Source organism: Trichosurus vulpecula, chromosome 5 (genome assembly GCF_011100635.1).
Source record: "Trichosurus vulpecula isolate mTriVul1 chromosome 5, mTriVul1.pri, whole genome shotgun sequence".
NCBI classification, from domain to species: Eukaryota; Metazoa; Chordata; class Mammalia; order Diprotodontia; family Phalangeridae; genus Trichosurus; species Trichosurus vulpecula.
The window spans coordinates 155611431-155755609 of record NC_050577.1 but is presented as its reverse complement, the minus strand read 5'-3'; the positions used below and the strand labels follow the sequence as shown (position 1 = coordinate 155755609).

The 144179-nt window shown below is 36.7% G+C and overlaps 1 protein-coding gene across 1 annotated transcript; it reads left to right on the top strand.

The window, feature by feature from the left end:
• Positions 1 to 56068: 56068 nt before the first annotated feature.
• Positions 56069 to 132838, top strand: GNAT3 (G protein subunit alpha transducin 3). Its single transcript, XM_036761010.1, has 8 exons — positions 56069 to 56186; positions 86503 to 86545; positions 100244 to 100385; positions 107799 to 107956; positions 116197 to 116325; positions 129862 to 129991; positions 130210 to 130363; positions 132648 to 132838. The coding sequence occupies exons 1-8, from the start codon at positions 56069 to 56071 to the stop codon at positions 132836 to 132838; spliced, it is 1065 nt and encodes a 354-aa protein (XP_036616905.1).
• The last annotated feature ends 11341 nt before the right edge of the window (positions 132839 to 144179 follow it).

Sequence of the window (144179 nt, the reverse complement as noted above, 5' to 3'; positions counted from 1 at the left end):
TCTTCCTTGGACAGGAAGGGCTGAGTTCTGTCGTGTCACTTCTTCTATCTAGGAGAGAAGATGGAGCGTAGACCATGACCATTTTGAGAGTCCAGCCAGGACCTCTGAATGCTAGTGTAGCCATTCTCTGGAAGCTTCTTTTAGAATTTCTCCATGACTACCTGGGGAGAGCAGGTGATTCAGAGAGCTCCAGCTGCACTCCTCTTTGCCCTCCCAACCCCATCAGCTAAACCCTGTAATTATAATTGCACCATGGGACTGTTTATTGTTCAGTGGTTTTTAGTCATGTCCAACTACCCCATGAGAGGTTTTCTTGGCAAAGATGCTGGAATGGTTTGTCGTTTCCTTCACTAGCTCATTTTACAGATGAGGAACTGAGGCAAACAGAGTTAAGTGACTTGCCTAAGGCCACACAGCTTGTACTGGTTGGTGGTGGGATTTGAATTCATATAGATGAGTCTTCCTGGCTCCAGGCTGGTGCTCTATTCACTTAGCCATCTAGCTGCCATCATTTCCCCTTCAAATTATTTCTTATTTTATTTAGGATGAGGGATAAGGCCTTAATCTGTGATGTCATTATATACAGAAATCCTAATTGAGGAAATTCCCACCAATAATACAGGTTGACTTTTTGCATCATAGTCTCAGAAAGTTGCTTAGAGCAATGGAGTCAAACCCAAGTAGAAACTGATCCTTGTAGCAGCATGCTGACTTAGAAAGCCACAAATTAACATTATTTGTGTTATATTGTATATTTGTTTATTTTAAAACATTTTGTTTTATTTATTTATTTTATTTATTTTAAAACATTTCCCAGTTAGATTTTAATCTGGTTCAGCTACACTGAGGAGTTTTGTAGACCACTTGAGGATGACACCTCTGGAGTAGAATGTTGAGCGGTTAAGTGACTTGCTCAGGGTCACATGACTAACTTGTCTAAGAGGTCTTTTGGCACTAAAGCTAGTTCTGTATCTGCTAGACCACATTGTCTCTTCCTCACTGCACTGTTCCTACATCTCTATTATCCTGAACCATCACCCTAGACTAAAAACAAATAAAAAATCCTTCTCTGTGATTCCTCTTAGACTCTCACCCCATCTGGTTCAGCCTTGACCTAATTCATCTCTCTTCATTGTATTCTTCTATGACGTTCTTTGGATTTCCCTACATCTGGACTTTTTTCTCAGCCACTCTTTCCACGGCTTAGCATGGGTCAAAACCTGGAAATCCACTGAGGGAACTACACTTCTGGCTGTCTTATTTATCTATTCCCTGCAACTTTAGGGGCATAACTGAGGATTGTCATACACATTTACAATCCCACTTACCTCTAGACCTCCCCCACTATTCCATTGTTCCCTTTACAACTCTCTTTCCCTACTGTTAATAAATTCTCCTTCACAGGATCACAGATTTAAATCTGGAAAGGACCTTAGAGGTCATCAGGTATAACCCCCTCATTTTGTAGAAAATTGAGATCTTACCATTTCATTTGATAGATGAGGGAAATTGATGTGCCCAGGGCCACATAGCTAGCAAGTGTCTGAGGTACTTAGAATCAAGGTCTTTCTGAGTCCAATTTCAGCACTCTAACCACTACTCTATACTGTTTCATCAAACTACAGTTCAGTTTTCTGTGGTTTATAGAATCCTCACTTCCTTCAGAAAACAATGCATTGCTAGCTACTGTTCTCAGGACTGAGAGCTCTTGTCCCCTGACGAAACAGACCGGAAGAAAGAATAGAGAAAAAAAAAAGTTTCATTTACATACTAACCTTTTGTTGTGAAAGTCTGCAATCTCTTCTCCTTGGAGGTTCACTCTACACACCAGTATCACTTGGTCCATATCTGTGTCATAGGCTTCTTCTGCACTCAAGGTCATTCTTCTGCCTTTCCCGAAAAGAAACCTGCTTACAGTCAAGGAGTCTATAGGTCCTCTACTTCCCTTCCCTTACTTTTCAATATTTTGCAATTTGGTATCTGCCCCCCCCACCACCAAAATTCTCTTCATAAACACTTAATAAGTGTATACTATGTGCATGTATGTGTGTGTGTGTATATACACTTTTGTGTATATATGTATGTATACATATATACTTATAAGTATACATATATACTTATATGTGTGTGTTTGTGTGTTTCTTTGTGTGTGTACACACACATACAAAGTAGTTTGGGGAGAAAGGGTAATAGTAGTATGGAGGATTAGGAAGTTGAGAACATGGTGCTTGAGTTGAATCATGAAAGAAACAAATGATTCTAAGAGGCAGGGATAAAAAGAAATTACATTCCAGTTGAGAGTTGAGATGTATGAGAAAACAACAAGAAGGCCAGTTGGCTGGCCAGTCTATAGAGCTCTGGAAGAGAATAGTCTGCTCTAAGATGGGACCAGACAGGAGTTTATATTTGAACCTTGAGGCTATAATGGGCTTATTATTTAAGACAGTGATATAGTCAGTTTAAGGAAAATCACTTTGGAAGCTGTGTGGAGGGTTGATTCAAGAAGTGAGAGACATAACTGAGACATTTCATGGTCTTCTTCTAATTGCCATGTGTTTTGATCTCCCAAAGTCTAACAGTGCTAAAAGCTTCTCCTTGTGGGCACTCTCTCCTCCTTTAGCTTTTGTGACACTACACTATCCTAGGTCTTTGCAGATTGTCTGGCTGTACCTTGCCAATATCTTTTGCTGAATTATTATCAGTCACTTGCCCAATGAATATGATTTGTTTGCTTTCCAAGCTGCACTCTGGACTTCATCTGCCATACCACAAGTCTTCTTCACAAAGCCTCAGTCCAGCCCAGGAATTCACACATTAGAAGTAACCTCTAACTCTGTGGCCTCTCTGTCTGTTTGAATGGCTTCTTTCAGAACCTCTGTTTAAGAAGGATGCCCAGGAGAGTCAGTCTGATTCCTCTCCAGACTTCACTCTACCATGAATCTCCCCAACCTCTTTACAGCTTCCTTTTATATGTTCTTTTCCCTCATAAATCCCATCACCAATGATGGAGGTCACCTAAGAAAAGAAGAAATTAAATGTATTCTGCAGGAAGCTGAGAAATATAAGGCTAAAGATGAGAATCAGAGATACAAGCTATCTTCCAATAATTCACTTTAATCTAATACTTTCAATATGAAGGCTACAGTGAAGGATGAGAAACGTTGAGGTAAAATTCATGATGAGGACAAGCAAAGTATCCTTGATAAATGTGATGAAATAATCAATGGGCTAAATAAGAACCAGATTGCTTAGAAGAAGAATGTCACTGTACGTAAAAAGAATTGAAGGGGGTGGGGCAGCTAGGTGGTGCGGTGAGTAGAGCACTGGCTCTGGAGTCAGGAGGATCTGAGTTCAAATCTGACCTCAGAACTTGACACACTAGCTATGTGACCTTGGATGAGTCACTTAACCCCAATTGCCCTGCTTTCCCCCCTCCAAAAAAAAAAGAATTGAAGGTCTCCAACCCCCTCATTATTAAATTGTACCAGAGTACAAGGGGCATTTCTAGGTGGTAGAGCTGTCCTATCTGGAGGATCCTTTTCTGGACCCACCATTTAAAAGGTTGATTAGATGCACCAGAAGAGACCATTCCACCCAGCTTTTAAAAATTTCAAAGACTCAAATTTGTAGACAAGATTGAGTGTACTGGCAGTTTGAAAAAAAATTGAGCCACTATGTAAATATAAGTTTTCTTAATACTTGATTAATGCAGAGGGAGAGGAGTGAATAACATTGTATTTTATCAGTACTGTAAACAAGCAGAAATGTGATTCTTGTCCTGGAGAATGAATTCTCTTTAAAATTGGCAATATAAAAAAAAAGGAAAAGTGAACTATATTCCTAAAGGGTAGTGAGTGGCTTAGGAAGAAATGTGAGTTACCGGGGAGTTTTTGCCTGGAAAAAAGAGAAATTGTTATAAGCACACTCAGTAGGTTTTCAGGTACAGTGGATGACTAACAGCTCTACTGGCCTTAACAGAGTTACCTGATGCATATGAAACTATATACAGAAAACATTAAAAAAAAGAATACAGAGTGGCTTTTGGAAGGGTGAATGTTAGTAACTGGAGGCTTCAAGAAAGGTTTCACGAATCTTCTCAGCAATGCAGTGATCTAAGACAATTCCAAAAGACTCATGATGGAAAATGTCATCGACATCCAGAAAAAGAACTCTGAAGTCTGAATGCAGACTGAAGCATACTATTTTCTCTTTGTTTTTTTCTTTCTTTTGGTTTTTCTGTTTTGTTCTTATTCTTGTTTCATGACATGACTAATGTTGAAATATGTTTAATATGATTATACACGTATACCTTATATCTGATTGGATGCCATTTTGGGGAGGGGGTAGGTAAGGGACAGGGAAAATATAGAACTCAAAATCTTATAAAAGTGAATGTTGAAAACTAAAAATAAATACATTAATCTAAAACAAAGAAAAGAAAAAAAGAAAGAAAGGCTTCATGAAGAAGGTGTCACATGAGCTGAGTTTTGGGAGAAAGTAGGGATTCAAAGTGGTAAATGCATGGAAGGAGAACATCCCAGACATAGAAGATAGCCAATGTGATTGCATAGAGAGGAATAAGAGTATGTGTAAGGAAAATCAATAAAGATAATGGGAGAAAAGAAGAAAGAAACAAGAAGTCTCTAAAAAGAGAGATAGTAGATAGTGAAAAAATAACAAATGAAGTGCTACTGTTTCTGCGCATCCTTACCTCTCTCTTAGATCTCAAGTGCATGCAAAGTGAGCATGCTGGCACACTAGATATGCACATTCAATGCATATAAATAATCTTGTATGCCATTTAATAATAATATAGGTCTTAAGATTTAGAAAGTACTTTCCTCCCAACATCATTTTTTATGTTTAACATTTTTCAGATCAGGTAACTGTGGTTCACAAAATTCAAGTGACTTCCCCAAGTTTACACAATCATGAAAGGGCCTGAACTCAGTCCCACCCATTTGGATTAGAATTCTAGGTCATTTGAAATATACAAGTAGAGAGAATGCAGGATTGCCAGAACAAATATTTTCCTCTTCTTACTACTTAGAATAAATCACTAGTTCATAGATAGCCAGAATACAAGGGCATTGGGAACTCCATCAATTGTGCTCTACAGAGATAGATGAGACATTGAAGCTCTGCAGTTAGAATTTCTACTGATTGACTGCTGGTAGAGAAATTTAGAACAAAAAAAGGTTAGCTAGAGGCTACTAGGATATAGGCTAAAGTTGGCCTAGGAACAGGAAGACAAGGGCAGGTCCACCTACATCCACCATAAAAATCTTGAGAGCTGCTAGTCCTAGCAGGGAGTCAGGAAACATCAGGGTGACCTTTCCTCTTGATCTGTTCCCAACAGTTTCATGTTTACAAGTTGTCAATTACAGACCCAGACATGAAGTGTCGTCTCACCCAGGGGACAGTGTAGAATTGTCCTAAAAATATGAGTGACCAACATGCATGAAAATGGTTTCTGTACATTTTCCTTCATCTCTATTTTCTAAGCATCTGGTTTTCATTTTCATATTTTGACAGGAAGCATAGGGAAAATAATAGGAGGTTACATTTTTTCTCCAGCATCTTCAGGGATTAATAAGTTGCCCTAGTCCAAAATATTTTTAATGTGAATTTGTGATATTCTCCAATCATCCTTTGACTAAACGTCTGTCTGCCCAGTCTCTCTAATAGTGGTGAAAGACTCCCAGTCCCCTTCAATTGTCTTATCAGATGACTAGATGTAAAACAAACATCCAGTCAAGACCATTGTACCCTATATATTTTTCAGTTCTTTGACGTGAGTCCTTACTATAGTTAAAGATAACCAGAATCATTTGGTAGTTAGAAAAGGAGTCATGAATAAAATGCCAAGCAGCGTGTCATACCTCCTGATTACTGGAAAAGTGATAGTAGAAGAAAAACAATCTTGTGGGAGATGAGATAAGCCAATTAAATTAAATTGTCCTTTGTCCATTGGGGAGGAAATAAGAAGATAAACAACTAAGGACAGATCTTGAGGCCAGGAACAGTAGCTACTAAGCAGAGAACTAGCTATACACAAAAAATACATATGCACATGCATACATACATATATACCTACATACACACATTCAACTGTATATGTGGGGAAAACTCTTATTTTCCTCTGTTCCTGCCCTTTACATTTTAAAACATAAATCTCGCTTTCTGGTAACACAGGTCTTAATATGGTGTGTGTTACTGAAAACTATGTGAGGAACAGCAGGAAGGACAGTTTGGCTGGACCATAGAGTTTTATTTTGTATTTTCAAGTATACTGGGTACCTAGCGCAGAACTGTGCATGTAGCAGGTGCTTAGGAAATATTTCCTCGGTATAGGATGTCTAAGATGTATGTATTCATTTATTTCAGCAATATATTGAACATATGTTTTTCAAAGAAAAATGAGTATGGAATCTTTAGATGAAGTCCAACTTTTAACTATATGAAAGAAAATGTTATTTCTACATATCAAATTATTTGGATGGAAAGGAAAAGTATTTACTCCGTATAAAGATTGCATTTACTTTCTTCTGTAGACATTTTATCCCCCAAACACAAACTGGTACTAACCTAAGCTTCTTGAGCTCAGGGAATGCTTCATTTTTTAAAATATTTTGAAACTATCTCCAGTGTCAAGCTCAAGACTTCTCACATACATAACAGGCAATGAATAAATCAGTCAGTGGATCAATTGGAATTTATTGAGCTTTTACTATACATCAGGCATTGTGCTTATCACCCAATATTTGTTTGAAGCCTTATCATAGGTTTAGAATCACAAGAAATATTACAGGTCATCTAATCAAAATGCTTCATTTTGCAGATGAGAAATCAGAGGCCCAGAGAATTTAAATGACTTGCCTAAAATCACGAAGGTAACAGATGTCAGCAGAAGAGTTTGAATCTAGCTTCTCTGTCTCCCAATCTAGACTCCATAATTCCATGCTGATATCTTGCATATCAATGCATTTTAAACCAAGTTACCAAACTCTTCTCCTAGAATAGCTTCTATTAAACTAGTGGCTGCTATGAGGGTGGCAGTCCTTTCAAACAAAATGAATTTTTTTTTAAATTTTAAATATTCACCAAAAGAACCAGGATCATTTAGAAGTGAAAGACTTTGATTAAGTATTCTAAAACACAGATTTCCAGATGTAACCCACGGATATGACTTTCTAAACTTGCTGCATTTTTCTTGATAATTACGAATGGAAGAACAGTAAGTTGTAGTCTTCTGGCAGCAAAATTTATTTTAAACACAATCAGGACAGAGGCTTTCATGCCCTTCCTCCATAAAAAAATCGGAAATTCCTGGGGGATGTGCATGTGTACAAGATCACCTTACTCTGACTGTCCAGGGAGCAGTATCAACAATGCAAAGCAGAGGTGGGTTTTTGTTTCCCCTCCTTAATTTCCCTTTCTAATGTTAGTCTAAGGGTTTTGAATAGATGCTCAGAAAGCAATGCTGAAACCCTAAGTCCCAATTTCAAGAGAAATATATCCCATTTCAGTAATTGACAGGAAAATATTTTCCCTTTTGGCACATGTCAGAAGCAGTGCCAATATAATGAACGTGAGTCGTATGACCCAAGGCACTGGCAGCTGAAGGAAAAGATAATTAGCAAGTCCTATTTATAAGAATGGTTGGTATTTTGGTCCTTTGGTTCTATCTTCAACATAGACTTCTTCCATTTATACGACATACTTCCCCAATTGCATTTAGGAGCCAAGCTGACTGAACAGCTTACTATTTTAGGTAGCCATCAGGAACTTGTTCATTAATGGGGAAAGAAAGGATGTGTCCTGTAAAGTAGTGGATTTTTTTAAAAAAGTGTTTATTTCTTCTCATGCTAATTACATTTCTAAGGGAAAGGTTGAAATGATTAGGTATTTTCACCATCGCCTACTCACTTGCAGGGGTGGTAGTGTAGGAAATGACAGATACAAAGGGACGTCTCTATCAGCAGGAATTGAAACAATCTAGAATAGGAAGTTAATAGGGAAAGTCTCAGAGGATATTAAAGAATGTTCTTTTGTTTTCTTTTGTGCTATTAAGTAAATGTTGTAAATTATAGGTCAGGGGTCCTGGAGTTTTTCCAAAAGGCAACTCCCTTTCACATTGACTACAAATATGGTTAAAAATGCACACAGGTGGTAAGAATTCACTATTTACAAAATAGAAAAATGGAGTAGCCATGTTATTATATCAATAAATGGGATATAAAAAATTCATAGAATCATAGATCTAGAAGGAACCTCAGAGGCCTAGTCTAAACTGCCTCATTTTACAAATGAGGAAATTAAGGCTCAAGGAAACCAAATGACTAAGCTCCAATTTGAGGAAAGATGCAGACCAGACGTTCTCCAGGCTTTGGGAAAGTTACTTCTCTGAGACCTAGTTTTCTCATCTGCAAAAAGAGGAGAAAATTCTTGCACTAGCTCCACTTAATATTTAAATGTATGGTTACATGTACTATTTTTGTGTTTATAATAATAATTTTAAATGACCCAAGTATTACCTCATTTCTCAGTCTTGCTTTGCTTTTTTTCTCATCAGCTACCATGGATTCAATTGTCATCTCTGTGCAGATGATAATCCAATCAATTTATCCAGCCCTAACCTCTCCGTCCAATCTCCCATCTCCAACTGCCTACTGGAGTGGATAACTTGATGTCCCATAGACATTTCAAGCTCTATAAGTCCAAAACTGAACTATTTTCCCCCCAAATCTTTCCCTCTTCCCATTTTCCCTATTTGTGTTGTGGGCACCATGATCCTCTCAGTGACTCAAACTCATAACCTAAGTGTAATCCTTGACTTCATTCTTTCCCCACCCCTGTCCCCTATATAAAATCCGTTGTTGAGTCTTGACATTACTTCCATACCACCTCTCCCATATGTTCCCTTCTTTCCTCTGACACTCCTGAAACAGTGCTATAGGCCCTCATCACCTCCTACCTGGGCTACTGCAGTAGCCTTCTGATTGGTCTCCCTTCTTCATTTCTCTACACTCTATCTCCCCACATTCCCCACTCAAACCGATCTTCCCAAATCACAAGTCTAATCATGTCAAGCACCCTCCACTTCCTATTCAACAAATTCCAGTGTTTTTCTACTACCTCCAGAGTCCTGTGGTCATTTTCAGGTAGTTGACATTTGGGCTGAGATAGTCAGTCATTCAATAAACATTTATTAAGTGCCAGCTATGTGCCAGGCACTGTGCTAAGTGCTAGGGATACAAATACAAATACAACAAAGACAATTTCTGCCCCCAAGGAGCTTACAATCTAATGGGAGTAGACAACACATAAAAGGAAAATGAAACAGGCTGGATTGATGGGGAGAAGTTACCCCTCTTTAAATGGAGGTCCTAGAATCCATGAATCTGACCTCTAGTCACAGGGTCCAATTGCAGAGGCAAAAGGTACTTATGTGATGTGAGCATCAGGCAAATTCAACACTGCAGAATAATGAGATTTTCAATGATGAGTTTCCTGGGGAAGGTTTAAAGAAGTCTAAAAGCAGGGTATCTGTTGGGAACTGAGGAGAAGACTGCTGGTCTCCTTCTTAAATGGAGGCCCTGGAGCCTGTGGCCCTACCCTATACTCAGAGGGTCCACTCAGATGGTTCTAATGAGATGTGAGTACCAGAAAGATTCATTTGTTCAGGATAATGAGATTTCTGTTTCTGATACTGGATAAATGAGCATGTTCCTCTCTAATCATGCCTTGTTAATGTCCTCTGATCCTCTGACTGGAGAGAAAAGTCATGAATTCTACTATCACCATTTAAGGAGGGGGCCCAAATGAGCCATCTCTTTTTTCTCTGCTCAACTATACTCTTTTAGACTTCTTTGAACTTTCCCATCGTTCCTTATTTATCTCTTTTCAGGTTTTCATCTTTTTGTGTACATTACATTAGATTTACCTAGAGGGCAGGGATGATCTTTTCCTATTTGTATCACTAGCTTAGCACAGTGTCTGGCACAAAGGAGGCATAAGAAACATTAAAAAATCTTTATCAATTGATTGATATAATTTATGTTTATTGATATGCTCAATGTCCCATTGTCAGGATGTCAAAAGATTGAGAGCTGAAAAAAAATCAGAATCTAAGTAAATTGTGCAAACTGTTAAGACAAAAAAATACATCCTGAATCAGGAAATTCAAACAGTGCCCATTTACCAGATGCCTTGGGGGTCAGGGGCACATCTAGAGACATTAAGTGCCGCTATACCTTTGTGGTACATCCTTGCTAAGTTAGGGCAAAGTAAACCTCCTTCTTTGTTAAATGTTCAGTGACATTTCACTCCAACATGGTGCCTGAACTAAGAGGTGCTGACTTTTGAGCTATGCCCACAATATCTTTGGGCATTGAAGGACATGACAGAGAGGATTGTTGAGCCACCATTATTGATCTTTGAAAAAATTCAGACAATTGGGGAGATACCACAGGATTGGTTCCCGTTTTCAAAAAAGAAAGAATGTGAATTTTAAAAAAAATGGTTGTAAAAATCCACATATTATTAGAGGGATGGTTAGTGAACACATATGTTAGTGGTGGGCCTGACTCAGACTGGTACCCTATTAATTCTGCTTTGATGTTAAAACAAAAATGAGTACTTGTGGGTAATTCCACCTTCAACAAAATGGAGGCTTACTTGGCTGTAATATGAAAAGGATATTCAACAATGATCCTCCAGCCCTTGGCTTAGCCCTTCTTATCTACATATAGAAATATAAAATAGCTAGTATCTATATTATGCTTTAAGGTCTGTAGAGTGCCTTACAAATACCATCTCATTTTATCCTCTTTATAACACTGGGAAACAGATGCTATTATTATCCTTATTTTAGAGATGAAGAAACTGAGGTAGACAAATGTTAAGTGACTCGCCCAGGTACACAGCAACTTAGTACCTGAGGCTGAATTTGAACTCAGCTCTTTCTGACTCTAGCACTTGATCTTCTGCAGCACCTAGTTATAGCTAATACATAGCATTTTAAACATGTCTAGTCGGCAGGGTAATGTGTAGACACTCATGGTGTCTTTGTATATCTGTGGACCTGTAGGTCACTAAGTAAATAAGACGCCATCAGAATGCCAGGTAGGAATCCAAAAAGTCCAATAAGCCTCTGGGCTTCATTTCGTGATTGTGGGGAAAGTGTATGAAAGTATACTGTACTCCCTCCCAGGTGAAAGCAGTATCAAACTGGTATCAGCTACATAAATAGAGAAACAAGCACTGGAACAGTTAATAATGTCCTATTCCTCATCCCAGACTTGGGCTACTTGATCTACAACATTGACACGGTCAGGAACAGCTCTACTGTTGTGCATGACGTTGCTCAGCAGCCTGAAGCCCACTATTAACAGCTGGGTTCTATCTGCCATCCTTGCAGGCCAAACAGGAGGGTTTTAAGGGAACTGGGTATAACAAAATACTCTAACTTGTTTCATCTACATTACTTGAGAAGAAATATTTTTCATGGTTCTCCTCATCCCCCAGATCCCAAGGAACCCTATACTATTTGGTGTTATCTGCATGGGATTATTTGAGAATTCCCAAGGGTTTCCATTTTGTCCTACCCTGTGTAGAGTAAATAACCTGCCTGATTTTCAAGAGCTCATGATAGCCCTTCGCTTTATGAGTTCTCTTCTATAGCCAGCTCCTCTACCACTCCACCTCCTTGGACTCCTCCCTCCACAGTGACTCAAATGGGGCAGAGACTAGGAGATGCCTTGGGTTTTTATGAGGCTGAGGTATTCCTACAGTCCTGATGCTCACTTCCATTGTATAGTTTTACAAGCACCTCTATATGCTGGCCATCAATTGCTTACTTATATACTCTGTTTCAGAAACCACATCCAAATGTGGATGGGTGTCATCTCCCTCTGTCCACCTAATTTACTGACAGTAGTATTTACCTAGGTCACAGATCCCACTCAAATTTCACCAGTTAGTCAGCCCATATCTGTGTTATTGTGTATCTAGGGAGATCCTTAGCTAAACTTCAAAACCATTCAAGTGAGACCTCACCTAGGAGGCAATATCTAATTACTCGCAAATCACGCTAGTCGTAGGATATAGCAAGTGGGAGTGCATACATAAAATCTATTAAATCATTTCTTTTAGGAACTTCATTCCCTCCCCTGAAGATCCCTATTAGTAAGTGAGCTGCAATGGAAATTCATCTTTATAGTATCTGTAACTCCCCTTCTTAGACACCTAAAAAGGGACAGAGATAAGACTTCAGGTAGTGCACATAACTTATTCACCTGGCTTTGCAATAATAAAAATCCTAATAGAGCTCCCCAAGTGTGTAAAAGTCTGCTGTGGGAAGAGTTTCTGCACTGGCTCCATTAGATCATGCCCTCCACAGCTACTGTTTCAATGACTTATCAGGTTGTTATTTGAACTTTTCTTGCAACAACTGAGTTATTTAGTGGTAAAAGTCCTGTTCTTTGCTCCCTTTTTAGGAGAAGTAATAGGATAAGCAAGGGTTTTCTTATCAAGGGTCCTACTCTCACTGTCCTCTCTATGACTCTGATATCAATGTGATGCAGTGAAATCACTGATTTGGAGACTGGATTCCCCTCTGAAAGCCTTGGCTGAAGCCTACTAACTGAGGGCCCCATCCATAGAATTTCCTTTATTTGTGCTGTTACTAGTTCTGTTAGTTGTAGTTGCTGAATGTGCTGGGGCAATTTACTTTCAGAATTTTTATGCTGTCAGTCTACCTTCTGCAGGACAGTCAACAATAATCTGGTGCTAGATAAATTTTAGACTCCATTATCTTCCTTTTTTGTAAAGGGGGCCAATGCTGTAACACCTTTCTCATTTTCTGACAGTAAACCTATTTGTTTCTTACAGTGCCTAACTATGTAGTTTATCTAGGACAGAGAATTTGAACTCAGCCAAGGGACCCACTTGACCTGTATCATTATCAGCTACCCACTAAATCCATCCCTCCCACACCCAGGGCTTTTTCCACTGAAGACAAGGCATCATCACCCCTGACTGGATTCCAATGCCTCTTGCCTCCTTTGTGGTGGGACAGGCCTTTTAGGATCTGACAAGATTAGAACATCACCAGCCTCCACAAGGAAAGACCTGAGACTAATCACATGTTTCCTTAATGGACCTTTCTCCAAACATTGATACACTGCTTGGATATATTTCTTAGTGGTTCACACACTTCGAAGCCTTCTACTCTACCCATCACAATGACTCTGACACCCTGCCTGTGGAGGTAGAATCCCCATTTCTTTTTTTTTGAGGAAGTAAGGAAGGGTAATTGGGGTTAAGTGACTTGCCCAAGGTCACACAGATAATAAGTGTGTCAAGTGTCTGAGGCTGGATTTGAACTCAGGTCCTCCTGACTCCAGATCTGGTGCTCTACTCACTGTGCCACCTAGCTGCCCCAAAATCCCATTTCTTGTTCTCATATGCTTGCATATGCATCCTAACTGTAATCCCCAAATGTCCTTCTTGAAGTTGGCCTCCCCTTCCACTATGCCTTCTGGAATGCCTGCTCCAAGAGTAACAAACTTCCTTCCATATTAAACCTCATCATCTTCTTCTTCTTTGTAACTGTGTCCATCTTCTGATGCTCACTAAACCTGACTCTTCCCTGACGACATTGCTTCCCTCAAAACCCTTTCTAATTCTGGTTATTCTTTCTCTCATATGACCCAACTCTCCGGTCATGATGATGTAGTCAGAATATTCCTTGCTCCCCATTACCATTTTTAGATTGTCCACCACCACAACTAAGCAATCTTATTTTGAATTTCACACTAAACAAATTTATCACATAATATACTTCTTGGTAGCCATTATCTATCAGCCTCCAGAACATTCTTCTTTCTTCAGTGAGTGCAGAGCCTGGCTCAGTCTTTTTCTCCCCCTCAACTCTTGTATCATATCTATCTATCTATCTATCTAATCTAATCTATCTATCTATCTAATCTATCTAGATTAGATATAGTTCCACATAGATATAGATTTCTATAGTTTGCTAGATAGATTAATAGATATGAACTTTATAATGATGTTGGAGGTAATGGGGAGATCCCTAAGAAGGGGATGACATAGTCAGACCTATGCTTTAGAAGAAATCATTTTGGTAACTAAGTGAAAGTGGATTGGAGTCTGGAGAGAGATGAAGAAGGGAGACCAATTAAAAGGGGATGGAAATTGTCCCAAGAACTATATGTATGTTTCTGTACACGTGTGTGTATATACATATATATGTGTACATATCTATATTAACACTCCACTCTACCTTCCCAATCTATTCCTTAATGTATTTAATTCCCATGACCTACTTCTCCACTCTACCTCATCTACACACAAAGATGGTCATATTTTTGACATTCCATTACCCACAAGTGTTCTACTTCCACATTCAGAAATGCTGACATTCCTTTATCAGATCATAAGGTTCAGCAGAATCAGGAGAATAACATTTCCTTCTGCCTTATGACCCCTAATCATGTTCTTCATTGTGATAGTGACTCACTTTCTCCCCCCCCCCCCCACCAGTTCTGTGCTGGGCTATTGCCTCTACATTTGCTACACTCAGTTCTGTTCTCTATCTTTACACTTTGGTGAATCAAGTCAACCTTACTCTATTTCCTACTCTCAAATCCTTTGACTCCTCATGCTTCCAATCACAGCTTGCTAAACCCAATCCCAGATTACGCCTTGCATTACTACTTCCTTCTCTTGAATTACATGCTATCAAATTGAAAGAAATCATGAAATCATGTTTACTGGATCCAATACAAATTTACATTATCAGATTTGACTGCAGCAAGATATTCATTCTATGCCTTCCTTATCAGTTTGCTATTTCACTCTCCACAACAGTTCTTGGTAACCTTTTGCTAAGTTTCTTTCTTCCCCTCCTTCCACCTTCCCAGCTGAAGTTCTTTCTTCATACTTCACCTCCCCAAAATTAAAGCCATTTGTTTTTCTTTCTTCCTGAATCAACCTTCCTCTCTCTCAGTATTTGTGTTGCCTGAGTCAAACTGAGACCTGGGAAAGATCTCAGCTTAAAAAGGGCAAGGTGTTCAATTGTATCTGGGGCCATCTCCAGTCATTCTGATCTATATCTTGCCAGTGGACCCAGATGGCTCCTGGAGGACAGAGAGAGCCTGGTGACTTTACACAATCCTCCCTCACTTAAATCTAATTCACTTGCAAGTCATGGCATCACCTTGCTGATGTCATGGTCTTCTTTGAGAAGGAAAGACAAAGAACAATTTGTAGTACTACTCTCTCCTAGTTCTCTTCCTGTCCATTTCTCTACATGCTTCTTAGTCTCCCTTGCTTCTACTTTACTTCTACTAACCATGGATGTCCCCCAAGGGTCTGTCTTAAACACTCATCTTTTCTTTACATATTCTATTAGTGATCTCATCTATTCCCAAAGATTCAGTTATCATTTCTATGCTGATGATTTCTAGATCTATATGTGGAGCCCAAGTATCTCCTCTTTTTTGAGGGGGAAAGGCAGGGCAATTGAGGTTAACTGACTTGCCCACGGTCGCACAGCCAGTAAGGGTGTCCAGTGTCTGAGGCCGGATTTCAACTCAGGTCCTCCTGACTCCAGGGCTGGTCCTCTACTCGCTGTACCACTTAGCTTCCCCTCCCAAGTATCTCTTCAAAGCTAGAACATCAGCCATTGCTTTTTTGGTTGACTTAGGTGACATGTAGGTATCTGGAACTCAACATGTCCAAAGTAGATTTAATTTTATTCCTCTTCCCCCAAATCCTCTCCTCTTCTGAAATTCTCTATTCCTGTTGAGAGCACCAGCATGCCCCCAGTCTCCCAAACTCTAAACCTTGGCATCGCCCTTGAATTCTTAAACTCACCATGCACACCTAATCTTTAGCCAAACTTGAAATTTCTCTCATTACAACATCTCTCAAATACCTCGCCTTCTCTCCATGCACACAGCCATGACCTGGTGCAGATCTTCCATACCATCCCCTGAATATTTCAATAGCCTTCTAATTGGTCTCCCTGACTCAATTCTCTACTGGCTCCAATCTTTTTCTACTCAGTTGTCAAAGTGATATTTCTAAAACATCGGTCTGATTATATCACACACAGCCCCTGCTCAGGAAACACCAATGCGTCCTTATTACCTCCAAGATCATTTGTAAAGCCTTTCATAATTTGCCTCCTTATCTTTTCAACCTTCTTACTTTCACTCTCCTACATGTGCTACATGATCCAGCAACACTAGCCTGTTTGCTGGTCCTTAAACACATCACTGTCTCCCATCTCAGTCTCTTTGCACTGTTTGTTCCCTATCTCTGCAATATTCTTCTTCCTCACCTCTGCCTCTTACTTACCCTAGTTTCCTTCAAAACACTGCTTTAATCCCTCCCTGCTCCTCCCCTGCTGCTAATGTGTTCCCTGAGATTACCTTCCATTTGTTCTGGATATAGCTTGTACATACCTAGTTAATTACATGTTGTCTCTGAGAGTAGCTTCTGGTTTTGCCTTCCTTTTTATCTCAAATACTACTACATAACAAACACTTAAGAAATATTTTGTCTTGTTTTTTCATTTGACTTGGGCCCAATTAAAAATAGATAAAATAGCTGGTTGTTGTCTATTCTCGAGGAGGACTAAAATGACCAAAATCAAGATTCAATCATAGACAACTACGGCTGATCAGGCCAACATGAGCTTGGAATGCTCTACCACAGGTTGGACACAAATAGTCAGTGTAAACATTTGGGGTGGATACTCCAAACATGTGCATCCTGTATTTCCTTTGAGCTGTTTCAATTCTGCTTTGCTCATAGAACACAGCACCCTCTCTGATGTGGGCATGCCATGCTGAGCAGTCCTGTACCAATGTCTCCCATGTCAATGTTCTTGAGAGAGACCTTGAGAGTATCCTTGCAGTGCTTCTTCTTACCACCATATGAATGCTTGCCCTGTGTGAGTTCTCCATAAAATAGTCTTTTTGGCAAGCATATGTTTTGCATTCGAACAATGTGGCCAGCCCATTGGAGTTACTCTCTCTGAAACAGAGTTTGAATGCTTGGCCGTTTAAGTAAGGACCTCAGTGTCTGGTACCTTATCCTGCCAGGTGATCTTCAGAATCTTCCTAAGACAATTCAAATGGGAGCAATTCAGTTTTCTGGCATAGCAACTGTAGACTGTTCAAGTTTCACAGGCATACAACAATGCGGTCACCACAGCAGCTCTGTGTCTAATACCTCTTTTCTCCCATACTTTCCTTCAGAGTCTCCCAAACACTGAGCTGACTGAAATTTTCCAGGTTATATGGCAAGAAGAGGTTAACCCCCAGGAGTTCGAGGATACCTCCATTATCTATCTCTATAAAGGTAAAGGAAATAGATTGTCCTGTGACAATCACAGAGGGGGTCTCTCAGTCATTGCTAGAAAGATTCTTGCCAGAGTCCTCCTTAATAGGCTAATCCTTCACCTGGAAGATGGTCATCTACCTGAGGGCCAGTGTGGCTTCAGAAAGGGCTGAGGAACAGTCAATATGGTATTTGTTGCCCGACAACTCCAGGAGAAATGCCAGGAGCAGAGCAAAGGTCTGTATACAATGTTTGTAGATCTGATCAAGGCCTTTGATACTTTATTTGTGAGGGTCTATGGAAAGTTATGTCAAAATTTGGTTGCCCAGAGAAGTTCATCAGCATTGCATGTCAATTTCATGATGGCATGCTTGCCCGGGTTCTGGGTAACGGACAATGCTCTTGTGCTTTCCCAGTCACCAATGGAGTGGAACAAAGCTATGTGCTTGCTCCCAAGCTTTTCAGCATGATGTTTTCAGCCATATTGTCAAATGCTTTCAATGAGGATGAACATGGCATCAAGGTCAGCTACCGCACCGATGGTAAATTCTTTAACTTGAAAAAGCTACAAGCCAAGACCAAAGTAGAAGGAGTGTTGGTGCATGATTTTCTGTTTGCAGATGATTGCGCATTCAATGCAGCCTCTGAAGCTGAGAGGCAGCGAAGTATGGATCAGTTCTCTGCTTCTTGTGCTAATTTTGGCCTAACAATTAACAGCAAGAAAACACAAGTGCTCCATCAGCCACCACCACACATCCATATGTGGAACCATCAGTTACAGCAAATGGAGAAGTTCTGAATGTTGTGGATAAGTTCATTTACTTTGATAGTGTACTTTCCAGGGACGTACAATTGATAATGAGGTTGATGCACCCGTCGCCAGAGCTAGCTCAGTGTTTGACAGACTCCGAAGAAGAGTATGGGAGAGAAGTGGTATTAGACGAAAAAGCAAGAAGCTATGAAAGAGAGGGTTGCAGAGAGACCCGGAAAAAATTTGTAAGAACTGATATAGAGTGAAGTGAACAGAAACAGGAAAATAATTTATATGCTAACGATATTTTAAATAAGAAGAATTTTGAAAGACTGAATGATTCTGACTAACGTAATAACTAATCATGACTCCAGAGGATGAAACATGATAGTCCCCTCCTGACAGAGAAGTGATGGATTCAATGTATAGAATGAGACATATGTGTGTATAAATGGCAAATACATGAATCTATTTTGCTTGACCATGCTTATTTGTTTTTTAATTGATATGAGAATTTTATTGCTATCATTTGCATTGAATTTCTCCACAATTCTGTGTAATTTGATTTTTAAAAATGTTTTATTCCCTTTAACTTAAAAACAAAAAGGTATAAAAAGTTCCATGTATATAACATAGAGAGGATTTAATATGAAACCATGAATTTCCATTTCAGACTGCTTACTTTAAAAAAAAACTTAAGTAATAAATATTACACATTATTTTCTACCCTGCCTCTCTTTGCTTCTAAGTTTTCTTTTGTTCTATGCTGTGTACTTTCTTTTTCTCCCTCTCTCCCTGCCCAGCCCTAGGTAAGCTATAATCCAATGCAAATAAATATGTGTATATCTATCTATCTATCTATCTATCTATCTATCTATCTATCTATCTATCTCTATATCTATCGATATGTAAAACCATATATGTAAGCTCATAGTATGTGCACTTCTATTTATCAGTTCCTTTGTAGGTCCTTTGCAGTTGGTTTGAGTATTTATGACACTCAAGATGAATGTCTTTCAAAGTTATTCTTAAGACAATACTTCTGTTACTATGTGTAACATTCTCTTGCTATGGCTCATTTCATTTTTCATTATTTCATGCAAGTCTTTCTATGCTTTTCTAACATCAACCAGCTCACCCTTTATTATAGCATAGTAGCATTCTGAGTATGCTTATTTGTTAGAAGAATTGTGTTTTTCTTTTTCTTTCTTCACTTGGGCAGTAGGTTTTTGAAGGTGGGTGGGGGCGGGGAGGCTACTCATAGGCCAAAAGAAAAAGAAAAGAAATATAAGAGGCTTGTTGAAGCATTAAAAATGCACAGAACAGAACAGAATGTTCCTCAAATAATATATTCTCTTTGAGAGTAGAGACCATTTCATTTTTGTCTTTGTATCTTCAACTAGCACAGTTCATAGTAGGTACTGGTACATAGTAGGCCTTTATTAAAAACTTACTGATTGGTTGATTTAGTAATGTAGCAATAGTGATAGTACTGATAGTATGTTCTTTTCTGCTCTTTCCCTTCCTCTGCTGACTTGATTCTATTTGTAAAAATGAGCAATGTATTGCTGATCTTTAAAAATCAAATCATAGAATCGAGATTTGAAAACCGCTTATTAACAGAGAAGTTGCAAGATATTCAGAGTAACTCATTAGTGCTCATGTATTGGTTTTGCAAGATAATTTTCCCTCTCAGAAAAACAACAACAATAGCAAAGAATGTGGCTCTAGGCGCCTAAGAATATTTGTTAATGGTTAGAACTTCAGGCATTCAGATTGGTTAGGGGTGATATTTCAGGGGTGGTATCATTTTTGATGACATTCAAATCACTCAAGGCTGCAGGTGATCTCATCTTTGAGGACTTTATGCACAATAGCATATTGTGGTGGATACAGGAAGGAAATAGATTAAGATTAGGCTGCTTGTGTACAGTGAAATTGGATAAAGAGCAGTTGCATAGCATTCTCAGTAATAACTGAGGGGAAAATTAAATACTGGAAGAAACATCCTTCTCCTTAACCTCCCATCCTGCCAACCACAAGAATCAAGGCCAAAAAAAGAAAGCATATCATTTAAGCAAAGAACTTTTTGCTGATAGAATGAAATAAATGCTAAATGAAACTATATTTAATAGACAACATTGAAATGATAAAATGCTACTATGCATACAGCTGGAAAAACATATGAGCATACCAATAATTTATTAAACCTTGTTGCAAGCTTATGGACATTAAGTTTATTCCAACTCTAAATCTGTGATTCTAATTAATAGCTGTCAGGCTGTCAGGGAGTTAATTGCACATAATTTTCAAGGTCAAATATCTAAAAAAAAAAAGAAAATTCTAGCCACATGGAACTAAATGTTGGAACTCAACTCATCACTATTTTTGCTGAAAATATTTGCATAATTTAGAATAAGGAACAAATCCACTGTCTCAAGAGATAACAACAGCAATAACAACAGCTTGAATTGATATAACGTTTCTGAACACATTTCAGAAATGTTATTTATCCCCACAGATTGGATGAAAATAAAGGGTCCATATGGAGCTTCTCAGAACATTAATATGAAGCAGATAAAGCTGTGGCACATGTGATTATACTTATTTTGTTGCTGGGAAATCTGAAATATAAATAATTGCTAAATTGAAGGTACAACCCAGATCTTCTCATTTCTAGTCTAGTGTTCCAACCATTTAAACACTAACTTTTTTTAATCCCAATCTATATTTGCCTGAATTATGTAATGGAGCAAAGTCTCACCAAGCATATATTAATCAATGTTAATTTAATTAGTATCAAAGTCTTTTCCTCACCTAGCCCCTACAATCAAGACTACTCATCTAATAGGATTCATCCCTTACCTCCAGTATCAAATATAAATCTTCTGTTTGGTTTTTAAAGACCATCATAACCTGCTGCCTTCTTACCTTCTCAGTCTCTTTTTTTCATTTTTTTAAAGTTTGTGGAATAAAACAAGAATTCCATAACACAATACAATAAGATGATTGCTTATGAAACTAAAAATCTACTATGCATAATTTGCTATTCCTTTCAAAAATACTACAAAATTATCATGTAAATTTATTTTTTTCCTTTTTTTTTCTTCTTCCCTCTCTATGCCCTAAAGATGGCTACCATTAGACACAAATATGTGTATATATATATATGTATATGTATGTATATTTATATATATATATACACATACATATACACATACATACACACATGTTTATATATGTGCAAATTGGTTCTATACATACTTCTACTTATCAGTTCTTTCTCTGTATGCAGATAGTGTCTTTATATATCCTTTATAGTTAATTTGGATATTTATAATAGTCAAAATAACTTATTCACTCAAAGTCATTCTTAAAACAATGTTGCTGCAACTATATACGATGTTCCCTTGGTTCTGCTTATTTTACTCCTTGTGATTTCGTGTAAGTTTTCCCGTGATTTTCTTTCCCCTTTCCCCACCTCCTTCTCTATAGGTTTAGATTAATTTCTATACCCAGCTGAGTATGTATGTCATTTCCTCTTTGAGGCAAATCCAATGAGAGTAAGGTTCAAACAATGCTCACCTCCTCTCTTTTTTCCTCCTACTGTAATAGATCTTTGGAGCCTCTTCATATAATGTAATGTACTCTATTTTGCCTCTCTCTTTCCTCTTCTCCAAGTGGATATTTGGGATTCAGCAGCAAGCCCCTGACATTTCCAAATGAAACACAGCCAGGATAACAGTTCTTTCAGGAAGACACAGGTGTTTTTTTTAAATTGTGCATCCCTGGGTGGGCTTGAACCACCAACCTTTCAGCTAACAGTCAAAAGCACTAAGCGATTGGGCCACAGAGACCATGATACTAAACAGTAACTGTTTCTCTTTTGGGCACGAACCTTGGACGTCTTCCCCAATTTGATTTTTTTGTTTTTGTTTTTGAGCTTTCGATTAAAGGGGCCATCCCTTGATTAACTTCTTAAGGAGGCCTATTCACTGAATTGGTGTTACCTCACTCAAAGTGAGTACCTACAAAGACCTTAGCCTGGAAAGGTCAATGTCTCCTAATGCATCCTGGGCCATCTCCAGTCATCCTGGTGAATATCAGGTCACTGGAACCAGATAACTCTGGAGGAGAAAGTGAGGCTGGTAACCTTGCAAAGCCCTCTCTCACTCAAATCAAAGTCAACTGCAAGTCATGTCATCATTTCCTTGATGTCATGGTCCTCTTTGAGAATGAAGGAGAAACACAACCATCTCCAAGTACAATCATTTTTCCACCTGTTATTTTTTTTTATGATCACATCAAAGTCAACTTATACCTACACTTTGTCTAAATATACTCCTTCTCACTGCCCTTACAGAGATACAGTTCTCAAGAGTTACAAGTATCATCTTCCTGTGTAGATAAAACAGTTTAAATCTTATTGAAAAACAAGTGTTTTTTTATTTCCTGTTTAATTTTTTATGCTTCTCTTGAGTCTTGTATTTGAAGATCACATTTTATATTCAGCTCTGGTCTTTTCATATGGAAAACTTGAAAATCTTCTATTTCATTGAATGTCTATCCTTTCCTATGAAAGATTAACCTCAGTTTTGCTGGGTAGTTGATTATTTGTTGTAATCCAAGCTCCTTTGCCTTCTGGAGTATCATATTCCATGTCCTCTTATCCTTTAATGTAGAAGCTGCCAGTCCTGTGTAATCCTGACTGTGGCTCCCTGATGTTTGAATTGTTTCTTTATGGCTGCTTGCAGTATTTTTTACTTGACTTGATAATTCTGGAATTTGTGATCTCTTTCAGGAGGTGATTGATGGATTGTTTCAATGACTATTTTTTCCTCTGGTTCTAGGATATCAGAGAATTTTTCTTGATGATTTATTGAAAGATGCTGCCCAGGCTCTCTTTTTTTATCATGGCCTTCAGGTAGTCCAATAATTTTCAAATTATCTCTCCTGGACCTATTTTCCAGGTCACTTGTTTTTCCAACAAGGTATTTTATGTTTTCTTTTATTGATTCTATTCTTCTATTCTTTTGATTTTGTTTGACTGATTCTTGATGTTTCGTAGTCTTTAGCTTCCACTTGCCCAATTCTAATTTTTTTTTTTAAATGCAATTTATTTCTTTAACATATTTGGTTTTCAGCATTGATTTTCACAACAGTTTGAATTACAAATTTTCTCCCCATTTCTGCCCTCCCCCCCACTCCAAGATGGCGTATATTCTGGTTGCCCTGTTCCCCAGTCAGCCCTCCCCTCTATCACCCCCCTCCCCTCTCATCCCCTTTTCCCTTCCTTTCTTGTAGGGCAAGATAAATTTCTACGCCCCATTGCCTGTGTATCTTATTTTTTAGTTGCATACAAAAAGTTTTTTTGTTTTTGAACATCTGATTTTAAAACTTTGAGTTCCAAATTCCCTTCCCTCTTCCCTTCCCACCCACCCTCCCTAAGAAGTTGAGCAATTCAACCTAGGCCACACATGTATTATTATGTATAACCCTTCCACAATACTCATGTTGTGAAAGGCTAACTACATTTTGCTCCTTCCCAACCCATCCCGCTTTATTGAATTTTCTCCCTTGACCCTGTCCCCTTTCCAAAGTGTTTGTTTTGATTACCTCCACCCCCATCTGTCCTCCACTCCATCATCCCCCCACCTTTATTTTTTTTTTTATCTTCCTCCCTCTTCTTTCCTGTGGGGTAAGATACCCAACTGAGTATGTATGGTATTCCCCCTCAGGCCAAATCTGATGAGAGCAAGGTTCACTCATTCCCCCCTCACCTGCCCTCTCCCCTCCTCCCAAAGAACTGCTTCCTCTTGCCACCTTTATGCGAGATAATCCACCCCATTCTATCTCTCCCTATCTCCCTCTCTCAGTATGTTACTCTCTCATCCCTTAATTTCATTTTATTTCTTTTAGATATCTTCCCTTCATCCTCAACTCACCCTGTGTCTGCTCTCTCTCTTTTACATATCTATATATACACATACATACACATACATACATATACACATAGATACATACATACATACACATTCACTTATATATATACTTAAACATATATATATATATGCATATATATATATATGCATATTCCCTTCAACTACCCTAATACTGAGGTCTCATGAATCATACTCATCATCTTTCCATGTAGGAATGTAAACAAAACAGTTCAACTTTAGTAAGTCCCTTACGGTTTTTCTTTCTTGTTTACCTTTTCATGCTTCTCTTGATTCTTGTGTTTGAAAGTCAAATTTTCTATTCAGTTCTGGTCTTTTCACTGAGAAAGCTTGAAAGTCCTCTATTTTATTGAAAATCCATATTTTGCCTTGGAACATGATACTCAGTTTTGCTGGGTAGGTGATTCTAGGTTTTAATCCTAGCTCCATTGACCTCCGGAATATCGCATTCCAAGCCCTTCGATCTCTTAATGTAGAAGCTGCCAGATCTTGGGTTATTCTGATTGGGTTTCCACAATACTCAAATTGTTTCTTTCTGGCTGCTTGCAGTATTTTCTCCTTGATCTGGGAGCTCTGGAATTTGGCAACAATATTCCTAGGAGATTTCTTTTTGGGATCTATTTGCAGAGGCGATCGATGGATTCTTTCAATTTCTATTTTGCCCTGTGGCTCTAGAATATCAGGGCAGTTCTCCTTGATAATTTCCTGTAAGATGGTATCTAGGCTCTTTTTTTGATCATGGCTTTCAGGTAGTCCAATAATTTTTAAATTATCTCTCCTGGATCTATTTTCCAGGTCAGTGGTTTTTCCAAGGAGATATTTCACATTGTCTTCCATTTTTTCATTCCTCTGGTTCTGTTTTATAATATCCTGATTTCTCATAAAGTTACTAGCCTCCACTTGCTCCAATCTAATTTTTAAAGTAGTATTTTCTTCAGTGGTCTTTTGGACCTCCTTTTCCATTTGGCTAATTCTGCCTTTCAAGGAATTCTTCTCCTCATTGGCTTTTTGGAGCTCTTTTGCCATTTGAGTTAGTCTATTTTTTAAGGTGTTGTTTTCTTCAGTGTATTTTTCAGTATTTTTTTGGGTCTCCTTTAGCAAGTCATTGACTTGTTTTTCATGGTTTTCTCGCATCCTTCTTATTTCTCTTCCCAATTTTTCCTCTACTTCTCTAACTTGCTTTTCCAAATCCTTTTTGAGTTCTTCTATGGTCTGGGGCCAGTTCATGTTTTTCTTGGAGGCTTTGGTTGTAGGCTCTATGACTTTGTTGTCTTCTTTAGGCTGTATGTTTTGGTCTTCTTTGTCACCAAAGAAAGAATCCAAAGTCTGAGACTGAATCTGGGCGCGTTTTCGCGTCCTGGCCATATTCCCAACTAACTAACTTGACCCTTGAGTTTTTCAGTGGGGTATGACTGCTTGTAGATTACAGAGTTCTATGTTCTACGTTTGGGAGGGAGGTGCCAGCTCTGTCAGAGCCGCACTCCTCCTTCCCCAAGGACCCCCAGTCCAGACTGGGCTCAGATCTTCGGCAGGCTGTGCACCCCTGCTGCGATCCGCCACTTAATTCCTCCCACCAGGTGGGCCTGGAGCCGGAAGTAACAACAGCTGTAGCTGCCCCACCTCCGCTGCCCCGGGGGCTGGAAGCCAAACCGCGAACTCCTTCCACTCCCGCAGCTTTTCCCACTAACCTTCTCCGCAGTCTTTGGTGTTTGTGGGTCGAGGGGTCTGGTAACTGCCGCAGCTCACATATTCAGGGCGCTAGGGCCCCCTCCGCCCGGCTTCCGGTCTGGATCGTCCACGCCGCTCAGGCTGGGCTCTGCTCCACTCCGTTCCCAGCTCCCAGCTCCCAGCTCCGTGTGGAATAGAGCTCACCCAGAGACCATCCGGGCTGTCCTGGGCTGGAGCCCTGCTTCCCTCTGCTGTTCTGTGGGTTCTGCCGTTCTAGAATTGGTTCAGAGCCATTTTTATAGGTTTTTGGAGGGACTTGGGTACGGAGCTCACTCTAGTCCGTGCTTACCAGCCGCCATCTTGGCTCCGCCCCCCCCAATTCTAATTTTTAAGGAATTATTTTCTTCAATTAGCTTTTCTACGTTCTTTTCCCATGGGCCAGTTCTATTTTTAAAGGAGTTGTTATCTTCATTTTTCCCATTTGGCCAATTGTATTTTTCAAGGATTTGTTTTCTTCAGGCAATTTTTGTGCTTCCTTTTCCAATGTTGACTCTTTTTTCATAATTCTCTTGCATAACTCTCATTTATTTTTCCAGTTTTCTTCTACCTCTCTTACTTGATTTTTAAGGTCTTTTTTGAGCTCTTCCAAGAGGACTTTTGGGGTTTGAGAACAATTCATATTCCCTGTTGAGGCTTCATACGTTGGCATTTTGATGTTGTTCTCTTCTGAGTTTGTGTTTTGAATTTTCCTGTCACCATAATGCCTTTCTATGATGCCAATTGTGATGAAACAACTTAAAATTTACCTTACCACATTACTATTTTGAATAACTAGATAAATACAAAGGTACCATCTAATATACTTCTTGTCCCTGGAAGAGGCTAACTCCAGCAACAGCCATATGGTGTCCTTGGTTCTATGGTTCCCTTCACTGGGCAGTGCCCAATTGCACATTATGTGACTTCTAGGGCTTTCCTCAGCAGTAAATATTTCTGGTTATTGCTATGAAGCTTTAGGGGGAAGGAGAAGTAAGCTAGGGCTGGGAAGAGGCTCAGTCAATGATTGCTGTAGCAGCAGAGCCCCCCAAACAGAAACAGACTCAAAGGGAATCAGAGTAAAACTCATAGGCAGACCCATGGGAGGTACAATAATGTGGATTCAGGCAGGGAGAACTTCCTAGCCACAAGTAGGCACGTAACAACTTAGGTTAATTTTTTTTTTGCTTACCTCAGAGTAGAACCATGGCATTTCTCAGAACATGTTCCCTTCCCCCACTATTAATGAGTCACTTATGTCTGACAAATACATGACACTATTTTTAAGAGAGATCAAAGCTTTCAGATAAATAATTGAAACTCCCACAGTAAAAATTTCATGCGATACTCTTTAAATAGGAAAAGAATTCTATTCTTTCTCAGGAGAAACCTGAAATCACACTACCAAGGAGGTTATATACTTGAGTAAGTGCAAAGACCTGTTTCTAGGTTAAAATTTTGGTTTAAGGTAGAAATTGATGCAATACAACATTTATGTAAGTATGAAATAAATAGGAATCCAGTAATTCACTTAAATTAAAAATAGGATCTGTGTTCCCACCTGGTCAGAGGTGTTCCTAATAAGAATCTTCCCTGAAGGGAACACTTTGCACATACACAGAGCATAGGACAATAAGATTTTGAGCAGGAAGTTACTTGGAGCTTATGAAGTCCAGCTCTTTTTTTCTTATAGACAAGAAAACTCAGGAACAGAGCAGAGAAAAGAACATGAAAACAAGGGCTTCTCTCTCCATATCCAGTATTAATGTCATTTTGTACCATACTTCTTTCAAATTCTGAACCACAGTCTGCGTACTCCGGGTAAATCTCCTAGCTGAACTTCTGCATGAATCTTGTTCATTTTTGCCACTGAGGCTTTGTTCTTCCATTAATTATCTTCCCATAAATTTGTCTTAGGAATATCAAAGAAGTCTTCCGAATCCTTTTCCAGATGAGAGAGCAATGCTCTTAAAAGGTCAAAAAAGCCTGGTCTTCCCTTATAACCTATAACCTGAGATTGAATATAAAACTTTTATCCTAAAACCCATACAAAAGCACATATACACCCAGAGAAAGAATTACAAGCTAAATTAAGTGACAAGTGTTTATATACCTCACAGGGCCTAGCATGGTTCCTTTGTAGCAAGTACTCAAGATATCTTGATTAAATGAGCAAGCAAATAAAAATCCTTTACAAAGCATTCTACCTCACACATTCCACAGAGAATAAATACATTGAACAGACAAAATTCAACAATAACATTAACAAACATTTGTCAAAAACCTAATCATTAAGTCTTAGACTTGATTAAGCCCTGGGGATCTGTGTTTATATATTATACATATACTCTATTACAATATATATGACAACATATAATATATATGTATATACATATATATATATATCATGTGTGCATATTATATATTATAGACATGCACATATTGTGTGCACACATATGGTATACATATATTTTCATCTATATAATCCACATGCATATACTATATACACATATATGTGGGTGTAGAATATACACACACTATGAACTTTGCTACGAATGACTTTATAACCTAATGAGGTATGTTGGGGGGCATGAAAAAATAGACTACACAAATAACTATGATTCAAGGAGATAAGTACAAAAGATAAATTTGGACAAAATGATATGAGAAATTTTGAGGAGAGAAAGCTAAATTTCATCTAAAGGATGAGAAGTGGGAAAGGCATCATGAAAGTCTTAATAAATGAAGTAGCACCTGAGCTGGGCCTTGAAGGAAAGAAGGGTCTTTATGGAGATTATAGCAGCAGATTAAAGACAGGTTTGAGGAAAGTCTATTCTGAACATAGGAGATGGCAAGAGAAACTAAATGAGAAAGGGAAACAGGGTCACTCGACAAGCCTGAAATGTAGATGTACCAGGGACAAACCCATGGAACTTTCCATCTGGCTCCTAGCTAAAGGATGTTTACATCTAGGATTTCCTGGTTGGCTCCCTTGATCCTGTGCAACCTTGGATGTGGTAGTAGAGCAGCAGGATAGAGATCCAGTACCAAAGAGGACTGGCCAAAGCTTCATGATGATCCACCTCCTAAATATGTTAAGGTAAAGGAGTGAGGAGAAGAAAAGTTCTCCTTTCAAAGTGGCCTCTGTGTTGGGACATCGCCAATGCTAACTGTCCCTATGACTTTCAGTGTGAGGAAAAGTGATTTCTTTTTGGTCAGCACTGCAGACTCATAGAATCCCATAGATCAAACTTAAAAACTATCTGTTGTTCCCTGACTTGTGCCATTATTCTCCTCATCTTGGAGGCATCTCTGGAAGCTCTGATGTCTTCTCCCAGCAGCCACTGGAGCTCCTAGTACTTGCCTTTTCCTCTTCTTCCACAAACCCTTTCCTATTTAAGGTCAGAAGCTGACCCTGGAACTTGTCACTGCTTGGTAAACTGTCCAGCTAACAAGCCAGTACCACCTATTCCAGGGCTTCCAACTTACTGCCTCTGTGGTTAGGGCCAAGAATGGGGTCACATAGTGTATTTAAAAGGGAATAGGATGACATGATTTTATTCTTCCTTGCATCTCTGATGTCATGTTGATACTTCCCCCAGAAATGAAGACTAATCTCTTTTATTTGCCTTTCCAAAGAGACTATATGATCCAGGCTTTCTCAGATACTTACTAGCTGTGTGACTCTGGGAGAGTCTTTCAATCTCAGTTTCCTTAACTGTGAAATGAGGATAATCATAGCACCTACCTCCCAGGATTGTTGTGAGGATAGAACAAGATAATATTTGTAAAGTACCTAGCACAGAATATATACTTAATAAATGTTTATTTTGTTTTCTAATCACCCACAGCAAGAATTTCAAGGTTGCTAAGATTCACTTAGTAGCATAGTTGGAATTAGTTTCCATTTTCATTTCTTCCACTAACTAGTGGAATCCAGTGAAGGGCAAATCACAACCTTGCTGAACCTCAACACTCCATCTCTAAAATGTAGGCGTTGGACAAGAAGGTCTCTAATTTCTCTCCCATTTCTAAAATTCTATGATTCAGTGTATATATAGACTCATGCATCAGTTGGTTCTTTAAAGGAAAGGAGCTGTATAAAGACAGAGAGAAAAGCCAAAGCACAGTGGTAATGTGCACCAGAGAGGGAAGGCTGAGTCATCCAAAAATAGCGATGAGGCAGCGACTGAGGTTGATTAACCTGAAGGTGACGTGTCGCTTTTCAAAAGCAAAGACATCAAGACCTTAATATTTTCTGTATTGTCACTTCTAGTCAAGGAGACATATACCTGTGTTTTAAATATGTATCAAAGCAGTCTAGAATATGAGCACTGGCACCAAAAATCAGTTTTCTCGTTGGCTGGGCTAAATGGGAACTAGGACAAAAAATGGAAATAATCTACATTTACTTTAGCTTCTACTGAGCTAACATAACTCGCATTTATGTACCACTGTGAGGTTTGCAAAACACTTTATAGATATTATGTCCTTCTATCCTCATGACAATCCTGTGTTATTATTATCCTCCTACTAAGATGGGAAAACTCAGACCCAGTGCCACATAAAGGGTCTAGGAATGAATCTGCATTCAGGTCTTTCTGACTCTGGGTCCAGCACAGGTTGAAAAATGCAGGGGGTGGGGAGTAGGAAGGTGGAGCAAGGGAAGAGAGGCAGAAAACTAGAATTTAAAATTATTCTATGACCATGATAAGGGAAGAAGGGAAAGTAATATAATAAAACACAGATTCTGCAAAATGAGAAGAAAAATGTGACTAAAAAGTTCTCCATGATTTTATCATAATAGGAAAAATGCAAAGGAAAAATCCAAAGAATAGATGTATATGTACATGTTCAGGGCATTGTATTAGGTACATGTGATCCCATTTTTTTAAACGTTGTTCCTGATTAAGCATTTTATAGTCTAGTTCTGAAGAAATTTTGTACATATATATTCACAATATATTGACATGAAAGTATAAAGTGCTAGCTATGTTCCAGGAAGAGTGCTATGTTTTGGGAATACAAACAAAAAAAGTAGTCCTTGCTCTCAATGAACTTCCTTTCTAAGGAGATAGAGAATAGTGCAAGTTAAGGTTTAATGAGGAGCTAAGAGGAAGGAATGATCACTGAAGCCAGGGGTGCTTGGATGTAGGGCTGGGACTTAAAAGGAAATAGAACTCCAACTTGTTTTAGAATGGAGAAGAGGTAAAGGCATTTTGAAAATATGTGTGTGGGGGGAATCAATAACTTAATCAATCAGCAAACATTTATTAAGTACCTACTATGCACTTAGAACTATGCTAAATGCCTGGGAAATACAAAGACAAAATGAAAGTCTCCGCTTTCAAGAAAATTACATTCTACCTGGAGAAAGAGACCATATGTCCCTCAGTAAGTATTTTATAGTTACATACATAGATAAATAGATAGATAGATATGTATATGTGTGTTTGTATATGTATATGAATGTATACTATAGTTTGATCATTTCTGCTGTGTTTGACTCTTTATGACCTCATTTTGGGATTTTCTTGGCAAGGATACTGGAGTGGTTTGCCATTTCTCTAGTTCATGTTTACAGATAAGGAGCTAAGACAAATAGGGTTAAGTGACTTGCCCACACATATAATAAGTGTCTGAGGCTGGATTTGAACTCACAAAGATGAGTCTTCCTGACTCCAAACCCAGTGCTCTATTCATTGTGTCACCTAGCAGCCCCATATGCACATATGTACATCCATCCATCCATCTATCCATCCATCCATACACATATACACATGTGTGTATGCTTGTGTGCCTATGAATATGTATACATGCATGTATTCTGTGAAGAATTTGGGTAGGTTAGGTGAGCACTAGGCACTCAGGGGATCAGGAAGGCCTCATGTAGAAGATAGTCCTTGACGTAACTAAGGAATTGTAAGTATCCAAGGAGATTGGTGCTTTCCAGGCATTTTGGACAACCTTTGGAAAGGCATGAAATTGAGAGATGCTGTGTTGTCTGTGATAAATAGCAAGAAAGGCTGTTTGGCACAAACAAATAATAATAAAAGCCAGTGGGCTTTAAGGTTTACAAAGTGCTTTACAAATATTATTTCATCTAATCCTCCCAATAATCCCAGGATGTAGGTGCTATAATTATGCCTATTTTACATTAGGAAATTGAGACAGATAAAGGTTAAGTGACTTGCCCAGGGTCACATAGCTTTTAAGTTCCTGATATTGGATTCAAATTCAAGTTTTCCTGACTTCAGGTCCAGTGCTATATTCACTGTACCACATTTCTGCCTCTAAACAAAAGTAGTGATAAGCTTTGTCCAGGGATAATACACAGAACAGGTAGAACAGATCAGAGGTTTCGCAGATGGAATTAGAATTAGAGAATTTTGTTTAGCAAGAAGAGATGTTGCACTCCAACTAATTAGAATTCTTTATTTTACAGATGAAGAAACTGTATTCCATAGAGCTTATGTGACTTATACAACAAGGAACACAGCTAGTTAGATGCAATCAGGACTAGAACCTAGGTTTTCTGATGATTGAAACAAGGTTCTTTTCATTACACCATGGATCAATGGAGGAGAAGGTCACAAAGGCATCAAGTTGTGGTGGGCCTTGAATGAAAGATTAATAAAATTTTGGACTATATAGTATAAGAAATAAGGAGCCTTTGAAGATTCTCAAAGGGGAAAGACATCCATTAAACATTTATGGTTGAAGGAATTGCACGTATTAACAGAAATCAGTTGCTTTGTTTTTCTTTCTTTGTTTTTTTATTTTAATTTTATTTTTTTCAATTACATGTAAAACAATTTTAGCATTCATATTTTTTCTTAATTTTGAGTTCTAAATTCTCTCTTTCCCTCCCTCACTTCTGCCTGATTGAGAAAGCAAGTAATTTGATAAAGATTTCATATATATATCATGTATATAATATGCATATATATGCATGCATATATACACGCAAAAAGATGCACATACAAACATATATGTACGCAGTCATGCAAAACACATTTCCATATTAGCCAAGCTGTGAAAGCAAACACAGATGTCTCCCTAAACAAACACACAAAAATAAAGAAAAATTTTAAAATAGCATACTTTGATCTGCATTCAGATTCCATCACTTCTTTATCTGGAGGTGGATAGCATTTTTCATCTTGAGTCCTTTAAAATTGTCTTGGATCTTTGCATTGCTAAGAATAGCTATGTCATTCACAGTTGATCATCATGCAATATTGCTGTTACTGTGCATAGTGTTCTCTTGGTTCTGCTCAATTCACTTTGCATCAGTTCATGTAAGACTTTCCAAGTTTTTCTGAAAGCATCCTGCTCATCATTTTTGATAGCACAATAGTATTCCATCACAGTCATATGCCACAACTTATTTAGCCATTCCTCGATTGAGGGGCATGCCCTCTATTTCCAATTCTTCGCCACCACAAAAAGCTGCTGTAAATATTCTTGTACATATAGGTCCTTTTCCCTTTTTTTTTTAAATCTCCATGAGATACAGCCCTAGTAGTGATTGCTTTTGTTGTTAGTCCTTCATTCTCAAAGAGGACCATGATACCAGGGACGTGATGCCATGACATGCAAGTGAATTAGATTTAAGTGAGGGAAGATTGTGCAAAGTCACTAGCTTCGCTTCCTCTTCTAGAGCCATCTGGGTCCAGTGGCAAAATATAGATCAGGACAACTGGAGATGACCCAGGATGCAGTGGGAAACCTTGACCTTTTTGAGCTAAGATCTACAAGTTTCAATTTGACTGAGGCAATACTCAACCAGCGATTGAGGCTAGGTAAGAAATGAGGCAGAGTATGACCTCTTTACCTCGTCAGAAAAAGAAAAAAAAATCAATCTGGGAGGGGAAGACCCTCAGGGTTTCTGGCCAAATAGTATTACATTCACTCAGAGCCAATTAAGGCCCAAACAATGACCAAGTGAAACTTGTTCAGGGACCCACAGTTGGCCAGTCAATGAGAGGCAGAGTGATTTGGGTTTAAGGCATGTACTTGTATTGTTAAAAGATCAGTTTGAGAACTTGCCCCTCAAATTATACAAAGCAGGGCTTAGTTTATTGTTTTGTTTATTGTCTAGACTTAAGAAAATGATGGAGAAAATTCTAATAATTTAAATTTAACTTAAAAGTGTGTCTGGATCCCTTTTTTCTTGAGGGTTGGTTGTTAAATACTTACTAGCATACTTCTGAAGAGAAGGTATCATGAGGGGAGTAGAGTTCTAGAAAAGGGAGATGGGGAGCTTCCACATGAAATCCTTCCTAAGGTCTACACCATCTACCTCCCCCACCCCCACCCCACAAGGCAAAAAGTAACCACAGCAAAAGAATACCACCAGGTAGGACATTACTCAGGTGAAATGAAGCCAAGGATTAAATAGAGCTGGAGGTTTCCTGCCCCTGGACTAAAGCCAGAGAACACCAAGATTTTGCTCTTGGTCTTTGCAGTATTCTATGGTTATGTCCTGATTATTCTCACTTATTCCCTCCAATTGAAAAGTGTTAAGATTACTTGGTTTTGATTTTTAAAAACAATAATGTATAGATCCTTTTAAATTATTATTAATATTATTATTATCATTACCACATAGCCATTTCAAGAAATCCTCCTACCATCCAACGGGCTTACCTTGTAAAGAAGAAAAACAGTTGAATTGAGACTATGGCTGGCAGAAAATATAATATTCCCCATCTATACTCCTTCAGGTCTCTGATTAAAGGAGGAAAGCACATTTTCTTTTCCCTCTGGGGCTATGGTTGGTTATTACTCAATCTTGGCTTTGTTTTGCATTACTGTAGTCAATGTGTAATTTTTCCCCCTTGTCCTGCTCTCTTAATAACCTATAAAACATGGTCCCAAGCAATCTTTCCAACCTCACTGGGAGGAAAGGAATAAGCATTTCTATAACATCTACTACGTGCCAGGCACTGTGCTAAGCACTTTAGAAATATCATCTCATTTCATCCTCACAATAACCCCTGTAGGTAAGTGCTATTTATTATTATTCCCATTTTGTAGTTGAGGAAACTGAGGCAAACAGAAGAAAATTGCTTGCTCAGAGTGACACAGCTAGTTAGTGTCTGAGGCTGGATTTGAACTTCTCCTCCTGACTCCAGGTCTAGCACTCTATCCACTGTGGAACTTAGCTGCCTCCCATTGGACTTTGCAACTGCTTTCACACAACAAGATCCAGATAAACTGGCCTTCTCACATACAATACTCAGTTTTCTACCCATGTCTTTGTCTAGAATGCGTTCCACTTTACCTCTGCTCAATGAGTTCCTCTCTTCGCTCAAGATGTTCAAGCTCAAGCACAATCTTTTGCATGTGGTTATGTGCCCTCCTCCATAAACTACTTTGTATTTAACTAATTCACACATAGTTGCATTTATTAGTTTCATAAGAATGATGCATTTTTACATGCGCTTGTTATGACCTGCATTAGAACGTAAGCTCATCACTCATCCAGCCATTCTGGAGAGCAATTTGGAACTTTGCCCAAAGGGCTATAAAAATGTGCATATCTTTTGACTCAGCAATACCACTTCTAGGGCTGTATCCCAAAGAGATCACACAAGTGGAAAAGAGACCCATGTCTACAAAAATATTTATAGCAACTCTTTTTGTGGTAGCAAAGAATTGGAAATCAAGGGGATGCCAAATTGGGGAATGATTAAACAAGTTGTGGTATATAAATATAATGGAATACTATTGTGCTATAAGAAATGGGAAACATACTGACTTCATAATAACCTGGAAAGACCTACATGATCTGATGCTGAGTGAGGGGAGCAGAACCAGGAGAATATGGTACACAACCACAGACATTGATTCTGTGATGACTAACTTTGATAGACTTGGCTCTTCCCAGCAATACAAGGTTCAAAGACAGCACCAAAGGACTCATGATGGAAAGAATTATCTACATCCAGAGAAAGAATTATGGAGTCTGAATGCAGATTGAGGCAAACTATTTGCTCCCTTTTTTTCTCTTCTTTTTTGGTTTTGTTTCTTCTTTCTCATGATTCATTCCATTGGTCATAATTCTTCTTTACAATTTGACTATTGTGTAAATAAGTTTAATGCAAAGGTATATGTAGAAGATATATCAGATACCATGCTGTCTGGGTGGGGGAGGGGAGGAGAGGGAAGGGGAGAAAATTCGGAACTTAAAAGCTTGTGGAACTGAGTGTTGTAAACTAAAAATAAAAAAAATTAAAAAGAAAAGCATTTGGAAAAATTCAGGGCAATAAAAATTTCCTTATCACTGAAAAAAAGAATGTAAGCTCATTGAGAGATGAGAGATCACTTTGTTTTTTTGTTCTTGTTAACCGCAGTGTCTACCATAATGCCTGCCACGTAGTAGATACCTAAAATGCTTGTTAAGTGATTCACTCTGAATCATTTGATAATTTAATTTATTACTTGTCAACAATATTTAAAATTTATTTCATTCATCATATACCCTGATTTATTATTCTAACACTACCCAATTGATGGGCACTAATCTTTTGCTATCCCAAAAAGTACTACTACTAATATTTTATTTCGTTTTTGTGCTTCATAAATAATATCATAATAGCAAGCATTTATATTGTAGTTTAAAAATTGCAAATGACATATATACATATATATATACATATATTATTTTATATGATCTTCACCATAACCCTGTGAGTTAGGTGCTATTATTATCCCCATTTTACAGATGAAGAAACTGAGGCTGAGAGAAGTTAAGGGACTTGACCAAAGCCTCACAATTAGTAAGTGATTTGGAGGGATCTGAACTCAGGTCCTCCTGATCCCAATTGTAGTACTCTATCCAAGATACTACCTAGCTCCAATGACATCATAGGTCAAGTAATTGGATCACTGGGTCAAAGGATACCATGTAGTATTAACAATGTGTGTGGTAGATATAGAGCAGGAAGATCAATTTAATCCCTGTTTGATGAACATATGACCTAAATATGTTGTCGGACAAAGCTTATTTAATAAGATATTTGATTTATTCATTCTAATGTCTTGATCTGGAGGTCTCTGCCAACTTTAAGGGGAAATAACTCTGCAGTGATATTTTGGACATGATGAACATACCTCTCTTCCACAAAAGAATGACTTAGGTGCTTCATTGTTCATTAAGGTGACCCTGGATTCTAGAAAGCTATGCTCTTGCACACCCTATGGTGCTAGAAAGGACTGAAGTAAGGATGTGGCAATGGATGGTATGCCTTTTATCTGAGGACCCGCCTTGAAAAACTCAGATAAAGTTATCCTCAATATTTTGGTCGTTAGGTGATGAGTTCCTCCTCTATCTTCCCTCACCCATCCCTGATCAGCCATAGCACCTCACAAAGAAATGCAGAGGTTACAATTTGTGTCATCTGATAGAATATACACATTGATGAAAATATTGAAGTAGCAGTTAGAAAATTGAAACTTCTTTGCCTCCTTGTCCCTTCCTACCTTTCCAATCTACTCCTCATAATGTATTTGGCACACAAAGAACTCTATCTTTCACCTTCATGCTTTTGTGATGGCCATCCTTCATCTTATCACCTTTACCTCCCATCCTCTCTGGTTTCCTTCAATACTCAGATCCAGTGATACCTTTTATATGAATCTTAAGATGCTCTTTTAGGCATATAAAATATTTTGAATTCCCACAAGAAAATAGTGTTCCAATTCATTTCAACAAACTATGCCTACAGTAGGTGAAGCAAGTATAACAATTTTGCTGTCCCTGCCCTCAAAGAGCTTTTGTTCTCCTGTGGGGACAAGAAAAGTATTCAGATAAACAAATACAAGATTATTAATGAGAATGAACTCATAATTATGGAAAGGGGCTCCAGGAAAGCTTCCTAGACTTAGAGTATATGGTATTTTCATGATTCTTTTATGTCAGATAGTTTACCCGATTGACCTCTCTCTTTTCCCTTCTCAAAGAACATTCCTTTTTCAATTCTTAATTTCATTTTTTAGATAATCATTAATCATATTCCATGCCCTCTATCTATGTATACCCTTTCTAACTGCCCTAATAATGAAGAAGTTTTTAGGAGTTACAAGTATCATTTCCCCACATAGGAATGTAAACAGTTTAACTTTATTGAGTCCCTCATGATTTTTCTTTCCTGTTTACTTTTTTATGCTTCTTTCTCATCTTTTATTTGAAAGTCAGATTTTCTCTTGAGCTCTAGTCATTTAAGCAGGAATGTTTGAAAGTCCTCAATTTCAATGAATGTCCATTTTTCCCCTTGAAGGATTAAACTGTTTACCCGGTTTTCCTGAGTGGGTGATTCTTGGTTGTAACCCTAGCTCTTTTGCCCTCTGGAGTATCACATTCCCAGGTCTCTGGTACTTTAATGTAGAACTTGCTAAACTTTGTACTATACTGACTGTGGCCCCATGATATTTGAGTTACTTCTTTTTGACCTCTTATAATATTTTCTCCTTCACTTGGGAACTCTGTAACTTGGCAATAACATTCCTGGGAGTTTTCATTTTGGCATCTCTTTTAGGAGGTGATTGGTAGATTCTTTCAATTTCTATTTTATCCTCTGGTTCTAGAATATCAGGGAAGTTTTCCTTGATAATTTCTTGAAAGATGATATCTAGGCTTTTTTATCATTATTTTCAGGTAATCCAACAATTCTTAAATTATCTCTCCTAGATCTATTTTCCAGATAGGTTGTTTTCCCAACAACATATTTCCATTTTCTTCTAATTTTTCATTCTTTTGATTTTGTTTTATTGTTTCTTGATGTCTCACAAAGTCATTTATTTTCACTTGCAGAATTCTAACTTTTAAGGAATTATTTTCTTCAGTGAGCTTTTGTACCTCTTTTTGCATTTGATCAATTCTGCTTTTCAAGGCATTCCTCTTTTCATTTGGATTTTTTGTGCCTCTTTTACTATTAGGCCTATTCTATTTTTTAAGCTGTTGTTTAAACTATTGAATTTTTTTTTCACGATTTTCTTTCATCACTTTCATTTCTCTTCTTAATTTTTCCTCTACCTCTATTACTTGATCTTTAAAATCCTTTTTCAGCTCTTCTATGTCTTGGTGTCAATTCATGTTTTTCTTTGAAGTTTTGAATATAGAGGCTTTGACTTTGTTATCCTCTTCTGAATTTGCGTTTTGATCTTCCTTTTCACCATAGTAACTTTCCACAGTCATGATTTTTTCTGCTATTTGCTCATTTTCCATCCTATTTCTTGACTTTTAACTCTATGCTAAAGTGGGGCTCTGTTTTTCGAGTGGTGGGATACCATCCCAAGCTTCATGTTTTTGTGAAGCTGTTTTCCAAGGTATTTTTGGGGACCTGTAAGTTTTTGGTTCTTCCAAGATGGTGCGATCTAGGGAGAGGTGTGTTAACTATTCTTCTGTACTGTGCACTGCTCTGTGAGCAACCACAAGCACTCTTTTCCATCCTGGAACTGTGACCAGAGTCCTTTCTCCCTTATGGCCACAAGTTCTGGTGTGCTAGAGCTCCTCCTCACCCTGGTACTGAGGTCCTGGACTGAGACCCAGATCCAAGTATGGGCAATGTAACAGTCCTTCCCCTGGTGCTGGCAAAGGGATCCTGTAATCTCCTTCTGGCCAGTTGTTTGACCAACTTGTTATCTGTTGTCTGAGAGGTCTGGAAATCATCACTGATTCAGTTGTCTCCAAGGCCTGCTTCTGGATTGCTAGGGTTCAGTCTGCCCTGGCACATTCTGTGCGTGGCGGAGCTTTACTCTCACCCCATGTGACAGACCCTTCCTTATAAGTTGTCTTGGGCAGGAAAATTGTTTCACTCCATCCCTTTGGGGGGTTCTGCCTCTCTAGAATTTATTTAATTTAATTATTTAAAGGTGTTTGGAAGGGTTTGAGGAAGAGCTGAAGGAAATACCTGCCTTTTCTCTGACATCTTGCTTCATCCCCTGAGCTATGCTTTCGACAGTATTTTAATTCATAGAATATATTGAATCTAGGATTATAATGTCTGTGAGACCTACTCTCAGTCTGATATACACACACACACACACACACACACACACACACACACAATTTGTATATATTAACATACTTCATTGTGTTTATGTTCCCTAAAATTTAATTGGTTTTTTGCTTGCCACATCACAAGTGCAATAAGCTTGAAGTTTGCTAAATTATTCAGAGATATCTTACACAACTTTTATATGTATGACCCTCATCTTGTATTTGTACAGTTAATTTTTTAACATATTATTTAGGATAATATGAAATGCCACGTCTTCTGTAAGGATAGGTCTATTTGGACTCTAGCAACAACTGTGATGGTAACTAAGAAGGGTTTGTATTATCCTTTTTATGTGACTTCATAAGTCACATAATAGTTCTTGGCCTCAGTTTCCCAATGAGGATATTAGATTAGATAGCCTTCAAGGCTCCTTCCAGCTCTAAATTGACCACCATATGTTTTAATTAGCATAAATAATGTGAAGGTCACTGAGGAGTTATTTCATGGATTATATTTAGCAAAATAGCTTGGCACAGTAGAAAGACAAATAGCTTCAAAGTCAGGAACATTATGTTCAAGTCTTTCTTCCGTCATATACTATCTGTGCCCATGGGAAAAGTCATTTTACCTTTGCCCAGGAATTTTGCAAATGTATGAGTTGCAGGTTTGTCGGAATAGAAGGGTTTAATTTTTTTTAATCAAGAGTTTTATACCTCAATCAAGTTAGAAATTTGTCAATATATGTTTACATATATATATGTACATATATATGTACATATATATAACACATCTTGTATTATCTTCAGAATAATGCATGAGAGATTTTTTAAGAGAGCTTTTAAGGTTGTGGTTTTCTCTGCCACATAAAATGTTTTGTTTTGTTCTGTAATATATAAACAATAAATACAGACGCATCTGGTGTTTTTTGCACCTTGAAGTCAATTGCCTGAGTGCAAAGATTGATATGCTGAAAATCATTTATGAAAGCTTACCTACTCTTTTCTCACATTTTCACCACAGACATCAGACAGACATTTTAATGAGTCTCATAAAGATTTTGCAAAGAGAATAAATTAACCATATGAGAATATAATCTCTTGGATCCCATACTTCTGCCCTAAGAGTATTGTCTTAGAAAAGTAATCAAATAGATTATCTTCTAAAGATTCTCTTCTTTATCTTTTGAAACTTGTCTTGGAAACTTTTGATAAGAGGATCACTGAAGAGATTCTATCATACAATACATTGTGGGAAGGAAATGAAGGTTGGGATCAACTGACTGTGTCTGACCCCTAGATATCAGCTCCAGGCCTCCTATCCTCTATCCTCTGGGACTCTGGTACTCTGAAGATGCAGTACAAGGATAATGTGAAAAGTGAGGTACTTGCTACTTGACCCACTTGTTCCTTACTCTGTTAGGGAGGATAAGACAAAAGATAGGAGAGAAAACTGGCCTTTCTGGCTACTAGGCAAAAACAAACAAAAACCCAAACAACAGCATTTACTGATACTGTTTATAGGTGCCATCACATATCATATAGTTCTATGTTTCTGGTCATAAAGGAAAAAAACTAGCAACTACATACAACCTTGTTTGGGTCACTAATTCCCAGAGAGATAGAGATTTGGGGAACAAGTTTTTATTCTTTTAAGGAGAGAGGAGAAACTATACCTATCTTAGCATTATCTGAGTCACAGATGAGGACTAGATGTAAATCCTATTTGGTTTTTCCATTTGGAGAGAGATACTCTATAATCATATTTCCCAGATCAGGAGTTAATAAACTTTTTGGGTGTCAAGGACTCTTGGCAATGTGGTAAAACCTATGGACCCCATGTAAGAATTATGTTTTTAATGCAAAAAACCCACATAGGTTTATAAAGGAAATGAATTATATCAAAAGACAGTAATGAAAAAAATATAAACCTATATGTATATGTATACATACACCTTATTCTGGGCAAATACATGTTTCTCAGAAATAACAGAGTATATATACATACATATGTATATGTATATATGTATGTATATTTATGTATGTCTATATATAATATATATACACACACATATATATATATATATATGCATATGTAATGATTTTTAACCCCTAGTTCTTGAGAAAATTGAGAGCCTGGGCAGGAAAATTTTCTTGTGGGGTGATGTGTCATCTTGGTACTTATTGGGGAGCTCCAGTTCTCCATTGTACCTCAATACCTATTACCTCACCACTCACTACAGGTATCCAGGTGGTATGATGGTTAAAAAGTTGAACCTGGAGTCAGGAAGACCTGAGTTCAGATCCAATCTTAGATATTTACTAGCTGTGTCACTCTGGCACGTCACTTAACTTCTATCTCAGTTTCCTCAAGTGTTAAATGGGAATAATAATAGTACCTGCCTCATAAGGTTGTTGTGAGGATAAAAAAGTGACATATTATTTGTAATGTACCTTACAAACCTCAAAGTGATGTATAAACACTAGCTATTATTGTCATCGCAAAGACTTCATAGGACAACCATTATAGGTAAAGGGTTATTAATGTTCTTTTAAGTAATAATATCTACCATGAACTTTATTCTTTTTTATATCTTCTCCCTAAGGTATATTTACATAAAGCCTCAATGTTTGCAAGGTTATATATCTTTCAGAAGGTGCTTTTTTAGTTTATACTTGGCTTTGGTTCAGACACTTTTCCTCACTGTCTCCTTAAATTCCATTTCGACATTAAGATAATAGCACATTATGGACTTAGGTTTTAGAGTTCAAATACGATGATTTCATTGCCATTGGAGATGATAAAAGCCCGTTATAGAGATAATGGCAATCAGCTCCATATTCTGTCTTTCAGCTATACAGTCTCTCTGGTTGGTTTTAAATTTTGTTCTTCTAGTTTTATTAATGAGTAGATTTGGATGATGTATCTTAGATTTTGTGTCCTCTCCAGTTTTTGCTCCTTTATGAGGTGACAGGGCTCAATTTTTATCATTTCACTATAAATTTCCTTCTATTACTACACACTTGAGATTTTTCACAATCACAAATCACAATTCAGGCTTTCAGTGTATTAACTAACCCCCATACTTCTGTGTCATTGGGCATATTTCCTAACTAGGCCTTTATCTAAGTCATCGATAAACATGTTTAGCAGAACAGGGACAAGGATAGAGCCCTGTATCATTCCTCCAGAGATCTTTCTCTATGTTTACCTCCATCCGTTAAGAAACACTCATTAGGTCTGGTTGTTCAGCTTTTTTGGAATCCACTTAACTACTCTATCAATCCATATTTTTTTCTGTCTCCTTAACAAAGATGCCCATGAAAAACTTTGTCAAATGCCTTATGAAAATCCAGGTATAGTATACCTATGGTATTTCAGTGATCTAACCCTATAGTCTACTATTACTTAATTCTAGTCTTCTTTGGCTCAAAGTCATGAAAAATACCATGGAATTAAAATGTGTTTAAAACAGTATGTTAGCATTAAGGACATTTATAAACATCCTAACTAGTACAATTTGAAATTAGTATATTGTATGAATAGGCTAACTTAAAACAGGGAATAAATGTTTTATATTTTTTCCCTAAAGATAAAAGAAGAACTCTCTGGGAACCCTGCCCAGCAATAGACCCCTGGAGAAAAGGTCCTACTGTTGACTCCCAGAAGAGCATATTTGAGAACCATTAACACAGGTTTGCTGGTTCATCTCAATTGTCCTGAGAGCACACAGGGATAAAGGTGATCACTAAGGTAGCCAGAGTCCAAAACACCCAGGCCTTTAAAGACTGTAGTCAACACCTTCAGTTTCTGAAAGAAAGTTGTTACCAAAACTGAATATAAACCATGACTGATAAATCATACCAAAAGCTGAACAATGGGGGCTTTACTTCAGTGTGCCACAATGTAGAGAAACTTAAAACACATGAGGTCCTTAAACAATATAGCAATAACGTAACTTTGTATTATCTGTTAATCAATGAATAAGCATTTATTAAATGCTTACTATATGGACACTGTGTTGAGGTTCTGCGGATACAATGAATGGAATAACTTCTCTCAAGGGTCTTACACTATAAAAGAGGAGAAAACAAATTTCAACTCAGTTCAGTTCAGTCATTTTCATTCATGGCTGACTCTTCACGACTCCATTTGTGATTTTCTTGGCAAAAATACTGGAGTAGTTTGCCATTTCCTTCTCCAGCTCATTTTATAGATGAAGAAATGGAAGCAAACACATATTAAGTGACTTGCCCAAAATCACACAGCTAGTAATTGTCTGAGGCCAGATTTCAACTCACAAAGAGAAGTCTTCCTGACTCCTGCTCTGGCACTCTATCCACTGTGTCAGAAATACAAAATAGTAAATTCAAACAAATACAAGGTATTCAAGGAGCAATGGGGGTGGTGGTGTGTGTGATTAGAAAAGACTTAATGTATAAAGTGGTATTCAAACTGAATCTTTAAGGAGAGGTAAATGCTATGGGGTGAAGGTGAGGACAGAGTGCATTCCAGGTGTGGAAGATGGGAAAGGAAAAAAGATGGATGGGAGATGGATTATAAAAAAGAAAACCAAAACAGTTAAAAAGCCAATTTAGCCAGAACCCTGAATGTGGGAAATGGGTTACTATATAATGAAGCTGAGAATTTTGGTTTGGGCCATCTTTTGAAGGATTTTAAAAGCTAAGCAAGTGAATTTATATTTTATCTTAGGGGAAAAGGTGGCCACTGGTGATGATTAATGGGATAATGATATGGTGAGATCTGCAGTTAAGGAAATTCTCCTTGGTAGCTTTGTGGAGGTTGGAATGGAGTGAAAAGAGAATTGAGTCAGGGAAACCAATGTAAAGGCAATTGAAACAACCTACGTCAGAGATCATTAGAGCCTAAATAAAGGTAATGGCTAGCTGACTATAGAAAGAGATGTTGTAGAGGTAGAAATGATGATATTTGGTAAGTGATTTGATATATGGGGTGAGGAAGAGTAGGGGGTAAAGGATGAAGTTGATGTTACAAACCTGGGAAACTGAAAGCATTGTAATGCCTTTGGCAGAAATTGGGGAGTTTGGAAGAGTGGTCAATCTGGAGAGAAAGATAATACATTCTATTTTGGACATGTTGAGTCTGAGCTGTTTCTGGGGCATCCAGTTTGAATGCATAATAATGATGCAGGTCTGAAGCTCAGGGAAGGGATTGAGACTGAATTTATAGACCTATCCATCAACTGCATAGATGACAAGACCATGGGAGCTGAGGAGGTCAATGAGAGGGTACAGAGAGAGAAGAGATACCGGAATAGAGTCTTGGGAAACACCCATATTTGAAAGGGTGTCAAATGGGTGATGAGAAAGTGAAGAATACTAAGATGTGGTCAGACTGATAGGAAGAAAATCATTAGGGCAGGTTGTGAAAAGCCACAGAGGAGAAAGTATCCAGGCACAAGAACATGGTCAGCAATATCAAATTCTACAAAGAAGTCAAGAAGGATAAGACCTAAGAAAAACCTAGATTTGGCATTTAAGAGATTATTGATGACTTTGAGAAAGGATTTTTAGTTGGCTGATGGTCAGAATCCAAATTGCAAAGGTTTAAGTTGCAAGTGAGAGAAAAAGTTAGAGGTGATGTGTTTATGTAGAGCTAGGCTCTAGGGCAAGTTTTTTTTTTAATGACAGAAGAGACTGGCATATTTGAAGGCAGTAGGCAAAGAACCAATAGAAGATTAGGATTGTATGTGAATTAGGGAACAATCTGCCGGAAGATGTGAAAGCAGGTATGAAAAAGGGCACAAATAGAGGACTTGGACTTGACAAGGAGTATGGGGGAAAAGGAGTAAAGAATTTAAAATAATTTTGTGAGCTTTTGAGGTAAAGAAAAGGGGAGAAGAGGAAGGTCATGGAAAATTATCTGTATTTTCTCAGTAAAAATAAGTCCTCAGCTAGAGGAAATTAATGGGAAAGAAGTACAGAAATAATGAGGGCTTCTGTGAAGAACAAGATGGAGTCAATCAAAGAGGAACAAAAGTATTGCCTTGCTGCAAGGGTCCAGTTGAAAGTGGTTGAAACGAATGTTAATCTCCTTGGTCATCATATTAGTGACCTTCTTTACCTCTATTCATCCACATGTGATTAGGAGCAGAAGAGAGAGATACGTGCATGGTGGGGGAGGGGGAATCTAAGGTTAGAATATGGCAAAGAATAAGCAATGATAGGTCAATTAGGACAATAAAATAGAAGAATTCAAGAGTAGAGTACATTGTACTCCTGAATTTGCTAACTCTGGAGTTGAGATTGGGAAGGAAAAAAAGTAAAGGTAAAGGCGGGGTAATGGTATTAGAAAGTACTGATGTTTCAAAGCATTGGAGTGTGTGATACAGTTGAAAAATGTATTCTGGAGGGGTGAGGCATGGGGAGAGAAGGAATGATAGTTTTTGTTCAGATAGAGGTTTTGTCAACATTTTTATTAAGGAAATGGACAATGGTGAAATCCAAGAAGGTGGATTTGTCAATTTCCAATTCTTTGCCACCACAAAAAGAGCTGCTATAAGTATTTTTGTACATATGGGTCCTTTTTCCTTTTTATGGTCTCTTTGAGATACGGACTTCTAACTTTAATAATAATTAGTGAAAATAGGAAGCTTCCCATTGGTGACTGCTCCAGATAACTTCTTCCACTGATTCATTTGAAGAAAAAGCTCTATCATTTCTGCTTCCTCTCTACTCATTCGCACCTCTACCTGTTGCAATTTGGCTTCTGGCCACCAATGCACTAAAACTACATTTTCCAAGTCATCAATGATTCTTTAATTGCCCAATCTTTGTCTTGTGTTTCTCCTTCTTGACTTCTTTGAAGCATTTGGCACTGTTGTCCTGGATAGTTTTTCCTTTCTGGATTTTCATCACACTACCTTGAACCTCACATCCTTAGCAACTTTTGAGGTTGCCTTCTGTGCCATTATCTTGGGGCTTGTTCTTGTGCTATTTACCTAAGGAAGAAAAATTATATTAACCTCCAATAAGCAACTCTCCATTCTCCCTGCTTTCAAGAACTAAGCTTCTCTATACTAGTAGAGAGCCAGTGACTAATTTTCAAAATTAGATCGGAGCAGTGCCCACTGAGGCACATTCTTCTAGATAGCAGCAAGAGCATAGATATAGGTAATTGTGGAGAAAGTCATTTCAAAGTAAGCAAGTGGAAAACTCCCTTATTTAATGCAGATAGGAAACAGCACCTTAATCTACCCAGCACCTCAAAAGCCCAGGAGAAATGATAACTTCAGTATAGATGTTCTCAAACATTCCTTCTGTGGACTTGCGCTAGCTTGGAAAATTTACATCAGTTCTCTGCAGAAAAATAAAAACAAATCCCCACCATTCTAGCCTCTTCCTTATATTTGCTGTCCATCTTAAAGTAGTGCCCAGAAACTTCCTTCTGACTTCAGGACCCAGCTTCACTTTGCCAGCAGGCCAGTGATAAGAACTGACATTCCCCTCTCTGCTTTACAGTAGGTGTAAAAATGCAACATGGTTTAATAATCCATTAGCAGTAATATCCTAAAAGGCCACAAGATGGGAATGTTATTCCATAGAAACCTACCTCAGTGACTGTTTTCCTTTTGTTTTTTGTTGTGGGACTATTTGAATTTTGTTGTGGGTCTATGTGGATTTGTGTCTTGCTACAGATTTGTGTCTTTATGAGAATTTGTATTTCTGTCTTGTTTCTAGGCATTTGTATATGTTATGTTGCACCTCCATGTCTACCAACTTGACTTTTCTTATCTTGCCAGTGTCCTCATGTATAAAATGAGAGAGCTGGACTCAATTAAGGTTCCTTCCAGATTGAAGTCTATGATTCTGAGATCCTATGATTTCTCTTTTTCTTCTTTTTTCATTCTTTCTGAATTAGTTGCCCATAATATGAAAATGAAGGGATTTAAAATATGTTACATAGAAGCTTATTATAATATAATATATAGCATGACATTTAATTTAATATGATAATAATATAATATGATATATTATGGTATAGCACGATGTGATAATATAACATAATATGATATGACATTACATTATGTAACATAAGATATAGAGTTCTCATTCTCTTTTTCAAAATTAAAAACTGATGAATAGAACATTTTCTATTTTAGTCTCTATAAAACAAAAGCAAAACACTAAATTCAGCTGCTTTTTTTCTTGTATCTTCCTCTAGCGGTTTCCTGTACAGGCAGCTAGTTGGTGCAGTGAAGAGCACTGGACTTGGAGTTAAAAAGCAAATTCTGCCTCAGACACTTATTAGCTATGTGACCCTGGGAAAGTCACTTCACCTCTGTCTGCTTCAGATAATATTTGTGAAGCACTTTTATAAACTTTAAAGCACTAGCTAAATGTTAGCTAAGCTATCCCATCCTGTGCAGTATTTATTGTTGGTACTTGGGAAGGTGGGCTGAAAATTCTTTTCTTTATCTTAGAGTTTGAGATTGGGGGCTGGGAATTACAGAAAGTGAATTTAGGGGTCCTAAGGTCAATATTTTAAGCCATCCTAGGCAAAATGATTGCCATAATGCAGACTCAAAAAAGTTGACTTGAGCTATCCACATAAATGAATCAAAGTAAACACTTGTTAAAAGTTGGTTTGGAAATTTTCATTGCCAGTGTGTGTGTGTGTGTGTGTGTGTGTGTGTGTGTGTGCATTTCACCAGACATTCTTCGTTACAGCTTATAAGCTTTCAGGAAGAAGAAGCTTTCATTAAGAATGTTCATCACTCTTTCGGAAAGCTAGTGTACTGAGACTGATGAAGCATAACCTTGTGCCTTCTAATGGGAAGCAGAGATATATTTGAGCATGGGAAAGACAAATATTCTGGCTAAATACCAGTCAATCAAGCAGAATTCAATTCAATTCAGTAAATACTCATTAAGCAGCTAACGAATTCAGACCATAGGCAACTATGGATAAAGAATAGTTCTCGGAGTCAGAAAGACTTGTGTTCAAGTCTTGCTTCGGAGGCATAGTGGCGGAATGATCCTAAGCAAAACACTTAGTCACTCAATGGCACAGGCAATTCTCTAAGTTTCTTACTTGCATTGGGAGGGAGTTTCTTCATTGGGAATTGCCAGTACCAATGAAATCCAAGGTCAGGTTTACTCCTACACACGTGCATGTATATAGATGTGCATATAAACATAGGCATGTGTATGTATACATATATATGTATATATTTTTCAGAGTATTATTTTAGGTAATAATACAAAAATAAATAAGGCATAGCTTCCTATACTCAGGGACTTTATAACTTTACAGCTATTGAAGAAATATATATTAAAACTTCATAAAGTAAGATCCTTCCAAATCTAAATGGACAGTAATAAGTTAATTATGAACTCTATTGTTCTCACATTACCCTAGTGGTGTGAACTATGTAATTAAGCTACAATGGAACATATTAGAGAAGATAATAGGTCAGTAAATAAGCATTTATTCACTACCAATTACATGCCAGGGCTAAGCACTGGGAAGCGAAAGACTTTCAAGGAGTTCACAGTCTGATGGGGAAGACAACATGCACATATGTGCCAGCAAGTGCTCTCTCTCTGTCTCTCTGTCTCTGTCTCTGTCTCTGTCTCTCTCTCTGTGTCTCTGTCTCTTTCTCTCTCTCTCCGTGTGTGTGTGTGTGTGTGTGTGTGTATGTGTGTGTGTGTGTATGTATGTAAGGAATAAATAAAAGGAAGTTTCTGTCATTAAGGGAGATGAGGAAAGGCTTCCTGTAAAAGATGGGGTTACAGATGGGGCTGGAAGAAAACCAGGAAATTCAAGAGGCAGAGGGCCACATGTGGCCCTCTAGGTCCTCAAATGCGGCCCTTTGACTGAATCTGTGAATTCTGTGAAGTTTAGATTCAGTGGCCTGGAGGCTGCAGGTTCCCTACCCCTGGGCATTAGAATTCCTCCTGGTGAAAATGTCCAGAGTTAGAAGGTGAAGTGTCTTGTTTGAGGAAGAACAAGGAGGCCAGCATCACTGAATTGTAGAGGACATTGTGGGGAGTAAGGTATAAGAATGTTGGGGTTCATTGTCATTTACTGAATACAAGGTGACATGGCCATATCTGTGTTTTAGGAAGATCAAGTTGACAGCTAGATGGAAAATGGGCAGAAGTTGGGAGACAGTTAAGGCAAAGAGTTTAACAATAGGACTATTATAAAAGTCAAGGTGTGAGGTGCTGAGGGCCTTTACCAACATGGTAGCAGTGTCAGAGGAGAGAAAGAAGCAAATATGAGATATACTAGAAGGTAAAATTGACAGAACTTGGTAAAAGATTGGATATGAGTAGTAAAAGAGATCAAAGAGTTAACTATGACACCTAGGTGGTGAGCCTCTGTGATTGAGAGGATGGCGGTACCTTCAACACAAATAGGGAAGTTCAAAAGGTGGGGAGTGTTTGGGGGGCAACCTAATGATTTCAATTTTGGAAATGTTGAGTTTTAGATGTCAACAGGACATCCATTTCAAGATGTCTAATAATTGAAGATTAGAGGCTGAAGGCCAGAGAGATTATGGCTGGATAAGTACATAAGAATTACCAGCAAACAGATAATAATTGAATCCATGGAAGATGATGAGATAATGAAGTGAAATAATATGGAGGAAGAAGAAAGAGGACACAGAACAGAGACCTGTGGAACGCTCATGGTTAGGGTACATGGCCTACATGAAGATCAAGCATAGTAGACTGAAAAGGAGGTGTCAGATATATAGGAGGAGAACCAAGACAGAGCAGTGTCATGAAAACAGAAAAGAATATCACAATAGAGTGAGCTGTAGTGTCAAAGTCTGCTGAGAAGTCAAGAAGGACAGAAACTGAGAAAATATCACATTAGGCAATTAAATAAGTAGGGACTTTGGGGAGAGCAGTTTCTGTTGAATAATGAGGTCAGAAATTGGATTGTAGAGGAAGAGGAAAGAATGTGGAAACAGGATTAGAGGTCACAGTATGGATGAAGACAAGGGTTTGATTAACAAGGCATAAAGGGTGGTGGCAAAGCAATAGACTGGTCAGATGAGAGAATTTCTGAGTTCATAAGCATAGAAGGTGAATATTTGTGAGTAACAGAAAAATCAAGATTACGATCTGAATGTAGCTGAGATGGGGTATGGGAGTAAGTCATGAAAAGTTGAGGAACTGGGAGGTAGGGCTGTTTGAAGAAGTATCAATGTGTATGCTGAAGTCTTCTAGTGGAGGAGGAAAGACTCTGAGCCAGGCACTGAACTCCGATGAAAGGAGAATGGCTCGGAGGTAGATAGACAACAGCTACCATGACTTTTATGGGATAGTACGTATGGATTTAACCTCAAAGAAAGGGAGGTGACTGAGTGATGATGGTAGAACGTAAGCTTGGAAGCAGCAAGGGGATCAAGGATTCCAATTCCCCCACCTTGACCAGCAATCAGGGGAGTCAAGGAAAGTGCAACCAGTGCCGAAAAGGGTGGCCAGAGACAGTTTGGGGGGGGGGGTCATTTCAGAGTGAGATTCAGATGAAATGAGTGGGAAAGGAAAAGATTAAAATGAAAGTCAGTTTGGAACCTATGGAGGACATTATTTCACAGAGCACAGTGGAAAGGGTGAGTACCTTTAGTATGTGACGTTGGGAAGATAATACTGAGGGGGGTGCAGTTAGGGAATGGGTACTGGGGGGCAGAGACTAAGATGTCTATAGCATTCAGAGCATCAGAATCTGAGATTTTGAAGTTATTTCTGGCTGGGAGTTTTTTTTTTTAATTATTGCTGAATAAAATCAGGAGGGTTATTAACATTGCTAGAGTTTCAGTCTCAAGGTGATGTCCTCCCAGCATGTTTGGAAGCTAAGACAGTTAGATGAGTACTGGATAGAGGCGATGGAATAGGATTTCTCTCCCATCCCGGCACGTAGTCCAGGCCAAGCCAGAAGACAGGCAAAGGAAGGAGGAAAGAATAATATCTCTCTGATCATCTGCTGGCAGGAGGAGGTCATATTAACACAAGAAAGTTCAGTCAGAACTGAATAGTAAAAAACAAGTGAATGAAAAATTTCTTTACAAACATAAGACCCTTGAATGATAGTGCGTCCTTGCTGAAGAGGTACAGCACATTTACCTAAGTGAAAATTCCATAAAATGTCCAATCAGTATGCTGCAACCATGATGAATGTATGGTGCTTGTGATATAGTAGACAGACAGCTGGTCTCCAATTATGGGAAGCTTGGTGTAATGTTGTTCCTTTGACCTAGACTGGCTTTGTGAACCTGGACAAGGCTCTTCAGTGCTGTGAGGACTAAGTATTACAAAAACAAGACCCATCTGCGTGAATAGAGGGACTCTCCCCATCTGGGAGTTCCCTATAGCAATATTATCACAGGTCCAGTCCCTATCACCGATAATAAATTATAGTAATAAAGCCTATAGCTAATATAAAGGAGAGAGATTTATTTTAAAGTTCAATTGTTCCCTACCTCTTATAGAGATTCAATGACTCTCTAGTCTTTATCAAGTCATTTCCTACGTGAAATAACTATGAAATATAGTTCTTTCCAATTTTGTAAAGTTATGTAGTATTTGCAATGCCCATCTATTCCTAATGGTGTAAGCATATACTTATTTGTATGTATGAGTAGTGAACTGAATAAAGGAATCTGACCGTTTGCGATGTAATAGAGATGCCGCAAAATTTTCACTTATGAGATCATGGATTTAGAGTAGGAAGAATGAATGGATAGATGACTGGATAGATAAATGGATAGAATGATAGATAGTTGGATGGATGAATGAATGGAAAGGCATTTATTAAATCTTCTTATGTGCCAGACACTGTGCTAAGCCCTTTAGATCCAAACAGGAGTTCATATTTTAAAAAGGGGACAATACTTATAAGTTTCAGCATTAAGTTATGTGGAAAGGCCCCACAGTCTTTAGTGGGAAGTTAGTCCCATCATATATGACCATTTTATAATTGTTCCCCATTTTAAAGATGAGAAAAGTGAGATTAAGAGAATTTAAATGACTTGCCTAGAATTACAAAGTTAGTATGAGAGGCAAGATTTGTACCTTAAACTTCTGATTCCAAGTCAATTACTGTATGCACTGTACAATGTTGTCTTCCAGTCAAATTAACAGTGTAGTTGATTTTTTAAGGTTGATTGACCAGTCAAATGAGTGAAGATAGTCAAATAAATTCTGTGTCTATACAAAACAACTGGTAGCAAAGACAACTGAGGGGCTAATTATCTACGTTGTAGTAGTTAGGTGCTGGACATGGAGTCAGGAAGACCCGAGTTCAAATCCTGCCTTAGACACTTATTGTGTGACCCTTAGCAAGTCACATCCTTTTTATTCCTCTCAGAGAGGCTGGCAGTCACTCTCAGAGTCCTTATTTGTAAAGTGGGTACAGTAATAGTACCTATTTTACAAGGTTATTGTGAAGATCAAGTAAGATAATAGATACAACATGTTGTGCAAACCTTAAAGAACTATATAAATGCTTATTGTTGTTGTTTTGTTGATCCTGCAAATGGATTCTCTGCTCCATTACCATGGAGTAAGAGCTGGGGATTGAGCTTCATTAGAAAATTATATCCTGAGCTCACACTTATAGTACATTTCAGTGAAGGGAAGCAATGGAGTAAAGGGGGATAATCCATTTTAAAGCTAAGGAGAAGTATTGGCTATTGGACTAATGGACATGGGTAATGGGAACCAGCCTTCCCTAGGTAGGGCCTGCTCTTTTATACTATATACTCTATTATTCCTTGTACATAGATAACCATGTTGTATTTTTCCAGTTCACCACTACTGAATTAGGATAGAGCCCCCAAGAAAGATTTGCACTCTTTTCTTCAACTCCAGGTATTCACCAATTTTTAGCCATCTTATTCCTAAATCCAAGTAAAACAATATACTTCCTCTTTTCTTGGCATATTCCTTCTTTTTTCCTTTTTACTTGAGGGTTTTGATTTGGGCATTAAAGAAACTCTTTCAATGTGTTCATTTTTCTTATGTAATCTGGGTTATCAGAATTCACTACGTTTGTTTGTCTGTCTGCTTACACAGTTCTTTCTGAAATCAGGTGCTCTGTTTGAACAGGTGGGTTTTTGCATATTCATATTGCAAGAAAATGTGGTGATAAGTTAAATACACTTTCCTGTTTTGTTTATTCTTTTCAAATAAAATGATTAGGCTAAGGGTATAATGACCATTACCCAAAATATTTTTGTTCTTGTCAATCAAGAGAAATGTCATGGTATTTTAATGATGTGGAAATGAATAAACATATATTATAAATATGAGTATATATGTGTGCATTGTTATATATGTATTATGTACATGTAGGTATATATATATATATATGTATACATGCATCTGAATAGTTATGTATATATACTTACATATCCACATACATATATAAAATCCATGTGAAGCATGGCACAATAAAGTCCCAGGTAGAAGTCTAGACAATGATAGTTCAAATACTTCCTCAGAAATTTACTAGTATTGCAACAGCAAGTCAAAAACTCTCTGTCAATGAGGTTTATCATCTGTAAAATGAGGGGGTAATAATATCTACAGCAAGCATGTCACAGACTTGTGTGACAATCCCATGAGATAATGTCTGTAAAGTGCTTTACAAACTTTCAAGTGCTATGCCAATTAAGTATTTATGTATGCTTTTATATATATATATATACATATATATGTATATATATACATTTGTACATATTTAAATATATGGAACATATATACTTACATACATATATACTTTGTGTATACATACATATATGTATGTGTATTCCAAATCATCCAATTTTGTGTGCATGGGGAGGCAAACTTTAGGTTAAATAAGCATCACCTTATTTTTAGGAAAATTTCCTCTGTTTTAAAGATTAAGTCCATGTGATCTAAATTTTCAATGTCTATTTAATTCAATATAGTATAATATGGGAAGCCTGGGAAAGACATGCATGACTACATAGTGTTTTACCTGCGAGAAAGAATTATTCCAAATCTATTATATTTCCCACACCATTTGGCTCCAATTAAGGAATCATCTCATCTAATGTAGCAATTGGTGCATTAATGCCTGTTAGAATTAATGTACTCCCCAAAGTGAGTACCATGTTCCAGAAACAATCAACATTCAATGAATGTTAATGAGTTGACATTCTCAGAAGCAGTGATAGACTCAACTGGTATAGATGGATCTTTTAAACACAAAAATCAAGAATTTAGTAGCCCCAACTGGTGAATACTCTATTTGTAGGAATTCAGAACCACATAAAATATACAAATTGTACTCCTATTTTCCCTATATGTGAAGTGATAGATGAAGTGAAGTCTGAGGAATTTAAAAGAAAAAAATAATAGCATCTTTCAGGAATTAGAAACTATAATAAACTGTCATGATGTGTTTATGAAATCGAAATGTACATGAATGCTATAATCTTCAAAAAAATCTGTGTAACAATATAATTATTTTCATAGGATAAATCACTGTCACTTTACTACTTCTCTTTCTAGAGTCATAGGATAAGAGCTGAAATGTACATGAATACTATAATTTTCAAGAAAAATATCTCTGTACAAATATAATTATTTTCATAGGATAAATCACAAATACTTTCCCACTTCTCTTTCTAGAGTCACAGGATAAGAGCTGAAAAGGAACTAAGAAATCACCTAGTCCAATCCCTTCATTTTACAAATGACAAAACTGAAGCCTAGGGAAGTTGATTGACTTGCCTAAGGTCACCCAAATACCAAGTGGCAGAACTGGATTCAAACCCAGTTCTTCCGACTTCAAATTCACTATACTTTATAGTTTTCATTTCACTATGGAAAGAAATAAAGAAGTGAACCACTTAAACAGGAAACACTTTTCTATCTCTGAAACTCTTTCACATTTGAAACTCACTTTTAAAGTTGTGTTCCTATCCTGATTTTTCATTCTTTCTTTTAGTGGATATAATTAGTCCTCTCCCCATCAACCCTTACCCTCAAAGACATATTCCCCAGAGGGTCACTAAGGTGCCATGTAATTTGAAAGCCTAATGAATTTCCCCTTCAGATTCCCTGGATCAGGTGACAGACTGGAAAACAATTCCTTAGTCAAAACAGAATCTATAGATAGATGATTGGAGCGACGGTTTGGGTCTTCTACATAGCGCTCTTCTCACTGTATATTTGGCCTACAGCTGTGCTCCTAGTTGTAATATTTTATTTTTAAAGAATAAATTGGTTATCCAACAATTCAACATGGGGAGCGGAATAAGTTCTGAGAGTAAGGAATCAGCCAAAAGATCAAAGGAACTTGAAAAAAAACTTCAGGAAGATGCAGAGCGAGATGCCCGAACTGTAAAGCTTCTCCTATTGGGTAATATTTCTCTTAATTCATATTAAGATTAATTTCCATGTTTTAAACTTAGTTTCAAAGGTAGAAATTTTGGGAAGTTTTATATAAAAATATTAAGGCATATCCTCAAATGTACATCACACATTCTTTGTGAAGTATGAAAAATCATATTTTCTATTATTTTATTTATTGGACATTATTAAAATGCACTCTAAATTATCTAGAAAGCTAAAATAATAATGTTAGAATCATTTAAATGTTCTTCCCATGTCCATTTAGGGTCTTTAGAAGGCATATTTAATTTTTAAATTTTGAACAAATATCAAGAGACCAACAATAAACACAGCCAAAGTTAAAAGTATCTATCCACTGAGCAACACACTGTCACAATTTTCACTTTGAAAATTTTCCCCCATTCACTTCATTCTCTATTGGTCAGATTTTAGAAATTGAAAATCAAAGGATTGCATTGTGATGTATTGTGTGTGTGTTTATAATGTTCTATAATTCAAATGTTGACCTTTTCCAGGATATTATTCAACACACTTAATAGACATAAAAACAAACATTTAATGGGACTATGCACTTCCTTAATGAAAACGGAATTTCATAGGGAAAATATAGTTACTTAACTATACTCTCTAACAATGATAATAATAATAATAGCATTTATATAGCACTTTATTTTTATATTGCACTTTAGGTTAGCAAAGCAGTGTATGTAAGTTATCTTATTTGATCATTTCAATCTACGATGTTCTATAAGTAATAATACATTTCTCAAATTCAGTTTTGTTATATTTAAAATATGTCTTTAAATGTTATAAATAGAGTGTGTAATTTAATGGAAGTTTGAACAGAAATCTTTGCAGAGAACTAGCCAAGAAGCATGGAAATGAATGCATTTTAAAGTCATCTCTTCATAGTTCTTCTGTGTTAATTAGCTTGCAGAATAATAAATTCATTTTTATTGTTCATTTATTACCCAGGCCTTGAAAGAAAGGACAAATAAGAAAGTAATGCTTGTATAAGCTATATACTGTGTAACTTTTTCCCTGAATCTTGAACTTTTCACTTCAATGGTTATAAGTGACCAATGCTTGGTATTAATGATGTAAGAAGTGGAGTTAATTCATCCCTTCCCAAGACATGTATTAAAAGAAGGGGAGTAAAGGAGGAGGAAAGAGAAAGGAGGCAAATAGTACTACTTGGTGAGATTTTAGGAAACAGAACTGAATTTCTCATTTAAGAATTGATATGTTTCACACTAAAAATGCTATATGTATGTGTGTATGAATGTGAGTATGTGTGTGTATATATATATAATATAAAATATATATTATATATACACATACACAAATGTATACTCACACACAATAGAGCATATTACATATATATGTGTATATATATATATATATATATATATGTCAGTATACATTAGTGTTTGTGTACATATAATTGTGTGCTGTTTTATCCCTGACTAATGAGGTTACTTTAAACTTACCCTGGGATCCACTGAAATTGAGATTCGTAAAGTCAAAGAAAACATTTTCTGTTTCTCTCAATGTGAATTCTTTGATTGTGAATGTGACCACAACACTAGCTTGTATTCATTCCTTTATTAAGAGCCTACATTGCACAAGGTTGCAATATTTATTAAGAGGCCTGCCTGGACTGGTGGAGAGAATGCCATGCTAAGCATAAGGAAACCCTGTGTTCAGGTTGCCCTTTCATTACCAACTGACTATATGTCTCTGGGAGAGCCATTTACCCTACTGGGCAAAGAACAAACTAGATTATCCTAGGTCAGCTCTAAGGGAGATATAGAACTGGTGCTGATCTACACTGGTAAGGAACTTTCCTCAACTCACTACAGTGGTAAAATTACAAGTCTGGACAAAGAAAAGAAATTGTGATGAATTGTGCTAAGTGCTCTAGGGATACAAAAACAAAATGACTCAGACCCTTCTTCCCTCAAGGACTTTGCATTCAGTTTGAGTGGAGATACTAATGACAGATCCATACATAAGCATAATGCCAGATAGGATCTGGTAGGAGAAAAGGTGAGCTCCAGACAGAGTACTCTAGAAAAACCTAAGAAAAAAACAATTAAAAACAACACACAGACACTGATGCACACACACACACACGCACACACACACACACAAATGTTAGCCACTTCAGAGTAGACTAGAAGACCAGAGATCTCACCCTTCTAATGCTCCCCAGGGTATTTTAGAGGTAGCTCTGCCTGCCTCAATTTCCACAACTATAAAATGTGGGTAATAATAATACCTACTTTCCAGGGTTGTTCTCACTATCACGTTAAATACTATTGAAAATGACTTAGTATAGTGCTTGGCACACAGTAGGCGCTTAACAAATGTGTTTTTCCTTTCTCGTGTGCTTCTTTCACTACGAACAAGCCACAATATACATAAAATCCATATTTATAATTATTTCTAAAAGCTAAATCCCTATTACTCCTTTATAGTTATGACTTCTTCTCACCTGTGAAAATCTTACCGAACGAATATATCAGGACAAAAGCCAATTCTATAGAAAGTGGATAAATGAAAAGTCTACAGAGCTGAATAATCTCTCTCCTGGAACCCCTCTGCCCTTTCTCTCTCTCTCTCTATCTCTCTTCTCTCCTCTCTCTCTCTTCTCTCTCTCTCTCTCTCTCTCTCTCCTTTCTCTCTCTCTCTCTCTCTCTCCCTCCCTCCCCTCCCTCCCTCCCTCTCTCTCTCCCTCCCTCCCCTCCCTCCCTCTCTCTCTCTCTCTCTGAATACAGCACAGGACTTTGATTCAGAAAGATCTGAGTTTGAATGCAGCTTCAGACACTTACTAGCTCAGCAAATTATTAACCTCTCTGGGCATCAGTTTTCTCATCTACAAAATCATAGGGATGGACTCAATTGCATTTAAAGTCCTGCATAGCTCTAAATCTACGATCCTATGTTGCTATGTATATGTTAGAAAATACCCGCTCAATATTCTCCTTTCTAAAAATCAAACAGTCCAAGTGCTTGCTGTGTGCAAAGTAATATGTTTGGTGCTAAGGAACAAACAAAACTAAATCGGATATAACTCCTGCCTACTGAACTAAATTAATCCTGTTCCTTAATTCTTTATTCATAGTGGCTATTCACCCTAACACAATGGATTGTGTTATATTGCTCTCCTTAGGAACCAGTCTGGGTTCTTTTTCTTATGCTTCTGTAGCTAAGAACAAACCAGCAAAGTATTCTAAAAAAGTTCTTAAGTGATGTCCAGTATTGATAGAGAATTATCTTTCTCTCATATGTACAAGTTTTATGATTCCTATTCTACATTGCCCATCTGTGTTTTTTTGTGTGTTTTTGGAGAGCAGAGGTAGGCTAAGGTGGTGAGAAGAGGGTGGAGGTAGGACAACAGTATTACTCCGGATGGTTTTGTCCTTCTTGACGATCTTGTTCTACCAAAGGCATACTTGTGCAACTGATTTATATCACTTAATTAAGTTGAACTGAATGTTTATAACCATATACCTTACATTCTTGGACTGTTCATTTTTAATTGGGTTCTAATTCTTCATAGTCTAACTGTTCCACATGATTTGGTATAAGCATTCAATGTAAGATGTCTTCTCTCTTTATTATGATTAAATACATCATTTAAATGTAAGACATGTTTACAGTACACCTCCTCCCTGTGGGGATCTGTTCAACTTGCCCCCGTCATGATTTTGCTGAATCATAGAGAGTTAATTAGCACTGTTAGCAGTATGATCTAGACCCCTTCCCTCAAGTTTCTGATTGCATCATGAGGAATTGATGGTCAGACTTACTTATGTCGAAACACATTATTTTATCCCTTCCTTCTACTCGTAGGTCCAAATCATATTAACTTTGCAGGAGTGTATTTTCCCCTGCATCATGTCTACATAAAGTCCCAGATATTTAGAAATCTTCATATCCTGGCTCATTCTTTTGTATCTGCTCTTCCTGCATTCTACCTGCCTCTTTGCACTCAGTGATGAGTGCACGGTCTCCTTTCTGTTCCTTGCATGTGTTATGTTACTCCACCTCTAATCCCTGTGCCTTTTCACTGTTGGCCTCCCATGCCTGGAATCCTCTCTCCTCCACACCACCTTGTAGTTTCCTTGGCTTTTTTAGAGTCTCCCCTTCAACAGGAAGCCTTGCCTGGGACCCATAGGCAATAGTGGTTTTCCTCTGAGATTATATTTCTTCCATTTACTCTTGCTTGTGTATACATGTGCATTTAAGTACATATGTATATGTGTATTCGCATACTTTGTTATTTATATATATTGTGTACTCAATAAATATGTGAACTCCTTGAAGGAAGGGACTTTTTTACTTTGTTTTGTCTTGGGTTTTTTTTTGTATCTCCAATTCTTCTTAGAGTAGTACCTGGCACATAATATGCTCTTAATAAATTTTGTTTTATTGACATTATCCTCAGTAGCTTGTGATTATCTAAGTATTTAAATATAGAATATCCTAACACTTCACCTATAACAGACACTGAGATATGTAGACATACCTTCAAAGGACATGTACCATTCAGCAATATCGAACACCATCTGCATGTTTGCCTTCAAAGAGCCATCAAAAAGTTTCTCTCATAATCAAAGAATTATCTTGCAGACAGGTACCTGTTTTATTGCTTTTATAGACTGCATACAGTAGTATAAAATCACTTTCTTCAGCAAAAGATAGCTTGCTAGTAAATGTTAAACAAGAAATTTTTATTTTTGATAGCACCCTATACTTTCTATTAAATCTCTAATGCCATGTGATTAAAATTCGACCTATAGTATATCATGAACAAAGATATATTTGAACAATATACTTAATGTTAAATGCAAAAGTTGTTCTAAATGTAGATTTGGGGGCAGTAGGTAATTGCTGAATTTGAAAGAATTGATGTATTTCCTTTCTTGTTTGCTTGAAGTTATATCTACTAACAACTTACTTATTGTTTATCCAAAGGTTATTTTGATGAGCTTCACTGCACCTGTATGTTTTGCATAAGGCCCCTCTTTTTGCCTATCCTGCTTTGAATTTCATATAGAAGCTGGTCCCTCCCCTACCCAGCAAGTTATTCTTTGTGATATAGAATAACAAAAACAACAATAATGAAAATAAAGCTGTTCATATATCATATGTTCATATATCAATTAAGTCTGATGGTCTATTCAGTATTCCCAATGTAGCATCCCACCTCCGCAAAGAAGGAAGGGAAGTACATTTCCTCACTTTTTCTTTGGGACCAACCTTACTCATTATAATTATGCAACGTTCTCTCTCTGTCTCTGTCTCTCTTTGTTTCTGTGTCTTTGTGTCTCTCTCTTTCTCTGTCTCTCTCTGTCTTTGTCTCTTTCTCTCTCTGTCTCTCTATCTCTCTCTGTCTCTCTCTCTCCTTCCCTCCCTCCCTTCCCTCCTTGTCTTCTTTCTTTCAATATACATTACTGTTCGTTTTTTTCAACATACATTATTATGCTCATCCTTTTGTTCTTTCAATATACATTATTGTGCTCACTGAGTATATTGTTTTCCTGGATTCTGCTTACTTTATTCTATACTAATTCATATATCCTCTCAGGTATTGATTTGCAATAGGATCACAGGGCCCTCATCAATGGTATTCTGGTTCTCTTTTTCTGTAAATATGAGGGGGTTTTATCCTGTTTTTACATTTTATAAAGCTGAAGTTGCCAGAATTATAAAGTAAAGGAAGACCCCCAGATTTTTAGAATCATTTTACCTGATTGATTTAAAGATTTTGTTCTAGTTATTTAGAAAATAGTCATGATTCGAGCTATTTTATAAGAATGAAAAAAAAACATCATATGTGATCAATCCTTCATTACCTTAAGCATCTGTGATTTTTATCAGTTTGAAGATTACCTTTATTGAAATAAGTCACAATCCATCTGTGTCAATTGACATTGAGAGGTGCTTTGGAAAGATGTTTTGTCAACTGTTGGTGATGGACTTCTCCATGCTTAGCTAATGCCCCTTGGACAGTAGACTACCGCTTATACTGTACCCTAAGTGTTTCAATACAATAGGTCCTGCCTCAAGTTGAGGTCCAACAGCATTGCCTTTAAGAACCTACTTTCAACTACATGCCAGGATGAGACACTGAAGTAATATTTTAATGGAAGACATGATAAATAGTATAGACTCATTGAATTAGAGTCACAAAAAACACCACAAGTCATTGGATCCAACCCTCTCATTTTACAGGCGAGGAAATGAATTCCCAAAGAGGTTCAGTGACTCACCCAAGATCACATAGACAGTAACTGGCAGAGCTGGAATTAGAATCCAGATCCTCTATTTCAGAATTCCATGCCCTTTCCAACGTCCCTGCCTCTCAGATAAATGTGAAATATGCATCCTACCATCAATTTAAAATTTCTAAACTATTCCTTGGGCAACAATTTCTCTAAATATAATTATAAATATTCAGAAGTATATGAACATGCATGCAAGTGTCAGAGTGTATGTTTCCCCTTATCAGGTGGGGTTATGCAGAGAAGTACCTTCATAGTCATAGGATATTTCAGTGTCCAACTGTTAGATGTGAAGCATTTATAGGTCAGTACCTTTAGAGGATATACAAAACCAAGGTGAACCACAAAGATACACTAGCTCATGGTTTTGCCCTCAAATTCCCTTTGGAATTAGGCAAGGAAAGTTACAAAATTCTTCTTACCCTTTTGCCCAAGCAGCCTCTCTCTATCTGATATATATCCCTGAAGGGGATAAAATATTTTCCAGAATCCCTTGTAGTACACCAACAGAGAGACAGAGTCTCTCTCTCATACCACCCTTCAGGGAATAGTGAAAACTCATCCCAGATCCAAAATTTCAGATATTTCCAAAATAGACTTTGTAACCTGGAGTCTAGACTCCTGAAGGGGGATGAAGAATGAGAGTAAGAATGTGAGACTCCTATGCAAAAAAAAAATAAGATCTGCAGCTTAAGAAAGTGAATTTAAATACGTTTTCAAATAGTTCAAGTGCCAAAAATATAATTTAAAATCATTGTTAGATATTATAGTAATGCCAATTAGAATTTTTATGGTTTTATCCTTCCCTAGATACCATGAATCCATATTAAAAGTAAAATAAAATTCCCTTCACCTCTAATTCAAGAGCTAGATAATTATAAGTAAATAAATTAACAGATTTCTAGTTTAACAGCAATTAGTAGATTCAGTCATTTATTGAACAAATATTTATGTTGAGCATCTTATATAGATAGATGAAATGTCCTCTGACCTCAAAGTGTTTGTAGAAAAACATATAGATCCCAGCACTTGGTAAGTGCTTAATAAATACTAATTGATTAAAATCACATATTTTAATCTATTTATCACTATATCCAATTTATAAATTAATGCTTTCAAATGTTAAAATAATTTTAATAAAATTTCATATACAAACACATTAATGCAAGGTTATTAAAGAAAGTTTAAATTATAATTATAAATTATAATACTATCCATTGTTTATTATGATAACTTCCATAAGAGTAGGTCTATATGAGGAATGGAACAAATGGAACAAATGGAACTCCAGAAATAGTTATGACACATGAAAATGCAATTGGGAAAGTGGGTAATGGGAACTAGCCCTAGACAAGCTTAAATGGATTATGCCCCCAAGTGGCCTAATGTTAAGGTCCTGATTGACTGCCAAAGACTAATCGCAGTAAGTTTGAGAAGAAATTTCTGGACCAAATAGTGGAGGAAATGGAAAAGAAATGACTTCTTACCCTTCTGACACTCACTCAAAGACACATAGAAATGAGCTTGATAGCAAAAAAACAAAACAAAACAAAAATCTAGATATGAGAGTCCACCAGTAATAATAGCTGTACTATTTAATTTGGTCCTCATGATAGCCACGTTATGTAGACACATGGCATCATTGCTCCCATTTTAGAGAGGAAAAAAACTACTATTCCTATAGGCTAAGGGCCTTGCCCAGGATCACACAGTTTTTAAGTGCCAGGAGCCTAAATTTCACCTTATTTCAAGTCTAGTACTAATTCCGTTGTATTGCCTCAATGCAACCAGGAACATTATCAAAATCTTCATTTACTTCTGCCTGCTTTGTGATCTTACGGGGGACATAGAATATTTGCTTGGAGTATTGGACACAGAGAGAAAATAATGGAGTGACTAATAATACTCCTCTTTCCCTTATCTTGAAAATTTCATTCTGAATCATGTCTAGCCCAGGTTCTGCTATTCCTTCCCAAATTACTTATTTGACTGATGCATTCTGAGACAGCATTGCCTTGATTTGGTGCTTCTTGGTATGGGAAGAGGAAAAATTATGAATTGAATTGAATTCAACAAACATTGGTTAAATACCTAGAATGAGCAAGTTGTTGAGCTACCTTCTGGGAATACCAAGTGAAAAAAAGAATACTTAGTTCCTGACCTCAATGAGCTTATAGCATAAAAAAGTAGATATGACACATATACGAATGATTATGATACAAGACAGAATGTGGAAAAGGCAAAGAATTGATCCAGACAAAATAAATGCCTTAAGAAAGTTAGAGGGAGTGGCAGATGGTTTGGTCCTTAAAATTTGAGAAAATACCTCAACATAGAGAAAGCCTTTTTACCCTACTACTAGGTAGTAATAAATTGGAAAAAATATGTTTAGTTATCTATAGAATATTACATATCGTACTGTGAAAATGTAAATTTCTTTGTGGCTGTTTGTGAAATACAATTTCCATTCTTTTTAATAATGCCCATGATCTCTGAACCAAAAATTTATATTTCATGATCTCTTGGAGTATAATTTATTTGAAAAGTTCTGCTAAAAGTATACTCTAAAAAAATCAGACTCTCTTGGTGAATATGAGTTGTATGATTTTTCATACTTATAAGGTTTTCTAGGGATACTGCTTGCATTTTAGCATAGCTGCTATGAGATTGTTTTTAAGATCACCTAAGGAATTGAGTTTCTGCCCCCTATTTCTTTTAAACAACACCATTCTTGTTCGTAAATCGTGGCAATATCCTTAGATCCTCTCTATGTCTCTCTCCACACATCCAACGAGTTGACAAATCTTGCTGTTTCTACATTCACAAGATGTCTTGCATCTCACCCCTTCTCTACTCTCATTCAGCTGCCATTTAAGTTCAGTATCATTACTTCTTGCATAGATTATTTCGACATCATTCTATTTTGTCTCCTCCCTCAGGTCTTTCCCTCTTCAATCCATCCTACACACTTCTGCTAAAATAATTTTCCTTAAGGGCAGATTTAACCACATGACTCTTACTCAAATAAATTCCATTAGTTCCCTGTTCTCTCTGGGATACCATACAAGCTACTATGTTTAGCTTTTAAGGCTCTACAGAACCTGGCCCCAACCTATCTTTCCAGCCTCACTGAACATTACCCTCCTTCCCACACTCTATAATTCAAGTAAACTGACCTTCTCTCTTTTCCTGACACAGGATACTCCATCCCCTTTCTCCATAACTTTGCACTAGGTATTGTCTGGGCCTAGAATGCTCTCCCTCCTTTTACTGCATCTCAGAATTCCTCTCTTCCTTAAAGATGCAGTTCACTTTGTCAATGTTAATTAAGCTATCATAATTTCTAGCTTAAAAAGTCATTTAAATCAGGTATGTGATTTTATCTAATACATGGTGCTGTTGCTTACTTGTCTAAACTATTGTCTCATTAAGGAAGATAATTTTTAAGACCATTTTACATGAATCCAAGTACCTTCCCTGGAACATTTTTTTTTTACTTTCACCTATATGCTTTACTGAAAAATGAGAGAAGTATATTAGATAAACTCTGAGGTATCTTACAGTTAGAGATTTATATTCTTTTAACTCCCTTTAGATGAATTACAATTTTGATTCCCTAATTTCATAATTTACTGTCATCTAGCATCAACACTAGAATGACAGTAACAAGATATGTTTCATGATAGGGAGAAAGATGGAACCATTAAAAGCACTGCACAATTTCTCAAAAGCATTTCAGCCCACTCACTTCTTTTCATTCAGTATGGGGCCCAGAGCATTATCTATCTGCAGTCTATATTGCCAAAATATTTCATAATCTGATCAGTTGGCGTTCTTTGCCCCTCCTTCCCCCTTCCCCCTTATTTGGTTTGCTAGACTATTACTTTTTTCAGTGACTTGGTCTCACTGAGGAATACTACAATATTCTCAGGCTTGAGGCAGTGAGTACGATGTTATCTGAAAGTAGGTGCATATGGAAAATCTGATCATCTACCTATTAAGAAACACCCCTCCATTTCAACTTTCATGACAGTGGCAAAACATATTTGATAACCATTTACCCCTAACTTATGCCTTGGTTAATAATGTTCATCAGAAGATCACTGAACGAATTTATATCTGTAGTTGCAGCTACTAACAATAATGCTTTAATGACTAATGTGAAAATATGTCTAATATGAATGTACAAGTAGAGCCTATATCAGATTGCATGCCATCTGGGGGGGGAGGAGGCAAAGGGGGAGAAAATTTAAAACTCAAAATCTTATGGAAGTGAATGTTGAAAACTAAAAATTAATTATATTTTTTAAAAATAATAATAGCTTTTTCTGATCCTGCGTGACATGAAAAGTATCTTGTTAATAACATGAGCATTAATCATAACAAAACCAACATTCGTCATCCTTTTTTGTTTGTTTTTCAGAATTTTGAAGGAGTATTTTCTTTTAAAATTATTCCTTATTCTAGTATCATGAATGTTCCAGCCTTTTGCCAAATTCTGGGCAGTAGATTTATTTTTAATAGAAATAGCTTTATTTAAACTTTTCTTTGTTTTGGAGCAAAATAGATACAGACAATAGTACAGAGAGCCAACTACTTGGAGATTTTCACAATATCCCATAGTGTAATGGCCTATTTGCAACATACAAATTTGCAAGTTCCAGATGCAAAACTAATTATTTACGAAGTTGCTATTATTTACAAAGGATGCCAGATGGCAGCATCAAATAGCTTTGCATAATGTCGGGTATTTTTTTAACCCAAACTGGCAAAGGCATAATGTTTTCTAAAACTAACATGATGGAAATCAGAGAACTGTTTTGCATAAATTTTGTTGTTTGTTTTGATTCATTTGCTTAAATTAATCAGTGCCACTTACACAATATTAGCTTAACAAAGTTCATTCTGAGCTGAGGTGAAATCCATCGATTATGTTATAATATCATGCCTATTCCAATAGGTCTTAATAAGGTTTGCCACATAAAGACTACAATTTTATGGAGTAATTTATATAATTTCATTGAAAATGTTCTTGTTCTTTTGTTCACCCCAAAGCCTGAACTAAGTTGTTTATGATTTGCCACTTTACAGATTTACAATTACTTATTGCATATACAAACCATAGGTATAACTGGAAATCACCAGCTTTTTGAGAAAACTAAGAGGGAGGAAATGGAATAAGGCAGTTTGAGGGAGAAAGAACCCAGGGAACATTGTTGGTGTTATTGAGTTGTTTCAATTGTGTCTAATTTTTTTTGACCCCTTTTTGAGTTTTATTGGCAAAGGTACTGAAAGCAGTTTGCCATTTCCTTCTCTTGTTTCTTTAACAAACTGAGGCAAACATGGTGCAGTGACTTACCCAGGATCGCATAGCGTGTAAGTGTCTCAGGCCACATTTGAACTCAGGAAGAGGAATCTTCCTGACTCCAGGCCCAGCCCTCCATCTACTGTACCGCCTAGCTACCCTTCCAGGGATTATTGCATAGGGAATAATATTAATATATTCATATGGTTCAATGGATCTCTGACCTCATCAATACAGGCAACTCTTACAATGATATAAAGTTCCTCTATGCCTGCCCATCTTGTGCAACTCTTCCCAAGTCTTCCCAAAATCATAAACTATGATGAGAGACTTCTCCAAGTTCTCTTGACATTATGAAAACACCAATAAAACACGTTGGCAATCAGTCATCCCACCCTCTTCTGACATGTTAAGCCCATGCAATCAATGAAATAAAAAAAAAACAGTAGAACCTCTAATACTACTTGGCATTTATTTAATGATTTACAATTTACAGATTACTTTTATGTACATCAAGCCATGTGATCCTCATGACATTCCTATGGAATAAGCAAGGTCTTGTAGAACGAACCAGTTTTTGGCTGTGTTTAATGTTTAGATTTGATATTATAATTCCAAAATTCCAATTCTGATTATAATTCCAAATTTATTTGCTTCCAAATATTGATATTGCATATGTATATAGAGTGTTATACATATATGAATATTCCTAATGCAATTTGTTAATGAATGCCATCTGAACACAAATTCTGACAGGTTTCTACCAAGCTAGACAGCCTTTGAATGTGGACTCAGTGATTGGTTGTGTCTATTGTCCAATGACTATCCTCTATAAGTTTAGAAGGGCTCATCAGGAGTTTTGCAGCAATGGTATAGATGAATTTATTTGGTGGAAGTAGTTTATAAAACTATATATGAGTGGATGAAAAAGATGCAATCTGCATGATAAATAAAGTTCCCAAACTAATGTGTAATCCATGACCAAGAATCACAGCTCTGGGTTTATATATACCAGGATGATTCACTTTTTAAAGGCTTCTCACAAACATTTGTTTGTTTACATACTGCCACTACTCAGGGTTTACTCTGGAAATATCAAAATTTGGTTGGCTTTTAGGTGTTCAAAGATGAACAGAGTTGTCAGCTCTGTTTAGAGGTTATTTAATCTATCACCAGGTGATTTAGTGGATAGAGCGCAGGGCCTCAGGTCATTCAAATCTAGCTTCAGATACTGGCTGTGTGACCTTGGGCAAGTCACTTAACCTTGTTCGTCTCAGTTTCTTTATCCTTAAAATGAGATGGAGAAGGAAATGGCAAACCACTCCAATATCTTTCCCAAACAAACAAACCAACAAAATGGGGTCACCGAGAGTCAGACAGAACTGAAATGACTCAAAAACAACAATAAAAAATCCATCACCTTGCGCTGAGATTGAGAGGAAGCTGTATTGTACCCTGTATTTGCATCCTCTAAATACTGGATTTACTATTTTGTGTGCTAAGGTCATTTCACTACTTTAAATTTTCCCTGAAAAATGAGAGATTGGACTAAGTGATTTCAAAGGTGTATTTGAGCTCTACATCTTAAAGATCCTTACTCTAGTTCACTTAATTGTTGGTGTGTTAAATTCTTTAAAATACCCTATGTATGTTACGTATATGCACATTCATGGCATTTTATTTACAATAAGTACATAGTTATAATAACGTCATCATATACTTTATAATATGTACTCATTTTAGCCTGTAAAATCAATTTCCACTCATCAGCCTCCATTACATAATTATGAATACCTAACGATGTGCCTTTAAAAGATTAAAATAGAATCTGATAGCTACATAAGGACAACATGTAACAACAGAGAAATTGTTAAGATCAAAGGGAGTAATATACTTTCTCAGTATTGTCTTTTGCACTATTCTACTTCTCTATCTTTTCCTCTCTCCTTCTCTATCTCTTCTTCCTTCTTTCCTTTCCAAATATTTGTTGAATACTTCTTATGTGAAGAACAAAATAATTATGGCACGCTCTAAATTCTATTTAGGCTTTGTCTCCATTGACAAAAGAAATAGTTGGGGCATTAACACAAATGATAAGGTGACTGTTAACTAGAGAATTTGAGTGGCTAGGGCCTAGAATGACTCGTTTTGGCCTTTTGCCTAGATCAAACTCACAAGATGATTGCTCAACCCCTTCCTACACTTTGCTCTTTTGGACACAGTCTATGTCAACATGCTAACAAATGAACACTGGAAGATGAAAATATCCAAATCAATTTTCACTTGCCTGAAATAAAAACCAATTCCACACTTTATTTTCATCTGATCAAAATAGGGCTAGTCTACCCGACTGAGCGATTACCCAGCTTTGTCAATAACAGCACCGCAAAGGGAGCAGAATCCATTTGGCCACTTTTGCTCTCAAAGTCATTTGTTCTAGCTATTGACTTAGAGGCGATGTGATAAAAATCATTTCCCCCTGGAAGCTGGTTTATCTCTCTTTGCTTTTGTGGGGTTTATTTGATTTTACCTGGAGGGAAAAATGCTTTCCCCCCTCTGGATTTGTTTTGTTTTGAAGTCAATACTTCAAAGAGAGATAGGAATACTGATTACTTATTGATTTGCCTGGCTTGGACATATAAGTAAATCATCTTTCACCAACCTTTAGGGAAGAAATTTAGAATTTATTTACAAATAGGGCATGGTGTCATGCATGGCTAAAGCCTCAGAGAAGGGACCTAAAAGAACAGGAATGGTTCCATCTGTCTGCCCTACATCGGTTTGCAAACTCACACAATTACTCACTTTTGCTTTTATTTTTATTGTTGTCGCTGTTCAGCCATTTCAGTCATGCCCAGCACTTTGTGACCTCATTTGGGGTTTTCTTGGCAAGGATACTGCCATTTCCTTCTCTAGCTCACTTTACAGATGGGCAAACTGACACAAACAGGTTTAAGTGACTTGCCTAGAGTCACAAAGTTAGTAAGTGTCCAAGACTGGATTTGAACTAAGGAAGATGAGTCTTCTTCACTCCAGACCTGGCATTCTATCCACTCTGCCACCTAGCTTCCAAGTTCCAACTCAACAATTTCAGTTCAATAGGTGCTAACCCTATGCCTGCTAGCATTCTGCTAAGATCCAAATTAGGTGCCATCTCCACGAAATTTTGAAAGTAATTTAACTTTCAAATTTTATCATATCAATTTCACTGGACCTCGGCATATTGTATTCTATCTTATTTTATTGTTATTTGTGCATATATATTTCCTTCAGCTGGACTGCAAACTTCTTGGAGAAATGAACTCAGCCTTCTTATATCTTTATATTGCTTAGCATAAATATTTATTGATTTAATTGAATATTCTAAGTAAATTTTAAAAAGCCTATAATGTCTGTTCGTATTTTGTGTAGGTGTTTTATATTAGTCTATTGCTAAAGATTAGCAGCCATGACACCAATTGAACAAAGAATATTTATCATAAATTTGTTATCAATGTAGTGAGAAGTATCTAGTGCTAGGGGGTTTAGGAGAGGACAGTCTTTTTGTGGCCCTGTCCTGTTCAACATTTTTATTGCAAGGACTGGATGGCATGGACTAAGCCACAGAAAACACAAATTAAATTTGTAGATGGACATAAAGCTATAGAGGATAGATAACAAGCCAGTGAAGAGAATTTAGATTTATCTCAACAGACATAAATTCATGAAGTGGAAAAGATCTAGGAGTTTAAACAAATCAAATTAGGATCATTTGAATGAAAGAAATGGGAATACTTAGCTTAGAAAAACAGAAGAATTGTAGAGGGCAGAATAGATGTCTTCAAATATCTAAAGAACCTCCATGTGAAAGAGTAAATAGACTTATTCTGTGTGGCTCCATAAGAGAACTAGGACCATTAAGCTTAAGTCACAGGAAGGTTGCTAACTGATCAATGTATTTAGAAAGGTTTCCTCACACTAGAACTAGGTAACAGTAGAACTGCCTGATGAGGTATTCTCCCTGCCACAGGAGAGGTCTGACTATTTACAGCTGAACAAAGTCTCTATTGAAAAGGGAGTGAGATCAGATAGTCTCTAAGGTCACCGCCAATTCTAAAAATATATTATTTACACAGGAAATCTGAGGAATTTGTTCATCATTCAAATAATTCAGTCAATCCCTTTTCCTCCTCCTTATAAAAAGAAAAAAACAGAAAAAGAGAAAAGAAAAAGAAAAGGAAAACCCTTTATGATGAATATGTCTCTGGAGAAATCAAGGATTATTCAGACTGATGCTCTATAATTATCAAGTTTGTCAAAAATATTAAAACTTATGATTTGTTTATTCTGAAAGGAGACTTCATATTCTTAAAATTTTTAAATGAATTATCCAATTGGTAAATTGACTTTTAAATTATTGAACATTTCAGATGCTGAAAACTTGTGGATATTTTAAGAGTACGAGGCACATGCCATGACATATATAGCCTAACACACATATTACCCATGTGACCCTAAATGAATCATTTGTACTTTCAGTGTCTTAAGGAACCTTATAAGACTATAAACTGAATTGAGGAAGTTCAAGAAAGAAGATGCTAGTCTCTGTATAAATGATTAAGTATAATGACTTGAAAGTCTTAATTATTCTAATTTGGGGGAAAAAAAGAAAATATAAACGACCACAAATCACTGGATTCCATAAATTCTAATTTATTATTTTTTGAAACTTAAATAGTTTATCTGAGATCTTCATAAATTTCTTACAGTATTTTGAATCTGGAAGAGCCCTTTGAGAGAATCTGGTGCAATGCCTTTATTTTCCAGTTGAGGAAAGTTGGAACTCCAAATGTTAAAATAGCCTGCTGACGAAAGGCACAGAGCTAATTAATGGCAATTTAGGAACAGAAACCAGTACTCCTGATTCCCAATCCAGTACTCTTTCCACTGCATCATATTGAAGGATGTTTTGTCTCTTTTCTGCCCAGGATTGGAATTTAAGAATACCCCCAAGAACCGAACTGCATAAATTGAAGCAGTGATTGTTTTTATCCCTGAGGGAAAGTAAACAGAGGTAGTCCGATGATTTTTTAAAATTTCAGAGCAAAAGTATGATATCTCCTTGTAATTGTTTGTATTGAAAGTACTTTTGCACAAAAGGAGAAACTACAATGACTTGTAGTAAATTGTTTACTTAAAAATTAGTTCCCACTAATATGGCTGGTCCTTCTAGTGATAAGGAGATAGGCCCAATAAGAACAGAAGGCTGAATTACATAGAGAGATAGATATATAGATATGTATTTGTTTGTTGTTGCTGTTGTTCAGTAGTTCCAATTGTATCTGACTCTCTGCAATGTCTTTTGGGGTTTTCTTGCCAAAGGTACTCGAGTGATTTGTCATTTCCTTCTCCAGCTGATTTTTACAGACGAGGATACTGAGGCAAACAGGCAAAGTGACTAGAGTCTGAGGCCAGATGTGAACTCAGGAAGATGAGTCTTCCTGATTCTGGGTCTGGTACACTATCCATGTACTACCTAGCTGCCCACACCCATACATGGGTATATACACATGTATATGTATATTCATATACAACATAAATGTACGCATACCTATTTGTAATCACATGCATATATACATATTTGTGTGCATGCATATACATATATATATGGAGACAGACTGACAGAATTAGTGACAGAGGTTCAAAGACAGAGCCACACAGAAAAAGAAAGAGATACTGGGAGAGACAGATATGATACAGAAAGAGATAGAAACAGAGACACAAAGAAGATGTCTCATGGCTTTAGAAGAAAATTTCTGTTTCTCCACATGGAAACTGGAATGAAAATTCCTACCTTATTGTTGTGCAAATATGTAATAATCTGGGAGAGGTCTTTTGAGATCTTTCAAAAAATTCATGATATATAATAGTTGGGGAAAATCACATAAATGAATATGATAAATGGATGCAGTGCTGAAATGTTCCATGTTCTCTGACCCAGAAAATCTTTTTAGTAATGCATTCACAATTTCGCAGGGCACGGGGCATCTCAGGACATCCTTATGCACATGTGAACATGCTGCTTAGCAGCTATATTTGGCATAGTAACATGATCCAATGTTACAAGAATGGAATTGTCCCTGTGAACCAAGCCCTATGGTTATTGAAGAAAGGCAGTCATTTTCACTCTAAAATAAATTCAAAATGGAATCCTAGATTACGAACTAATCTATCTTTTAGAAACATGATTTTGTTTTTCTTCAGGGTTTGCCTTTGGTGACAGAATTGAATATACTGCTTATTCAAATAGAAAATTAAAATAATTGATTTTTAAGCAAGTTCTCTCTGGATGCCTTTTAATTTTTTTTCCCTTAAAGGGAGTTTCATATGCAATAAATTCCATATCATTATCTAGCAAGATTACTAAATTGTGTTATGTGTAAATGAGAAGTATTTGTACCCTTCAGGAAGATTTAGTTTCAAAGAATTGTAATACCAAAAAACAGGTTTAATACTTAGGCCATACTACTTCCATGCTTCGTAAGGCACTTCAGAATTTTGCCTTGCCTTATGGTTTTCATATGACTCAGCCTACCACCTCACCTCTAGCTAAGCTACCAGACAGCACCAACTAGGATCTTTACATTTTTCCAATCCATAGAATATACTGCCCCCAATTTAACTGTTTCAAGGCATAGATCTAACTCATTCCTCAATCTTTACCTTTTGTATCTGTCCCTATTGATAGATAAATGATATACAAATACGCGTATGTGTGTACACACACAGACACATACCTATAGGCAGAGAACACCATATTTTTCTTCAGTTGTGCCATATTCTAACTGAACTGGACTACTCTCATAGAAGGGGAAGCACTGCACCTCACTTCAGGAAGAAACAGATGAAAATCATGCCGCCACTACCACCATGCCCCAACACTCAGAGATTATTATGGGCAAATCACTTAACACTTGAGCTTTAGTTTTTCTTCTCTTTAAAAATGGAGATGATATACACACATTGTACCTGTTTGATAGCATTGCTGTAAAGTGCAGTGGAGATAATGCATTACAATGCTTTTTATACCCTAAAAGCATTATATGTCAGCTATTAGTATATAGCTTCCTGTACCCAGCATGCTTATCCCTTTTTAATCATGTTTTGACTCACACTGTTCCTCTTCCTGCCTCCTAGTAAATAATACGTAGACATTCAAATTGCTCTGAAACTCCAATAAACCTCGTACTGGAAGCGTAGTGGCCAAAGGAGATGGACTCAGTTACGATTAGAGTTGTTATAGGAAGGTCCATGTCCTCCTTACGTAAATTCACATGCACAAAAAAGAACACATCTTTAGAATCAGTGAAATCTTTCCCATTCAAAATGACTGCATCAGAAAATGCCATAATAAGTTATTCAAAGGACAAAAAAAAGCAGAATATGGTACAGATTTCACTGATTTGCCTTTTTCAGGTCTCACAATAATCATACCATTGCCATTCAAAAGGATAGTTAATTGCTCTTTGGAAATGAGCAAAGCAGTATTCCATGTTTTGAGGAGCGTTTCATACTTGAAAACCGGCAACTTCTTGTAGGTTGCTTTTGACAGTGAAATAATTAGATGGAGAAATTGTCACTGGCCCATTATAAAACTTTACTTTTAAAAATTAAACATGGTGCAGCGTTTTGAGGAGTTTTATATCTTGTTACCCTATCTAGGGATATTTTGTTGTTCTTGAGGCATTTCAGTCCATTTGGGGTTTTCTTGGCGAAGATACTGGAGTGGGTTGCCATTTCTTTCTCTAGTTCTTTTTACAGGTGAGAAATTGAGGCAAACAGGTTTAAGTGACTTGTCCAGGGTCACATAGCTAGTAAATGTCTGAGGCCAGATTTGAACTATGCGGGTTCTCGACCTGTGCTTTTTCTTGCTATCTCTTTTGACCAACTGATATTCTGACCCAGAACAACCCATTCTATACACTACTAAGTTTTTTTTTTAAATGAAATCATATGGTATCATAAATATTGCAGTTCTTGAGAAAGAGGATAATCTGTCATTTAAGTAAAGAAAATAAAATTGCTGTTTCCATCTCCAGGTCATTTTATAGATGAAGAATTGAGGCAAACAGTGTTAAATGACTTGCCCAGGATTGCACAGCAAGGAGTGTCTGATGCTGGATTTGAACTTGCAAAGATGAGTCTAGCTGATTCCAAGCCCAGTGCTCCATCCACTGCACAACTTAGCTGCCTTAGGGAAGGCGTTAAAGCACCTCTTAGTCCAATGACTGACAATTTAACTTTTGGGAGACCGAGGCAATGGCCTTAAACATAACTTATACTTGAATGTTTGTCTTATTTGAGAGCTCATTATTCTTTTGTCTCTTATATACTTTAAAAATACTCCTTGTCAAACTTTGTGCTTACTTTGCCTAAAGTATATGACAAATATATCAAAGGTGTGTGTGCTCTTCTAATGAAAAAGAATGCAAAGGTAATGAGTCACATGTCATTGTCTTTCCCTTTGGGAATCCCAGGAGATGGCAAGTTACCTCCCATTTACTACATTAAAAGCAAGTGATGCATTTATGGCTCTTCTACTCTTTAGTGTGACTATAGCATGAAAGATTTTAGTTTAATTAATCACCTGGAGATCACGTTCAGAAAGGAGGAAAAATGTTTTCTAATGATGCTGTTGGTATACCAACCTTAATTATCTAAAGCATCTAAAATTAAATTTCTGATTCCTTTTTGAATAAATTTTCTCCTACATTTTATGGGAAAAAGGATCACCTTGAAGAAACTGAAGCTCGGGGTGAGAATTGCCTAAAAGCCTATCTTCTGCAAATCAAGACAGTTGTCAAAGATGGCAGAGCTAGTGAAGGCATAGTCTGCTCTCACACCCAGATCCACGTCTGAGTGGGTCCTATCCCAACGCAGATCAACACAGAAGCTTTGAGTTGTTCTGTTTTCCCAATATGGGGGCAGATTTGCCCCCTTATTAGGTATCCGGGTGGTCCTAGGCTCCCAGAGGCTCATCATATTGGAGCTTAAGTTAGTGTGGACTCTCAATCACCTTTAGCCCTACTGCACCTCCTTAGACTGGAGGTACACTGTCATTACGGCCTCCTCTTCTGTTGAGTTATTCCCATAATATTCACTGTCTTTCCCATGTGCTAACAGCCTCCTCACTCTGGAAGTTTGCTTCATGCCTGGCCCAGGACTTAAACTCCACGATTCTGCCTCCTTGCTCTAATTATTCCGTTCCCCTCAGGACTTCCATTTAAAGGAAAATGCCCAGGCCAACCATGTCCTCATTCCTCTCCAGGCTCCATTCCTGAATCTCTGAGCTTTCTTCATAACCTCTGCCTACCTTTGAGCTTCTTTTTCTGTGTTATCGTTCTACGTTATTATGTAAACTACATGATGGCAGGAGATCGTGTTCTGCTTGTATTTGTATTCCTAGCACATAGCAGTATGCCTGGGATATAGTAAACAATAAGTACTTACTGATTTGGCTTGAGTACAGCTCAGAATTCCCAAACTCAAGTGATCCACCAGTCTATGAGCATCGGAGACTACAGACACTCCCAGACCTGTATTTTTTCTGAGAAATCTAGAAAGTAGGTACATTTAGACAAGCCTGATAAAATCCAGATTTCCTATAAAAAATGTTGAAATTAATCATACCTAGATATGACCACTTGAATTTAAAAACATATCACAAGACATTCAATAAAATAATGTTGAGGGATTTCCTGACAAGACAACTATCTAAATAGTAGGGAGCTGGCCCATACCTACTGAAGCAAAATACTGAGGTACAAACCAGACCAAATAATGATTAAGAAATCCAGTGATGACTTACAATGACTTCTTTTACCACAGAACTACACAAAAAGTCAGCTACAAATTCATGGACAATGAGAAAGGAGTGCCTTAAGCAAAGCAAATACCAGAGTGACTAGAGAAGGGTCACATGTAGCTTTCAAGGCTCTTTGTGCTCAGACAGAAAGAATAAAGGGCTCCTCTGAGAAACCCCCAGGATATTCATAATGCCCCAAGATGATAAGAATGCCCCATAGTAAGCAACTTGCCAGCCCACTGGAGTGTTAGCAGGTAGTGACCATATTTACTATTCAGCAAGTGCTGGACAGCTCAGTGACAGATCTCAGACCAGGTCAGCCTAGGCGTAGAGGCTTGAGCTAATTTTCTGTCCTGAAATACAAGAGAGGTCTCTGAAGATCCAGTGCTCTGAAACTCAAAGATCCAAGAAGGTCTACTCCCAGGAGGAAGAGGACAGTACAGCAACCCATGAAACCCAAAGTGAGACCACAGAGCATTGGCCATTTCACTCAAAAAAGAAGAAAGTAAAGCTTGGGCCTAATGGAGCCCTAATTCAGGAACTGAAGCTGGAGAGATGAGTTAATCAAAGAAAAAAAAACTGACCAGTATAAAAAAATTATTGCAAATATAGAGATAACTGAAAAACAAGTAGATACTAAAAGAAAAACTGGTTTACCCACAATGACTACATAAATACCTGGGAAAAATGGAGCAATAAATTAAAAAGAAAAAGAAATGAAAACTCTGGAAGAAATAAATGGAAGCCAAATAAGAAGCTCAAACCTTATGTAAGAAATGAACTCTGAAAGCTCAAATAGGCTATACAAAAATCAACAATCCACAAGGACAACAATAAATATCAGAGAAGAATGAAATATAAGACATATAGTAGCAAAAGCAAGTGACCAAGAAAATTAGTAAAGAAGAGTTCACTTAAAAATGATTGGACTCTGTGACAACTATGATTGTAAAAAATACTAGACATAGTATTTCTATTTTTCATACTTCTTTTATTTTTTTAATTTTATTTATCTTATTCTGAGCTTAAGAAATAAAATACATTTCTGAAGAAGAAAGAAAACAAAGTAGAATAGAAAAAAGATCATCATACATGAAACTGCAAATCTATTTAATATGCAACTTGCTATTCCTTTTAAAATATGTTATCTTGTAACTTTCTTTCTTTCTTTTTTTCCTTTTTTTCTTCCCCCCAACCCTAGAGATGGCTACCATTAGACAAAACTACGTTTATGTATGTGTGTGTGTAAGGGTGTGTGTGTGTGTGTGTGTGTGTGTGTGTGTGTGTGTGTGTGTGTGTGTGTGTAAATCTACACATACACACAATCAATTCATACATATTTCTCTTTGTCAGTTCTTTCTCCGGATGCAGATAGCGAATTCCTTCATATGTCCCTTGTAGTTAAATTGAGTATTTCTAAGAGTCAAAATGACTTCATCACAAGAAATTAAATGGTAATATCCCAGACCTTTGAGAATAAGAAAGTGAAGTAAAGGTACAATGAATCCAGAAATCATCCACTAAAAGAAACTCCAAAAGCAAAAGTTCTAACAATTGCATAGCTCCAATCCAGAGTTCCCACACTGAAGGAAAAAAAATGCTACCTGTAACCAGAAAGAGGTAGCTGGGTATCAAGAAAACAGTCAAAATCACACAGGAGATGATACCTTCTATATAAATGAAAGGAGATAGTTTAATATACTATCCCAAAGGCATAATGGTTTCGCTTTCAATGAAAAAAAATACTTTTTGTACAAAGCTGAGTATAATCCTACAAAATGGTCAGGACTTTAAAGCAATATTTCTTTAAATTTTAGAAAATCATTAAACAAATGGGACAAAGCATTCTTCAACACCACGTAGAATAACTAACGGATTGAGAGTAAGAAAAATGTGTTCTAGTCCTGTTTTTGCTAGTAGTATAGTTAGCTGGCCTTAGGCAAGTCCCTAAAAGCCTCTGAAGCACATTTTCCTCATTGGAGAAATAAGCAGGTTGATCTATGGGGAATGCAGCTCAAAAATTCTGTGATTCTAAAAAATGTGTCTTTTGGGAACTGAACATTTTACCAAAACCTTGATGGACTAAAAAAAAAAGTAAGACTTAGAAAATTCCTATAAATCATTTTGAAAAAAAAAATCAAACACTTTAAAAAAGCTTAGATTTGCCTAAATCAAGACAGTTGTTATTTTTAATTAGTTTTATAATAGTGGCAAGTTAAGATCCTGAGTTAAAGTGAGGATTTCTCAATGCACCTGAATTTAGTTGAACATATAAATCTTCCTAGTCAAAATCATTGCTTTAAATAGAATTTACCAAAAATGAATGGTCATATCTAATTTTGCAGGGGGCCATCATATGCCTGAAATTCTGGATTTTTTTCTAGCAACATTTATATTTACTTGATTCTTCTTCAAATAATCAACATAATAAATTGGCATTTTGTAGAGGCTCTCATATTCTTTCCTCTGAGAAAAAGAATCACACAATGGATAGAGCACCAACCTTAGAGTAAGGAAGAGGTTAATTGAAATTTCTGTATCACACAAACTGTGTGACCTTTGACAAGTCAATTAACCTCTCAATATTTCAGCCAGTTCTCTAAGACTTCAAGTTACATATAAATTGCTAATTTATAATACTCCAGAGGTTCCCTATTCAGATGATATCACAAATTGAAAATCCAACTCACTTCCCCCAGCCAAAAATAAATAAGTAAATGCTTATAGACTTTCAACAAAAGAGATTTTATGGGTCCTCTTACTTGATATATTCCTAAATGGCCCATTAGAAACTAATCTAAGAATTTATCAGAGATTATCTTATACAATTAGTATATTAGGACCCCAGATTTAGAGTTGGGAAAGATCTTTAAAGGCCAATTAGTCCACTCCCCCTATTTTATAGAAGAAGAAATTGGCCAAATTAGTTCTTACTTCGGAGTTGTTGAGTTGTTTCAGTCCTGTCTGACTTCATAATCCCATTAAGGGTTTTTGTAGCAACAGATCCTGGAGTGGTTTGAATTTTCCTTCTCCGGCTCATTTTACAGATGAGTAACTGAAGCAAACAGGGCTAAGTGACTTGCCCAGGGTCACACAGCTGGTTAGTGTCTGAGGCCAGATTTGACTCAAGGAGATGAGTCTTCCTGATTCCAGGCCTGGCACTCTATGCACTATGGCACTACCTAGCTGTCTGAGAGTTCTCACTATAGATGTCAAACTGCAAAGATTCAGTCTCCTAGGAAAGTCTTGATTGTGAAGACCTGGCCAGAAGAGTAATGGCCTCTGTGTTAGAGCAATCCCTCTAACTCTCTAAAGTGCTTCAAGTGACAACATTTATGGACAAAACTACAGCTTAGATGTGAGAAATAATCCAGAATTCACTTCTGGAATACTCCAAGTCTATGGAACATAACAGAACTCATGCTGGATGATCTGAGTAGCCATGGGACTAAAGTCTTCAAGAATTACCTTGCCTTTTTTCATAGTCCCCAGTTCTCCTCTGACTCATTATTTCTAAAATAAGCCTTCCTCAAGGCTCTAACTCTAGGTATCCCTAATTCTTTTCTCTCTACCATTCTTCCTTCAGTGATCTCATCAACTCCCATGTCTTCACCATTGCCTCTATGAAGATGATTTCTACATCTTTGCTCCATCTACGTCTAGTCTTGTTCATAGTATACTATTCATTCATTGCTTGTTAGGAATCTCCACCTAGTTGTTCCATTAGCCCTTTAAGCTCAACATGTCTGAAATTGAACGAATCATTATTCTCCACAATTCTACTACATTCTTAGTCCTCATTTCCATATGGTCCTTTCTTCAGCCATTTACACAATCATCTTCAGCCATTAATCTACATTCCTCTTTCATCCCACTTCCAATCGTCCACAGAATCCTATCAGTTCCACCCTAGACAATATTTCTGGCATATAAGGTAAGTATAATAGAGAGTACTGAATCTGAAATCAAAAGAGACCTAGGTTTGAATCCAGCTCCTGGCACTTGCAAGCTGGGTAGCCATCAGTTAATTAATCCATCAACAAGTGCTTATTAGATATTTATCACACGCCAGGCACTGCACTTGGCACTAGAGATACAAGAATGAAACAGATCTATACATACAAAGAGTTTATATTCTGTGCCTGGCTCGTAGTAGGTACTTAACAAATGCTTATTGCATGGCATTCTCATGGAAGACATACTAAATATGTATATTTAAATGTTAAAAGTATAAACATGAAGTCAATAAATAAAACATATAGAGTAATTAAATACAAGGTAGCTTGGGGGAGAGGGCAGCAGCAATAAGAAGATCCTGTAGAAGATGTTGATTGAACTGTGTCTTAAAGATACAGAGGGATTCTGAGGCAGAGGTAAGGAAGAAAAACACTACAGGGATGTGGGGAGTGTATGAGGAACAGAGAGCAGGCCAATTTGGTTTGATTGCATAGAATGGAAGGAAGAATACTTGCCCAGTGTGGAAGGCAGGATAATATCCACCGAGGCTGGAAAAACTAGGCAGGAGCCATGTTGTGTTTAAGTTAAACAGTGGAGTTATATTTTATTTTAGAGGCCGTAGGCAGCCACTTGAGTCTACTGAGCAGGGGAGTCACCTGGTGAGAGCTGTAGTTAAGGAAAATCACTTCGGCAGTAATGTGTAGCATGGACCATGGGGTAAAGGCTTGAGGAAGAGGCATCAATTAGAAAGCTAGTGCAACAATCTTGGGGAAATGTGCTGAGGACCTGAAATGAAGTGGTACCTGTGTAAGTGCAGGGTTGTCCAATAATAGAAAATGTTGTAAATGATGAAATGGAAGATTTGGCAACTGATTAAACTGGAGAGTGAGTAGGGAACAACCTCAAGGTTAATACCCTGGGAGACTGGAAGTAGTGATACCCTTTGATAAAAACAGGGAATTCTGAAAGAAGGGGGTTGGGTAGGAGATAATGAAGCAGATCAATTTTGGATGTGTTGCTTTTGAAATGCCTGCGGGACATCTAGTCTGAAATGTCCGAAAAGACCATGGACAACTCAATTAGTTTCTCTTCATCACAGCACCTCAGAATAAAACACAGAGTAACCTTATAATGTAGTTACATTACCTCTTCCATGCCCTACTTTGTTTTTTGTTCCCCCTGGGGCCTGGCACAGCTCCTTGCAAAAACTAAGTGTTCATTACATCCTTGTTGAATTATCTTTTAACTTAATACTTCAATGTCTGTGATCTCACTGACAGTGAAATTATCTGCAAAGGAATCACAACCCAAGCAAATCTTCTCACACTGTGAAAGGCTTTATAACATCTTCCTTTAAACCACAGGATTATATATTTAGAATTGTAACCAACTTTGGAGTCAATCTACTTTAACTCTTCCATTTTTAACAGGAGGAAACTGAGTGAGAATCATGAAACTTTTATTAATCGACTACTGTGTGCCAAATGTATACATATATACATATGCATACACATATACACATATAATGTATTTCACTGCATAATCATCGCCAACCACACAATTGTCACACCTTGTTTTTTAAGTCCAAAAATTGTTTTATAATCTTTCATTGTGTAATCATTGCATGGTATAATTCTGTTCATCATACTGCTTAAAAGGTAAACAGAGCAGCAATGTATTCACCAGGGACATATGGATAAGCATCTATCTCCCATGCATTGCAAGCTGTGAGCAGTGAATTTTCAGCACACATGCATTGTCAACATACTTCTGAAAGCTGACTTCTATGGTGTGTTTAGATCACTGCAGTACATTAAGTTGTCACTCAACCCAAGGAAGAGCCATAGGCACAAGGGCAGTGGAAGGGCAGGAAAAGCTGCCATGAGTAAGTCATGTGATATGGTAAGACTTGCATCTGCCCAATTTTAACATATGTTCCCGAGTATTCTGTGCATCCTAATCTTGCACGGAATACAGTTTAGTAGTACATGATTTTCAAGTAATACTGGCACTTTTTAAAAAGCTTGATATAATGGTTGCACCCCACTTTTTTTTTTTACAAAAACAAATCTGGCATAAAATCTGTGACAATTACGTGGTGAAATACGGTACACACACATATGTATGTTTTTAACGTATACACACACACACACACACAATAAATACATGCTAAATTTACGGGAAGGGGTGGAGGCAACAGTTCATGGGCAGCTAGGGGTCACAGCAGCTAGAGTGCCAGGCCTGAAGTCAGGAAGACTCATCTTCCCGCGTTCAAATCCAGCCTCAGACATCTAATAGCTGTGCGACCCTGGGCAAGTCACTTAACCCTGTTTGCTTCAGTTTCCTCATCTATAAAATGAGTTGGAAAGGGAAATGGAAAACCACTTTAGTATCTTAGACAAGAAACCCCCTAACAGCATCATGAAGGGTTGGACACGTCTAAAATGACTGAACAGCCTGCTGAGAAGATTTGGAAAAGCTTCACATAAAAGGTTATCACTTGAGAAGACTTTTAAACAAAATAAAGAATTCGCATAGTGTCAATCTGTTGTTTTTTTGGGTTGCCCACAATTCTGGTTCTTTTAAGACTCTGATATTCCATTCCATGCAACCTTTAAACATTACAGGGATAATATTTTTCTCAATTCTTCTTCAGTTCCAAGCTTCATCATAACTATATAACATTATTTATTTTCTTGTTTTTGCGTTTATGTTGATGTACTTTTTAAGTATGTCATTTTCACGATTCTGCTTCCTTCACTCTACAGCAGTTTTTATAAATCTTTCCATACTTCTTTGCATTCTAACTATTTCTGGGGGGTTTCCTGTGGAACAGTAATTTTCACTATATTCATGTACTTGGATTTATTTAGCCACTCACTTAGCTGGGTACTTTGTTTCCAGTTCTTTCTTACCACAAAAAAGGGCTGATAAGAATATCTGGATGTGAGAATTTTGTTTTCTTTTAAGAAAAATCATATTAATATCTTTTCAGAAAGCTATGTCTTCTGACAAAAATAAGAGGGAAACATATTTAGTAAAATTAACCAATACATTAAAATTATCTGAAATTAATGGCAGTCTTCTATACTCACAGTCTCCCATCTCTGTAAAGAAGGCAGGGAAGTAGCTTCTTATATCTATTTTTGGGGCCAAACCACCATTATAGTTTTATAGCATTTGATTTTTTTAAAAATTGTTTTGTAGTTTTCAAACTCTGCGTTGTTGTCATCAGGCAGGTTGTTTTCCTGGTTCTGCTAATATCACTTTGCAACATTTCATATACTCTTCCCATGCTTCTCTATATTCATCATTTCTTATATAGTATAATAATATTGCATTACATCTATGTACTGCCATTTGGTCAGCTATTCCCCATTTAAAGGATTTCTACTTTGTAATTCTTTGCTATTACAAAAGTGTAGTTCAATATTTTGGTGTAAAAGGGACTTAGCAGTTTTTCACTGACCTAGCTTGTGTCTAGTAAGTTGGATCTCTAGGTCCCAAGGAATAGATGCTGAAGATACTTTCTGAACATAATTCTAAATTATTTTACAGAATCGTTGGGTCATTTCACAATTCTACCGATAATGCATTAGTATGCTTAACTTTCTGCTACCTGTCCTATTGTATTTATACTTTATGTCATCTTTGCCAATTTATTGGATATGTAATAAAACATATGAGTTGCCTTAATATTCACTTCCTTTTTCATTAGTGATTTGTAGCAATAGCTCATGTTGTTGTTCAAAAACTGCAATTGTTCTTTTGAAAACAGTTTGTTCTCAATTCTATATTAACAAAAGACAAACAGAACTTCACATAGTGAACTAGGTACAGTCACACCTTGAGTTTGTATGAGAGTAAAGAACCATTTTCTCCTTGGCTTCTCTTAATTGGTCTCCTACTGACATTTTGCTGCCATTTTTATCCATGTCTACAAGAATGTTCTACAAGTGAATCTGCAAACCAAGGCATGTCTACAACTGAATCTTGGGTTCCTTTCTTGAGTTATAATGGATATTTTGGAGCCCATCTCTCTGCAGTCTCTCTCCAAGGATTTGCTATCCAGAAGTATTTAATTGCACATGCAAACAGAAATTTCACTACAACAACCACAAGAACACTTCTTATAATAAATGAAATTAAACTCAAAGCTTGGGGTGGGCTGTGGGGTAAAATCAAGAAAGCAGATGAAGCTCTTCTCTTATTTTTCTCAGGGAATTAATTTTTCCCTTAGGGTAGATTTGAATTGCACTTGAAATTTTTGCTGCACTCATTCTAAGGCAGCTGGAACAAGAATTTTGTTTCACCGTTTATTTGATACTTGAAAAGGGAACATACTTTTTTCCATGGTAACTATCTTGGGCTTCTGGCCAAGGAGATTTTTTTGAGGGGGGTGGGTAGGGGGAATGTTGGCTTTTTTTTACCTGTAATATGTCTGGAGGGTGCTAGGTGGTACAGTGGATAGAGTGTCAGGCCTGGAATCAGGGAGACCTGAGTTCAAATGTAGCCTTAGACATACTTAGTGTGACCTTTAGCGCTGTTTGCTTCAGTTTCCTAATTTGTGTAATGAGCTAGAGAAGGAAATGGCAACCCACTCTAGTACCTTTGCCAAGAAAAATCACAAATGGGGTCACAGAGAGGTTGGACATAACTGAAACAACTGAACAACAAAAACAGAGAACAGAAGAGTGGCAAGCCTTCCCTAATATCCAGGAGAGCAAATTCCACCAAATTTTCCAAACTTGTAGAAGTGAATCTTCTTTAATGATAATAATAATAATAATAGAATGTGTTTTTAATTAAGAAAAATGATAGTTTTTTTTTCTTTTTGCTGAGGAAGTGATAATGATAGCTTTTAATACTTACGGGCATCCATATCTCCAAATTGTTAACCATGAGTGGTCTTGTCTTTTTGCAGGTGCTGGCGAATCTGGAAAAAGCACAATAGTCAAGCAGATGAAGTAAGTATCTGCCTCTCTTAGAGCAGCCTGTGTTCATCTTTTATTGTTGGTATAGATAAAGAGCTAGAGAAGAAAGATTGCTAAACTAGAAGTTTGTTTTTTTGTTGATTCATATTGTTTTGGGCTGTAGCAGAAAATTTTACTGTTCCTTTACCAAATGTGCTGATCAGGTGTGGTCACAAACATAATGGATAAGTGATAATTCTAAAAAAAAAAAAGGAAGCCAATGGCAGTAAATATTTATTGAATGCTATCTGGGTACAGATCCTCATATCAGGTTCAGGTGAGGAGATATGCAAATTTGTAATAAGGTATTATAATAATTATTATTTTATATCACTTGCAGGGTTACAAAGCATTTTACATTTGTTATCTCACTTCTTCTCCACAATAACCCTGTGAAGTAAGTAGTACGATTACAGATAATGAAGCCAAGCCTGAGATCACACGCCTTGATCACAACTAGTCAATGTCTGAAGCAGAATTTGCACTCAATTCTCACTCCATCTAAGTTCAGCAGTGTATCTCCTGAACCACCCATCTGCCTCTAATCAATCCCAATCTCAAGTTTAATTTCCAGCAGGGGAATGTTACCAAGTCATAGTAATATCTAATATTAAGATAATAGCTTTAGTATCATAAGGAACTTTAAGGTCATCTAATGCAATATATTAATCTTTTTAGATAAGGAATCTGAGGCCAAGAGAAGTTAAGTAATAGATTCAAGCCTAGGTCACAGGCTGTCAAATTCAAAACTCTTTCCAGTACATCATAATATTGCCTCCTACATTATAAAAGCAATGGAGAGTTACACAACAAAGTAGAGAGAGCATTTCATTGCAGATTTTGGGGATTTAGGGTGTGGCATGTTTTATACGTTGTCAGGCTGGCTGTGCTGGTTAGTTTTATCTAAAGTTTTTTTCTCTTTGACACTGGGAAGAGGAGTAGAGTGGTATACATTAATTATAATGATGATAATAATGATAAATGATGCAGCTGGCATTCATATAGTTCTTAAAGGTTTGCAAAGCATTTTATGAATATTATCTCATTTGATACTTATGAGCCTGGGGTGGCAGGTATAACTATAATCGCCATCTTATAGATGAGGAAACTAAAGCCAACAGAGGTTAAATGACTTGTCCAAGGTCACATAGCTAGTAAGTGTATAAGGCTGGATTTTGAACCCAGGTCTTCCTGACTCCAGATAAATGACTGTTATATAAAAATAATAGAACTTCCTTTTTTAAGGATTTAGTTCAGAGTGGGGGGAAATAACTACATTTGCAGCTCAAGGGAATCAGGGAAAAGGTGCCATCTGAGTCACACTTTAAAGCTTGGGTAGGAGTTCAACAGGCAAAGCCAGAGGTGGAGGACATACCAGGCCTACACAGTCTTTTATGCAAAGGGAGGAAAATGGAAAAACATTGTAAATTTTTTTCTTGGCTTGGTTTTGTGGAGGAAAGCAAAGTGCGCAGAGTTGTCTAGTCGAACTGATGGGCAGTTGAGTAATAAGAAGTGATAAAGGGTAGGGAGGGACCAAATAGCAAAAGCATTTAACTCTACTTGGTACGTGATAGAGAGCCACTAAAGATTATTGAGCATTGTAGTGACATGACCTGATCTGCATATTTGGAAGAACATTCTTTGCAGCAGAACAATGGATTACACCAGGGAGAGGAGAAGAGATGCTATCTTTTAAAAGGCTTTGATAGTTATTCGTATGCATAGTAATCAGGACATATGTGTGGGTGGTAACAGTGTTTGGAAAGGAGGGAACCAGTTTCAAAGACATTACAGAGATGACCTAGGATTTAAGAGAGAGGTGAATGGAAGTTTGGAGTTGAGATGAGGTCAATTTCTTAAGTGAAGAAACAATCTCTCTTTGTGTTTACAAGTAAACCCTCACTTTTAATTACCTTGTTCAATCAGTGAATCTACAAATATTTATGGAATATCTACTGCGTAGAAAGCACTATCCTAGGTTTTACCGAACATAAAAGAAGATGGCAGACAACTTTTAGACTTGAAGATGCTTATAGTTTAATTGAGGAAAATATATATGTGTGTATGTGTGTGTATATACACACACATACATACATATATAGATGTGTGTATATATGTGCATAGAACTCATATATGTGCATAAAACTTTAGCCAACAATGCAAAACAAGTCAAAGGAACCTTAGGTTTGGAGTCAAAAGGTAAGACTCTCATTTATTAGTAGTATGGCAAGTCAGTTAATCTCTCTAAACCTCATGTTTCTTATATGCAAAATGGGGATACAAATATTTAGATTCCTCTCCTTGTGGAATCATTATGAAAGAAAAAATACACTATATAAGCCATAATGTTTTGTAGCTATTCAATTCAACAAATATTGACTATGGACAAAGCACGTTGATTGACATAAAAGGAACAAAGGTAGTTGCACTTACTGTCAAGAATCTTGCCTAATATATGATGAAACACAAGCAAAGAGATATGAATAATACAAAAGATAGTGAAATAAATGTAAGAAACTAGGCAAAGTGTTGTGAGAAATTTGACAAAAGAGGAATTATTTCCACTTTGGAAGTCATGGAAGACATCAGGTAGTGGCACTTGATTTAGACCTTGATGAAAGGGAAGGGGTTTTTTGTTTTTTTGTTTTTTGTTTTTTTTCGGTGAGTAAAGAGGAAGGGTCCATTCTAGCCATGGTGAGCAGCATGAAACAAAAGCACTTCTACAGGTAGGAGAAAGTAGCCAAAAGATAAAGAGAGAATACCTTGACTGGCTGAAACAGAGAGAACATGAAAGGGAGTGATTAAAAAAAATTAAGCCATCTGCCATTATTGTTATTATTACATAAATGTTATAATAATCACAGAGTGTTATGTAAATGTCAGTTATTATCATCATATTATTATTGTGTATGACAAAGGAGTAGGACCAAACAAACTTGTTATAAGCAATGAGGAGGAAAAATAAACTACCAGCTTTGGTGGCCAAAGAAAAACTCTTGGCAGATATGTTGCCAGAATACTATCTTGAAGGATGAGTGTTATATCAATGGATAGGGAAGTCTGCTGAGTAGGTAAATCATGTGAGTTAATCTACTATTTTAGACATTTCTTTTTCAGCTATATTCAATTATTGATCATTAACATGATTAATATGGCTGTCAGTACAAGCCAGATTTTGTGATAGTACCAAACCTCAAACTAACTGATCTTCATCTGGTGGTTTTCACTGGACAGCTGCAACTTCAATCTCACCAGAAATTTATAATCCCTGTCTGATTTATAGTATGATCATAGTTGTAACGGAGCAGGGAGGGGATTTAGTTTCTACTTGTGACATGAATAAATGCTCATGGAAATATTTAGTTCCGGTTTGGATTGGTTCAGAAATGACACAGAGTCTCAAGTTCGAGATATATATATATATATATGCATATATATACATATGTATTCATATATATGCATATATATATAAAACTAAAATTTATTAATGAAATAATAACAATAATAATAAAAGTCTCAATCAGTGAGTCCCAATACTTATGTAACAATCAGTAAATCCCAATGGTTATGTCACAATAGGTAAATCCCAACAGTTATGTCACAATCAGTAAATCTCAACAGTTATGCCACAATCAGTAAATCTCAACAAGTATGTCACAACCAGTAAGTCTCAAAAGGTATGTCACAATCGGTAAATTTCAACAGATATGTCACAATCAATAAGTCTCAATAGGTATCCAATATTACCACAATTGATCAGCACTAACAAGGGAATTATCTATATCTGGATCACGTGGCTGGGGAGTCCTGGGTCAGCCTCCAGTGTCCCAACAGGAAGATCTCAAGGCTATTTGTCAGTACCACAGGGTAGGGGGACTCCCAAAGATGGCTCAGGACTGCCCACCTTTAGTAGTCCCCTCTAACCAAGAAGGCATTTTGCCAATTAAATGAGCGATTGATGGGAAAGGAGCTGTTCTCAAAACATCCTTGAGAGCATTTCTATTTAGGAATGTCTGATTCCAGGAGGGATGGCCAGTCCTCCCTGGTAGCAGACATCATAAACAGTCCTTCAAGGTCTAGCTAGGAATAAGATTAGTTAGAGTCATCCAGAGAAAGAATTAGGGAGTCTGAATGCTAATTGAAGCCAACTATTTGCTCTCTTTTTTTTCTTTTTTCTTCTTTTTTGGTTTTGTTTCTTCTTTCTCACGATACATTTCATTGGTTATAATTCTTCTTTATAACTTGACTATTGTGTAAATAAGTTTAATGCAAAGGTATGTGTAGAACCTATATTGGATTACATGCCATCGAGGCGGGAGGGGAGAGAAGAGGGAGGGGGAGAAAAATTGGAACTCAAAACTTGTGGAACTGAGTGTTGTAAACTAAAAATAAAAAAAAAAATTAAAATTTTAAAAAAGGTTAGTTAGAGTCAGATTGTGGGCATATTGATCGAGGTCAGAATGTCCTAATCAATTTATGCATCACAACCTCCCTGCTGACCCAGTATTTATGAGGGCACTGACTTCTACGAAGTCCAGAAATATTGTGGTTGTAATTTATTATTACCAGTTAAGACGCATTGCTCTGATAAATATTTTTAAGTGGTCATTAGTTTCCCACATTCTAATAAAGTTACAGTAAAGCTGTCCCATCTTTGCAGAATACCATTTTAATATCAATGCTGCTTTTATGGAATGAAAGTGACATTACGAATTAGCAGTTTTAATTTTGTCTGTTGCCTAGACAGTGCCTCTGCAAATGTCTGCAAACTAAATCATGCTTTGAATATATTAGTTTTATTTCATGAACCGGGTTTCATAGGACCATGGGAACTTTCAGGCTCAAAGGGAGATCTTCTAATCCAACCCTCTCACTTTACACATAAGGAAATTGGAGTACAGAGAAGTTAAGTCGCTTACTCCTAGATCTTACAGGTAGTGAATGAGAGAGGCAAGTCATGTGACTACAAATCCATTAGTTTCTCCAGTGACCTACACTGCTCTTCCTTTTAAATAGAGGTCAAACACCATGATAAAGAACATCACTATAACATATACTTTACTATAGCCATCAGATGTCCATGTGACCTGTTGCAGAGTGGCCTAAAACCTGAAGTATCATAGGATGCTTTTGCTACTCCAACCCCGTGCCCCTGGAGAGCACTCCAGGGTCTAAGCTGCAGCCCAATTTGAAGAATTGGCAGTGTACTGTGAGTGACAGTAGCCTATCATCTCACCAGACCTGGAATCAAAGCAATGCCAAAAAATATCTCAGTGTCTTTAAAGCTACAGGTGCGTCCTCTCCAGAGCCTATCTGGGGTATTCAGTAGGTTTCAGAAATTTGTCTTAGAAACAAAAAGTCACAAAGTACTCAGGACAGCCTCTTAAAATCATCATCACACTGATGTCAGGAATATGACTCCAGAAAGACATACCTTATTTTAAAGAAAAAAAGAGATGATAGGTTAAGAACCAGCCAATCAATAAGCTTTACTAAGCATCAAGTGTCTGCCAGGCACTGGGAATACAAATACAAAAGTGAAGCATTCTTTTCCCTCAAAAAGCATGCGTTGTATCAGGAATGTATGTGTGTGTGTGTGTGTGTGTGTATACACACATACACATACATATATGCATATATATGCGTACACACATATACATACATATGTATGTATATATACACATTTATATACATACACATATATGTAAAAATGTGTGTATATATATTTACAAGGGTGTATAAAATGAATATAAAATAGATTCACAGTAATTGGGGGGGAGAATGAGTTATTAGAGGGGAGAGATCAAGAAAGTCCTCATAGAGAAGGTGAAATGAGCTCAGTCTTAAAATAAATTATGCGCTATAAGAAGTAGAAGTGAGGAGGAAAAACATTCCAGGCATCAGCGATAGCTGATGATAAGGCATCATGGGAGATGGGAGATGGAATGTTGTGTGTATCAGGTATAGTAAGTAGGCCAATCTGGCAGGACCAAAGGATAGTAATGTGGAATGAGGTCACAAAGATAGACTGGGGTTAGGTTGTGAAGAACTTTAATTGACAAAGAGTGAAATTTCTTTTTGATCCTAGAAATCACAGGGAGCCACTGGAGTTTATTGAGTTGGGAAGTGCCATAGTCAGATCTACTCTTTAAAATACCACTTTGACTTCTGTGTAAGGATGAATTAGAGTAGAGAGAGATTAGAGGCAAACAGAACTATCAGGGGTCTATTGCAGTAGTTCTGATGTAAGGGCATGAGGGTGATGGTTGTGTGAGTAGAGAGAAAAGTATAAAATATCATTGCACATTAGGAACCAGAATGGTGAGCTACAATATTTGAGTGTGTCTGAATGGAGACAGAAACAAAATCAATCTTATCATCAGGATCTATTACAGACAATCTAGGGGTGGAGGTGAAGGAGTAAATTCACAGTTTGGGAAACAGACCACAAGAATGGCCAAGAGGTATGGTGGAATAGTGAGTAGGAAATTCACTTATCCAGACATCTGCTGGAGCTCTCTCATCCAAAAGCAAAACAGCTAAGGCTTTTCTTGGTTTGTTTTAATGGCAAATTTAGCATTCAAAAGATAGAAGAAGCCATGAAGGGTGTTATTATTCTAGACATGTTCCTCACCAATGAGATGCAACTAGTTTGTGGGACAAAAATTTCTTTGGAGAAAATGATCTCTACAAATTTAGAATCTGTAATAGATAAGGAGAGGAAAGCTAGACATCATCTCATACCTATCTGAAATTTTGCCATAGCTGGTTACAAACAGTTCAAAGAAGGAAAAATTACATACTATAGATGGAAATTCTACAGAAATTCCCAAGGAATGAAATTCTTAATAGTGAAAAGGGATATGGGAGATTTCTAAAGACATGGATGTGGATGCACAGGGAACTTATGGATGACAATGGACTTTAAAGAATGGAAACATGTAAAAATGGTATCAAGAATTTTAAGGTTAAAATGAGCTACAAATGTCAAGCAAAGTTCAGGACAAACAAAAGCTAGCTAAAGAGAGGGAATCAAAGAGATAGGACTAAAACTAGAATAAGTATTTGGGGTGGAATACTAATAATGGATGGGACAACTAGGTGGCTCAGTGGATAGAGCAACAGGCCTGGAGTCAGGAAGACCTGAGTTCAAAAGTGGGATCAGACAGTTAATAGCTATGTGATCTTGGGCAAGTCACTTAACTCTGTTTGCCTCAATTTCCTCATCTGTAAAATGAGCTGGAGAAGGAAATGGAAAACCACTTCAGTGTCTTTGCCAAGAAAACCCCAAATGGGGTCATGAGGAGTTGGATGCAACTGAAACGACTGAACAATAAAAAAAAATTTAAAAAAACAATGGATACTAGGAAGAAAGTAGAACTACAAAACCTGAGGATTATAGGTAGATGCAAATGGGACCTCAGAGTCATCCACTACAATTATCTAATTTTACAGATGAGCAAACTGAGAAAGCTAACTGATTTGATTTTTTTTTTGCTACCGTTATCCCTACCAATGAAAATGACCTAGAACCAAAAAGAGTAGAGGAAAAACGACTGGTGGGGATCTGAGTCTCAATGTAAATAAAAAATAGTAAAAGAGAACCTGGACAGCTAGGTGGCACAGTGGATAGAGCCCCAGAACTGGAGTCAGAAAGACTCATCATCCTGAGTTCAAATCTGGCAGCTTTGTGACTCTGGGCAAGTCACTTAACTCTGTTTGTCTCAGTTTCCTCATCTGTAAAATGAGCTAGAGAAGGAAATGACAAATTACTCCAGTAACCTTGCCAAGAAAATCCCAAATGGGGTCATAAAACATTGGGAAAGACTGAAATGACTCAACAACAACAGAGAACTTAGATCTCTGTAAGTCATTCGGCCCAGGTAAGTAACATCCCAGGTTACCAAATAACCTGGCAGATGTGATTACCAAGTGTTTGGCCATAATACTTGAAAAATCATGAAGAGCAAGAAGTACCAGAGTACTAGAGAGAGCAGATGTTGTCCTAATTTTTTTTAAAGCAACAGAATGAAGTACGAAAATGCGAGTTGAAATTTGATTCCTGGCAGAATCCTATGAATGGTTACGAACATACAGAAAAGGAATAGGTAACTAGAAAGGGGCATCATGGCGCTACCAAGAACAGTTCAGGCCCCAGTGACCTCATCTCCCTTACTTTTGCCAATGTTACTAGATGAATGAATCAGAAGAACTGTGTCGACATAGTATCCTTAGATTTTAACAAAGCATTCTTTGATGTTCCTGGGGACAAGAGAGAGAGAGTTTTGAACTAGATGATAAATAATGCAGACCTGGTTGACTGCTCAGAGTCCAAGAATAATCAGTAAGGTATGGGTATCAACTTAGAATGAGACTGCAAATGAAATACACTAGATACCTGTGCTTGGCTCTGGTCTATTTAGCATTTTTATTAGTGATTTGGCGGTGCCATAGATGGCAGGATTATTTAATTTCCAGATAACACAACCCTGGGAGAGGTTGTTGATGTCCTGGATCTCAGATTCAAGGATTCAAAACAAAAAAAAATGGCAAAAAGCCAGAAGCTAAATCTATTAAATTCGAATTTCACATGTCTGTAACTTATTTACATGCATAGCCTGTACATGTGTGTATAAATATATGTATCTTGATAATTATGAATATTACATCTGTTCTCCACAACAAACCTAGAAGGTGGTACTATTATCCTATTTTACAGTTGAAACAAACAGAGATTAAGGGATTTACCCAAGCTGCCACAGAGCTAGTTAAGTATGTGCAACTGGATTTGAACTTAAATCTTCCTAACTCCAGGTCTGTCTGTCTGTCTATCTATGTATCTATATCTATCTACCTATCTATATCTATCTATATCTATCTATCTATCTATAGTTATCTATCTATCTCTATCTACTGCACCAACTCTAATTTCTGCTGTGCTACAATTGTGATTCTTTTATAAATGTGTGTATACACATATACACATGTTGTTGAGTCATTTTTAGACATATCTGACTCTCTGTGACCCCATTTGGGGTTTTGTTGACAGAAATCCTGGAGTGGTTTGCCATTTCCTTGTCCAGCTCATTTTACAGATGAGGAAAATGATGTGAAAAGGGTTAAGTGACTTGCCCAGGGACCCACAGCTAGTATCTGAAGCCAGATTTGAACTCAGGAAGAGGCGTCTTCCTGACTCCAGACAAAATATACTGTCTACTGTGCCATCTACCTGTCCCTGTGTGTGTCTGTTTATATATGTGCATATATATGCATTTGGCCAAAGAGAACGTTTCATGAGGAAACTCCTTCTACCAAAACAAATCCGTAACTTGTATGCAATTTGTAGTCTGACAGATTTGCCTGAGACACTTAGAGTTTAAGTCACTTTCCTAGGGTCACATTTGTTGCTCTTCAGTTGTTCAGTAGTGTCTGACTCCTCATGACCCCCATGGACCATAGCACACCAGGCCCTTTTATCCTCCACTATTTCCTGAAGTCTATCCCGTCTCATATTCATTGCTTCCATGACACTTTATATCCATCTCATCTTCTGCTGTTCCCTTTTCCTTTTGCCTTCAATCTTTCCTAGCATCAGGATCTTTTCTATTGAGCCCTATCTTCTCATTAGTTAGCAAAGTATTTAAGCTTCAGCTTCAGTATTTTTCCTTCCAATTAATAGTCAGAGTTAATTTCTTTAAGTAGTGATTGATTTGATCTCCTTGCTATCCAAAGGACTATCAAAAGTCTTCTCCAACTCCACAATTTGAAAGTGTCAATTCTGCAGAGCTCAGCTTTCCTTACAGTGCACCTCTCACAGCCATCCATTGCTTCTGGAAAAAAAAGACATAGCTTTGACTATTCAGACCTTTGTCAGCAAGGTGATGTCTCTGCTTTTTAGCATGCTGTCCAGATTTTCCATAGATCTTCCACGAATCGAGTGTCTTAATTTCATGGCTGCAGTCACTGTCTGCAGTGAGCTTCCATTTCTTCTCCCTTTATTTGCAGGAAATAATGGGACCAGATGTCACAATCTTCATTACTGTTTTTTCAATGTTACGCTTCAAGCTAGCATTTACATTCTCCTCTATAACCCTTCTCAAGAGGTTTCTTAATTCTTCTTCACTTTCTGCTGTTGGAGTAGTATTGTCTGCATATCTGAGATTGTTGGCATTTCTCCTGGCATCTTTGTTTCTGCCTTTTTATTCATCCAGCCTGGCATTTTGCATGATGTGCTCCATATAAGTTAAATAGATAAAGTGACAATATACAACCTTGTCATACTTCTTTCCCATCTCAAACCAATCAGTTGTTCCATACGAGTTCCTCAGGAGACAAGCAAGATTTGGTAAGATTTGCCACTACTTGCTGTGATCCACACAGTTGAAGGCTTTAGTGTAGTCAATGAAGTAGAAACAAACGCTTTTTCCAGAACTCCTTTGCTTTCTGAACAATCCAGTGAATGTTGGCATTTTGCTCTCTAGTTCCTCTGCCTCTTAGTGTCACACAGTATGTATCAAAGGTGGGATTTTGAACCCAGACCTGCTTGACTTTGAGACTGACTCTCTATCCAGTATGCCTTGCCATTTTCCGTTATAAATTGAACAGGAATAGGTGTAAAATTCTTCATCTGGGTTAAAATAAAATGAACTTCAGAAGCATAGGAATAAAGTATAGCTATTTAACATTTCATGTTAAAAGGATATAAACAGATAATAGTAATAAGTAGATAAAAAGTATTTTAAAAGATAAATAGATAAAAAGTTATTGCGTAGATTTGATTCTTCACCAAATTCTACAGTTATTATTAAATGAATGATCAGAGAACATATAGAAAAAGAAGTGACTAGAGTCAGCAAGGTTCCATAAAGAACAGTTTGTCTAATTGACCTCATTTCCTTTGTGGATGAATGGATCTGGAGAATGCTATAGACATAGTATACATAGATATTCAATATGAATCAAGAATTCAATACAGAAAACAAAAATTCTAATGTGGTCTTCATTACAAAGTCATAATATGCTGAAAAAATAAGCTGGTCAGACTATTTCTGGAATACGATTCACATGTTGTCACTGCGTTTTAGGAAGGGACTTGATATGCTGGATCGTCTAGTGACTATGATAGTGAGGGCCTTAAGATCATGGACCATGAGAAATGAATGAAGGGACTCAGAATGTTTAGCATGAAGTAGGGGCAATGTGATAGTGATCTTCTAGTATTGAAAAATACCCTAAAAAAAGGAATACAATTGTTCTATATGGCCCTAGATGGCAGAACAAAAGAGAGAAAGATTTAGGATTCTTGCAAGGAAACACTTCCTCAAAAGTTACCTAAAAATGAAATGGGCTTGAATTCTTCCTCTATCTACAGATCCAAAAGAAATTTCATCCTTGCTCCTCTTAAGTTGTATATGATGTGGATATGTATGTATGTTTGTATGCATGTATGTGTATTCTATATGTATGTCTCCGTACATACATATGCACTTGTGTGTACACACATATACATATACACATACATGTCCACATGCATACACATGTACACATATAGACACATGTATACATACATATGTACATATACATAGACACATATGCACACATATGTTCCATTTGGAGATTTTCTTGAGATATAATGTGAGGTGTCAGCCTACACCTCATTTCTGCCAGTAGTTTCAAGATTTCACAACAGTTTTGTTCAATTGTAAGTCCTTACCACAGCTGGGGTCTTTAGTCAACGTGGAAATTAATTTTTCTTGACTATGCTTATTGTTTATGAGTTTCTTTTCTTTTTTACAGTTAGTAGAGGTAGGTGAGAGAGAAAGAGAGAAAATAATTGCTTGCTAATTGAAAGAAATAACTTTAAAAAGAGGGCAAAATACATAAATTGGTTGCTGCAGGAGAAATTGAATTCACCCTCACAGGAAGTCTTCAGGCAAAGGCTAATTAACTATTCTTAGGAATGCTGTCCAGGTATGGTTTAGGCTACACAGTCTTTGAGTCTCAGCTTTGAGATGCTATAATTCACTTTTTCTAGAACAGTCAAAATTTGTTCTACTTGGAGAATTTAAGCATCCTTGAATTTGTTCTTACTCTTGTAGTACTCTTGTAATTTGTAGATTGGCTTACAGTAAATGACCAAGTTCTATTTTTACTGACAGTATTTCTTTATGCAATGCCCATGTTCATAGTCCATTCTATAAAAAGAGGAATCTGTTATAGCCTGGGGAAACTGAACCACTGCTTTGGCTTTCTCCTCTTTAATCATTTGCTTCAGTCACACATCTCAGAAGAACTGAGGATTCTTCCTCATGCCAAGGACACTCAATTTGTATTAAAAGAATCAAAAAGATTGCAGCATAGTCACACTTTGAACTCTTGCATCTCTCAGGAGACCTCAATATAGTCAACAGATTAAAAATGCCACTTTCTTCAAAATTATTCTTCCAAATCTGTGGATCACTACTAAATAATTATATAATAAACTTTAATAAATCTGTGTAAACTAGTTTCCTTTCAATAGACATATCTATTGGAATAGCTAGCTAGCTAGCTAGCTAGATAGATAGATAGATAGACAGATAGACAGACAGATAGATAGATGGATGAGCTAACCCTCCAGACTTACTAGTAAAACACAATTTGGTTGCTTTTTGAACAATGGTTTAACTAGAAGGAATAGACACATTAAGCAAAACACAAATGAAAATACATTGGCACATAATTGTACTAAGGAATAACAATAATTCAACCACATGACAATTACTTAAATCAAAAATGGTGCTTTTTCCTCTCACTAGAAATAAACATCATGTAATATCAAAAATAGAAAACAGACCTTCCTATTTTCCCCTGTGTTTTAAGTGACCAGAAGTGGCATGTGTTTCCTAGCTACTGTCTGTACTTCCTGTAGAAATTGTTCGATATTCTATTAAAAATGTTAATGTACTGTATATGTTCGTGATTTAAGAATCTGGATATTATTCTCTTGAGAGGGAGCGAACTTTCCAAGCAAAATGCCCACGATTTGCCGTGAGTAAATGAATGGTGTATTCTGAGAGGATTCCAGGGTCTCCAAGCAGTCTAGTAGTTTTTTCCTGATTAGATAAAATCAAGGCCATAATTTTTTTTAATTTAAAAAAAAAGCATTTTAAAGGACAAAAAGAAGAAAAACAAATCCAAAGACATAAAGTAATCAGGTTCATTTCATGTTTTACACTGCCATTCTGGAATATTTGGCTTTGTTCTTTTTATTGCTTATCAAAGTGTTCCTTAAAGGGTGGGCCAGAGATTGATGGGGGTCCCAAAACTAATTCACGAGATCCATAGGGTCAAAACTATTTTCAGAATAATACTAAGACATTTTAATTTCTGATAGTGTAAATATGAATAGATCTAACCCATATAAAAAAAAACAAAGCTCTTGGGTGGGTCCTCATTATTTTTAAGAATAGGAGTCCCTTTCAGAATTATACTCTTAGTTGCCAATCTCCACTGGAGAGAAAACCTTCCATATTTAGGAATTGTCTGTGCCAGTGAAATTTAGTAGCCCAGAGCTCCCACAAACATCCTACTCAAATCCCTTTAGAGTCAATGATTTTTGCTCCCAAACCACAAACTATTTTTTTATGATTTGGTATTACCAAACATTCAAATATTGAACTCACTGTGGCCTTTTCTATGTTTCAATTACAGGATTATCCACAAGAATGGCTACACAGAGCAAGAATGCATGGAGTTCAAAGCTGTGGTTTACAGTAACACCCTGCAATCCATTCTGGCCATTGTGAAGGCTATGACAGTTCTGGGGATTGATTATGTAAATCCCCAAAGTACAGTAAGTATGAAACCAATGACACTCAGCAGTGAGATCCTAAAACAAAATGGTAGCATCGAATCATTTTGTGGCGACAGCTAGTTGGCACAGTAGAGAACTAGACTTGGACTTCGGAAATTTTAAGTTCAAATCTTGCCTCAGACACTCAGTAATATGTTTGGACAGATCACTTGACCTCTCTCTTAGCTTCAGATTCTTTATCTGTAAAATGCAGATGAAAATAGCATCTACTTCACAGAGTTGCTGTGAAGATCAAATGAAATAGTATTCATGAAGCACTTTGGAAACTTTCACACTCTAACTACTACTACTACTGTTATCAGGATTATTAACTAAACAGGAGTACCCCAAATCCCAAATATGCTTCCATCTAGGCCACCAATTCTTTTATAGCTAAGGTCTCTATGGGCTAAATTTAATATTCGAGCAATATATTACCTCCTCCTTTTACCATCATTTACTTGCACATATTTTTTAAAGAAAGATGTTTTTCTCTATTTCCTGGATTGAAACTTTATGAAGAATTATATAGGAAATTTATTTTATTTGTTCAATAAATACTATTAAGCACCTGCTATATGCCAGATACTGTGCACTGTGCTTAATGATTAGAAAATATCAGATGGCTAGAATGAAAAGTAGCAAGTGGACAGACTATGTGTTGTACTGGTATACACATAAAATTAAAATGCTTAAGTAAATGATTCCAGTATGTTTAGTAGACCCACTCCCTCTTAAATGATTGAGAAAAGAATAAGGACAAAGGCAATAAGAAGAGAAGGGATGTTATGATTTGCACCATTGGCATGAATAACTCCATTGACAAGATCCAGATCTATTGGGATATTTTGACTTCACAAATACACAGGATTTAAAGTTTTACAAAAATCCAATTTGCAAGGTACCTAATTACTTTTTTCAAAAACAGAAATTATAGGGATGGAAAGAACTTTTGATATTATTTGGTTTAACCCTCTAACTTCATGGATGAAAAAGATACCCATAGATGTAACCTGTGTTGTCCAACATCATGCTAAAAGCAATTGGCAAAGCCAGGATTTACACTCAGGTCTTCTTGCTCCAAATCTGTCCATGGTCATTATATCTAGCATTTGTCAGAAACAGAACTTGAACTCAGCTCTTCCTGATTCTAAAGCTAGCCCATTACCCACAACTCTCTGCTACCTCTCATAAAATATAAGAAATATACGATATGGTATTTTCATGTTAGAAATCATAGGCTATCATTAGTGTCACTGGTTTTTGTTTGTTTGTTTGTTTGTTTGGACTGAATTTGTGTCCTTCATGTAGAGAACTCCCATTGAAGAAATTCTTTCTCACAATCTAGACTGGCAATTTTTCTACATCTAATAATATTAGAATTGCCTGGGACAATTAGAAGTTAAGTAACCTCCCCAGGCTCACATAGGTAGTCTATGTTAGAAATAGTATTTAAACCTAATGTTTCTTGATTTAAATGCTGTCTCTCTATCTACTCTTCCAAGTTATCTCGCAACCTATATTCTCCCCCACTCACCCTGCCAAAAAAAGCTTTAATAAAATAAGTGACAGAAATATGAGAATTCACCCTGTTAGAGCATAGGATCATACATTATAGGATTATAAGATCATGGCTCTTGAGCTAGGAAGAACCTGAGAAGTCATCTAATCCAACCCCTTCGTTTTGCAGATAAGGAAAAAGAGACCAAAGTCTGTTTAGTGATTTACCCAAGGTCACATAGGCATTAAGTACTAATAGCACAATTCAAACACTAACTGTGATCCCTAAGAGAGATCCTAGAGAAGATATAAGGGCCAAAGGCAAAGATCTTGGGATAGCCACCCTTATCCAGAAATAAAGAATTCTTGCTCAGAGGACCATAAATGTATCTGCTCCCAATGCTTATTTCAGCATCTCTGTTAGCAAACTAAATGAGAAGGCACATTTGTAGCATCCTTCAAAAGAAATGTCGTGAGAAATTCATATGAGACCAACTCAAATTCAAATAAGAAGTGCCTAGATAGTTCTTTCATGTGAGAAGAAAAAACAGTAATAGTCTCCTTTTCCCACCATATATTTTTAAAATTTTCATTTGTGTCTTTATTTTCAGGAACAGGAACAAAGTAGCCCAGTTGTCAAGCACTAGGCCTTTATCATGTATTGACATGAGTCCTTGACATAAGACAACTTCAATGCCAAGATATATCACATAGTATTGGATATTAGGATTAGCATGCAGCCTGACGAACTATTTTTTATTCAGATGATTTCAAGTTAATGCTTTATTTTCGTATGGTTTTGGTGGGTTGAAAGATTAATTTTTATTTAGTCTTTAATTTGTATATTTACATGCATTTATACCTCTCTAGGCTAGAAGATCTTCACATGTGTGATAGATCCCTCAACAGTCTGGTGAAATCTATGGAACCCTTTTCAGAATAAAATTGTTGGATGCATAAAATACAACACACAGGATTTCAAAGGAAGCTTATATATTGCAATGTAATTATCAGCATAATTTTTAAAAAGCTCATGGACCCCGGGCTAAGAACTTTTCTCTAGGCAGTAGTTTATTTCTACACACCCACAGATGAGAACACTTATGTGAATGAGTTAAAACCAAGACAAAGAAAGAACGTTATCTGGCAGTCAACATAAACCTAAACTAATTAATAATAATAAATTCTGAGATATGTAGTACAAATAATATTTCTACTTAACAAAAAAGAAAATAGGTTGAGCAGTGTTAAAGATACTAAATGACTTCTCCATGGTCACACTGCTAGTAAGTGTGAGAAGTATGATGTGAACCTAGGTCTTCTTGACTCGAAGTTCATCATGTTGTCTGATACATTATAAAAATTTACCAAAAAAGAAATAATTGAAAGCCTACTCTCAATGCAAGATATTTGAATAGGTCCTATGAGACTACAAAGCTGAATGAACCATAATTCTGCTCTGAAAGAGTTTACAATACACACATACAAAAAATCATGCTACTAATTAGAATAATGTATATCATAAGGAATTGGGAGAGGCAAAGGATGAGACTACACCTATGATTTCAAAGGTATAGGGAGGTCCCAGATGAGGAAATCCCCTCCATGATGGCAGGCCAACACATTCTCTCTTTGAGAGTTACCTGAAGCTCTGTGAGGTTTAACAAGTTGCACAAATCGCATAGACAGTGTGTAACAAGGGGGTGGTGGGGAGATAATATATAACACAACAAAAGACAAATATGTGGGGATGCAGAGGAAAGAGATAAAATAGTCATAAATTTTGAATATTACCATATCAAGGGCATTGGACAGTATGTCAGATGCAAAATAAGAAATTTTTAGCACATTCAACCATTTTTTGCTCATCCTGATTATCCAACATTATGGTTAATGACATGGACGGAGTTGGTGTCCTCCAGGGAATGCCTGTTGTCCTGATACTGTCACTCAAGCTTTGGGTCCCAAAAGAGTAGTAATCTCCCTTGTACATTAATTAAATCCCTATACCAGTGCTCTCTGACCTGCCTTCCTACCCTAGGACAACTCCTAGAAACACTTGAGAGTACTGGAATGGAGGAAGGAACTTTGAGTGATCTCCAGGGGGCAACAAATTGACCACTTTCTTCTCATCCAAGTTCTCAGGCCATGAAATTTCCTGTGGGATGAGCAGTTTCTGAATCTCCTAAAATCCCTGACCATTCCAAAGGAATATTGAAGGAACCAGATTCTTTTGAATCCTTCACAGTCTCACCTCCCAATACAGTTTATGGGGATTCTTGATAGATTTCTAGAAGGCCTGGACATACTAAAGATTCTTCATAAACTCTAGGGCTGGGCCAGGCAGGAAGCAGAGACCTCCTAGTGGTCAGAAACAAAATAAGGTTATCCAAATTTGTTCTCAACTATTAAAGTGTTTTGTTTTGTTTTGTTTCTTCTAACTCACCTCCCTGGGTAGTCCCCAAAATTCCTAGAGGGGCCCCTTAGGATTGTTATTGGAAGGTACTTTGTAACTACCATGGACTCCAGCTGAGGCACTCTTTTTAATGCATCTTGAATATGGTACGTGATAGTACAGTCCAGTAGATACTATAGATAGTATAGAATGCTGGTTCTGGCTTTAGAAGACCTAGGTTCAAATCTTGACTCTGCTTTCTGCTACCTGTATGAGTTTGGGCAAGTTAAGGATTGAATCACATGACCTCCTTTCCAGCTCAGAATCGATGATCTTTAGACAGTCCTTTAGTAATTGACAAATTGTCACAGCAGTGCTTCAATACGAGGATCAGAGGGCATAGGGAACCATTTAATAGGAATTCTATTCTTTGTAAGACACATAAAATTATAAAGAATAACAGTAGGACTCTATTAAAATACAGATCTGGTGATAATGCTGGTTTTTATCTTTTGGTGAAATAATAACTGGTACTTACATAATATTTTAAGGTTTGCAAAGCACTTTAGGTGCATGACCTCATTTGAAACTCACAATTTTGTGAACTAAGTGTCACAACAGTTACCACTAATTGACACATGAGGAAACTGAGACTCAGAGAAGTTAAGGTATCTTCTCGGGATCTCACTACCAGTGAGGAATCATCTGACCTGGGATTTGAACAAAGGTCATCCTGACAATAAATCCAACACTTTAGCCACTGCCCCCTGAAGAGGCACATGCACATATTACTGTGTACGGGGGACAGGATCTGATCTGAACACAAATAAGTTCATGGTCAATGTTTTTCCCAGACATAGTAGCCCTGGGGAAAATAATGATTTTGTCTGAAATTTAAAATTTCAACACATAGGGGAAAAAAAAGTATAGGATCATTTATTTCAAGCTGAAAGGAATCTTTAAAAATATTAAGTCCAATTGCCTGATTTTACAGAGGAAGAAATTAAAACCAGAGGCGGAGTCACTTGCCAAAGGTCACAGAGAGAACCCGCTTTGTAGCAAGTATCCTCTGTCTTTAGATGTGCAGAGGTCTTTCCACTGTTCCCTCCATTGTCAATTTGTTGCCCCCTGGAGATCACTCAAAGTTCCTTCCTCCATTCCAGTACTCCCAAGTGTTTCTAGAATTCAGCAAAGTTGTCCTAGGGTAGGAGGGCAGGTCAGAGACTGCCTAGTGTACTAAGCAAAGACTTTACTGGCAAAAAGTTATCTTTAGTTCTATGCTAAATTATGCTGCTTCAAAACTCATTTCTTTTCATGTTACGTCCTCTCTTTTCAAATTCAAATTTTTTCTTAACTTGGAACAAGCTTCAGCAGCAAATCACATGCATCAATTCAAGTTAGGAGTGGACGAGCATGCACTTGGTTCATTTCTAAGACGAATACAAAAAAAATCTCCTTTTCATATAAACTTCTAATGCCATGACTTTATCACATGATAGCACAAAAGGGAAAATTACTTGAAATAATTTTCTTAGTATTTTCAGAATGGAACTGTTTCTAGTAGTTTGTGTAAAAAAAAAAATCTTACCTTCCTCCCTCCCCATCACATCTACTCCCTCTCCAGCCCTATAGTGCCTTAATCTTTTCATAATAGATGCCTTTCTAAGTTTTGCTAAAATAAGCAACCAAATTCTCCATACTTAGGAAATGGTTTCTTGTCTTGAAATAAGACTTTGGTTTGGGAAGCTAAAACTGACTTAACTCGATTAAAATTCTTAGTCTAGATTCTAGGGTGTGTGACCAGCTGTCTCTACATAAAATGCTCCAGATTACACTTTCCCAGGGGAAGGTTTTATGTAATAGCATCAGCAAAAACAACAGGGTTCTCCATTCTCATTCACATTCAACCAATCAGAAAGGAAAGTTGTCTATATAAGAAATGAATCAACAGTGACATGGTCCATCTGGAGATTTCAGCTGCTTGGTAATTGAATTAGGTCAGTGACTGATCAGTTGGGTTGTAGCAATAGGGACTGATCGGGATGTTACTAAAAACAAATAGAAGGGCCACCATAATAAGGTCTCTGACCTGTTTCTCTTGAAATCCTGACCATTGCCACAACCCCAGATAAATACATGAAACAACCTGCAATGGGAAGTCATAATAATAACCTATTCATTTTTATGAAAAATAGTGAGCATCTCTAAGAAAAGACTGAAAGCCTCATAGGAATTATCTATGATGGCAAAATAATTTTGTCATCACAGAGTTCATAAGGAAGCTATGAATAGCAGAAAGCTCTCTGGGCTTGGAATAAAGAAATCTGAAATTGAGTCTGACACTAACAAGCTCTGTGACTGTAGACATGTCAATCAGGCTCTCTGAGACTCAGTTTGTTTTTGTGAAAATGGGGATAGTCTCTACTTTGCAAGTTTTGATAATCAAATGAGATAATGTATGTTATCCACTTTGTGGAGGGCTATAAAAACATCAGATATTATTAACATTCTCTCTAGTCTTCTCTAAGATCCTTTGCAACACCTTCAATATTAAACTTTTTCTCTTGCCTAACTGGATTCTCATTAAAACTAATTCTACTTCTATCTGCTACTAAATTAGGAAATAATACTTCTGGTAGACAGAGAAATATTATTTAAATGTCTTCCTGTCCACATACAACATATGCATCAGAGGAGCTCACTTCACCATTCCTAATCACACTCAAAAAAGTAAAATAGAGAGGAAGCCAAGAATAGTGTATTGAGAGTCAATCTTAGAATCAGGAAGACCTAAGTCCAAGTGTAGTCTCTGGCACATACTAGTTGTGTGACCCTAGTCAAACCATGTAAATTCTCAGTGCTTTTAAGCATTTCTCTAATATTATAATATACAGACTTGAGTGTTTCTACATTGCAGAAATGAGTATTTCTACTCTGTGGTTCCTAACAATAATGAAATCACAATAAAGCAAAGTCAAATAAATAAGAATACAAAACAATATAAGAAACATAATTATAAGGCTTCTGCTTATTTCTTCCATTTTTTATTTAAATTTCAACTTGTCTGATTCTTAATTTCTTGATAAATCAGATACCTGCTTTAAAAGATACAAGAACATGAAATTTGCCATGAGGAGTCATACTCAATATCCATTAAGAACAGTATAACAAACTGTTTCTTTCTAAAGAACCAAGGAGGAGAGGGAATATAGAAATCAATGGTTGTCTTTCTTGATATTTTTACTAAAAGATTAGAGACGTACACTTATAAACATGCTATTTTCTGGCAGTAACTCATTATGGCTTGTACATGTACATAAGAAAACTGTCAGGCTACCGTGAGTAATGCTTGTTCCTGGCAACTGAGTACTGTTTTATTAATGACATTAAAGAAGACATGTTATCATTAATAGGAACAGGGTAAAGATCCCCCAAATAAAACCTGCTACTTTTAAAAAAAAGTGTTACTTGATTCTAAAGGAAAAGATTTTCATTCTTCTGACTAAAATCTAATTTAGGAAGACCAAAAACAACTCTGCATGATAGCAAGTGGCTTAGAAGATGGCACCATGACTCCTGAACTGGCTGAGATAATAAAACGACTGTGGAAAGACCCAGGAATCCAGGCCTGCTTTGAAAGGGCATCAGAATATCAACTCAATGACTCAGCAGCTTAGTAAGTCAATTTATTCTTCTAATATTTTCAATGAAATATGTTAAAAGTCAAATAGCAAAATCAATTTGTAAACATAAATATAGGGAAAAAATTCTATGCTCATTTGTAATGTTGAAAGTACTAGCTAAAGAGATAGCAAATGGAATGAAGTAAAAAAAAAAGTCAAGGTAAGATAAATTAGACTCGAAAATAAATACCAGATACGTTTTCACATAACTGTTTATCCAGCTGTTGTACTTGAGAAGATAAATAATGTGATATATTTGCCAGGTTAAATATACAACATGGCCTAGTCATAATAAAATCAGGATGCTAGTGTTTAAAAGACTCAACAGTCACAGAAATTTAGTGTTTTTCAAAAAAGGAAATGACTGAAGGATCTTCCATGTATATACTTGTGTGTGTGTATGCAAACATACATATATTTCTTTGACACGTACTAGCTCTGATGTCTTGAAAAGTCAATTACTCTCTCAGTTTCCAGGGTAACTCTCTAAAACAGTAAGTTGTAAGATAGGCACTAGTCTGCATCAGGAGGAATTTTTCATTCCTAGTGTTTAAAAGACTCAATACTCACAAAAATATACTATTTTTCAAAAAAGGAAATGACTGAAGAATCTTGCATGTATATACTTGTGTGTATACAAACATACATGTATTTCTTTGACACATAGTAGCTCTGATATCTTGCAAAGTCATTTACTCTCTTAGTTTCCTGGGTAACTCTCTAAAACAGTAAGTTGTAAGATAGGTACTAATCTGCATCGGGAGGAATTTTTCATTGTTTGCTTTCTACAACAACGAAATTGCACAGATAAATGATAAATGGGTAGATACATAGGTACATAAGTACTTAGAGGTATAGAGATAGATAAGGATTGCAACTGTGGTTTCAGTGATATAGGTAACTCAACACTTAGAAAACTTCCTTTGCTAATTCAAGGTGGACATTGTCTACAGCTTAGAGTCTTAAAGTATTGCCTAGAGCACTGGAGGGAATAAAAGTCTTGTCTGAAAAGCAAAGCAGAACCAAACAAATCAGGTTTTCCTCCTATCTATCAAAATGCAAATTGAATTGCAAATTGAGAATGCAAAATTCATTGAGTTGGCCCTTAAATCTAAAAATATATTGGCAACCCAATACGTTATCTAATATCAGAGAAATTGGTTGTACTTGAATATGCCAGGAATGAGACTTCACTTTTGAAACAAACAAAAATAATATATATATATATATATATATATATATATATATATATATATATATATATATATGTATATACACACACATATGCATAGATATACACAATACACACACACACACACACACATATATATATATATATTTGAAACAATATACATATGTATTGTAACATAGTAAGTCTCACTTGGACTGGTAAAGTCCAAACCATCCGCAATTTTATAGACGAGGCATAGATGTGAGAAGTGAAGTACCCAAAGCCACACAGATAACAAGTAGCAAAGCTAGAAGTTGAGGTCTTCTGACTCTTGGAAATTCTTCCATATCAACCTACATAATATAGATATAGCTATAGCCATCTATCTATCATATATCTATCTAACATTGGAAATAGTATTTTTAAAACATACACTTATGTGTGTGTGTAGGTGTGTGTGTGTATAAAAAGATATAGATTAGCAAGTCTAATCTCAGGATTAGAAAAGCTCAAAGAAACCTAAATAAGGTAAAATAAATAGTTGACTAGGCATCATTCTTTTCTAAAAGAAATATAGAATTTCTCGTAATACAGAATTATGTTTAAAGACTTAAAATGGGAGACTAATAATAAAGAATAAATATATAAATTCTTCTTACACATGTACCGAAGAAAATAATTTTAGGGCAAGAGTCATTAACTATTTTGAATCAAAGAGGTATTTTAATTTCCATTTTGTCTTAAGATCTCTGAGGGTTGACTTTACCAGAGAACTCTTTAACCAAGCAGGTGAGGAACTATTGCTGGCAAAATAAGAAGAGCTAGGCATGATGGAATAGTAGATATGGGTGGATATCTCAATGTGGGGATCTGCTGGGTAAAGGCTGGCTGGGGCCTGTGGTTTAAGATTAAAGTGGAAAACACAAACACACACACACACACACACACACACACACACTATGAACTTAATAAACAGAAACAAGTGGGATTATTTCAAAAAACAGAAGATGATGTATCAAATGGCAGACATTATATGTAGTTTGAGTTTTTGTGTATATCAAATTTAGTACTACAGTAACAAAATTGCCTTGTTTGCATCCCCTTCTGACCTTCCTTCTTATTGCAGGGTATTTTCTAATGATTTATTGACATATTTTTCTTTCTTTTCTTCTTTTTGTTGTATTACTATCTCACATGTGACAAGTAAGTACATTCAAGCAAAAATAAATCACCATATTGACTATGCCTGCATGTGCATATCTCTTTTGACACCTATTGTCTACCACCTCTCTGCCAAGGGGTAGAAAAATATGGTATATTGTCAGTCTTAGAGTTATGATTAGTTACTGAGAGTTCTGCAGTCTTTTAGAGTTACTTTTACCTTAAAATTCTTTTGATCATTGAACAAATTTTTCTCCTGGTCCTATCCAATTTATATTATGTTAGTTCATAGAAGTTTTAATAGGGTCCTTTGTATAATATTTATCATTTCTTACTCTCTAATAATATTCCATTAACCTTCATACTCCATAATTTATTCAATCATTTCTTTTTTGATGAATACTCCCTTTTTCAGCTTTTTGCTATAATAAAAAATGCAGCTATAAAGATTTTTTTTTCCTATTTAAGCTCTTTCTCTATGTCTTTGACTGCTTTGAGCTATAGACTTTTGACATTTGCATTTTGCAACCCAGTATCACTCAGTCAAAAGGTTTATGAAGTTTGGTGACTTGGGATCTAGTTCTAAATTATTTTCCAGAATAGTTTAACCAATTAGCTCAACAAACTGCATTAGCACATGCCATTTTCCTCTTCTGTTATCTTTGCCAATCCAAAATGTATTAGGTTGAAACTTAGAGTTGTTTAAATTGGCATTTCTTTTATTATTAGTTATTTTAAAATTTTCTCACGTGGTTAATAAAAGCTCGCATTTCTTCCTTTGAAAACTGCCTATTTGTATACTTTGACCACTCATCTTTTGGAAAATCAAGTGGCAAATTCCTTGGATAGTCAAATCATAGATTTATAGATAGATAAGACCTTAGAGATCATCTGGTGAAGTCCAAACGCTCCTCATTTTATAGATGAGGCACAGATGGGAGAAGTGGAATACCCAAAGTCACATAAGTAACAAGTAGCAGATCTAGAATGTGAGGTCTTCTGACTCTTGGACATTCTTCCATAGTTACCTATATAATGTAGCTATAGATTTAGATATAGACATAGATATAGATCTATCTATCTATCATTAGAAGTAGTATTTTAGACAGGTATAGGAAATAACCAGGTCTTTAAAAACAATTGAACTAAATTCTTGAACAGTCCCTAATTTTTTTTCCAATTTTACAAGACAGGCATCCACAACCAAATCCTGAATTTGCAAAATAAAACAATATCTTCACATTCAAATAAGTTCCATCATAAATGCAAAAGATGTTTAAATATGTCCTTTAAGCATTTTGTTCCACCATCTAACAGGTATAGTTTTTAAACTATCTTAATTCTGACAGGTATATTTATTTTTTGAAAGACCGCATGATTCAATAAACTAATACTTTCCCTAGTTCATATGTTTATTCAGGTAAATAGCCAATTTTGTATGTATCATACTACATTAAAGCTCGTAGAAACTGAGAAGCATATGTTCTCAATTCTTTTTGCAGAAACATTTATTCCATATACGCGGGGTAACTTTTGAAAAGTCACTTTATCAACTGTTATCTTTTGTTGTTCAGTCATTTCAGTCATGTCCGACTCTTTGTGACCCCATTTCGGTTCTTCTTGGCAAAGACATTGGAGTAGTTTGCCATATCCTTCCCCAGATTATTTTGCAGATAGGGAAACTGAGGCATATAAGGTTAAGTGATTTGCCCAGGGTCACATAGCTAGTAAGTATATGAGGGCACATTTGAACTCAGGTCTTTCTGACTTCAGGCTTAGTGCTCGATCTACTGTGCCACCTAGATGCACCCCCCCCACACACACACACCTATTAGCTCAGCTTAGCTAAAGTGAAAAGGAATTATTACATTGGGGAAAAAAGTGATGAGTTACAGGTTTGCATATATCCAAAAGGGAAGTCAGTATTTCCCCCACTCAAACCCCTCAATTCTGTACCCTCACATATACACACTTGGAGAAAGGGGTCTTCTTCCAATCTTTCTGTTTCTTTTAAGGATCCTCCCATTCTTCCCTTTCCATAGGCTTGACACCCCAGAAACCTCCTTTATTCTTCACTCTCTTTCACCTCCTATATCTTATTAGTTATGAAGTCATACTGCTTCTATGTCCACAACAGCTCTCTCATTCTTCATTCCTCTCCAATGATCACTATTCTAGCCCATCGTCTCTTGTCTGCTCTCTTCATCACGTTATCTGGATTACTGAGGCAATCTCATAAGCGATCTCTGTGGTTCTAGTCTCCCCACCTTCCAATCCATCCTTCACATGGCAACAAAAATAATTTACTTAAACTGCACATCTCTTCATGTCCCTCCTCCACTCAAAAACCTTCAATGGCTCCCCATTTGCCTAGAGGTTAAAATGCAAATTCTTCCACCTGGCATTTTAAACCCTCCACAATCTGGCTCCCACCTACTTTTCTTTTATTGCGTATTATTCTCCTTTACTCACTCTTTGTTCCCACAAAATTTACATCCTGCCCGTGACCAGAGTATGACATTTCTCAATACCTTTTCACAGGCTTGATCCCATGCTTATGACACCATCACTTTTGATAATTTCCTTGAAGAACCTTTGTCTGCCTTCAAAGTTCAGGTTAGGTACCATCTCCTGTGAGAAACCTTTCCTGATTGTCCCAAATGTGAGTTCTCCCTCCTTCAAACTTCAATCCATTACAAATCCATCTACATGTTGTGGTTACACACACACACACACACACACACACACACACTCATCCCATAGAATGTTAGCTCCCCGAGGGTAAGAACTATTTCATTTTTGTCTTTGTATCACTAGTGTCTAACCCAGGGGTGGGGAACCTGCAGCCTGGAAGCCACATGTGGCCCTCTAGGTCCTCAAGTGTGGCACTTTGACTGAATCCAAACTTCATAGAACAAATCTTTTTATTAAGGGAATTTGGTACTAACCCAACACTTGTAAGCAGCAGGCACTTAATACATATGTGTTTGTTGCTGTGTCTAAACCAGGCTGCATGGTGTATTGGAAAGAATGCTGGAGATTCTGGTTCAAATCCCAACTCTGCCATTTATTAGCAGAGTGACTCTTGGCAAGTCACTTAAACTTTTCTGATCCTCAGCTTCATCATCTATAAAGCGGGTATAAAATACCTGTAGTGCCTACCTCACAGCAGTTTGAAAGACTCAAATAAAATATATACAAACTTCAAATTTGCAAAATTCAAAGTGCTATTTAAAGCTTTCAATATCATGGGTTTAAAACTGGGGAGAGGGGAAATGTATCCTCATTTGTAAAATGAGGCATACTAGCTAATGTCTATGGTTCTTTGGAATAGTAGTAAGGGCACTGAATTTTAAATATAGGTTTGAAACGTGGCTCTGTCATTTTCTATCTATGTAACATTGGACAAATCATTTAATGTTTCTGGGACTCTGTTTCCTCATTAGGCCAATTTCTTCTTTTTATAGATGAAGAAATTAAGTCCCAGAGATCTCAAATGATCCGATCAGTGTCACACAAGTAGTAACTAAAAGCATCAGGGTTCAAACTCAGATTCTCTTATTGCAAATATATTACCTTTTCCAGTATTGGGGATTTTCTCATAAGACTCCTCAATTTATGTATAAGAAAATTGAGGTAGGTATAGAAGTATGGCCACCTGGCCAGGGGTTCCATGGCTACTAAGTTATGGAGTAGGGAGTAGAACCTGGTCCTTTGAGCACAGAGCCATTATCATCTGTGACAAAATTACCTTAAAGCAATTGTCAATTCTTATGTTCTTCTGATTATGAGACTGTTATTGTTTGAATATTATAAATGCATGAGGGAAACTTGTGATATCTGGTGGATCTCAGGCTGCAGTTTTGAACTGCTAAGGAGATAAGAGCAGCTGGTAAATTGCCTGCATATTTAATGTTTGAATTTAAGGGCCCATCATCCAGAAAGGATTAGCCATTTAAAAACCTTTCTGTGTTGCTCATTTATCTGATCCAGTGGGCTGAAATTTATAGCACGGTAAATAAGTTAGTAGTTTTCCCTGATCTAGAGTGCTGAGAGATAGGAAATAGTAAATACCAAGTCTGATTCTCCAACTAAAAGGTTGACTGTTGAGGTGATGTGATCCTCCATAGCGATGCCCTCCTCAGATTTAAATGGGGGTGTGAAACTTGGGCTCCCCCTGCAGGAGACTGCAAATGAAAAGTTTTCAAGGAGATATTTCATTATTCCAAAATAGAATTGTAAATCTGGCAGATTGTCAGTAACAATATCCTCTATAAACAATAAAGTCTTTCAGATAATGCTATGAGAAATTTCCTGATAACATTTCATCATGTTGATTGGAACCTCCTGGGATTTTGTGGTGATTTGAGCCTTAGAGCTAAGACTGAGGTAGTTCCAGCCTACACACACAGAATCACAGGATAATAGGTCTAGTGCAGGAAAAAATCTCATAACAAGCTAATCCAATGCTCTCATTCTGCAGATTAAAAACAAAAGTCAGGGGAGGTTAAGAGACTTGCTCATGATCACAAATGTTGCTACTGAGCCCTGGTCCTTTAGTTTCAGATCCTTCAGAAATTTGAAGAGATTAGACTATGATCTATAGGAAAACAAACTAGATCTGGAAAGAATGTCAGAGATTAGATAGTCAGATACCCTGGAAATTAAGACCCAAAGAGGCTAAATGACTTGTCTTAGTCCCAAAGGTAGTTAAGTATCAGGGAGAGGATTTAAAACCTGGACTTCTAAATCTAGAGTCTTTGAGAACCTGACACATTAGTTTATAATGTATAGAGATTATCTAGTACAGTGGTTCCAAAACTAGGGTCTATGAACATGTATTTTTTTTAAAAAAGTATATTGACCACTGCATTTCAAAATAATTGCTTTTCTTTATAATCTTATATATTTTGTTTTATGCATTTAAAAATATTCTGGGAATAGGTCTGTAAGACTCACACCTCTCTCTGTCTCTCTCTCTCTCTCTCTCTCTCTCTCTCTCTCTCTCTCTCTCTCTCTCTCTCTCCTGTTTCTCTTTGTCTGACTCTCTCTGTTTCTGTCTGTTTCACTCTTTCTCTTAAATACTCACAGAAACATACACAAAGATAAAGAATATGTTATCTAATCAAACCCTTACCTTAGTTCAAGAGAAGATAAGTAATCTGCCCAAGGCTGTATGTGATAGATCTAAGATTAAAGCACAGGTTTGATTTCAAATATAGGTCTGTTTCTGCATCATAACAATACTTTGGATTCCCTCTTGAACTAATTCAGTCTCCTAGTAATGTTCAGTATGAAGTAAGGCCCATAGTTGTCTTATACCTGCCCCAAACACCTAGACTGAAGATGCCCTCCTACCTTGATTACTATATTGGTCATATATGATAACAAGAAAGGTAGTTTGGTTATGTGGATGAAGGGCTGTCCTCAGAGTCAGTAAGAACTATGTTTAAATCCCATCCTTGACACTTACTAGCTATATAACTTTGGACAAGTGATTTAACCTGTCGATGCTTTAGGAAGCTGTTTACGACTATAAGCTGCAGAGAAGAACCTGGCCTGCGTCAGTAGGAGGAATCCTCTTGCCTGGGAATTCCCTTTACAAATGGAATTACAGGTCCATTACCTATCACTTTGTTAAAACAGGTTTGCTTTCGCTTTAAACACAAAATTCATCGCTAACCTCCCCCCTAAAACAAAACGAAACCTCCTGCTAATTTGTTTTTAACTTTTTTTGTTACATGAGGAGAAAAAAAGCTTTTGCAAATTATGAACTTAGCCTCAAAAGGTCTAGAATGTAAGTTTTAATCACTGTAAGTGTCCTTGCTCTGTTATCCAGGCTAGTGTCCTTCAAACGTTTGAAGATACAGGCCAATCTTTTTGTTTGTTTTCCCCGTCTAGCTACCTCAATGATCTAGACAGGATAACAGCTCCTGGGTATGTTCCAAATGAACAAGATGTCCTGCACTCCAGGGTGAAAACTACTGGCATTATTGAAACACAATTCTCCTTCAAGGATTTGCACTTCAGGTAGGATCCTTTGGCTTTCCTCTGTCTAAGCAGAACTGTATAGCTTTACAGTAGATTCACCTGGTTAATATTCATGAAGTCAAGGTAACCAGACAGTTGGGTCTTCTATGGAGGAGGTTGGATCTATTCAAAACCACTTAAGCAGGCAAACTTTATCTTCTGTATCTCTGCCACGATGAAACCTGTGCTGACCTTAGGCATCCCAGGGTTCCCCACTGTGATTATTTTATCTTACTGATGCCTACTTGGACAGGTATACAAGTCTAGGACTCTTGCTTGCTCTCAAGATTTACCTCCTCACTTAACAAGGTGATAGCTGGCAATTATCTAAAAAAAATTAACATGTATGCTAATGTGTTAAGGTGCTTAATGTACTCCCTATTCTCACATATCATGATTACCTATTAAAATCATCCTCTAAGAGACACAATGGAAAGGACTGACTCTAATTTTAGCCAGTAAGAAAGACTTGGGTAACAGATGTGACTTTTGGCATTCCTGAGAATAGGTGGCTGCCTACTATTACTATTACTAGTAATATTACCATTACTATTACTAGTAATACTACTATTACCACTCATAAGAACATATTTGACCAGAGATAGTACTGTTCTAGTACTTTGAGGCAGCTAGGTGGCTCAGTGGGTAGACTGCCAGGCCTGGAGTCAGGAAGACCCGAGTTCAAATATGGCCTCAGACACTTAGTACCTGTCTGGGCCAGTCATTTAAGCTCCATTTGCTTTAATCCACTGGAGAGGGAAATGGTAAACCACTCCAGTACCTTTGCCAAGAAAAACCCCATGGATAGTATGGTTCATAGGTTCACACAGTTACAAAGAGTTAGGATGTGACTGACCAAAAAAATGCTTTGACAGAACTATTGTTCCATAAATATGTATTGTTCTTCACTAAAGGGAGAGAGAAAGACTTGACTGAAAGGATCCCCATACCACAGTACAACTCACCTTTACAACTAGGAAAACCTGATTGATATCTAAAAGCATTATTTTATCTTTCCTAATATTCTACTAACTATAGCATAACATCTTAGAGATGGAAATGATTGCAGAGTTCATCCAATGAATACATAAGGAGGAATTCCCCCTACAGCATCTCCAAGAAGTGTCTATCTGGCCCCTAATGATACCTGAAAGCGCTGGGGAATTCACTAATTCCTGAGGCAATGAATTAGGAAGTTCATGATCATCGCTAGCAGAAATTCACCTCTTTGCCATTTCCATCTGTTACTCTTAGTTCTGATCTTTAAGGACAATATTCTTCTTGAAACACTTGAAGACCTACAATCATTTGCTGTTGTTATTGGGATAGCTAGATGGCACAGTGTGTACGGCACCACGCTTGGATTCAGGAACCTGAGTTCAAATCTAGCCTTAGATACTAGCTATGTGACCCTGGGCAAGTCATTTAACCCTGTTTGCCTCAGTTTCCTCATCTGTAAAATGAGCTGGAGAAGGAAATGCAAACCACGCCAGTATTTTCACCAAGAAAACTCCAAATGGGGTCATGAAGAGTCAGACATGACTGAAATGACTGAACAACAACATAGCAGGACTCTGACCTCACTCAACTGAACACTATACACCATGGGATCATTTAAGTTTCTTTTTGTTCCTATGCCATGCTCTTGACTCATATTAAATTTCTAACTACCAAAACCCTCAGATTTTACCTTTGCATCAACTCTTGCCAGTCTTCCCTCGACTTGTACAGGTTATTTATAGAATACAAGTGTAAGACTTTGCATTTATCCCTAATTAAATCTAATTTTATCTTATTGGGTTTGGGTTATCATTTTATACTGATGAAATATTTTTGGAACTTGGTTCCTTTGTTTATTATATTGGTTGTTGCTTTTAAGTTTGTATTATCTTCAAATTTAATGAGTTCAATCCATGCCTTCATTTAAATTATGGCTAAAAATGCTGATCAGAGTGGCAGAAAATAAATTGTTACTTCATTAAAGACCTTCTTGCTGACAGAAATATATTTGTCAATACTCATTATATCTAATATTCAGACAGTTAGGGATTCTCCTGATCAACCATATCTAGTAATTCTGTCAGAAAAAAAAGTAATATTAGTCTGGCATGATGTATTTTTAAGGAACCCATGCTTCCTACCAGGTAGAAGAGTAGTTCTAGGCAGTGGGGTGGAGTAGGGGAGATTAAAAAAAAAAAGATCTGAGGGTTTTAGTGGATCACCAACTCAATATCAAAAATGTGGTATTGTAGCCACAAAAACTGATTGAATTTTAAGCTGCTTTAAGGGAAGGATAGTTCGGGTAGAGGAGATGTCAGTCCCACTGTACTCCACCCAGGACAGATCTGTCATATAACACTGAGTTCTAGATACCATAATGGGGCAAGGGGCAGGAGAAGGAAATTGATAAGCTGGTGAATATTCATAAAAATGTGACCACAGCTGTGAAGACCCTCAGGGTCATACAACATTTGAATTTGTTAAAGGAACTATGTGCATTTAATCTGGAGAAGATAAGACTTAGGAAGATATGATAGCTAACTTCAAGAATGTGAATATCAGTGGTATTGAAAAGAGTTTTGACTTGCTCTGTTGCCTGCAGAGACTTAACAAAATCAATGGTATAAGTTTCAGATTGTCCCATTCAAGTGTGATGTAAAGAAAAATATTGCTAGCAAATGAGACTATCCCCAAATGGAATGACTTTTGGTGATCTGGGATCTTGTTTGGGTCTGTTGACTTGAATTCTTTTTATGCAGCTGAGTACTCTCTTACCAGGGGCAGCTAGGTGGTACAGAGGACAGAATTCCAGGACTGAAGTCAGAAAGATTCATCTTCCTGAGTTCAGATCTGTCCTCAAACACTTAATAGCTGTGTGACATTGGGCAAGTCACTTAACCCTATTGACCTCAGTTTTCTCATCTGTAAAATGAGCTGGAGAAGGAAATACAAGCCATTTCAATATCTTTGCCAAGAAAAACTCAGATGGGGTCTGAGCATCAGACATTACTGAACTACCCAAACAAGACTCTCTTATCATACCTTCATTTATCTTAAGTCTCAACTCTCATTTAACCATTTTTGTTTTATGCTTTCCAATATGAACACAATTTTTGTGGGTAAATAAAATTAAAGTTGGTGTTATCTGTAGCACTCTTTTATGTATTATAAAACACTAAGAAAATTAGATTTTCAATGGATTTCAGTATTTAGTATCTTTCTACAAAGTTATCTTTATAGATATATGAGCATCATTGTCAGATCATGATATGATATCAGTATAATTATTCATAAATAACTATAACTGATCTCACTTAAAATAAAAATTTGATTTCCAAAATAAATAAATCAAATTCATAATCAATAAACATTCACTATTCCAGCTACTATGCTAGGCCCTGGGGATACAAATATAATAAATGAAATAATTCCTTTTCATGAGGAGCATGCTTTCTAATGGAGGAGACAAAAAAAAATAACAAAAACCACAACCAAGATTCATGTTTTGCCCCCTGGTTAATTAGAGTTAAATTAAAATTCTCATTCCATTTTAGGAAACAAAGAACATCCTTAATGGGAAATCACTTAAAGGACACATTTGAAATTGCAAGTGCTGGGAACTCTCCTCCCTGTACATTCCTACCTCTTTGAATTAATCACATAAAATTTGTTTGCCTTGTTTTGAAAATACATACAATGCAAATAATTTAGAAGAGACTAATTTGTTTGTGGTAACATTTGCCAGCTTGACAATTCATCTTTATTCTTTCATAGAGTTCATATATATGTATTTGGCATGAAAATCAGTCAATCCTTTTTCTATTGCTGTTGCCTCTTGACAAAGCATTTCCACTTGACAGACCAGGAAATAGGAAATAAAATTCTAAATCTGCAAGAAAAATGTTCATTGACATTTTTAAAATCTCATGCCATTCAAAGTACTAAAAACAAGCTCTGCAGGGAACACGTAAAATTATTCAAAGTTAAATACTGTTTGATCAGATCATAATGAAATAATTATGGAAAATGTTAAGAGCAGAGAAAATAGAGAAAAAGAAATTTAAAAGTTATTTGAATCCATTTTCTGAAAAAAAAACCTGAGATAAAACTTCAAAAAGAGGTAGAAATTCATGAAGTAATAAAAAATATTGAAATTTTTATCAAGGAGGAATGCAATATTTATACAATTAGGAAAAATTCAATCTGTCTTTCTGTCTCTGTATCTGTTGTTAGTACCAGTACTGCAATTCAAACAAAAATAGCTAGTTCTCCACACTCAAAATAAGATGAAAAGAGCACTGGTCAAGTGCTTCGGAATTCAGGACCATAATAAGATTTTTTAATGGTGCTATTGCATCCATAAGTGGAACTCCCAGGGAAGAAATTTCTTCATCAAGGCACTTACATGACCTAATGCTGCTTTAACTTAAAGCTATTCTCCAACCTAAAGTTCTAGAGAGTTGCCAAGTGGCACAGAAAAAAATCAGTGACATGCCTAGGGTCACATAGCCACTCCATCAAAGGGAGGATTTGAGTCATCTACAAGTGGCATCTCAAAGACTACTTTGGGGGGACAGATATTATAATAGGAACTCTTTCCACAAAAAGACAGGACTAAATGTCGTTTAGGTTTCCTTTGAATTAGAAGAGTCTGTAAGTGTAATTCAATGCATTATAACAGTGATCCCATTCCCAACCTCATCCCCATTTCTATTCCCTCAGAGATAGGCTATGTATTTTTTATCTGAGGACCTAATTTATGTGAATATAGCAACACTACAGGCAGATGGGGAACACTTGGAAGGAGGGGTAATGCTGAGATTTGTGGCTCTCTTCAAACCCCTCTGATAGGTTTCCTCCTTTACTATCTAGCTATGGATCTGGCCCAGTGAGGTGGAAGGGATGATGGGAAGAATTCCATAAGCCTCCTACATTCCTGTACTAATTTGCCAAACAGCAGTCTAACATGTGAACATAAATTCTTCACATAGCCAGATGTGTGAATTAGATTGGAGACAGGCCAGTGTTGTAATGGTAGCAATAGCATGCCTGGCCCGATATCCTCCATAGGGCACGCAGCTAGTAGCATTTTCCTACCCACTCCAAAAGTTCTTAAGCTATTCTCAGAGCCATACAGGAAGCTTTTTGTGGGCCAAGTATGAACAGCTGAATATAAATTCACTTTGAATTCAGAAGCAGAGAGGAGAGTAGATAGAGGATTTTCCACAGGGTGAAAATTAATCCATAGGGTGCGTTGTTGTCAACCTTCTTTCAGCAAAGAGACAGAAAAGACAGGGTGGGGGAAAGCATATACATAAATATATATGTGTGTGTGTGTGTGTGTGTATATAATACATACATACATATATACATATACATATATATGTGTATATGTATTCATATATCTATGTATATACAGGCATACATGTGCATGTAAATGTGTACACATACATATATGCATTTTGAATATATACCCACATTTACATATTGTATTGTATAAATATAATCTTATATACATAATGTGTACATATGCAAATGTGTGTAAATGTATGTGTGTACATATATCCATACGCACACATATGTATGTGTGTATGTATGTGTGTGTGTGTGTGTATATATATATATATATATATATATATATAAACATATATATGTACACAGAGAGAGAGAGTAAGGTGATTTTACCATTATGTTTATTTTCTACCAAGCATCCAATATTTTAATTTATACAATTAAACATTTTGAGATAATTTCCTTATAACCAAAGGTTGTAATAGATATCTGGCTCTAAGTGCTTTGGGTGAGAATGATAGTATCATGTTCAGGTAGCCCCAAAATCTTAGTACAGATTTAAACTTAAAATTGTAACAAGGCTTGTCAGATATTCTGATATGCATACTGATGTCTGTGCATTGTGTATGTGTACATGTGTGGATATAGCATTGTAGTTATAGATATAATATGTGTATGTGTACGTGTGTATATAATACCATAGATAGATAGATAGATATAGATACAGATAGATAGATGTGTGTATATGATTTCATTAGGATAGGGAACTTCCCATGAAGAAGCTCCCTTTACCAAACCATATCTTATCCTGCTCTGAAACACAAAGAGTTGCCAAGGTACTAAGAAGTCATGTGACCTGCCCAAAGTCATTCAGCCAGTATTTGTTAGATGCATAACTTAAATCCTGGTTTTCTTGATTCTAGGCTAGATTCTTTATCCACTACAGCCAACTGATTCTCTCCAATAATCCCTAAAAATCAACGACTTTCCCTTCTAAGAGTGAAATATTAAAAATGTTTACCACACCAATAGTGGAAAGGAGAAGAGATTTTGTTTTCATTTATAAACTGTAGCTAGGTGACTCAGTGGATTCAGTGCTGTTCCTTTAGACAAGAAGACCTGAGTTAAAATCTCCCCAAGACATTCACTAGCTGTGTGACCCTGCGCAAATCACTTACCCTCTGTTTACGTTAATCCACTGGAGAAAGAAATGGCAAACCACTCTAATCTCTTTGCCAAGAAAACCCCATGGACAGTATGGTCCATGAGGTCACAAAGATTCATACTCGACTGAATCAGCTGAACAAGAAAAAGCAGCTCCAAATAGGCAGTGGAAATGTCATAGATCATCCAAATATGCACCACCAATCATCCTGTTCTTTTATCTACTGACTTTATTTTGTTAGAAAGCTCCCTACAGTAATAGAACCCTGATGCTGAAATGTTTAAAATTAGTATTATTTTCTATTTATTCAATTTAATTAGTAATCTCAAACTCAGATAGAAATGTTGGCCACCAAACCATACATAAGGATCACTGTGGGCCACTTATTGACTTAGAAAACCACATATTTTTAGTATCTATGTTTTATTTTATTTTTATTTATTATATTACATAGTTTGTGGGTGATGTGTTTGACGTCTCTGGACTACATCTCAAGTTCTATAAGTCTATGAATTTTAAAGCATCATTTGCCTTGAATCAGTAGGAAAGCAGTTGTTGAAGATGAGGCACTTAGTTTACATATTAAATCACATAACTGAAGAATTTAAAATAGAGAAATACATCTCCTTTTGAGAATGTGCTATCATATCTCTCTAAATCATCTTTTTTTAAGTGTAAACACTACCCAAACAGTGAAACTTTCAATCTTACATTCAAAATGATTAAAAAAAAAAACAACAACCCCTTGGAACAAATAACTCAGAAATTGATTTACATTATAGACACACATTTTCATCCACTTAAATAAAACATCATCCATTCCAGGAAATGAAATACTATGATAAGTAATTCAATTTCAGGAAATAGCTAATTAAATAATCATTCCAACCCATATTATTGATTAGTCAAATTCCAAAAAATGATTCTTTTTGTTATATAATATAGATATTGATTTATATATATATATGCTTAAATGTATTTTATATATTGATTTTTATATATGTATATACATATATATTTAAAATTTATTTTCTCTATTAACCCCTTTTCCCATTCATTGTGTGTGTGTGTGTGTGTGCGCGCATGTCTGTGTATGTTCTATAAATACATGTGAGAATAAACGAAGGTAAAGTTTAAAAAATCCAAACTGTATGCTTTCCCTGGTCCTCAATGTTTCTTTTGTTTTAAAATGACATAATTGCTTATCATCAATTCTTTTTTCAATGTAGTCAAAGGTTGAAATATTTTTCCCAATATTGCCTCCCACCATTGCCCAATTTTGTTTTGATATCCAACTATTTAAGGGCAGAAAATACAGTGAAGGTGATGTCATGCAGTTAACTTCCTACCTGTGTGAACTGAGGCAAATCACTTAACTTCTCCAGGATTTAGGTTGCTCATTTACAAAATAAAGGAAATAAAATGGTTTACCTAAAAGGCTCCTTGAAGTTCTGAATCTTTTTTTTGTGTGTAATCTTATGTGTATAAAAAAGAGCAGGGGGGAAATGAGTAAGAATATTAGGCCTACAGTAGCAGAATCAGAGACAAGTCTATTTAGTCAGCTCAATTCCTCTGTATGTCCCTAGGAACAGTCAGGAGCCAGATAGATCTCTTGGGTTGGTTTTCTACGAAACTATCTGAGAGAGCTATGACAACTCAGAACAACCAACATTTGGGTTCATTTACACAGGCAGAGCCAGATAAAGAAACTTGCATACATAGCCCTGCCTTTGTTATGTATTCTGGGTATGGATGACCTTGGTCAAGTCATGTAGCTACATCTCAGTTTCTCATCTGTAAATTGTGCAAGTTGGGTTGTGAAAATGGAATTTGTTGTTAAAGCATTAAATGGCAGGCTTTGCTGGCACAAGAACTTCCATACATTTCTCTTTCCCTTATTATTAAGCCTGTCCTAAGATTCTTGACTGCTGTTATTGTAAAGCTAATGTGGGAAAGGAGGATTGATGGAGAAGGGGAACCATGCTATTTCCAAGTAATATTTTATATACATGTAATTGATGACAGCTAGTTGGCACAATAGATAGAGCACCAGACCTAGAATTACTGAAGACTTTAGTTTAAATCCAGTTTTAGACACTTAGTAGCTGTGTGAACCTGGGCAAGTCACTTAACTCTGTTTGCATCAGTTTCTTCATCTGTAAAATGATCTGCAGAAGGAAATAGCAAACCATTCCAGTATTTTTGCCAAGAAAATCCCAAATGGTATGGCAAAAAGTTGGACACAACTAAACAATGACAACAAATGGATGGTTTTGCATTTAAGTACTTCAGTTAACAAGAAGAGAAAGTGTGATTCTAAATTCTACAGGTCCAGAACATGACCCATTTGGAACATGCTTAGTCCTAGATTTTCAGTATAATTCCAGGATATTAAAGATTTATAGAAGAAAATAGACCTCTTATATTGGTGTGCTCCTTAAACCCATGAATTCTAATAAATGTTCACTGACAAATTACTTTAATCCTTGATTGGATTTGTAGGATGTTGCCTCAAGTGCATTGCCTATTGAACAATTAGACAAAGTGATTAAAAAATCAACACATATCTATCCAAAATTCTAAGAATGTCTTACCTTCTGATGAGAGAATACCAATGTAACAACTAGGAAATTGAATCTTGTTTCTCTAAATTCCATTTCTATATGTGGCCTATAGCTATTATTTTATATTAATATCAGAGTTGTAATTTATTTCCCAAATTTAGAAAAGATGACAGTTATTCTCTATTAGTACGAACTTCTACGTTTACCAAAAGGATAACCAATCTTCATGTAGAGTTTCCAGGAAGACACATTTTCCCCTGAATATTCCTGTGAACCCTAGCAGGCAAATGCCAACTGATATAATTCAAAGGAAAGATTTACACAGCTTTCTTGTCACCTAGTCCTATCTAACCCAGATTGTATTGCATAGGGAAATGGTTAGTTTTCTAATAGAAAAGTCTACTATTATGGAATCTTCTTATCATCTTGTTGGCAAGGCTTCCCTTCCTCTCACAAAAACTAGGTATTCATTGGAAAAATTGGATTTTAAAAAAATTATACAGCCTTCTTTTATATAACCCAATTCTATGTAGCACCTAGCACAGAATCACGAGCCTTCAGGCGCTTAATAAATGCTTTTTATGAATGATGTGTATGTGTGTGTGCATGGTTGTGCATGTGTGTGTATGTATACACACACATAATATATACACACTATATATGTGTGTGTGTATAAATACACACATTTATGTATACACACTGTGATACTACCCCCAACTTCTCCTTTATTCATCTTGCTTGCACATACTTGTTTATATATTATCTTTTCCACCAGATTCCTTGAGTGCAGGAACTCTTTTTTTGAATTTGTTTTTCCTTTTCTTTGTATCCCCAGGGCTTAGTACAATGCCTTAAATGTGGTATTTATCAAATACTATATGATTGAATAACTATAATTTTCTATAGTAGTATATATGCTAAAAGGAAGAAAAGATGATTGAATCTAATGAATAAAATATATAAAGGAGACATCTAGAATCCTCAGAGGTTTTGAGCCATTCTATGTTACGTGACATTTTAGAAAGCATCACTTGTGACTGCGTATTTGAAATAGTATTTACTATTGTAGAAGGACAATGATTCTGGTGTGTGAATAACCTTTTATCCAACTGTTTGACCTAAAACCATAAAACTCTACTGCTTAGCCAACTGTTTAATACAAAACCATAAAGCCCTGGGATATGCCCTGCATTTGAGTATTTTAACAACTAATCCATGCTCAGCTGTCACCTAAAAGCCTGTGCAGTTATTCTTTATCCAAATTTTTAATGGGAGCCTCAGATTCTTGATGTATAATTTTTAAAAGACTTAAGTATTAGACTTAGTGAAGCACTATTCATGAAAAGCTACAGGAAGAATCGTGTTTCTGCAATGAATGGGACAAATATTTTACCCAGAAGGCAAAATAATCAAAACTTGTAAGTTTCTGGTTGTCTTTAACTAAGATGAGTGGCAGCATTGGATTCATTTCACATTTATCTGTCTTAAATTCCATCATCCCTCCCAAAAGAAGTCTGAAAGAAACTTTAGGAAAAAGAGGTGAGAATGAAAGGAGATGAATTAAAAAGAATTCAAAATAGCAACACAAAGTGAATGCTCTCTCAAAGTTAATGTTTTAGCCAGCTAAGATGATTGGAAAAAATCAATTACTCCTGCTCCCAGACAGACCTGTATTTCATTTCTATGATAGCAGATAGCATAGAGAACAAGAGAGAGACACTTAGGGTCATATACCCAGTATAACATGGACCCAAGCCACTCATATCAATCTATATGCAGAGAAAATTGGTTCCTACATTAGTAACCATTAGTCATAGAATATGGAGATCATTTGTATTCCATTAGCCATTTTATCAACGTGAACAAAACCCTAGGGAGTAATCACTCTTATTTTTCTTTCTATGGGGAGAAAAAACAAACAAATGAACAAATGGCATATGTATATATTAGTATGACTGTCAGTGTATGTGTGTGTACGTGCCTAGGGAAAATAGCTCTGTGCTGCATGTAATGATTATGACACCATCCATAGCTGCAGTACTTATACATGGGTATTACAACACATTCCTTCTCTTTCTACATTTTTAACAGATTAAATTGATCCTTATTAAATTTTCTTTGCCATTAGCATACCCCTCAGTAGTATATGGAAAATATTCCTTGAAAAAGGAGACCTGAAAAAAAAATGGTTAAAATCCTGTTGCCTAATATTTCATAGGGTCTTAGATGTATAGCTCAAAGTGACCATCTAGTTCAACTCCCTCATTTCACAGATGTGGAAACAGAGGTTCAGGGGTATCAAATGACTTGCCCATGGTCACATAGATAGTAAATGTCAGAAACAGAATTTGAACCCAAATCCTCTGATTCTAAGTCCAGTATTTATTCAACTGTAGCATACCCCCTTGCCTCCCTTAGTTTCTTCAGGTCAAATTTGACTTTATATATATATATATACAAAATGTCATGAATATTCAGTAGCATTATCAATTGTTACAATCATAGAAATGGAAAATATCAGAGTTGGAAGGCACATTACACACCATTAAGGCATCTAGGCAATATACACTTTGTGCATATTCATAAGCACATGCTGTTTCCCCCAATAGAGTTTAACCTCTTTGAAGAGAGAGAATTGTTTCTTCTTTTGTGTCCCCAGTGCCTGGAAGATAGAGTAAATGCTTGGTTTTTAATTGAACGAGAGAATAGAAATTGAATGTCCAAGGTCACATAAGTAAAATCAACACCAACTCTTCTATAAGTAATATTTAACTTTTATTTCCCTAAGCTCTTCACATCACTGGAATAAGGGTATTTGAGGGAAGGGTTTGATGAAGATTTAGTTACTGAAGCACCTAAGCAAAGTAAAGAAGGAGGAAAGAGCAGAGGGGAATGTCACAATTTTCTGTGTTCATCTTTACACTGGAAATCCACCCCCCACCAAGGAGAGTAGGGCATGGCTGAGAACAGTCTTACAGTAACAACTGGCTAGGAAATCTACCCGTACATACTCTGGTGTCCTAGTTGGGGATCTCTGTCCTAAGGAAACTGGAGAGATTTCCATTTTATCCACTGACAACATTCCCTAAATACCGGTAACTCATATTTAGAATACTGTGAGAATGTTATCAGGAATTACAAAGGAAATTGAAACAATAGCTGCTGCCATATTCTTAACCTAATTTACAATGTAAGCAGCTTCTTTAAAAGATACCCTCAGTTATAAGGTCTCATTGTTTTTCTATTTAAAAAAAGAGACAGGAGGCTGGAGTTCCAGGAGCCAAGATGGTGGAGCAAGCAGTAAGTCGCTCTCACTCTCCCTTACTGGCCTTAAAAACCCAAAAAATACCACCCCAGGAAAAATTCTGGAACAGTGGAGGCAGCAGAAAGACAGGGTGCAGCTGTCAGGAGGCATTAGTTATATCATAGTCATAGGATATTGGAAGAAGGGACCCTTTCTGACCCACTCCGGCCATGCAACTTCTCTACCTTATCACCTCCCCACTTCCCTGACAGCAACCTGGACTGCACCTTCTAGGTGATAGGTCAGCTTTTGCTTTATCTCACAGGGGACTCAGGCTTCCATACCATTTCCAGGAAACTTCACCACCATGTAGCCCAGAGTATCCCAATCTCCTTTCCAACTCACTTTTATGTTCTGTCCTTCCCTGTTGGAATGTAAACTCCTTGAAAGCAAAAGCACTATTGCTACCTTTTATTTTTAAATCACCAGCACTCCTTGGGTTAGTGCATGGCACATAGTAAGTGCTTAATAATGGTTCTCTCTCTCTCTCTCTCTCTCTCTCTCTCTCTCTCTCTCTCTCTCTCTCTCTCTCCTCACCCCCCTTGATCCCTCTCTCATCATATAGCTCAAACCCTTCATCTTCAATATTATGTACAGATAATGAAATGGAGTTTTAGAAAAGTGAGCTTATTTGTACAAGGTCAGGTAGGGAGTTGGTGGTAAAGCTAAGACTCTAAAGTACATCTTCTCAGCTCCCAACTGAGTGTTTTATTGTCCACTAGGTTAAAGTGGATGAAGAGAGGGAGAAAAAATTACCAGCCCAACTTCCATTCCTTTTCTTTTGGCTATAGGTATAAATACTGCTCAAGTAGGTCACATATCAAAAGGTAACTGGATATGTAGTTTATTTTATTATTTGTAAAGGGAAGGGGCGGGCAGAGACAAGTATTTATTAAGTGCCTACTATATGCCAGGTAATATACTAATTGCTTTACAAGTTTTATCTGTTTCCAACCTGAAAGCTACCCTATGAGATAGGTGCTATTATTTTCCCCATTTTACATGTGTGGAAATTGAAGCATATAGAAGATAAATGATTTGCCTAGTGTCAGAGAGCTAGGATGTGTTTGAGACCACACTTGAATTCAGGTCTTCCTGACTCCATATCCATAACTCTATCCATTGGGCCACTTCTTGTCTTTTTCCCTTAATATTACTTTAAATTCTGAGTGTACTAATTGTACTCATTATTTGAGATTTTATTTTTTAAGGATGTTTGATGTAGGTGGACAGCGGTCAGAGAGGAAGAAATGGATTCACTGCTTTGAAGGAGTTACCTGTATAATATTCTGTGCAGCGCTAAGTGCCTATGATATGGTCCTGGTGGAAGATGAAGAAGTGGTGAGTCCAGATTTAAAATATGATTTAATCTGATTACAAAGCAAAGAATCCTCCTTTGCAATGATAGAGTGTACATAAGACCTATTTCTTTATCCAGTGTTGATCTTTAAAAGATACACATTCTTTCCACCTTATTGTTCATCGTACCCAAGTAAATGTGACCCTTTATAGAAAATGGAATATGTCTATTTACTACTCTCATCATCTCTCTTCAACAGAACCGAATGCATGAAAGCCTTCACCTGTTTAACAGCATCTGTAATCACAAGTACTTTGCTAGTACTTCCATTGTCCTGTTTCTCAACAAAAAAGATCTCTTTCAAGAAAAAGTAGCCAAGGTTCATCTTAGTATCTGTTTTCCAGAATACACTGGTAAGATTTGTTATGCAAACCCGATAGCCATTAATTCAATACCCATGACCCTAGGCCCCCTGATATATTTGAATATGTATAAATCTTTGTATTTAACAGGGATCCTTAGGATGGTGTTATTTTTCATATGTACAAGCATAAGAAGAAAAGGTGAATTTTAGACCAGCAGATGTTTCTATAGTATATACAATGAAAAAAAAACAAACTCCTATTGAATGAAAGCAGAATTAAATGGAATTGAACCAGACCACTGAGTCGCTGACATTGATTAAGTGAAAATATTAATTTCCACACTACTAAATAGACATTGTTGAAACACCCTACAGTGTCAAAAAAGCTGAAGAGTGTCCTGTGTTAGAACTATCATTCCCTAAAGGAATCTTTAAATGTCATAGACATCTTTTGGGGCTCTAAGAAGAAAGGCAGTTTGTATTTCCAATCCAATTCACATTTCCTCAAAACCTTGCCCAGGTTCACATAGCTAGTAAGTGTCTGAGGCCACATTTGAACTCACGGACATGAGTCCTTCTCATTCCAATCCCAGTGCTCTATCCCCTATGCCACCTAACTGGCAAGTCACTTAACCATTTGTCACTGTTTCATCATCTGTAAAATGGGCTAGAGAAGGAAATGGCAAACCACTCCAGTAGCTTTGCCAAGAAAGCCCCAAATGGGGTCACAAAGAGGGGAACATTATCATGATTAAAATACAAATTCTACTTCAGCAGCCTCTGCTCTAGCATCTGGATTACCATAGATTTCACAGTGAACAAGGGAATTTATTTGCATAGATGTTTGTCAATTTTCGATTAAAAATTACTTTAGTCGTTGAAATTATCAAACTTCGATGGACATTTATTATGTGTGGAACAATTTGCTAAGTACCAAGAGAAATTTTGGTTTCACCAGACCTGTGTAGAGACCTCTCAGACTCATAAATTTAGAACTGGAAGGGACCTTAGAGACAACTGAATCCAACTGTTTTATTTTAGAGATATTGAAGCTTAGGCACAAAATGGTAAGGTAAATTTCCCAGGCATACCCAGACAGTACATATGTCAGATGTGGCACTTGAACAACAGTCATTCTGATTCTGAGGCCATGCTGTCTGGGAAAGGTATAAAGATTAAATAAGACATCAATTGACATAGAACACGTTTTTAAAACTATATAGTGCACGTAATTAAATCATCATTATTATGATTATGCATTGCTCTCCAGCTTGAAGCATGCCACAGATGATATTTTCTCCCAGGTCATAGAAGATGGAAAAAAAAATCTAACCTCATAAGAAAATCCCAATAACCTTATCCTGACAATACCAAGTTTCTGCTAAATAAAATTCCACTTTTAAAGACCAATTAGGTTTCTTAAGCTATTATTTTAATGGAATCCGATTCCCTGAAGTGAATCCATTTTATGCATTGTTAACAATAGGGGTGGGGAACCTGTGGCCTTCTAGTCCTCAAGTGTGGCCCTTTGACTGAATCCCAACCTCACAGTGGAAGGGCCACACTTGAGGACCTAGATGGCCACAGGTAGCCTCAAGGCCTCAGGTTCCCCTCTTAAACTAATCTTTTAAAATACTATTTTTACTGTCACTCGTCTGCTCAAAAATCTAAAGTGGCTCCCCACTGCTAATCACATTAAGTTCTATTTGACTTCTAACACCTTCTACAATCTGGCCCCACTCCAACCTTATCTCTCATTAAATGAAGATTTCATTCTACTCAGGCCAATCCCCTTACTGGCCTCTATGGTTGCTGTCCCTTTTATCATGTTACTTCATTTGTTGCTAATGCCTGCCCAAACACACCCAAATTCTACCCATCCTTTAAAATCTATTTTGATTTTTAACCTCCTCCAAGTCTCTTATGGTTACTTTGGCCTCACCAGTCTTTCTCTGAATTCCCACAGCCTGTATCCTCCAGACAACATTATTTAGCACCTGATCACATACTGTCATATTTGTTATTTATTTTTCAAGTGCAATAGTTTTGCCTTTCAGCCATATAGAAGTTGATTAATTGATGACTGCCTCCCTGAGTTAGGTTTAGTCAAGTCCTGGCCACTAAATATAGAGCACACCTCGTATATTTTAATCACTATATGTGCCAACAGCAAGATTTAATTTTAAAAAAGGATTTAATTAAAGGAAAGGATGTTTGATGGTGTTATTTATAATTTTGACTGTGAAATAACTATTAGCTCCTTCTTTGAAGTCCTCAGTATTTGAAGTTTTTAATGCCCAATGTGTTGATTTTTCCTGTCTCTTTCAATCTAGGACCAAATACATTTGAAGATGCAGGGAACTATATCAAGAACCAGTTCCTAGACCTGAATTTAAAAAAAGAAGATAAGGAGATTTATTCCCACATGACCTGTGCTACTGACACCCAAAATGTCAAGTTTGTTTTTGATGCAGTGACAGATATAATCATCAAAGAAAACTTGAAAGACTGTGGGCTCTTTTAATTGCTGCTTCTAAATGTGCCTTGATTCTGTGTTGTTTTCATGGGATAAAGGAAGATACATTGGGTGTTCTATTGTATTTTGGACAAGTTTTAACTGACTTAGAATTAGAGTTAGAATATTATTGCAGGGGGTTGGTGCCCAAATGTTGAAACATATGACCTCCTGCTCAAGCATTACCTGTGTTGTTTTTGGCATCATAAATAACTGAACTTACCATGGTATCTAACATGAATGTAGGGAAGTGTGTGACTTCATATAATGCCTTTGGCTTCTTAGATTTTAGCTTGTGAAATATCTTTGAACTTGAAAATAGGGCACACTGATGACATTTAAAATTCGCCTTCTGTGTTGTGGCCTAGATTCTTTAAGCAGAGAAATTATGAGAAATGCAGGGCACTAGAACATTTTTCAAAGGTTATCTATTCTTTTAAGTGTTGATTCTGATTAGGAATTGAATGAGAGATTTTATTCACAAATGAACGGGAGTTATTTTGGACTAGTTTGGCCAATTTCATATGGCACAAAGGTTTAGTATTTGTATTGCTAATTTAAAAAAAAATACATACAAAGAATTAACCCAATAATATTAACCCGATACTTTATTTTGATTTTTTAATCATTTGAATAATACATGATTTCATCAGTATGGGTAAGTCTGAGGTGGATATAGAAAACTATCCCTTCTAAGTTCTTTAGGCTTTCTATGGTCAAAAAAAGGCTGGTGATTAACATTTTGGTGATGAGACTCTATGCTTAGTAAGACTGGTCTTCAGATGATAAGAACGGTTTATCTCTGAGCCCTTGTTCAGAGGTGGTAATAGAGCATTATCTGGGTTTGTCTGGGTGTGCCAGCATACCCAGCACATGTTCTATTCAAGCTTTTTCCCATACTCAAAATCTTTCCTGCTTAATAGGACTTATCAGAGTTTATGTACTGCTGAAGTAGTCTCTAAGAATCCAGAGCCCTCTACAGGCTATGATGAGGCATGGGAGTAGGATTTTAGTTGAGATTTTTTTCCCTGGTACGACATTAATTTTGAATTATCTATTATGAATTATGAATTATCTATTATCTTATATGGTACAAACAATGTACTCAATTTCCACCCTCTTTGATCAAGATGGATGGAGGGAATCATCTTTTGCTCCAATTCAGGATTCCCCAAACTACTTTGGCATTAGATTTTTCACTGTTCCCATAGCTGGTTTCCTGAGAATTGAAGGAATGCAGTGAATTTTTATTCAATGTCAAGAGCCGTATGTAGAGAACCATGCAACATGAAAGTAGAAGGAACAATTTTTCCCTCTATGAAGGTGCCCTAGAGTGTGGTATAGTGGACAGAGAGCTAACCAGAAAAATCTCACTTAAATGTCCTCTCACTAAGATATACTGGGTGTGCGACACTAGACGTCAATTAACTTCTCAGTGCTCTTAGATATTAAGCTGCAATCAGTCAATAAACTGACATTTATTAAGTTGCCTACTATGTGCCAGATATTGCTGTAAGTCCTGAGAAAACAAAGAATCAACAATAACAAAAAAATAATTCCTTAGTTCAAGGAACTCTCAGTCTAATGAATAAAATAACATGCAAATAAATATATAGAAATACTGTACATCTAGGAAAAAAAGGGTGGTAGGAAAATCTCAGAGAAAAGGTACTAAGAATAAGGAGGACTAGGAAAGACTGCTAGCAGAAGGTGACACTTTAGCTAACATGAAGGACTCCAGGGACATTAGGAGACAGAAAGGAGGAAAAAGAGTCTTCTAGACACAGGAGACAGCCAGTGAAAGTGTCTGGAGTCAGGAGACAGATAGTCTTAGGTGAAGAACAGCAAGGAGAACAATGTTGCTAGATCATGGAGTTGCAGAGAAGATATCAATATATACTGGTGAAGGCAGTTTCTTCTCCCAAGAGGTCCCGATACCAATTAAATCACAGGTCCATCTCCTATACCTATGACACTGCACTGGTCATACCCCATACAGTCATGGGGATAATCATGCTAGGTGAAGTCATGCTAATTTTTTAACCAAAGCAGTAGAAATCATTATCATACCATTAGTCACATCAAGTCAAGCTTCCTTAGCAACCATCACCTAATTAAAGTATAGGGAAGGAGATCCTGAGTAGGTGAGCAGTGAACTTTCTTATGGGTGCTCATTCAGCAGCCTATTTTAAATATTATGTATTTCTATTTCAAAAAAAACATGTGTAAGTCTTAAAAGCTAATTCAGTGCCTTGCAGACTGACTTATTCTACTTATTTAGAGGACATAGCATGCACTGCTTTTTTTAAAACTTTTAGCATTTGTGTATCATTTAGTGAAATAATACTTTTTGCAATTGTTCTTCAAATAAACTTCTCAAGGGGACTGATTATGTATAGATATTTCCTATATGGAGCCTTAAGAAATAATAACCAACAATGTCACACAACAACTGTTCTTTAAAATGAGTTAATTATATTTCTTCCATGTGGATAAAAAGAGATAAGCATAACTTACTAATGGATTTTTCCAGTAGTTATGCATTTTGTTGACTTGCTTGTTGATTTCACAACTTCATTGTATTGCATATATTACATTTGTGGGGAAAATTCGTGTGATTTTCATTAATTTCATCACTTTGCTTTGACTAGTATGTCTGTAGCCTTATTTGTAAAATTATACAACTCTTTTCCCAGAGAGCAAGCAGATGGAAGATAATACCTATTTTAAAAAGAACACATTTAGCATTTTATCTTAAAAATGGTATGTAAATTCAGTAGTGACCAGACAGTAATGGGAGACAATGTCATGGAAGTATTCTTGGTCAGGTAGAAATAAGATGGGATAGCCCTTAGGGTCTATTCCAACTTAAAAGAATAAAGATTTAAAAATACTATACTAATACAAAAGTAACTTAGTTTATCCATTAAGGAAACTTCCCTGGCAGGAAACACTTAGCCCTAGAAGGGCAGTTCAATATCTTGCCACTAATAAAAATGATTTAACTGGGAGTGGATTTCTGCCACCAGGAGAATTTTCTAGGAAAAAACTTGGTTTTCATTTTGCTACCCTGAGACTAAGGCGTACTGAAAAGCTGAAATTTGCAAATACTTATCCAAGTGATGTAATGGTTGCCTGGATGACTGAGACAAATAAGCCAAATTAATGGAATTGCAACCATTGAAGGTACTTAAGGACCAGTTTGATGACTATATCTCAGTACTCTTTAGGTATAGTCCTAACTGAAAGAACAGATTGGCTCGATGTCAATAAACACTAGAAAAATATTCCCGTCCCAATAGTATATCATCAGTCACTTTATTTCACCATTAATCTTGGTTCGAATCAAATTCAGATCATGATCAGTGACTTATTTAAAAGAAAAGATGGTTGACCGAAAAAAACGGAAATGTTACACTATTTATAACGTTTTTTCCTTTGAGAAGTTGATGGCTTAATGTTTTAACTTCTTTGTATTGTAACTGAAACAATATCAATAACCAACATATTAAAAGATGAATTGTTTTCTGTGACTGGCTTCACCAAGATAAATATGCTTTTCTCCAAACTTTAACCCTGATTTAAATAGAAATGAATGGGAAGGGTCTCCAGATTCCACTTGCTTGTACTTAAATATTAATTCCTTCTCTGAGCTGTTATCCAGACACATTAATTCTCATACGTATATAAAGAATAAATACACTATAGACAATAGAATCACGCATCATGACATGACAATCCATTCTACAGGTGTGTTTATTGGAACTGTGTGCATTAAACATTTCAAAAATGGAATTTCACCACGGCAAACTCCAGAAGAGAAAGCAAATCTTGTTTAGTGCTGTGGTTTTCAAAGTTTAGTATTCTAGTTCAAATATCTCCAATCTTTTTAAGTACAGACATTCATTTTTTCGTGTCTGTAAAGTCTTAAGTTCACTTAGGGGAGCTGGGGGTAGGATGGTGACTACAATAGAAGCTGCAAGGATACCAATAATGCAAAGATCAAATGTGAACTCTTCTGATGGGCATTTGAAGCTCTTCACACCCTATGCCTTCCTACTGTTCCAACACTCTTACACTTACACTTGTTTAAAATATGGATCCTATGATCCCAAGTACCTCCAAAAGAGGGAGAGTTAGATTCTTTGCATTTATATTCCTAGTCCCTATGTGCCTGGGACATAGGTTAATAAGTGTTTGTTAATTGATCTAAATATTTATAAGACTATCATATATAAACATATGTATATATGTGTATATTTGTATACACACATATATACATATATGAACTCCTTGACTGCAAGGAATGATAAACATGGATAAATGGAGGGGTCTAGAATATCCATTCCAGTACTTTCTGTACTGCCCTATTCATCAAATATAATGTTAAATCTCTCATCTCCGTACCTTTGTGCTGTCAATTCCCCATGCCTGGAATGCACTCCCTTCTTACCTACTCCTCCTCTTGGAATTCTTGATTTCTTTCAAAACTCATTTCAAGTGCTACCTTCTATATGATCCTTGATTCTACTTACACCCCTCCCCTCCTCCCCACACACAATGGGCACTCTCCCATAACCACTTTGTATTCATTTTGTCTATATCATGTGTACACATATACAAAAGGAAATGGTTCAGTAGTTAGGGAGTAATTCTGAAATTGATGACTTAGTTGCCCCAAAGGTGCAATTTGCATTTGTAGAAGGGATTTGCTGTACCAGTGAAATTACAGGTTGAGTCTCTATTCTTACCCATAAATGTCATCTTCCACATTAGAATGTAAACTTGTTGAAGACAGGAACTGTTTTACTTTTGTCTGTGTACACATACCATTTAGCACAATAGTAAGTAGCACATAGTGATTAATAAATGTGTTTTGTTTGACTACTAAATGCAGACTCAATATTTAGATACTCTATAGAGATACAAAAGTGAAACTCCTGTTATACCATGGAGACATATAGAGAGATTGATATGTAGATAGATAGACATGTGTGTATGTGTTTATCTATATACACACATTTATACATGTATAGATATATATGCATAATTTATACAGCTATATAGACATCACTCTAGGTAGATATAGATACAGATTAATATATATATAGATATCCATCAACTTAGATATTTCTATATAGATATCTATTAATACAGATATCTCTATATATAGATATATAAAGATAGCTATATATCGATATAGATAGCTATATATCTGTATCAATTATATGCGTGTATGTAGATGGATAGATACATATATACATACACAGACACACAGATATGCAGACACACATACACACACGCACACACAAGATGACTGGGAAAGAGAAGGCCCTAGAATCTAGGGGATCAGGAAGCAGCTCGTGTAGAAGCTAGATTTTGAGCGGAGCTCTGAAGAACAGTAGGAAATCTAATAGGTGGAGGAAAAAAGGGAAATCATTTCAAATATTGAGGACTGTCAGGACAAAGTCATGAGGAAATAATTGAAGTTCTGTGCATGTCGAATAGCTTTTTAAAGGACAATTCAACTAGACAGTAGTATGTGTCAATGGGGAATAATGCATTATAGAGTTCAAATGCATAATAGAGATTCCCCGGGATTGTCGGTATGCTTTCTAGATAATGTTTTTATTGAATTTTAATAATAAATCAATCATGAAATCATATGTTCCCATTTTCATAGGGTTAGAAAAGGTCCTAAGTATCTCAGGACTGGCTTAGAACAATTTTTTTTTTAACCACCTTCTACTATTCCCCATCCTACCTCATTATTAGTGAGCAGATTTCATTTTCAAACTCCAGCTGAAAACTTATCTAGAGTTACAGAATATGCATGTATTCTAGAAGGAGAAGAAAAAAACCCTTAACCTTGAATTGTGTGGCAAGTTGTATGTTACTTCAAAATCTGAAGTAGAAAATTTGATTGTATTATAAGGGAACATAAGCTCATTACCAAATATCAACCCCTAAGTAATGAAATTTTGGCCATTGCAATGTTAGTGAAGACCAGCTACAACCTGGAAGGGTTCTGCTTCATGTCAATAAGAGGCAGTAAGTGCAATGACTAAATCACATGTCGTTTAAAATATGGATCCTATGATCCCAAATGCCTCCAGAAGAGGGAGAGTTAGATTCTTTGCATTTATATTCCTAGTCCCTATGTGCTGGTCATATAGATTAATAAGTGTTTGTTAATTCATCTATATATTTATAAGAATATAATATATAAACATATGTATATATGTATGTATTTTTATACATACATATATACATATATGAACTCCTTGATTTCAAGGAATGATAAACATGGGGTAAATTGGGGGGGAGGGGTCTGGAATATCCATCCCTAAGAGCTTCGAAAATAAGACACACCCACCTGTCTCCTATAATGTAAGCATTTTTAGTCCTCCACAGGCCCCTGATGGATCTTTATAACTGTGTTGAACAATTATTGGCACTGGCTATACAAAGTCATAACCACATGGGGGCAGAATCACATCAATTTATTTTTGTCTCCAATGTCTAACCTCATATTTAGTATGCTACTAAAAACTTTAGAGAACAAAAGATTATATATTTTAGAAGTTATAGAACTATTTATACCCCCAGTTGAGAAGTATATTGTAATTTTTGGCAACATTGACAATAGTATTTAGTCAACAGGCATATCATAAAGATATAACTGGAACATTCCCAACTCATCATACAGCGTATGACATCTAAATATGGTTTTGCTGTTGTTGTTCAGTTGTGTCTGACTCCTTGTGGTGCCATTTCGGGTTTTTCTTAGTAAACCACTGGAGTAGTTTGCCATGTTCTTTTCCAGCTCATTGTTTTTGTTTGTTGATTTTTTTTGGGTGGGGGGATGAATAACTGAGGCAAACAGGATTAAGAGACTTGCCCAGGGTCACACAGCTGGTAAGTGTTTGGGCCAGATGTGAATTCCTAAAACCGAGTCTTCCTAATTCCAAGCCCAGTTCTCTATCCACTGTGCCACCTAGCTACCCCAAATATAAATACCTATGATGTATATGTTAATTACTTTTGTTGTTTTTATTATCACTGTTGTTTTTGTTGTGATTTTTATCTTTCATTATTTTTTTCCTGATCTATCATTTCCTTTCTTATAGTGCAACTTAATTCCTTTTATTCAACTTAAAGGCTTAGAGTGTTTCTCCGGGTAGAGATTAAGTAACTTGCCCAGGGTCACAAAAACCATTTTTTTTCAGAAGTAGGATTTAAACCCAGGTCTTTCTGACTCTGGGGTCCATACACTTACTACCTCTGTATTTTTTGTCTCATTTTTTCTACATTATAATCAGATGTTTGAATCAGTACAACCCTCAGTTTTCTAATGGGCATGTTTCTACTGTTTATCATGGGCTAAATTCTTAATTAGAATTATAGGGGAAAGTAAATGATCACAGATTAATAGAGGAAAAAGACCTTTGATGTCATAGGTCCAACCCCTGCTTTTTTTTTTTTCTTTACAGATGAGGAAACTGAGATCTAGAGAGGCTAAGTAACTTGATCATGGTCACAAAGGTAGGAAGTATCAGAGACATTTGAACACAGGCCCTCTGACTCCAAATCCAGCACTTATTGCACCATACCTCTTCCGAGGCGAAGAAAAATAATTTATATCCCAAAGTATGACTACTGTGTGTGTTTGAATAATAACAGACTATGTATTTAAATGTGCAACTACGGGGCAGCTAGGTGGCATAGTGAATAGAGCACCAGCCCTGGAGTCAGGAAGACCTGAGTTCAAATGCGGTCTCAGACACTTGACACACTTACTGGCTGTGTGACCTTGGGCAGGTCACTTAATCCCAATTGCCCTGCCTTCCCCCCTCAAAAAAAAAAATAAATGCGCAATGATTCAGTAAGTCAAGGGAAAAATCGCATCCCACTGCAACATGAATCACTGCATTCACCATTTTCCCCTCAAGTACTTGCTTCACTAAATCAAGGAATGAGCACTCTGTAGCCTTTCCTTATTTCCACCACTACTATTTCAGCCACTTTTTTATCCTTAACTGTAGCATCATTTTAGCTCTAAAACACATCTTGTCACACTTGAAAAAGAAAAAGTTACATGAAAGTGAAAGGAATAAAAGGGGCTGTATTTCACTCTGCAAAGGCCGTAATAGCCCTTTAATTAGAACACTTTGCAGATAAAAAATAATATATGTTACCTGCTGAGGTAAAGGCAATGATTCCATCTGAATGGCATTTATGTTTTCCAAAATAACAGTATCCTGACTGTACTACCAGTTTGAGCCCAAGTCAGAAAATCAAGGCCCTAAAATATCAGACCCTTCTTTTCCTTGTTTAAAAATGAAAAGGCCAAATGTCTACTGTTTGTTCATTACGGGGAAAGTGGAGGGTATGTAAATGCTAATGCAATAAATGGCATGCACCACAGGAACCAATTACAGCAGTAAGACCTGAAGCTATAATGGATGTACATGCTTATTGTATCAAATTTCTGTTAATCGCCCCCATCAAATGTTCTAATGAGTTATGGTAACTCTTTTATTGCGCTTGTACAGTTTTGAATATCAGTATTATATTAGGCAGGAACTTAAAACTTTCCTTTGGTATTTACCTACATATAATATGGGCCATTTCAATTCAATGTATTTATTAAGTGCCTAATTTATACCATTCATTAATGTTCTCAGTGCTAGGAATACAATGAAACAATTTCTTCCATTAAGAGGATGATGTTCTATCATGGGGAAACAATATAAGTAAATACAAAATAGATGCAAAGTCATGGAGGTGGGTAAGGAGGGCAACAAGTAGGGGAACAGAGAGATAACGTGCTGATCCAACAAGCAGTACCTACTGTATGACCAAAAAATATCTATAGATTGGATTATCCCAACTGACAAGTGTCTCGTTATTTTCCTGGGAGTCAAGGTGGCATAGTAGGCAGAGTATTGGGCTTGAAGCCAAGAAGACCTAGCTTTACAACCCACCTTTGACCATGACTAGCTCTGCTCCCTTGGGCAAGTCACTTAAACTCTATCAGCCACAAGCAACTTTTTAGAATTTATTTATTAAGTCAGAGATGGATTATGACTTATATCAGTGAATATCCCTGACGGTCTCTAGAATTTTCCCATGCCAAAGAAATCACAGATCTTTTATTTATATTTCTATATAAAATGCTTATTAGCGTTTGAGTCCTGGCGCATCACAATCCTTAACTGCCTTTGGTAACCTTTATGGTTAATTTTCTAATACATACCTGTAATAACAAAATGACTTAATGGGATGCCATTCAGTCAACTATCTTAGATATCTTGCCATCTTCCTCTCACAGTTCCCTTTCTCTCCACTTGGAATAGTACATTTTGGACCTGACTTAAGGAAGCTGTTAATCCACTCTGCCTTTGGAAAGCTATCTTGCGGCTGAGCTCTCTGATTGGTCAGTTTTGGAGTGAATGCATACTCAACTCTTTCATGCCCCAAACTCCCTAATTTCTAAATCTTGCTCCGTAAACAGAATCAACTTTATCAATATTATCATTACTTATGAAAAGATCATGATGCTCACTTTCAATTGCTCTATTTGACATCCTCATGATTCTCTAGGCCAAAATTCCTCTCCCTGGCCCTTTCTTCTCTATATGCCATGAGTCCCAAAAGGTTTAGCATAGCTTCAAATGTTATTAGCTTTAATAGCTTAAAACTGCACTAAGACTTTTGAGATATCCAGTATTTTCTCTCCCCATATTAGCATGTACATTCCTTGAAAGTAGGGGCTATCATACTTCATATTTTTTTGTGCCTAGTACCTAGGACTGTGCCTGGCAAATGGCATGTATCTTTCATTCATTCGATCATTTTACATCCACAATAAGTTGGGTCTGATACTTTACATTTCCTTACTCCTTAAGAAGTTTCTCATTTTGGGGGGAAATTTGTCAGAAAGAACACAGTAAAACAGTAGAGAGGTAGCCTTAGAACCTGGAAGACCTCAATTCAAGTCCAATCTGCAAAACATATTGGCTTTGTGACCTAAGACAAATCTCTTAACTGCACTGGAGCTCTGGCAATTCAAGACAATAAATTGCAGAGAAACCAAGAGTTTCTTCATCCATTTAATTTTATATAATGATGAAATCATGGATTCCATCCCTATTGAAAAGTACTGGTGAAGTCACCCTAACCTTAATGTCGTAAATGTTGTCTCCATTGTATTATAATTTTTAAAATATTTTTGTAACTTTCTTCTTTTTGGAGGGGGGAAGCCAGGGCAATTGGGGTTAAGTGACTTGCCCAAGATCACACAGCTAGTAAGTGGGTCAAGTGTCTGAGGCCAGATTTGAACTCAGGTCCCCCTGACTCTAGGGCTGGTGCTCTACTCACTGCACCACCTAGCTGCCCCTTAAAATATAATTTTTAAATTATTGAAAGGCTAGGTAGACATTTAGGATTTCCTTAATTTTTAAGTCTTAGGTTGGAGTCTTTAAGTAATTTTGATTCAAAGTGTAGAAGGGACGAAAAATGAAGAAGTTAATGATACACCAGGTTGCTATTTATGCTTCTTCACTAGACTGTAAGAGCATGTAGCAACAATCTGCTAGTTGGACTGTGGCTGTGTAAGACCAATAATACCAGCACCCAAAAGGCTGCTAACACAGGTTCTTTGATCTGCTTTTCTGAGGAAAGAAACTTTAAGGGGTTAACAATCTCAGTTGAATCAAACATACATATATTATTCACTTAGTTCTGGTGGGAAAGATTAGCCCCCTGAACTTCAGAGGAAATACAAACAGAAATTACAAACATCAACAGACAGACCTTGTCTTACATAGTTACCAGAGAAGCATCAATATCTGTCTGGGTTATCGAAGCCAGGGGGCAATTACATGGCTTGCCCAGAGTCTCAACACTCCTTCCATGAGTGAGCCCCAAAAGTCAGACACCAAGCTCCCCTCAACTGTATCCTGTTTGGAGCCCTGAAGGCTCTGACCTCACCCAGGCTGTGTGTGTGAAAGTTCCCCATCTCCACCCAGCATCACATCATATACAAGTCAATGACTCCTGATTTTCTCACTGCAGAGAAATACTCCAAGGCAAAAGCTCCCCCAGTACCTGCCCCATTCAAACAAAGAACAGTGAAAGTCCCATTTTGCTTGCTGTTGCATTTGAAAGGCAGGAATCATTAATGGCACTTAAAAGGAGAACAGCAAAAAGCACTGCCCTAATTACCACTACTGGGCACTAGTAGGGGTCTGATATTCTTGCTCAGTTAATAAACATTTATTAAGCAACAACTACATTCCAGGCCCTATGGTAAGCACCAGGGACACAAGAAAGGCAAAAAGTAGTC

Coding starts and splice junctions, on each gene's coding strand:
- GNAT3 (XM_036761010.1), top strand. CDS start 56,069: ATGGGGAGCGGAATAAGTTCTGAGAGTAAGGAATCAGCCAAAAGATCA. Junction 100,386..107,798: donor ATGTAAATCCCCAAAGTACA/GTAAGTATGAAA, acceptor AATCTAATTTAG/GAAGACCAAAAACAACTCTG. Junction 107,957..116,196: donor CTCAATGACTCAGCAGCTTA/GTAAGTCAATTT, acceptor TTCCCCGTCTAG/CTACCTCAATGATCTAGACA.